At 36.9% G+C, this 142,916-nt stretch overlaps 3 protein-coding genes and 1 long non-coding RNA gene across 5 annotated transcripts; 2 read left to right on the top strand and 2 right to left on the bottom strand.

The window, feature by feature from the left end:
• Positions 1 to 26,187: 26,187 nt before the first annotated feature.
• On the top strand, positions 26,188 to 51,207 carry LOC149778379 (uncharacterized). The gene is made up of 3 exons (XM_089939203.1): positions 26,188 to 26,346; positions 47,582 to 47,709; positions 49,553 to 51,207. The coding sequence occupies exons 1-3, from the start codon at positions 26,332 to 26,334 to the stop codon at positions 49,647 to 49,649; spliced, it is 240 nt and encodes a 79-aa protein (XP_089795329.1). The 5' UTR covers positions 26,188 to 26,331; the 3' UTR covers positions 49,650 to 51,207.
• Positions 51,208 to 59,264: 8,057 nt separating this feature from the next.
• LOC149778377 (arylsulfatase J-like) lies at positions 59,265 to 119,433 on the bottom strand. Of its 2 annotated transcripts, none has more exons than XM_089939201.1 (8): positions 118,936 to 119,433; positions 113,124 to 113,286; positions 101,901 to 102,073; positions 94,783 to 94,894; positions 84,589 to 84,684; positions 80,716 to 80,965; positions 65,238 to 65,389; positions 59,265 to 60,716 (listed from the first exon to the last, which is right to left on the bottom strand). In XM_089939201.1, exons 1-8 carry the CDS (start codon positions 119,191 to 119,193, stop codon positions 60,433 to 60,435), a joined length of 1,488 nt encoding a protein of 495 aa, XP_089795327.1. In that variant the 5' UTR covers positions 119,194 to 119,433; the 3' UTR covers positions 59,265 to 60,432. The 2 variants fall into 2 exon arrangements, with proteins under 2 accessions (XP_089795327.1, XP_089795326.1); XM_089939200.1 differs by having other exon boundaries at positions 59,267 to 60,716; positions 113,100 to 113,286.
• On the top strand, positions 61,989 to 67,605 carry LOC149778378 (uncharacterized). The gene is made up of 2 exons (XR_016415496.1): positions 61,989 to 62,111; positions 67,288 to 67,605. It is a non-coding gene; the product is annotated as an uncharacterized LOC149778378 (long non-coding RNA).
• A 1,268-nt stretch (positions 119,434 to 120,701) lies between the features above and the next one.
• On the bottom strand, positions 120,702 to 123,261 carry LOC149778376 (uncharacterized). Its single transcript, XM_089939199.1, has one exon. The coding sequence runs from the start codon at positions 122,974 to 122,976 to the stop codon at positions 121,213 to 121,215; it is 1,764 nt and encodes a 587-aa protein (XP_089795325.1). The 5' UTR covers positions 122,977 to 123,261; the 3' UTR covers positions 120,702 to 121,212.
• Between the last annotated feature and the right edge of the window lie 19,655 nt (positions 123,262 to 142,916).

Below are 142,916 nucleotides of genomic sequence, written 5' to 3'. Positions count from 1 at the left end.
AAACGCTTGAATGACTGCAAGGAATGGAAATATTTCACTGTCATGATTCATCGCAGCAACTCTGTCCACTGACAAATTAATAGTAATCAGGTCGCGATGAAGTTTAGTAGCTTCAGACTCTTGCGCCTGCATCTGTGTCAATATCAGTGGTTTGATCCCGGATAACCTATTTTGGGAAAGTTTCAAACAATCTTCAGTTTCATTATCTCGGCTGAGATATTTTCGAGTTGACCTCGGTTTAACGCAACAAGTTTATGCAATGTGAGATTTAATTTAAGACATTAAAGGTTCAAATACTACATAACGAGTTCTCTACTGACACATTCATAACATTCGTTCGGCCACTCAAGCTCTAAAACAAGAGTCTTGCTGGAGAGCATCACGCAAATACACATATTCTTATCGTTACCGGCTTGCGTTGAAATACATATCTACCACGGACTTCTTAACCAGGTTCAGATGCTCAAGAAAAAAGTAATAAATTGGGTCACTGTGTGTGTAAAGTCCGTTTGGGAAATCTGCAAGCCTGTGTCAGTATATTGGTCTCGGTCCAGGTATTTAAATATTCAATGATAAACGCGCGTGACTAGATTAAGCCTCCAATGGAGTAATATGTCTTGGGTGGGGTCATGATGGCCATTGGATCTCAGCGAGACCTAACTCGCTACCAGTGGTGCAAATATCATCGAGTTAGCTGTTTGGTAGTTTATAATTGCCATGAGTCGAAATGGTTTAAACAAGTGCCACAGTCCGCTAACAGATTGCTGGATACTTATTTACCAAATTCTCCTCGGAATTGGCTTTGCGCTGATTCTATGTTCATCGGGAGGAATGAAAGCGAAGAGGTTTATCTAGACCCGATAAATGTTGTCAAACGTTCGTCTATGACCTCCGAGGGACTCACAGAAGACATGTAGAGCATACGTTTTGATAATGCAATGTTATCTTCGGCAGGGGCATTAGCATCACACCAAACTGCATCATTGTCGTGGTTCTTGCAGGTTAACGTGACTGTGTGTTTGGCCCCAAAAATAACCGTTCAAACGTCTCTGCAAAGTCTAAATATGTCTGTGCGAATATTTGAGATAAGTTTGATGCATTCAGTAAGTTAACGGGACATTGACAGAGCTTCTGATGCTAGCGGATAATCATTATGGGTGTGGTAGATCGACTTCAAAGAAATATATATGTTCTCTGTTGCTGTCGTACATATGGAATCAATCTATTCACAACCGCCGACAGGCAGAGTGGCATTATCGCCTAATCGTACAGATTATTTGAACTTTTTCACATGATGTCAGATTTTGGGACAGTGTGGTCATGTCCATCCATGTTTGGATTATTGGCATGAGTATAGCGGTGGTTCGCCGTAGAAATCCGTGCACGGATATCAAGTTCCACAAACAGATGCTGGTCAATATCGGTGGGCAGCTCAGGTTCGTCTTCTATTATTAATAGGAGAGAGTTCGAAGATATTCCCGGTGACGTAATGTAATTTGCAGGGTGTACCTTGTACACTATCATGGTGGTATCACGAAAATTCATAAGACATCAACGATCCACAAAACATTCATTCGTAAATAAAGGTCACTGCAGTGGCCAAGGATTTGGTAAACGATTGCAGACCAAACCCTTTTCAGCGTATGCACAGTCTTTGGCAGAAACACTCTCACGAGACATCGACAAACGAAATGCCTAGGTGGGTGGCAAGTGAGTATCAGCAAACTTATTCCAGTCGCACATGTACTCCTAGGAAAAGATTTCTTTACGAGCTAGCTGGTAACTTCTCCAGTTTTGTAAGAGGAGTACCACCGTATCGACGAATGATAGTAAAACGATCAGTGCCATTCGCTAAAAGGTTGCTCACTAGTTTATCCAGGTTGGAATTCATAAACACAGCGTGTCAATGAATTATAGTTGACAAATCCTAAACGTAATACACTTTCCATTGTTTGTAATGACGCTTATTGGTGTCTTTGATTCCGTTGTTAAAGCTTGCATCATTAAATGGCTATCATACCCATGCAGATTATGAAATACTGTATGAAGTTTTAGTTTATATAGTCTACTTTGTAACCGCAAAGTCGCATGCGTTGTATGCAGCTCCTCTATACGCGCCAGTGAAATAATTAACTTTGAAATCAACGGAGCTGAAATCGCCATACCAGATCAAAAAGTGAATTCATAAAATATATTAATATCATCAAGAGTCATGACCATGTTTGCAGGTGAATAGAGCTGTTACCTGATGCATTCTACTGTAACCTTGAGTAATTTAGGACACAACTTAACATAATCCTTGCCAGGATGTAACATTGATGGCTCCGGTTGCACGTCGCATCTGATAACAATGTAACAAAATCCGAATGGGAGTGTTCTGCAACTTGGACTCTATTTGCTTGTTGTAGTAATCTTCCACTAGAAGATTGAAAATCCTTATAGATAGCAAACGGTACTTGCACCGCCGTAAACTTTAGATTTTTGTACTAGGTTCCGACATTATCGTAAGCTGTTGTTTTCTCTGATCCCACCAAAAGTCATGGTCAGCGAGCAGCTTTTGAGTGTTACATATATGAATGCAGCAACTGCATCGAAATTTCTTACCCTCGTACTTAATGTGTTGGTTAAGCAGCCGGAAAAGATTATCGATCCTTACTTTACGAGAGAGCGACTCCAAACCATTCATATCCCTCATCCATCCATATGAATATGTGTTCGTACATGTGGAGATAGTTCAAGCGGATACGATTTTTGGTTCCATATGAACACATGAACAGCGATGCCAGGGTTAAGTGTTTTAAACGTTGAGTGTGACCTTAGTAACCTGCACCGAAACCTCTATATTACCAAAATTGAGTTCGACCAAGCATTGCCGATATTTCCACAGCTGGTCTGTGTTGCCACTCGTGGGATGCAATTTGGACAAAATCACCCATTCAGAACATCGATTATCGTCGCTTTTACATTTACCACGTACCGCGGCGGAACATACTCTGATGTCACTATATTGTTAGACCTGCGGAATGGTAACTTCTATACTACCTTTAACATAAGGTCGAGTACCGAGACCAAATTGTAACACCAGCAAACATGATCTGCAGTGTTCATAAAGGCATGTCCTTCCACATAGTTTATATTTGCCCATGCATATAACTTTACAGTGATTGCGTCTTCGTGATATTGATCTTTGTTATACACACAGTATTACCTAATTGAATTATGTCTTTCCGCTGGTCTTCATTCGTTGATTCTTTTCCAGTTGCTCCGCTTTATCTCATCATATGCTTCCCCTGGAATTATATGCAGGAATGATATGCATGTAAACATCGTGTGGATAATATATTTGGATTTGTTCGATTCAAGATCATAAAGTGCCCTTGCCTTTATTAAAAAAAATATCTTTCAAAATTGGACCAAATGGTCTCGTAAGGCTTTTCAATCGATTACGACCAGACTTTGTATATTTGCATCCAACAATGTCAAATGTCTTGGAGTGCTCATAAATTTTCTCAAGAGATTTTGCTTTATTGTTTTCGGCAATAGCTTCTGAGAATTTCTTCCAGTGCTTGCGCTGCTCCACTTCTGCAGCGATGTATCCTGTTTCGAAAACTTTTCTCCCAGTTTATAGATGAGGATGCCACTGTTATATCTGCTATATTAATAATATAGTATCTCTCTGATTGCTTTGCGCACTGCCAGTGTTCACTGTATATACTGTTATATTAATAATATGGTATGTCTCTAATTCCTTTGCGCACTGTCAGTGTCACTGTATATACTGTTATATTAATAATATAGTATCTCTCTAATTGCTTTGCGCACTGTCAGTGTCACTGTATATAATGTTATATTAATAATATGGTATCTCTCTAATTGCTTTGCGCACTGTCAGTGCCACTGTATATAATGTTATATTAATAATATGGTATCTCTCTAATTGCTTTACGCACTGTCCGTGTCACTGTATATACTGTTATATTAATACTATGGTATCTCTCTAATTGCTTTGCGCACTGTCAGTGTCACTGTATATACTGTTATATTAATAATATAGTATCTCTCTACTTGCTTTGCGCACTGTCAGTGTCACTGTATATAATGTTGTATTAATAATATGGTATCTCTCTAATTGCTTTGCGCACTGTCCGTGTCATTGTATATACTGTTATATTAATACTATGATATCTCTCTAATTGCTTTGCGCACTGTCAGTGTCACTGTATATACTGTTATATTAATAATATAGTATCTCTCTAATTGCTTTGCGCACTGTCAGTGTCACTGTATATACTGTTATATTAATAATATAGTATCTCTCTAATTGCTTTGCGCACTGTCAGTGTCACTGTATATACTGTTATATTAATAATATAGTTTCTCTCTAATTTATTTGCGCACTGTCAGTGTCACTGTATATCATTTCTTAGTCGTTAGGTTTAAGCAATGACGATCCGGTTTTAAGCCAACGATTTAAATGTTTCTTGCACAATATCATATAATGACATTTAACGTGTTTTATTGTATTGTTTTCCAAGTCTACGTCGTTGTGATTCCAAGATACTTTCGTACTCATACATATGCTCCATATATGTTTTTGAAAACTCATATAACAGTGTCATGAAAATGAGGGAGTCTCAAGTTGTTACACAAACACGTTCTGAGTGCACATCAATAAGCTTCCGTGATGGATCGCGGTGCCCCCCTTCCCCCGAGAGCAGTCTCTATCTAGTGTTGCAGCCAGTAAGGGGAACAGTTATTAGTTAGAACTAGCAAGTAAACTACGATATGTCACATCTCATTTCTTTTAAGATTATCTGAACATAAGATTTTCCTTTTGAGTAGATAGGAAAAACAATGAATCAATTCTGCAAATATGAAAACATTAAATAAGTAAGCAATGAATTTACTGTCTTTGTATTTGAACTGTCCACTGAAAGAATTTAACGGAATTTATTTATATAATAGGTTACGGTAAACTTGCACAGGACGGTCCTGATTATAATACTTTAGAAAACCACAAAGTCAATTTCTATTCCAATAATTCAGAAATCGAATACTAAACAACGCGTTGGCACATTTATAAAAGTCACTTTCTTAGACAAAATCACTGAATCTGGCTGGTTTTCGGACGACTGTCCCACTTAACGTCCGCACTGGAGTGTTTGGACGGTTGGGCCCATTGGGTACAGCTGGCTTGCTGGGGGTTGGCTGAACTGGGTCACACTGGGTGGTACAATCATCAGATGGTGGCAAGGGCTCCATGTTATTGAGAGACTTTGCGCTGGACTCCAAATGACTCCTGACAGGACACTGTGGGGACTCTGTTGCAATGTCTGTAGACGTATTTGTCTCGACTGGAAGTAGATTCTCAGGGCTTTTCATCCGCTGTACATGGATTCGATTGCGCCTGTATATCAATTGGGGAGTTTTTACCAAGTACTTCTTCGGTCTTTGTCGGCTTGAATAACTATGACTGGTGCTGACCACATGTTATCATTTCCATGCCATTTGATTCTGACGCTGTCTCCCTCAGTAATAGCTGGCAAATTATGTGTCGTGTAGCGCCGGTTGTAAAAGAATTCATATCTTTGTTTAGTCTTAAGGTCTCTCTGACTGATGATTTTGAGGTTTGGCCACTTGGGGTTTAACTTCTTTTCAATAATGGGCAAGGTGTCCTTATCTGGCGTCCCATCATCAACTGGGCTGGCTGGCACCTGTCGCAGCCGTCGGTGTGGCTCTATAAGGCATCAAAGCAAGGAATACATCATCCTGCTTAAGTATGGATTTTGCTATTTTGACACCACTTTCTGTCTCGCCATTCGCTTGTGGGTAGAGAGGACTGGTAAATGCTTGTTTGAAGTTGTATTTCTCAGCAAACTCCTTGAATTCGGAGGAAGTGAACTAGGTCCCATTGTCTGATACAACGATTTCTGGGATTCCCCATCGTGCAAATGTGCTCTTTATCTTTCCAATCACCTGCTTGGTGGATGTTTTTGTTAGATGCATAATTTTCAAATAGCATGAAAAGTAGTCAATAGCTATCAGGTATCTTTCTTGTTTGACTTCACAAATATCAATTGCAATTTTCTGCCATGGTCTGTCTGGTAGAGAGGTTGTCTTCAATGGTTCCCTCCTCTGTGTTGGCTTTCTAATCTGACAAAATTCACATGTCTCTATTTTGTCTTGGATCTGTCTCGCGATTCCAGGCCACCATACACAACTTTGGGCTCTCTCACGACATTTGGCTAATCCCTGATGACCCTTGTGAATGGTATCAAGAATTCCGGGCCTTAAGACTGTAGGTATGATAACTCTGTCCATTAAGAGAAATAGGTCGTTCTGAATCGAGAGTTCACTGCGTACAGCAAAGTATGGATGTACATCTAGGGGACAGCTATGTTTCTTACCCGGCCATCCATTTCTGGTGAAAGCCATTGCAGTCTGCAGATGGTGGTCACTTCTGTAACCTTCTTTTATTTGTTCTAATTTCATATCGGAAATTGGCCTGCATGCCTCCATTGACTCTATAAAAACTTCCATTTCCTCTTCGTATGTGGCTTCCTGGCCCAGGAGAGAGCTCCGAGAAAGAGTTCTGGAACTAACAAATCTTCCCAGCTACATACTCTGCCTTTGCGTTGAAGGTCTCAACCGCATCAACAGTCGTTGACACCTTAAAGGAGCTTTATCTAAAGCATGTGTTGATCAGTGGCACTAAAGGTTTGTGGTCAGAATGCAATCTTGATGAGTCCAGTCCAACAAGATATCGTGAAAACTTTTGCCAGGCCCACACACATGTAAGGCACTCCTTCTCTATCTGTGCATATTTAACCTCTGCAGGGGTGAGTGTTCTGGAACAAAAGGCAACTGGCTTGAGTTTCTCTCCAAGTTGTTGGAATATTGCCCCACCAATTCCATAACTGCTGGCATCAGCGCGGACAACTGTTAACTTGCCAGGGTCATAAAATGCTAAGACTGGTGTGGATGTCAGCATCTCCTTGACTTTCGTGAAGGCATAATCCTAATCTGGGCCACAATACCAGGACGTGTCTGATTTCAGCAGGACCATAATTATTTATTGCATTTATTGTAGACAAGTCTGGGAGAAATCTACCAAGGTAGTTGATCATGCCCATGGTGCGACGAAGCTCACTGATATTTAATGGAGCAGGTAGCTCTTTCACTGCGCCAGCCTTTGCAATCCGAGCTGATCACCTGACCGAAGAATTCCAGTTTGTTCTTCCGAAATTCACATTTTTCTTTGTTGAGCTTGTGACCACTCCTACTGAGTTTTTCCAATACCAAAATTTAGGCGTCTGTCATGCTCCTCTAAGGTTCTACCATAAATGAGTATATCATCCATAATGACCTCTGCCCCTTCATAGCCAGTCGGTAGCTCTGTCATTTTTCTCTGAAAAATATATGGAGCCGACGTAATACCAAATGGAACTCGTTCAAAGCAGAAGCGACCCAGCGGTGTAATAAAGGTTGTCAGTTTTGCACTTTCTGGATGTAAAGGTATTTGATAAAATCCGCTTTCTGCATCAAGTTTGGAGAAGACAGTGGAGCCTATCAGCTTCGGTGATATATCATCTAGAGTAGGCAGCATATATCTTTCCCGTTTGACAGCCTCATTGAGCTTCTTCAAGTCAACACAAATTCTGACTTTGCCATTTTTCTTAGGGACTGATACCATAGGCGCACACCATTATGTGGGCTCAGTTACTTCCTCAATGATGCCTTCCTGCCATTTTTCTTAGGGACTGATACCATAGGCGCACACCATTATGTGGGCTCAGTTACTTCCTCAATGATGCCTTCCTGCTGCATATGGAGCGGTTTTTCTTTCATCTTAGACAACAAGGGAAATGGTACAGGCCTGGGTGCAGCTATACTGTATGGCCTTGCATCATCCTGGAGAATGATCTTTACTGGCTCAAACTTCAACAGGCCAAAGTGCCCAATGGCTATTTTGTTGACCTCTTCAACTCTTTTCACAAGACCCATTGACAACTACCCGAAACTGGTATGATACTTTCTTATAGGTAGTATGTGCAATAAACTCGCCTCTTGAATCCAGGATCCCTCCAGGGCTACACAACTTGGATTCCGATTGTCTCCGCTTTGGCTTTGTTGGAAGAGAGTTGTATGTTGCTTCAGACATAACTGTTGCGTCCGCTCCAATGTCTATTTTGACGTGAACTGAGGCTCCACAAATGTTCAAAATCACACGCCATGCCTCATTATCATCATTGCACATAGTTACTGGGCCAAGGAAGAATGCTTCTTGGTATTCTGCATAATCTGTTGCTGGTGTTTCATTGAATGTAACCTCATTTACTCTTTTTCAGTGACAGACAATGACAAAGTGGTCAAACTTGTAACAACTTCTGCACCGTTTTCCTTTAGCGGGACATCTCTCACCTCTACCATGCCTCCTGTTGCATTTTTGATATGTTTATTGTGCTGTTGTTTGACCAATATGATTTAGTTTGCGACTCTGACGCTGTCCATTTCGGTTGGTCGATCCTGGTTTAGTACTTGATGCCTTGTTCAGTTTAGAGATTTCATCCAAATCTTTGACCGTCTAACTTTGTTCGCGTATCTGACTTTTTACCAGTTCTGACTCTCGCTATTTGTATGGCCTTCACTAAGGTAAGGTCGGCCTCCATTAGTAGCTTTTCCGAAACCTCTTTATCTAGAATTCCAATTACAAGACGAAACCCTTATTGCTTCATCCTTTTGTGCGCCAAAGTCTCAATGGTCGGCAATTTCATACAGCTTTCTTACAACATTGCTCTTGGGGACGAAGTAATCATCTAATTTCTGCAAAACTGGGGCGTACTTGACGGCATCTTCGTCGTTAGCAAACTCAAACGATTTAAATATTTGTTCTGCTTCTTTCCCCATTGCATATATTAGTGACCTTACTTGAACTGCCTCATCTTCCTTATTTAGTTTGGTGGCGATCCTAAAGCGCGCGAAGCCATGTTTCCAATCGGGCCACTCCACTGGCTTCCCAAAGTTAAAGCTCTCCGGTGCCTGGAATTTCGCCATTTTCACTCACTGCAAAAGTTTGTGTCCTTTGGAGTCACATCTGACACCATGTCATGAAAATGAGGGAGTCTCAAGTTTGTTACACAAACAGTATTTATTCACACCGTTCTGAGTACACATCAATAAGCTTCCATGATGGATCGCGGCGCCCCCCTGCCCCCGGGAGCAGTCCCTATCTAATGTTGCAGCTATTAAGGGGAGCAGTTATTAGTTAGAACTAGCAAGTAAACTACGATATGTCACAAACAGTTTGTGGGATTGTTGGACAATTTTGTATGATGCATTCGAACAAAGCAACGATTTAATCTGTTCTGTAACGTTACACTCTCCGTTGCTTTATTAAGTTAATCCTTTCGAAATGCTACATGCATCAGTCTGTGTACCTTTTGTCATTTATATGTAGCACGGTAATTGTTTAATATATAAGGAGTCCTCTCCACTTGGGTTGTGTTGGTGAATTGCTATCTTTGAGATTATAGGCACGATACCAATTGTGGGATGTTACACGTGACATTTTTACGATCAAGCTAATGTGTGCAGTCCATATCAATTACAACTGTTTAAATATAACTCCATGTTACCCTTAGCGTGCCAAACGACAAGCTAGAAGGCTCAGGTCAGTCAAACCTAGTACATCTCAAAGATTTTATGCGTGCCTTGTACTTGCAGTCGACATCAATCTTTCACGAGGATGATACTGACTTTCAGTTTTTCAAGTACAACCAACTCAAGCATCAACGTATTATCAATTATTAAAAACAATATTAATTTCCGATAGTTAAACTCAAACCGGTAAAATTTTGATCCGTATTATGTCACCATAAGTCTCCCAGTTACTATGCACTCTTAACAAGTAAATGAAAAACTCATACTTGAAACTAAGACTGATGGGACAAAAAATGCATGTGCACTTACCCTATAATAAGCCAATATCAAAGCATGACCATTTTGAATTATTATTTCAAGACTTATTATATATGTACCCATATATAGTCCCGTATAGGGTTAAGCATGCATAGTCTTGGAATAATAATTAAATGTCTCTCAAATATTTTGCGAGGGCATGAAATTCGAGCAGCTTTTATACTGAAGAGTATCTAGGTTGGCTAGTTTTCTTATGTAGACAAGAAATGGGCAATTTCTCTTGGAGATGTAAGGCACGCCAAAATTATGTTTCTTCAATAAACCAAGTAATTATTATTTCTCTTTGAGATATGCGTGCAAAATAAGCTATTGTGCTTGCCTTAACACTTCTCCATCCAAAAACGAGCCTGACTAACTAAATTCACAACAGCTTCATTGAAGTTCAGTACGAATATCAAACGGCAACAGCTACGCTGATAACTGAAAATTGTATTCATGTGCATAGGCTGGGTCTGTGTTACTCTCCAGCACAAATGTTGTGTCTATAATTTCAAACACGCATTAATGCAAATCATAATCGTCATAAACATTCGTGTCGTGACCGGGTCGTAATGGTATCGTGACCTTGACCGTGTGGATATCGTGTTCAGGACCGTGTGGTTAACATCGTTCGGGATTGTGATTGTACGTTGTGTGATTGTACGTTGTACCACATGAGTCTGACGTTTTGTAAATAAAGTACGGCGAAATCTCTGACAACATGAAATCACCTTACTGGTAATATAAATGAACACAAGGAGTGCAACGGTAACCACAACCCTCCGCTCGATTTGACTTTTCTCACGTGTCTTTTATCGCTTCAGAATCGCAAGGAGACTGATAAACAACACATATACATTCAAAAGACAGTGACGTACCAACGCATAACTCTCGGACGACCATGTCATTAATCCAATCCGGCGAATTAACCTTTATTTACACCATTGCGGTCACAAACCCTTTCACACAGAATCCACCAGACGGAAGTAGCCCATTCTACCGCGGGCTGAAAAACATGATGAAAGTAATTTCACAAGATAAAATGTTTAGCTTGCTTTTTATTTCAAATTGTGTCATGTTATAATTTTATATAAATTTGCAGAACATAAATATGTAGTTAAAGTACGGATAGTAGAAATAACGGTTGACGACGTCATCACACTTCAAATATTAAAGACTGATGCTGGACCTGGTAGATTAAAATAAATGTGTTTTATCGATTTTCTAGAGGTTGCCACCTGGTAAGAGTATCTGTTGTTTGTGCTGATATTTTTTTCATAACAGAAAATGATAGTGGAGAAGAAAATATTAATATTACAAGATAACAGATTATGCGCCGTGTTTGGTACGATTATTATACCCATATTTACGGCAGGGTAGAAACTGGTGAATGGGCTACTTCCGTCTGGTGAATTCTATATGAAAGGGTTTGTGACCGCAATTGTAAAAATAAAGGTTAATTTGCCGGATTGGATTAATGACATGGTCGTCCGAGAGTTATGCGTTGGTACGTCACTGTCTTTTGAATGTATATGTGTAGTTTTTCAGTCTCCTTGCGATTCTGAAGCGCGACAAGTCGAATCGAGTGGAGGGTTGTGGTTACCGCTGCACTCCTTGTGTTCATTTATATTTCCGATAAGGTAATTTCATGTTGTCAGAGATTTCGCCGTACTTTATTGATGAAACGTCAGACTTCCGTGGTTGCACTGAACACTTGTCACGATCCTTAATAGTGTTATAATAGTGTTAGTTATATTCTACCCCTTGCATTGCTGACAACTTTCACTGATTATAATCCACGGTATCGCGTGATGAGAGTACAGTGCCATTAGGTCTAGAAGGCTGTGACCTAGATCAGTAACCAAAAATTTAAAAACCGCTATGATATCACAACTATATATTAAATATAGTAGGTGTTGATGCATCTTTGAAGATCTTTGAAGCTGATAAATTCTGCTCCAAATTCTGCACGATATAGGCATGCGACATTGGTTACACCATTAAAAATCATTTAAAAATTATTCCTTAAACTATTAGAAAATATAGCGTTAAATGCATTTTTGCTCCAAACTGGCAACCACTTTGAGTTTTCTCCCTTTATCTGTGGTATATTCACAGGTTGAACTACGATTAAACAAGGGGGTCAATTTTAACCTATTGTATAAAAGGTGTTATTATTAATTATTCTGCAAAGAATAAAATAATAAAATTATATATATATATATATATATATATATATATATATATATATATATATATATATATATATATATATATATATATATATATATATATATATATATATATATATATATATATTGTTATGTATATTTGATTTAATTATATCTGATTTAGTATATATTTATTTCAATTTAATTGTTTGTCAGTTTTTTTAAAAAAAATATTTTCATTACATGATATTGTAATGTAAATTTATTCACTAGAGATGATGATCTTTTCAGAAAATAGTTTGACCTTGACTGTTAGTTTATAAACACCATGTGTTGATCTAAATCCTTCGTAAAGATGTTCTATTTTATTTTAAAATGATTGGTTGTTTCTAGGGTCATGATGGGACTTTGTCTTTAAGATATAAACAATTTTTATTTAATTTTTTATTTTTTAGATTAAAAATGATTGGTTTTCGTCAGGGTCACACTGGGTAAACGTGAACTGTAACAAGTACTTGCTTCTGTAAACTTCCAGAAGATGATCACGTGACCCTTGTTCACGTTTTAGAAAGCCCATATAACCCATGTTTGGGAGAATTAATCTCAGTAGAAGTTGGGCCGTTAAACTGTTCGTTGTATGTTGTGCTGTTTGAAATTATTCAAAATTATTTGGTTTGGAGTTATTTCAAATTACTGGGATTCAAAAGGATTAATTGAGTTATTTTTCGGGAAAATACGTGTGCTCGTGTAATATTGTGGAACAAGGACATTTTTTTTTTAATAAAAAATTTATTCAGCTATCAGAAACCGGGGTGATAATTCTTGTTTCCACAAGGAAATGTAGATTTCAACACTATATATTGTAGCATACGTCATCGTCTTCCATCTTGGATTCTTCGTCGGGATTCTAACGTGAAATCAGTAGAACATTTTGTTATTAGGACTACTAAAATTTTATTCTTGGATTATTTTTGGGTCATTTTTGGATTTGATTCTACAAAACCGCAAGTTCATTTTTTTCTTCTCAATTTTACGTAATTTTTCCAAGGAAATAAATTATTGTATTTTTAAAAGCTTGTTGTTTCACTCTTTCTTTTGTTACTGTTTATTCGAGCCTAAACAAGTGACATAAGAATATATATATATATATATATATATATATATATATATATATATATATATATATATATATATATATATATATATGTTATGTATATTGAATTTGCTTTCTTTGTTAGTTAGTTTTATAAATAAAAAAAAAATTCGTTATATGCTATTGTAATGTAACATTGTATGTTGGACTTGACCTTGTCCAAAATTGTGATAATTTCTGCTTGACCCAAATTGACTTTTTTATTTTATTCATTGTAAACAACTTATATATAGCTAAATTATTCTCTTTATGTATGGGTTTAAAATCAGCATTATTATTATTAATAATAAAAGGAGTAAATATGTTTATTTGGGTCATAGTTTTTGGAATTTCCTAATTGAATTATAATTAATCCAGGTTATTGTTTTGTAAACATCAGGATCGATCTAGAAGGTTATTTTAATTTGGTTATGTTTGGTTTTTTTAAAATAGAAAATGTTAATTGTGACCTGAGGTCAAGTAGAGAACTATATAATCTTGTGATTGTGAGGACTTGGTCATTCGTGCTTTAAGTTTTATCAGAATCAAGCTGTATGTTGTGTCCAATACTATTTTTATTTTGGGCTGGAATTTTTTTCTTCAAATTATTGAATTAAAGTGATTATTTTCTCTCCAAATTGAAAAGTAATCTGATAAAATTCTTGGCTAAAGACATTCACTGAAATTTATACTGAATTAAAACCTGAAGTTATATTACTGTGGTTCAAGCGAAGACTGTTGATACATTAAAACTCTATAAGGTATAACAGACTCGTCATCGCCTACAGTTTTGGATTTCTTCGGAATTTGTACTAAGTTTTATTTAGGACATTAAATTATTAGGATTTGTGTCTGTAATTCTTGGATTATTTAATTCGCAGTATCGTCAGTTGATTATCACATTTTCACTTTGTATTCTAGGGAAATAAATTATGATTGATAAATTTTACAAAACTTGTTGTCTTTCACTCTTTTCTGTTACTTATTTTAAGAGCACCGACTCGTAACTATATATATATATATATATATATATATATATATATATATATATATATATATATATATATATATATTTATATATGTGTGTGTGTGTGTGTGTGTGTGTGTGTGTGAGAGAGAGAAGTATCAACCTTTTTCAAATTGTTAGAATATTTCGTACCTGTTATCAAAGATTTTAAAGGATTTTAAAGTAGTTTTGAGACGTTTGTATTAATGGAATGGAGTAATTTGTATCAGGACAGGTTTTTACCAAACAGCTGGAACGTTTACTGAAATGAATAAGTAATTCGATTATGGGCAATACGACGATTCACTATAATTATATATCTATATCTGATAAAGTGAAGGTCTTTTCGGCAGAGAGAGAGAGAGAGAGGTGTTAAGCTGCTGTTAGTATGTATTACACACATATCCGGGTCGTTCCATTCCTATGTTGTTTACTTTACAAAGAATGATATTTAAACTGTTCGATTTAGCAATGGAGTAAGTAATTCCTTGTTTCTATTACTTGGGGGAGAAAACAAACAAATAGCAACAACAAATGTGTTACTGGTGATATTCAAACTAACACTTCACCCACTTGCACAATATATATCTTAGTTTTCCGGTGTAGATACTGATATGGAAAATCTAGCCTTTGCACAATATATAGCTTAGTTTTCCGGTGTATATGCTGATATGGAAAGTCTAGCCTTGGGTGGCAGGGTCCAGTTTCGTAAATTGGCCCCTGGCAAATTTCGTAACTTAAGGCTATGGTGCGACTTTTTCAGCTATTATTGTTTACTATTTAAAGATATGCGTATATCTGTGAACTAGGTGTTTCGCGCTTGTGTTGTTCTTGAAATTGATGTCAGGCATGCACACCTTCCATAGTTACTCTGCAGTATGTTGATAGTGAAATACCAATAGTCGGCTAGGAAGAAGAGCTAGCCTCCCATAACAGTTAAAGACATGGGTTTGGGGTAAGTAGAATATCTAAAAGACGGCTTGGATGACTACATTTTTGATTGCATCAGCCTATTTAGCACGCACTGTTTTGCAGAAATGTCGTCTAGGAAAAGGGCTTATGTTTGCACTGTGAGCATCACATGGTGTCAAGAATGACCTTCGGACATGAAAATTGCAGGTAGAAATTTGGGATTTGTTTTGCATAAACTTCTGCTATGAACTGACATTGACTTCTCTGGTAACTTCTCTGGTCAAGTGGATAATATTGTTATGCTTTGTTTTAATATTGGTATCTAAAAATATGGACCTTTTTGACCTCACTTGTGTATTTGATTTTTATGATTTTGTTATACCAGGTCGCTGATTGCGTCATTAAATTTGTACATAAAAACTGGCCCCTGCTCCCTTGGCGACATATACAGGTGATTATGCCGACAAATCCTATCGTTATAATAGTCTAAAATTCGAGCAGTCAGTTGCCAAGCCCTATTCTTCCTCCAGATGGGGAGGGGAGAAATGTTTGCGAGAGTTTATTTTCGGCAAAAGTTAGATTTCATCTGAGTTCCAAAAACTGAACAGTACCATCAGTCAGCGGGGTATACATGACTCTAACCACTAATTCTAACTTGAATCGAGTACTTCTTTGTTTAAGGGGTATACATGACTCAAACCACAAATTCTAACTTGAACTGAGCACTTCTTTTTCTAAGGGGTTTACGTGACTCTCACCACTAATTCTAACTTGAATTGAGTACTTCTTTTTCTAAGGGGTATACATGACTCAAACCACTAATTCTAACTTGAACTGAGTACTTCTTTTTGTAAGGGGTTTACATGACTCTCACCACTAATTCTAACTTGAATCGAGTACTTCTTTGTCTAAGGGGTTTACATGACTCTCACCACTAATTCTAACTTGAATTGAGTTCTTCTTTACGGGTATTACATGACTCTAACCAACCAATTCTTACTTGATTTGAGTATTTCTTAGCGGGATATGCCTGGCTCTAACCACTAATTCTTACTTGATTTGAGTAGTTCTTAGCCGGGTATGCCTGACTCTAACCACTAACTCTAACTTGAATTGAGTTCATCTTTGCGGGGTATGCCTGCTTCTAACCACCAATTCTTACTTGATTTGAATACTTCTTAGCGGGGTATGCCTGACTCTAAACACTAATTCTTACTTGATTTGAGTACTTCTTTGCGGGGTACGCCTGACTCTAACCACCAATTCTTACTTGATTTGAGTACTTCTTAGCGGGGTATGCCTGACTCTAACCACCAATTCTTACTTGAATTGAGTACTTCTTTGTCTACGGGGTTTACATGACTCTCACCACTAACTCTAACTTGAATTGAGTTCTTCTTTGCAGGTTATACATTACTCTAACCACCAATTCTAATTTGATTTTGAGTAGTTCTTAGCGGGGTATGCCCGACTCTAACCACCAGTTCTAACTTGAGTAGAGTACTAGTTTAAGACTGGAGGAAGAAAGGCGACAACAGATTCCACGTTTAATATTTCGAGATTTGGTCAATTACTGCAAAAACAGCGTGGAATATTATCTTTTCTAATTATCCGAGTATTCTATCAGTGCTTTCAACATCTGTATACATTCTAAATGTACACTGGGTCTATTTGATTTCTGTTTTGTTTATTTCTTTTTCTTAATTTTTGTTGGCAGGCCAAGATTTCTACGAGAAAAAACAGTATGAGAATAACTTATCTGATAGCCAGCTTGAGGGATATTTATCTCGAAAACTGCTGCAAACATCTCATTTTTATTGTTCAGAAAATTTACGCTAAATTGAACCAAGAGGCTCACATTTTTGCACGGGCTTTATGTATGTATGTATGTATGTATGTATGTATGTATGTATGTATGTGTGTGTGTGTATGTGTGTGTGTATTGCTTAATTTCATTTTAACATCCACAGACTGATATGTATGTGTGTGTGTGTGTGTGTGTGTGTGTGTGTGTGTGTGTGTGTGTGTGTGTGTGTGTGTGTGCGCGTGGGTGTGTGCATGCGTGTATGTATCTCTGTATACATGTATGTGTGTATGTACGTACGTACGTATGTATGTATAGATGTTTGCATGTATGTATGTGTGTGTGCGTGCGTGCGTGTATGTATGCAAGCCTGCATGCATGCATGCGTGTATGTATGTATATATGTGTGTGTGCGTGCGTGTGAGCATGCGTGTATGTATGTATGCATTCATGTGTGTATGTACGTACGTATGTACGTACGTATGTATGTATAGATGTTTGCATGTATGGATGGAAGGAAGGATGCATGCATGCATGGATGGTGCATGTATGTATGTATGTATGTATGTGTGTGTGTGTGTGTGTGTGTGTGTGTGTGTGTGTGTGCGTGCGTGCGTGTATGTATGCATGCCTGCATGCATGCGTGTATGTATGTATGTATGTATGTATGTATGTATGTATGTATGTATGTAAAGATGTCTGTATGTATATATGTTGTATTGTTGGATGGAGGATGGATGCATGGACGGATGGTGCATGTTTTTTGTATGTATGTATGTATGTATGTATGTATGTGTGTGTATGTGCATGCGTGTATGTATGTATGCATGCCTGCATGCCTGCATGCGTGTATGTATGTATGTATGTATGTATGCATGTATATATGTATGTGTGCATGTATCTATGTGTGTATGTATAGATGTTATAATGAATGTATGTATGTTTATATGTATAGATGTATCTATGTATAGATGTATGCATAGATGTATTTATGGATGGATGGATGGATGATATGAGTATGCGGCAAGTTTTGCATATACATGGAAACTTCTGCCACGCTTGTCTGGTATCTATTGGCAGTTAAAGATGAATTTGAATATTGGTTAAACATATTAATGTAATGAAAATGTATCGATTATGATTCCCTTTGGGGCCCCTATTGGCCGAGTCGTCTAAAGCGCTCACCGTTACGGATCACTGCCATCTCACTTCTGTCTGCGTGTGTTCAAGTCTCGGACTCGGCCATTGTGGGTATTTGAGAAAGCTTGCCGGTAGCTTGTCGTGGGTCCATGGTTCTTTCCGGGGTTTTCCGGGCAGGTCCCTCCACCATTTATACTGGCCGCCATGTACAGCATATCCTGTGCTGAAAAATGGCGTTAAACCCTATAACAACAACATGTACGCTAAATTGAATCAAGAGACTCACATATTTGTATGGGCTTTATGGATAGTATGTATGTATGTATGTATGTATGTATGTATGTATGTATGTATGTATGTATGCATGTACGTACGTACGTATGTATGTATAGATGTTTGCATGTATGGATGGAAGGATGGATGGATGCATGCATGGATGGATGGTGCATGTATGTATGTGTGTGTGCGTGCGTGCGTGCGTGCGTGCATGTATGTATGTATGTATGTATGTACGTACGTCCGTACGTAAGTATGTATGTAAAGATGTCTGCATGTATGGATGTTGTATTGTTGGATGGATGCATGGACGGATGGTGCATGTTTTTTGCATGTATGTATGTATGTATGTGTGTGTGTGCGTGCGTGTGTGCATGTATGTATGTATGCATGTATATATGTATGTGTGCATGTATGTATGCATGTATCTATGTGTGTATGTATAGATGTATTTATGTATGCTTAGATATAAGTATGTATAGATGTATGTATGTATGCATGCATGCATGCATGCATGTATGTATGTATGTATGTATGTATGTATGTATGTATTGCTTAATTTCATTTTAACATCCACAGACTGATATGTATGTATGTATGTATGCATACATGCATGTACGTACGTACGTATGTATGTATAGATGTTTGCATGTATGGATGGAAGGATGGATGCATGCATGCATGCATGGTGCATGTATGTATGTATGTATGTGTGTGTGCGTGCGTGTATGTATGCATGTATGTATGTATGTACGTACGTCCGTACGTACGTATATATGTAAAGATGTCTGCATGTATGGATGTTGTATTGTTGGACGGAAGGATGGATGCATGGACGGATGGTGCATGTTTTTTGCATGTATGTATGTGTGTGCGTGCGTATGTACATGTATGTGTGTATGTATGTATGTATGTATATATGTATGTGTGCATGTATGTACGCATGTATCTATGTGTGTATGTATAGATGTATTTATGTATGCTTAGATGTAAGTATGTATAGATGTATGTATGTATGCATGCATGCATGCATGTATGTATGTATGTATGTATGTTTATATGTATAGATGTATCTATGTATAGATGTATGTATAGATGTATTTATGGATGGATGGATGGATGATATGAGTATGCGGCAAGTTTTGCATATACATGGAAACTTCTGCCACGCTTGTCTGGTATCTATTGGCAGTTAAAGATGAATTTGAATATTGGTTAAACATATTAATGTAATGAAAATGTATCGATTACGACTCCCTTTGGGGCCCCTAGTGGCCGAGTCGTCTAAAGCGCTCACCGTTACGGATCACTGCCATCTCACTTCTGTCTGCGTGTGTTCAAGTCTCGGGCTCGGCCATTGTGGGTATTTGAGAAAGCTTGCCGGTAACTTCTCGTGGGTCGATGGTTCTTTCCGGAGTTTTCCGGGTTTCTTCCTCCACCATTTATACTGGCCGCCATGTACAGCATATCTTGTGCTGAAAAATGGCGTTAAATCCTATAAGAACAACAACAACGATTCCTTTTTACCTCCTCTATTACCTTTGTCTGAATATGTAAAGCAAAATTACAATTCCCTGTTACCTCCTCTATTACCTTGTGTCTGAATGCTGTGCTGTTCATTTTAACCAAGTTCTGTACAATATTTGAACAAGATCTATAAAAGATTTGACTTTGACTACCAAAGAGCAAGATCTGTACAAGATTTGAGTTTGACAACCAAATATCAAGGTCTTTACAAGATTTGAGTTTGACTGCAAAATAGCAAGGTCTATACAAGATTTGAGTTTGACTGCCAAATAGCAAGGTCTGTAAAAGATTTGACTTTGACTACCAAATAGCAAAGTCTATAAAAGATTTGAGTGTGACTGCTAAATAGCAAGGTCTATACATGATCTGAATTTGACTACCAAATAACAAGGTATATACAAGATCTGAGTTCGACTGCTAAATAGCAAGGTCTATACAAGATTTGAGTGTGACTGCCAAATAGCAAGGTCTATACATGATCTGAGTTTGACTACCAAATAACAAGGTCTATACAAGATTTGAGTTTGACTTCTAAATAGCAAGGTCTATACAAGATCTGAGTTTGACTGCCAAATAGCACTCAAATTGATAAAGCAACATCGATAAGCGTTGTGACATAAATAAGCTAGTACATGTATCCACCTGGAATCACGAGTTCACCTGTAGAGAAATTAAATAGGTAAATAAAATGCTTTCACCTACACAGTTTATTTTGCCCAAGTCAAATGTATTTCTTTCATTGAGGCTATAACCTGCCCTAGTGTTCCGCCCGGAGATTTAAATACATTAGATTTTCAATTTAATTTTCGTCAACACCTACGTCTGATTCGTTTTACATCCCACCTATTCGTTCAGAAATGAAAGCGCTTGTATAAATATACTACATAAAGGAAACGTAGGGACACAAAATGAATGAAACCATGAATTGTATGTCTTTCTACCTGTCTGTCTTTGCGTGTCATGCTCCTTTTTCGTTAAATCTATATCTCAGACACTGTTATCTCTTCAGTCATGAAAGCTGATTTGTGCACGTGGCCCGAGGAGGAGTATGGCACCATACTAAAAGTCGATCACTATGATCTACTTCTCAGTGATCATGTGCACATTTTGTGTTAAGGTCAGTTTCTCAGACACTAGTACTTATACAATCATGAACCTTAACATGCACATACACACCAAGGAATCCCAAACATACATGCCTATAAGGGTCCGTATGACCCCATTTCACGCTCCAGTGATCATGTACAGTTAGTATGTAAAGTTCCTTTTCTTGGACACTGCCGGTATAGTCATCAAAAATAGATTTGATCATATCATCCGGAGAAGTATGTACCGTTATACTAAAAGTCATTGTGACATTTTTCATGCTCCAGTGCTCATGTACACAATTTATGTGTAGGTCAGTATCTAAGACATTGTTGCTGGTACAGTCATGAAAAAGGCGCGCACGAATCCTAAGCAGTAGCAGTAGTAGACTACCATGCAAAAAGTAGGTCGCTGTGACCGATGTTTCACGCTACGTTGATCATATACATTTTACGTGTTTAGGTGAGTTTCTGTGACACTGTTGGTTTTAGTTATGCTGCCTTATATATACATGCAACCTGGGGAGTACAAGACTGATATCAGACTAGGTCACAGTGATGTTCCTTCATGTCTAGGTGAGTTTCTTTGATCCCATTGCTTGTACGGCCATGAAGAAGAATGTGAGCAAACATTCTCAGAATTACAGCTACATCATATTAATAACTGGAAGTGGAACTGTGACCTACATCAACCCATTGATTTGTTCTTATCATCAACTAAGAGTCAGTATTGAAAACTATGAGTACTGACAAATACAAAAACCTTAGTGTCTGAATAAATATATACAGGCGCGAGCTTTTGCCTTCTTGTGAAGGATTCATTCTTGCTTAATTGCAATGTGGAAAACACAGTCTTAATAGAGTAAATATTTTCAATGTTTGTGATTTGACATAAATGGAGCAAATACTATATGCGATCTTGGCGCATACTGAATGTAAGAATAAAGACTGCATGTGAACATTTCCAAACAGGAGTTTATATATATTTCGGTTGGTTTAATGAATAAAATGGTAAAAGAATTATGTGCCGGTAATCATATTCGACAAAACAATTATAATCTAATATGAGCATATAATTAACCAAAAGTCCATTATATATATATATATATATATATATATATATATATATATATATATATATATATATATATATATATATATATATATATATATATATATATCGCGATCCGTGTCATATATATGTCAAACGTGAATAGTTCCATAAGTATTGATGCTCAGTCGGTATACTTAGTCTCTTTCAAGCAGGCTGTAACGTCGCCCTCTTAGTAAGAGGGGTGGTTAATTGGAGTTGGCTGGCGTTATCTAGAGGATGACCTCCCTCGATATTATAACCCGGCGGGAGTGAAAGAAGAATAGAATTTCAACAGAGAACTGAGCGAGAATACTGGGTGAAATGAAGCAACAAGAGCCCCCTTATGACAAAAAAAAAAAATAACAAATTTAATCAGAACAAACTAATAACTGCAATTCCAATTCAAGTTAGATTATAGCAATAAAACTTATCAGGTGTGTCCAGTTTGGATTTATTCATCATCATAACGAGAGGCAAAAAGAGCTCAATGTCCACGATTGATGTGCATCCCTTTCCTTCCCTTTGACCGTATATCAACGTCTCCTAGTTCATCCTTCCTAAGCTTTATGCTATGTCCCTTGATGGACTTCCTTGTCCTCTTTTTTAATCTGACCTCGTTCGTCTTTTCCTCAGACTTCTGTCTTCAGACTGTCCCGTCTCTCTCTCTCTCTCTCTCTCTCTCTCTCTCTCTCTCTCTCTCTCTCTCTCAGTAAGCTTATTGCTGTTCTCTTTCAGAACTTATGCGTCCTAGCACTAAAACATGTCTTTCATTTTACAAGACGGCCACCTGGTTCCTTTCTTGTTTCACGAGGAAAGCGCTAATCTCCTTATGCTTTCAGCGTAGTCGAGAATAATTTTCCTATTCTAAGAAATTTTCAGACTAAAGAATTTCGACTAAGGTCGTCACTTTAAAGTCTGATTGCTCTAAAGTGTACGCCCTAATTTATTCTGCCCAATCATAGGCAGCGGTCCCTAATTTTTCCCAAAGAAATAATTCCTTTCATCAGGTTTAGACAGCTCAGAATCTGTGAATGACAGTGCATTGCGTAACAATTTCCCTGTGAAAAATGATAAGTGGACATAGGCTCCTATCAAGCGGTTGGGGTTGGTAGCTCAAATGTTTACTTTCTAAGGATCGTGTTAAGATACCCCAGTCAATTTCACTGAGTTGGAATGCTGCCCCTTTGAAGTTTACACTGACGGGGGGGACGGGGCATGAACGAAGAAAGGTCGAAGTGACCGTTCACAAAGACTTTTCTGGCTTAAATGCGATACAATTTTAATGCTCAATGTCTTAAACTATAACATTCACTGCAGTTCAAAAGTCGACACTTCAGACAGGCTTTTGCGCGAATTGAGATCTATACCGACGAGATAAGCGTCACTCGTATGTTTGTTTTATTTTTGTCTCTGTTGTTCATTTCAGTTCGAAAGATACGCCGTCTGTACCGTAAAGTCAGTCCGAAATACCTGTGCATAAGTGACAAATGTAAACAGATGTATAGACGGTAGAATGCATCGGTACCAAAGCGGGCAACACGTGCACTTTTTATGTACTAATTGAATTAGTAGTGTAGTCGGACGGTTTGCAATATTTTCGTCCAGAATAGGGTGGCCATTCGTCCGGTTTTATATCGGACAGTCCCGTTTATTGCTGGTCTGTCCCCTTCTTGACGTGATAATTTTTGCGTGTGTGCAGGGGTGTAGTGCTGTGGGAACGCGTGGGAACGGTGTTCCCTTACTTTTGTGCGCGTTCCCTTACCTTTTTTTTTTTGCACTCGCCATTGTCCCCTCTCATCTCAGTAGCATGCGTTCCCTCACTTCTTATTGCGTTCTCTCACTTCTTTGTTTAGCACTACACCACTGCGTGTATGCATGGAGGTTTCGGTATTCTTGATCACTCTAGTCCAGAAGGGAGAACCTGTATTGCTTTAGTATATGTTATGCGGTCGGTCCAAAACATGAAAACTGTTCATTTATGAAATTTGCTTTGTAACGGAGAACGTTGAATAACCTATCAATCAAACAAAATCGTTTACTATAGGCGTTCTCTTTATGTACAGAGATCAGTGTACATAAACAACATCAAGTCAAAATTCCTCTTTCCCTGCATACGTAGTTCCTTTAACTATATAGTAGGATTTATCGACCAAATCGTGCAGCGGTTTTAAAATAAAATGTTTGATAAGAAAAGAAAATAACAATGTTCTTTCTTCAAATGTTTGATTTTATTTGCTCCTACGACACCTTACTAACATGTTGCAACCTTTCTTTCTTTGGATTATAGTCGTGTATCGCTTGTTGGCACTATTATTGGCTGCGCAATTATATTGGACACTTTAAGGACCAGCCAGTTCATTTTCAGGAGGGGACGTGGGCTTGGAGTTTCTTTAGTAATAGGACAAGTTTGCTAATTTTACCGTAATAAGAGTTTTTTTCTTCTTCTTCTTTCCAGTAATATAATGGCTACAAATATGAGGAAAAATATTATGTTCGAACTATTTGGGGGCTTGATTTTGGCAACAACAAAAAAATCCAAAAAAAAAATCATGGGTCCTCCATCCCCACACCTCAGAAAATTAAATGGTCATGAACTTATAGTTTTCATTGAATAGGGAGTCCACTCAAATTCCGATTTGAAGAGACGTTTATTATGAATGTTAACAGCTGAAACCAGCAACGACATGTGAGCGAAAGAATTTTCAAACCTATTTTAGTTAGATATATCCATCGATCTTGATATCCTGACCAATAACGCCGGAAGCTCATATATGCGATACATCGGAATGTATTGTATCGCATGTTGGAAGAGACAGGTGACCGCTGACAATTTGTTCAAAGTATCGTTAAATGGTATGTTGTTCTTCTGAGAGGGTACTACTAAGGGACCGAACTTATAATTTTTGGGTTTGGGTGAAGGAGCCATTTTTTAAAACCAATTTCCAACCACATAATAGCTTGATAAAAGAAAGATCTTGCTTTGCATAGTAAAAAAGGGGCTCTTTCGTAGATAGGCATACAATTTAAAAGGTGTGTTCCCATTTTAAATCACCACTGGCAGGTGGTATTTGAAGAGGAAAGTCAACTGCATGTACTTTTCATGCCCCATTAAAGATATAGCATAATTTAACCGAGCTGTGGTTATAACGTCGTTCTTTTCCTGCAGGAGATTTCGCATTATGTACCGGCCAAGCAAACGGTACACAACATCCTACGGAGTTTCCTGTTGGTTCTTTAAAAGCGTATACCTTCAAATTTGTATCCATTAAAGCGCGAAAGAAAAAAAGAAGTTCGTGATATTTAACTCGAGACTTCTCTTGGTTTTTTTAAAAAATAATATTTTGTTGTTGTATGGACCTCGACTGATCCATCATACGACGAATATCTCGCAGAGTTACGTGGGGGGACTTGGACATAATAAACGTGGCATGATGTTGATGGGCATAGTGGCGGTTGATGGACCAGCGTGTCATCCCCAAGAGAGGCGAATGTACATCAGTTTCGCTTCAGCTAGTTCTGTTATTGAATAGCGTCAGATTCGTAATCTTGGGTCGCGAGTTCGGTAGCCGCCCCGGCCCGCGCCTCGATGTGTTCATTGGAAAGTCCGTTTGCTGCTATTTCTTCGGCATCCAAGTAACATTTAAAAATCACAACAAAAGCAACCGTCTATTGCGATGATTGATCGATCAATAACCAGCTGTATAGCCCCCCAACACCATGAACCATTTGTATTTGTTAAAACATTTATTTTATATTAATACACCGACCTAGTCAGGCTTAAGACAGAATTAGCACGGCGTTTAACGGGATTTACAGTTCTTAACTAGTACATGAAATGTCTGCATCCGGTAGAAGTAAAGTGTTTGGGGCGATCTACCTTAACTATTATTCACTTCACGCAGGGTGTATTGATTACGTTTATATTGCTTGGAAAGAAAAGAAAAAAGCCGCTTCTTTTTATTTTTATACAAGCAAACCGCTCTATTCGTTGAAATGAGGGCAAACAGGAAATTCAATGGTTCTCATATTCGAACCGTGAATCAGAACTTACATTTATTTATGCGCATCCCTTGTTAGCCTCAAGTAAGATTATTATTTCGAGTCGTGTGCAAAACTACTTAACGTACATGTCTAGGAGATTACTGCCGTTGAGCGCATATAGCACGTACAGGTCCACTCATCTTGTTCCTACACTTGGAGTAAAGCTGCTTTACATTACTAGGAAAACATGCCTCCAAAATTCGTAAGTATACGTTTTGAGTTATAGATTGATAGATAGTGGTATGGCTAGCAAGCTATGTAACGACAGAACGAGGGATAAGGATATTTGCTTACTAACCATCTATGTAGATGACTATTTCGAGATTTGGTGCAGCATCAAATGCAAATTGTGTCGACTGGCAGTAATAAACGTGTGAAACTAAATTATGTTGCACAACCCACCCATCTCCATCATCTCCAGCCACTGAATTTTGACTGTATTTTCTAGCCATATATTTGAATTGCACTCATATTCTTTCTTGGGGGGGGGGGGCTTTTGTGTTTCTCCCTTTTCTGGTTTCTTGCGCTGTAAATATTAGATACGTAGTTCAGTGTATAATTTTTTTAATAATAATAATAATAATAATAATAATTCATTTCAAGAGCGAACACTGGTACAGTCACTAATCTTCATTTCGGCCATCAAAATAAAAGAAAAGATATAATGAAACGTTTTCCCCAAACTGGTGCCCACTGCGCAAATGTATTGTATTCTCTCTCTCTCTCCATCCAACCATCCATAGCAGAACTCAACCACATATTTTGTTCAAGTAGATACGTTTTACAAACACCCTTCAACTATATAGGGTTGCTTTCAGCTTTCCAGTTAGCCAGTAGTAAATTCCATAATAACACCCACGAAACCTGAGATTTTTCTTGGAAAGTCAATTTTCACTCTTGAGGAGAACGTTTGCTTGTTTCCAGTGATTTTAAATGATAAAAGTTGGAGTCGGTAATCACTGTAAAGTTTTCATTCATGCATTCCAGAAACTGGATAGGAATAGACTTTGATATTTAAATAAGCTTGTGGTAGATGATTGTATTTTGGACGGTGAGAATATCACTTGATTACTTAAAATATCCTCAGGACTTTTCAACTGTATTCTCAGAGGGGGAGCAAAGCAAATAAATATTCCTTTTAGCGCGGCTTATTTATTACACCTTCTGTGGTATGACGGTGAATAAATTTGTTCGACCTCCACCGCCTCCACCAAAATTTCTTACCAATCCATTACAGAAGTGGCATGAAGCTATAAGTTTGAAATATCAAATATATGTTCTCTCTCTCTCTCTCTCTCTCTCTCTCTCTCTCTCTCTATATATATATATATATATATATATATATATATATCATTACATTTATATATGCGTGTATTATATTTGCATGATAAATTTACAAATTGTATAGGAATACATGTTCATACTTGGGCTACCATCTGTCTACGTGCCGTCTGTGACTGACAAGTGTCATATGCGCTGCCATCGAAGTAGTAAATGACGATGCATCATTTCCTAGATACATGTCCCATGTAGTTATTTGTGCCAGGCATTTCTTCCCATAAATTGTATAAGAAAAGACTTCTCAACTTGGTATGTATTGGATATGTTTATAAATTTTAAAAGACTTTCCAACTGGTCTTGAGTTGGATTGGTTATATAACACAAAAACGTTATAACTTGTCTTGTATTGGATTGTTAATAAGCCACAAAATACTTTGTAGCTTGTCTTGTATTGGATTGGTTATGTAACACAAAAACTTCATAACTTGTCTTGTATTGGATTGGTTATAAACCACAAGAGACTTTCCGCCTTGTCTTGTATTGGATTGGTTATAAACCACAAAAGACTTTTCGCCCTGTCTTGTATTGGATTGGTTATAAACCACAAAAGACTTTCTAGCTTGTCTTGTATTGGATAACTTGTGAACTATAAAAGACTTTTCGACTTGTGTTTGCATTGGATTGGTTATGTAATACAAGACTTTCCAGTTTCTATTAGATTGGTTATAAACCAGAAAAGACTTTCCAGTTTGTCTTGTATTGGATAGATTATAAACTACAGACGACTTTTTAACTTGTTTGTTTAATTCAGAGGTTTGATAATTGTATTTTTGGTTTGGGCACTATGTTGTGTGAACATAAAAGGAACGTTTGAGATGAATAAACACGGTTTTTGTTTTTGGTTAAAAATATTCTTTTTTTTATTTTTTCGTAACAGTGGAGATCATAAATGTTTGTCGGCGAAAGGAACGCATCACACCTTATTTATCTCAATCAATTAGCAAAGCGTTTGGAATATTTGTCTTCTGCTTAATTTTTTAAATCAGTCAGATATTGTTTTTGAACGAGTAAGTTTCAATAGTAAGGGAAGACATTGGTGTAGATTTCAGGAATATTTAAACCTAGCTGAAACATACAATTATGTGCAAAAGGAAACTACCTTTGTAAGGTCTTTTGAAAATGTTTCCTTCTGAAATGTTGGCATAATTACGAAACACCAAATCATTTGCGGAAGGGTGATGTTGCGTAACATGGGAATCGGTGCGGTGGGGTGGGGTGTGAAAACTAATATGCATAGCCAGCGTTAGCTCTACCGACATCGTTATTTTGGCTAGGTGCATGCTTACCACTCTCATATATTGATATGATCAGAATAAGTAGGTAGGACCATTCTAGAAAAGACACACGTGCGCAGGCGCACGCAGATATACACTATCTCTTTCTCACTTTCCAGCTGTCATGAACAAGATATCACACCAAAACGTAGACGGAACTCAGGTGTAAATCATGTTTATACACGGAGGTCAGCAATAGGGCTTCAGTGACGTTTATGCTGTAAAAACGCCTTTAATACTAATCGAAGATGTACCACTTTATGATGATAGAGTTGAGAAGTTTTCCCACCCACCCACCCACCGTTTCCACCCGACAAGCCCATTCGAAAATTTTATGAGGTTCCGTATATCTTCTACTGCATTAAAATAAATGTTATTACTTATGCACCTAAATGTCGCAATATTCATATAATATTTTCATCCCAAAACAGACCGTACCAGAACTGTATCTTTTATTTCGCAAGTTGATACCCAAGGAGACAGAAAAAGGTGTCCAATATGATTATGTGTGTAGTCCACTTTCCCTTCCATCCCTGTGTTAGATGTTTGGATAGTTATGTTGGGGTGGGAGGCCGGAGCACATCGACCATTGAAATGCTGGAATTCGCCATTACACAGAGGCTTATTAAGCGATCTTATAAAAGCTGCCTGAAATCGATGATGAATGTGGTTATCCTCCGAAATATAACAATTGGATCATAACTGATGACTTTAACACTCCGTTACGTTCATTAACCGACATTAACTAACATGTATTATTTGTGATCGCCATATCTCGTGTCCTGCTTGTTTTAACGCAATCGAATTATCATCGTCTTTTTCCCTTTATCAACCCATACAAGCTACGTCATCGGAAGTGATTCGTTCCGGGAATTTTAAGACGTCAAGATGGATTTTCGCTTGGGTAGAAAGTGCGTTTTGCTTTAAATTCGGTATGATTCAGATCTTTCAGGTAAACGATGGTATGCACCAAAGACAACATATTATCGGCTAATCATTTATATTTGATTAGGTATTTTATGACGTGTATTTTCTTAAAAACACCTCAACCGATCATCGGTTTGAGGTGTCTGAAGTTATCATCAGCTTTTGGGGCGATTATTTAATAGCGATAATACTCTGAGACACTGTTGACTTTAGTGCACTTGGTATTTTTATTTGAAAACTCTTCAAATAGGCATACATTAAATAAATTGCCTCAAATCGTCAGTTCAGTCAAATATGGTGGCTCACATTTCCCATAATGCATCACTTCCTGTAACGTAGGTTGTTGGCCATGTTTATAAGCTATGTGTATATAGTGATCGTTTGACCTCTGACGTCAAGGAAAATGTAGGTTGCGAGACTGTGCAGCACGTGAGCTAGCAATGTATGAACACTCAGCACCATCACCGCTAAGTATGCGTTTCAGCAATTTATTATCCAACTTTGATATGTTATCCCTACTGCGACCAGCTGGGCGGATACGTGTATGTGCGAAGAGCTTAAAAACATAGTTCTAAAATTTGGCCCCATTACTTCGTTTTGTTTAATATCTTTCTAAGAGCCGTGTAATATATGTATTAATTGTAATTATATTTAAATTCTTTATAAAAGTGTGTTAACATGTCTTTTGTAAAATGTAAAATTGCCAGTGCACACTGATGCACTTGTCAAATATTAATTGTCGGATGGGTGTAAAATTTGCACTTTGTCAAGCTCTTCATTTTCGGAGGTGAGTAGGTCCTGCCTCTAGTCCACAATCCCACAATGTATAAATGGCAGTGATAGGGTTTGTAAAAAAATCTTAACTCCTGACGTCTGATGTGTGAACTGGTCAAATATGAGGCGTTGGTTAATAAACACTATTTTTTTCGCTTATGAAAGATATGTTTTAATTAACTTGTTATCGATTCATGCAGGTATGGATGACTTTAACATTGATGAGTCCGGTAGTAAGGGGTGATTAACGACTTTTTAGTAGGAATCAATGCTCTCTGATCTTCCACCACAAGAAAACTCATTTCCACGTCACACAGTACAATGCTGACTATTTAGTGCTGAGCAGTAAGTAACCAGTCAATAAATCTGGAAATGACAAAATACCTTGCCAAAATCCAACAGAATGCTTGTTCTGAACTCGTTTCTGACTAATCCTTATTGTTAGTAACCTGATTGGCCGCAGTAGTACCATTGAGTGCCCCTTCTGCCCAACAACAGTTTCCATTTCCACCAAACCCCTAATACATGCAGTAAAACAGAGCCCCATATGATAGTATATTCATGTAGGACAGCGGAGATCAGATTTTAATCAGACTGCAAATGTTTCCTGTAATCTGACATCATTATAGTAACGCAAGTGATATATATATATATATATATATATATATATATATATATATATATATATATATATATACGTATGCACTTTTGACCTAGGTATGTTATGAGAGCGCCCGTTGGAAGAACGAACCCAAATTGAGCTATAAATCTAGGCTGCATAAGGAATATCCCATCTATCATGATCGATGCATGTTTATTACATTGCATATTTTCACCACTATAAGTGTGGATGGAAATTAAAGCTCATATCGATCGTTCATTGAGACAACATGAATCACTGTTCAGGATACGTGTTTTTGCATTCATGTTGTGATCTTTATGGCTACGTAATTCAGTCGAACACTTTCATAAATTGTACATACTTGACGAAGTGTTACGCATAAGAATTAGCTACTTTACTTTTAATCTGGTCCCCACTGCCGATGCAGCCAGTACCTATGAATGACGACTATTTGACTATTACATGAAGTTGTCTAATGTTCACTTGACCGCTCCGGTCGTCTAGTGGTTAGAGCGTCCGCTTCGGATGCGGGAGGTCGTTGGTTCGATCCCCGGCTGAGTCATACCAAAGACTTACAAAAATGGTACTAACAGCTGCCTCGCTTGGCGCTCAGCATTAAGAGGTTAGTAGTGTTAGGACTGGTCGGCCTGGTGTCATGATAATGTGACTGGGTGGGACATCATGCTACATGTATGCGGCATGATGCCCCAGTGCTGGACGTCACTTTAAACTGCCACATTGCAGACATCGTAGCGATATGACTGAAATTTTTTTAAAGCTACGTTAAAATCGAAATTACACACACACATGCACACACACACACACGCACACACACACACACACACACACACACACACTAATGTTCATTGATTTATGTTGCATCACTCTTGATTAGGGTGCAGATAATCAGCTATGAGTTCCATGCTTACGTATGCGTGTTTTTCTGTTCGTGTCGATATGTAATATTATGCTGATTTAACGGTACTCTTATTATGTGGTTTTGACAGCTTCAAAAACACTGGGTCTCCGAGCGCATAAATTGTTAGTTTTCACGTGCGTGTGAACTTGTATTCTACTATACCTGTAAACCTACTATACCTGTAAATTTACTATACCTCTAAATCTAGTATGCCTCTAAATCTACTATACCTGTAAATTTGCTAAAGGCCTACCTCTAAATCTACTATACCTGTAAATTTGCTAAAGGCCTACCTGTAAATCTACTATACCTGTAAATTTACTATAGGCCTCCCTGTAAATCTACTATACCTGTAAATTTACTATAGGCCTACCTGTAAATCCACTATACCTGTACATTTGCTATAGGCCTACCTGTAAATCTGCTATACCTGCATGTTACATATTAAAGTGTATTGGTTTAGCATTGACTTTCATCATGGAAATATACTGTAATAGGAATCGTCTTTTCACTACAAAATTTGAAATTTGGGATTCAAGAAATTCCAAAGAACAATGACTCACCGTTCCTAGCTGGCTCGGGTTTAAGTTTGACTATTCAGGGATGCGTTGTACATGTTTTCGAGGAATTTCTCCGTGCTGCATATGGTTTATAAGAATTCTTAGCCGGCTTGCCAAAATGGTTTGTACCTCACCTCATTCAAGGCAGCTCATCAGAAAGCAACATTTCTGTAAAGTTTCTAGTCAGAACTTTAGACCTGAATAAATTAAAGCTCGATGTGTGTTTATTAACAGTGTGCATAAAGTAATGTAGTTGTTGCAGTAAAAGGTTACAAACTGCGACGCGGCTTTATTTATTTATGGAAAAATATAGACTGAGTGCGACAATAAGTGCCTTTTTAAAACAACGCAGACCCACCTCCATTTTATATATAAATGTACAATACCAAAAAAAATCATTTTAAAAACGTAATAAAAAGAAATTGATTATTGACCCGTGGACCAATATCCTGATTATGTTACTCGATACAGGGAACCAGTTATTGCTTAAAACATCAGCAGAGGTCAGTATTAAATGTTTTACTCTCGAACCTCAATGGCCACAACAAAGATGGTAACTACACAGATCATAAAACTTTTCAGTCCCTCGTATCAAAGTTGACAGGATCAATACCCCAATTTACAACGATAATCCAGGATGTTGCTGGGGGATACATTATCAGAAACTATGACGATTTCTAATCGTGTCATGAAACCATGGTTTGATGATGCTACTGAGCAAAAGTGTTTTCTTAAGGACACGGTACCAGTAATGAGAGCAAGAGGAAAACCTAGAGATCCTCTACTAAGTCATAATAGCAAACATTAAGGTCAACTGTATCAAGCACTTGAAGAAATTTAATGAAGTGATACCAGTAGCAGTGCTTGATCCAATACACAGTCATTGACTTTAGACTTTATCTGGATGTATGTGAACCTTTTCAGACAACCTTTGGGTCGAGTCCAAGGAATCATCACGTTATCTCATAGTGACAAAACTGGATATTTAGTATCTTACCAAACTATCTTCTGATCGATCAAATCTCGCGGGGCCCCGGGTGGCCGAGTGTTCTACGTCGCTTGCTATTTTAAATCACTGACATTTCACCTCAGTCCATCTTGGTTAGAGTCAGGGGCTCGTTAACGTGGGTATATGAAGACGCTTGCCAGTAGCATCCCATGGATAGGTGATTCCTCCCAGGGTTTTCCCATGTCCTCTGCTAGATATAATGGCCTCCTTCTATAGCTTTATTATGTGCTGAAAATGGCATTAAACGCACTAAACCACAAAACGCATCCGATCGCGTATATGTAATGTGGTCTTTGAGCCAAAAATATTGAATTGTTTAGGCTCAGAACCCAAATTCATTCCGCGCTTTGTCATACGAGTTTGTTCTTACTCCGAAACTCATAAATCAAAGTTGGAAGTACTGCAGAATTATACATTCATAAATTTGTTACATATAGTTGATTTAATTTGTATTTGATTTGATTGTTTGTGGGTTTTTTTAATCTTTTTATTTTCTTTACATGTCAATATAATGTAATTTTGTTTGCAAGGAATTTGATCTTGATATAAGTTTTAACTTAGATACCTAATAATAGAAACACTTGTTTCTATTTTTGACATAGTTCCTGGCCTTGATTGAGAGTCAAGTAAACAACTTTTTCTCGGAGTACAATGATCGGTTTTTATCAAGGACATACAGGACTTTTACATGTAAACATGATCACGTCATCCTCTATTTCGCAATTAGGCATTTCCGAAATTGCGGAATATTTAGTATTAATAATGATGTTGAGAGAGAGAGAGAGAGAGAGAGAGAGAGAGAGGCAGAGGCTTTTAAACACTTGATGTCAAGTTGTTTTCTTCTGTTGACCAGTACTGAAGTATTCAAATTTTGGATTTTTTTTTTTAGTTTTATGTTAATTCTACTTCTGATTGCTTGGACTCTAAAAGATTAATTCGTTCCTCTGGAAATATTATTGTATTCATACAGAACTCTTGAACAAGGACTTTTTATGAAAATTGTATTTGGATTTCCAAGACACGGAGGAGTATTTATTATGTTTCTACTACAAGGAACTGTAGACGTCAACACTGTACAGGCTACAGCATACGTCATCGCCTTCCATCATTGATTATTCGTCGGGACTTGGAATCATTAGACCATTTCAATATCAGGACTTCAAAAAATGTATTCGTGAATTATTCTTGTATTATTTTTGGATTTGATTCTGGAAACCATAAGTTCTCATATTTTTTCATTTTTACAGTATTTTTCCAGGGAAATAAATTATTTGTTATATTTTTCAAAGCTTTTGGTTTCACTCTTTCTTGTGTTACGGTTTATTTGAGCCTAAACACGTAACAAATTACATAGTGTATTAGGAACACTCCTAATAATATTTGGTAGTTGCTAATTAAAACGTTCTCAGCAAATCCTATCCTTTTTTTCAGAATAAATTCATTGAAGTAGGAGCCATCTACCATGATCATACTAGAGCTGAAACGAATACCACAACGTTCGAATTAGAATGGTTGTGTACGAATATTCGTATAGAAAATTGGTATTCGAATATTCGTATGCTTACCAAATACGTGATGCAACATTTTGTAAAAGAAACAAAGAAGGCAAAATGTAAACTACGAAGCGTTGAAGGTTTAGTTCGATAGGGAACAGCTTCAAAGCTGCTAAGGGGACCCCGTGTGGCCGAGTGTTCTAAAGCGGTCACCGTTACTGATGATTGCTATCTCACCTCTGTCTGAGTGGGTTCGAGTCTCAGGTTCGGCCAATGTGGTTATGTGAAAAAGCTTGCCAGTAGCTTCTTGTGGGTCGGTGGTTCTTTCCGGGGGTTATCCCGGGTTCTTCCTCCACCATTGATACTGGCCGTCATGTATAGTCTATCTTGTGTTGAAAAATGGCGTTAAACCCTACAACAACAATAACAACAACAACATATCTGCTAAATCATCAGAAATTCAAACACTGACTCGCTAGGAAATCATCATACGAAAAGTCACATTGAACCGGTCATTTCCATTTCTAGGTAGAACGGGAAGTTTGGAGTTTGGTGAATGACATGGTATATAATATATCATATCAGTGCCTTCACGAATCGATGAACCAGAGCCCTGAAAAATTAATGAGCCGTTGTCGGACATTCGTTCTGTTTGAATCAGTTATATTCAATTTCGCAAGCCATTAGCACTCCACCCCTTATTTATCCTGAGCATCGTACCTCAAAAGGTCAACTCCAGTATAGAGCCAATCCCTGCAAAATTTCAGGCATTTACTATCATGACAAATTCTTGAGACCTATACTGAACATATTATACATTTAATGATTTTGGTACAGGTTTTTGTGTGTTTTCGGTTGAGAACAAATTACTTTACAGAGAAATATCTGAGGTAGTTCCCACATTTATCTTAACAGCTAATCGAGTTTCTGTCCTTCTCTTCCGTCTGACTTCAGCACTAAAGGAACGTGTATATTTGTACGGAGGTGAAAAATAAACAAGGAGAATAACACTTATTGGAGTTTTTGCTTAAAACCTTTTTCGTTTAAAAAAATGACTCGGGATCTTCAAATGTCATTGAAGTAGATTTAAATGACTTGTTTATAGTGCTTTCAGTGCGGCTTGGTTGGGAGTGGTGGGTGTCACCAGATATCAAAGCAGACAACGAAAAATGGATGGATTTGGTACCTTTATTAACATGGACGAATATCTGAATCCTATCCGAATTCATTCAACGAATATTCGAACAGGAAATGCTAAAGCATACGTACCTGTTTTGTATGCAGGCGGTTCGAAAAGGGGGAGACAGTGTTGGAACTTAAGTTGCAACACCCGATGATACAATTCATTTAATTGATAGATCATCCACATTTTAACCACAGAACTTGCAGCCATACTACAATCTTTGAAATATATTGGAAACCCCAGTCCCCGATTTTAGTAATCTTTTCGGGGCCTCATTCTGCACTATAAGCTTTGGAACACCCTAATTTTGAAGACCAGGTAATATCCCAGACCTACAGACACATCATTTGACCATAACAACTGGAATTAGTATTACGTACTCAGTATTCATTCCAGAAATGGAAAATCGGGGCCAATTGATCCATACAGGCGGAAAAGCGGTGTGATTTAGAAAGAAATAGACGGGTTGCAAATAATCATACCTGCTATTTGTTTATTCAAGAAATTTAACAAATATCATTATCATGGCACTCTCATCGTGAACTTTGTTAAATTCTTTGGTAATACTGAGTTTTGCAGCACTGTATGCTTTGAATCCAATCTGATAAAATCAGATCTCCACTTTCCTGCGTGAAAAGCGGACACTAGCCGCTTAGGGTCATGTTCTGGTTACCTATGTTATCACCATAGTCGCTAATTTGATCAGCCAGTCAGATGAGGTTTTATATCTTCGCGTTTGAGAGATTGAACTATATAGCTGTATGTGTGCCAAACAAATCGATTCGCTTTCAGATGTCTGAAAGCAGCATTTCCATTGGCTAACCGGAACATGACCCCAGAGCGGTCAGCTTTCAGGCCTTCACGTAGGACAGTGTAGATGTGATTTTACTTATTAGGCGTTGAATCAGTCGTTGATGAATCTGATTACAGCACGGTTTTATCTAGTTTACTTGTTCGTTGAAATAACCATGTACATTGTACAGAAATGGTCATTTTAGTAATTTCAGTTAATTAAAGTCAATAAGTCATTTCTGGCGTCAAAGAAATTTATTGTCTTTGTCCATGAGCACACTCCTTCAATAATCTTGAGATGCGATCAGTTTAGTTTAATCGTTTCCAAATGGAACTTTTAAAGAGACATTCGCTGTATTTTATATTCACTATTGCATATGGATGAGGACCGCTCCGATGGCCTAGTGGTTAGAGTGTCCGTCTCGGATGCGGGAGGTCGTGGGTTCGATCCCCGGCCGAGTCTTATCAAAGACTTACAAAAATGGTACTAACAGCTACCTCGCTTGGTGCTCAGCATCAAGAGGTTAGTGTCAGGACTGGTCGGCCTGGTGTCAGGATCATGTGACTGGGTGGGACATCATGCTACATGTCTGCGGCATGATGCCCCAGTGCTAGACATCACTATAAACTGCCACACTGCATACATCGTAGCAATATGACTGAAAAATTGTTACGCTACGTTAAAAAATCCAAATCACACACATACACACTCCAAATGGAAGATTCAAGTATTAAATAGATCAGCATTGGGAAAGTATGGAATGAAAATTCCACAATCAATCATCCTGACATGTATAATGGAGCAGTATATTTGTAGATGTTTTCCCAGTCCTTTATGTCGTGGTTAGCATGTCACTTAACCATTAAGACATTGTTGTTGTTGTTGTTGTTGGGTTTAACGCCATTTTTCAGCACACGATAGGCTATGCATGGCGGCCAGTATTAATGGTGGAGGAAGAACCCTGGAAAACCCAGGGAAGAACCACCGACCCACGAGAAGCTACTGGCAAGCTTTCTCACATACCCACATTGGCCGAATCCTAGACTCGAACGGACGTATGGGCTAGGCTCGCAAACAATTGGCAGCCTGCGATGGTTAGCCTCACATGTTTGGACGCATGACTGAGTTTTAATTAGAGCCCGTTGGGAAATCGGTCTGACAGAGCAAATGTTAACATAAGGTCAAGTAGAGGAAAATGACAAAGTTGAGACGAGCCAGAAACAAAGTTTGGGAAATCTTGGGCCATTTGAAACGGGTGTCATAAAATAAAATTGTCCAGGAAAAGTTATTATTAAAGGCGGAGAAATTTTCGGACTTGAATGTTAGTGTTAACATTTTGACAGAGAAAGTTAATCTCGATTGGCTAAGCTAAACGAGGTGTTCGCTTCGCAGACGAAATTCAAAGTTTTAATCTGTTTCTTAGGTATAACAGAACGGCTAATTGAATTTTGCATAAATTGTGTAAATCTGTTTCTAAGAGAAGTGTATCATTCAAATGTCATGTTCAGTTTCATTTTGTTTATGTAACTGATTAAAGTTTTATATTTTACATACGGGGTCACGTTTTGTTATATTCTGTATCCCTGCTCAAATCCCTGTTATTCCTTCAAATAATTTCATATTTTATTTTATTGTTACTCGATCTGGGCAATAACACCGTGATCGGTCATCTAGATAACGACAACCAAATCACCAAGCGGAGTGGGACCATGTCATCACCTGCTAACATCAAAACCTGCTATAGAAGAATGACATCTTGCGTGTAGAGTAAGCCAGTCAAGCGAGGAAGTACTGTGCCCACCGCGTTTTGGACACACACACACACACACTGACTCAAGCGTATCTCTTGAATGGTGAACCACGTCAAGGGTGCGTATCAGTGGAAGACATTTTTGTGAGTGTAACTGTCCCAGCCTCCGTTTAACAGGAGTATTTTAATGTGTATTCTATTAATATACCGTAGCTGTTTGATGTTCTAGCACCCGAGGAAATCTGAAGACCTTTTTTAGGGAATATGTTTTATGTAAGAGAAGAAAAAAACCGTCCATATAATGTAAAGGTTGAATGCATGTTACTCCTACAAATATATTTTGTATAAATTTTTCAGAAATTTTATATATTTTCATTCTGTCGTGCAATACTTAGTGTTTAAATCTATTTTGAAGACTTTATCTGCCCAAAATGTGAGGTCATTTAATCTTTCTTTTACATTTTTAGATCGTTAATTTTGATCGGTTTGGATTGGTTTAGTGTTTTACGGCACGGTGACACAACTAGTTTGTTTAGTGCCGAGGCAATTGGAGTAATGTATTTTAACTAAGGACATACCACAATTTTGATTGGTTATATAGTTTTTAATTTTCTGAGGTGCCGTTAACCGCTAATGCACACATACATATAGCTGAAGAAAAAACAAACAACTCAATTGCATTCCCACCTCCGCTAAAATCAGGACACTGACAATGCCAATTTATTTAAATGCTAATTTTTACGAGTCCACTGTGTGCGTTGAAACTTGGATTTGACCCCCAGAAGCTAATTTAGGACGTAAAGTTAAGTCAAGCTAGAGTGATTTTATTGTATAAATTTAAGTTCTACTTTGGATGGAGAAATGAAATGTGGCACCTCTTGAGTCTGTAACTGACTGTACATGACTGGCTGAAATCCACGTCAGCATCTACCTTAAGTATGTATAGAGTTAAGTGGCAAAGCAATGGCTATATAGTGCCGACGAATTTTATCTATATCCTAAAAGGCATAAAAAAGACAAAAAGAGTCGTTAGAATACATTCTGATTCTCAATGTAAAGCTTACTCTTTTAAAAAGCCCCGGCCTTCTCTGTTGGAACATCGTGGGGCGCATCATGGTCACAACGGGTTCCTCCATTTGTCGTCTGTCTTACATGACAGAGCCCGGATCAGCCATTTTGGCAAATGGTCAAGACACAGACTATTGCAAATTGTCCGAAGGCATTTTTATGTAAATGTATGCGAAATCCATGTGATGTGAAACAACGCATAATTGGTCGAAGTGGCAATGGTGCAATACAAACTTACTTTCTCATATCGTGTCGGCGGAGCATGATGGATTTTTGTACAGCGTTTTCATTTCTACTTAGAAGAGACGTGTGTGTGTGTGTGTGTGTGTGTGTGTGTGTGTGATTTAGATTTTTAACGTAGCTTTAACAATTTTTCAGTCATGTCGCTACGATTTCTGCAGTGTGACAGTTTATATTGATGTTTAGCACTGGGGCATCATGCCGCAGACATGTAGCATTATGTCCCATCCAGTCACATTATCCTGACACCAGACCGACCAGTCCTAACACTAACCTCTTAATGCAGAGCGCCAAGCGCGGCAGCTGTTAGTACCATTTTTTTAAAAAAGTCTTTGGTATGACTCGGTTCGAACCCGCAACCTCCCGTATCCGAGGCGGACGCTCTACCACTAGGCCACCGGAGCGGTCACTTAGTAGAGATTGTAACATCGTTCAGACATTTCGCTCAGAGCGTGTTTCTTTCTCGACATGACGAAAAAGGACGAAAACTTCTGATCGGGCTAAGAAGATGTCAATCGCAGACCTGTTGCAAAAATAAATATTTACAATTTGTACATTTTGTACATACATATACGCGTACATGTGATGTCAGTCTAGGTTGCATTCAGAAATTTTGCAATGGCTTATGGTGCTTAATTGTTTTTGGGATAAAATTCACATGATCTACAGCCATTCCAAAATGTGGTCTGCCCCTTTATTCCGAGTTTCGTCTGTCTTTTGGAGCATTAGAATGGGCAGTAACATGATTTAACCAAACAGAGTGAGGAATTTCATTATAACCTAGATTTTTCTCATGTAAATGCAGTCTACCGGTACTACCAGGGTCAGGGAAGAAGTTTTATTACGAAAGCAAAATTTTCAGAATTTATTATAAAATATGGTTACAGCTCATAATAAGAAATCAATATCATGGCGTGTTACGTTTAATCTGTGTATCGTTGTGTGGTCAGATAGTGCTGGCGAACATCTACATGTTGTCTTGCACACTATAGTCACATTAGTGACGGGCTGAATATAGCTGGCTTTTAATGAAAGCTGCCAATTGCTATGTGCTGTGTATCACTGTGTATGAAAATGTTTACAATGTATATTCTCTATTACACCTCCCCCTCCCCACACACACGAACACAAAACCGCATTTTCGTACAAGATACATAAGGTAATTGCCTTCCTTTGCTTAGTGATGACTTTCCCAGTGAGAGGTCTTGGATTGCTAGAAGTAACCAACACTGGTGTAGAAGTTGGAGTATACTATATACGAGGGGGTGGGGTGAGGGCAGCCCTCCACTATATTATATGTTGGTTGGTACGAGTCCTACAGAGTCAGAAGAAGGGGGCAGTGTTCTTTTGGAGCTGACAGGAGTAATAAACTAGAATCGTGCGGAACTTAAAAGTGCCCAAAATGAGACTCTTTGTTCCCTTCGATTAGCAAAACTGGTTTCTTGTTGTCTGCCAGTGCACTAAGAAGTATATTGCAAGGTAAAGGTAAAACGATTAGTGCCAGTAAAAGCTGTATCTTGAACGTCTTTGAGGGTCTGGGGTGGGGGTATGAACAAGGAAGCTTTGGGTTTTGTAAGACCAAATCGCTGGTGGTATCCTGCTGCGCGTTTTAAGTGTTTTCGAGGCTTAATTTGAACCATCTAGCTCAAAAGAAACGCTGCTTTTTTAAATGGTTCAGTGGATTTGTGTTTAATTTTCTTTTCTTTTTTTGTTGGTGGGGGTGTGTGGAAGGGGTGAGTGCTAGTCGCCCTTTTATCCCGCCCTTGGCCCAGGTTGGAGGATTTTTTAAGTTTTTAACTGAAATGATGTCACGTGTTAATGTTGAATCACCTTGACCCAACCCCATCTTATGTGCTGACAACATCCAGCTCTCATAAGTAATTATATTAAAAGAAAAAAAATGAAAGTTGAAAGAATTATGAAAGTTCAGTGAGTCAGATTATTTTAGAGACTGTGTAGCTGGCCTGCATTTGGGCAAAATAACAAACCTAGAAAAGCGTGAAGGTTACGGTCGCTTTGACTAAGACAAGGACAACGGCTTCGGCATCATTAGTCGAGTTTTTTATCATGTTCACTTAACACACCTTGTGGATATGTTGCACTTGTTGTAAAGAAGAACCGTGTGGATTTCAGTGTCAAAGGTCAAAGGTCAATGTCACGGTGACTGAAGAAAGAAAAACGGTTTGCGTAAAATAACTCGAGTTCACGACCGTTTAGGGTTACTGATCTGTATGGATGCTTTGTGTTTTGGATATAGTCGTTGTTCTTGTAGGTTTAACATGACAAGTCATGAGAATTGTATCCGGGAAAAAAATTAAGTAAGAACCACCGAGGTAAGGTAAGCTACTGGCATGCTTTCTTACATACCACATTGGCCTAGCCTGAGACTCGAGCCCATGAGGAGAGAGAGGTGAGAGTTTTGGGTATAGTCCGATAAATCAGCCCCCAAACCTGCATTGATAATGAGAGATTTTTTGGGACTGATCCCTCCTATTCATGAAGTCATTCAACTGGTGCAGACAAATATGTCCGCAACACATTAGTGTACTTATTATAAACTTGCCGGGATTTCTCAGATTATTTTCGGATCCAATCCTATGTTTGACAATTTGTAAATCCACGTATAATAACACACTTGTCACCATTTTGAATAGCATAGATACCTCAGACTGTTCCATCACATCCAACAATCAATCAAATGCGATTTTCGTTCAATCGCTCTGAAAGCTTTGATTGTTTTGGTTCAAAAAAAGACTGGAATTTCCCAAAAAACTGTAAATATTTTAAAAGAAATGTAGCTTAATTGCGAATTCCCCAACAATGGAAGTCATAAAATGACAAAGGAGTCAGAAACTTTATATTTCTTTAGCAAAGAAAAAGTACATTTCACGGGTATACTATCCTACTACTTAAGGCAGCAGCAACTATAAAATGTCTTTCTCGACAATACCATATTTATTCCTTGGGATTCTAGAGTGTCCTCAATAAATCTCACAGCATGGAGCCTCAATAAATCTAACACTATGGGACCTAAACCAAGATAATATCCCTGTTTTATTGAGTTTTCACCGATCTTCAGTATTTAACTGGGTTCTGTCTGTGTTTTTGAGTATTTAGGTATGTATGTAGGTGTGCATGCTGTTATTTGGGTTTAGCGCCATTTTTCTGCGCAAGATATAGGCTATACATGGTGGCCAGTATAACTGGTTGAGGAAGAACTCTGGACAACCCATGTAAGAACTTCCGACCCACGGGAACCTACTGGCAAGCTTTCTTACATACCCACATTGGTTGAGCCCGAGCGTCGAACCCACTCGGACAGAGGTGCCGGGGTCCTAATGCATGCATGTATGTATGTATGTATCTGTGTTTGAATGTGTATGTGCGTGTGTATGAACACACGCATGCACGTACAACTTACGTACTTTCATATATGTATGCATATATTAGTCAGATTTTAGATTCGGGTATCAGCCGGTTGATGCTATGATTATTATCATTTGTCTTTTGGCTGAATAAATAGTGTGTGTATGTGGATAGAGATGGAGTGGAATAACTATCTTCCAAATGTGCGTGCACGCGTAACGTTGCAAAAATGTCCCCAAATCCACAAAACAGAAGACGATTATTAATGGACAATGATTGCAGATGTTCGCATTTATGTTTTTTTTTTAATTATTTTTGCTTAACTTTGTTTTCTTGTTACGGTAAATGATGCGGTTGACATAGAGGCTATTTAGAACTGGAAAACAGAATTCAAAGTGGGAGGGGTGGGGACACACAAGAAGGCCCGGCCCTAGATATGCGGGGCCCCAAAGCAGCAAACGATGAACGTGGCCCCAAGCAAAAAAATTGCATTGCGCAGTTGATTTCCTGAACGCGAGGCCCGAGGCGGTTGCCTCGCTCGCCTTGCCCTAGGGCCAGGCCTGCAAAAAAGTTATGTAAATAAGTTTGGGCCGGACCAATGAGCTTGGTCCTTGCTACTCTGGGACCTTTTCAAATGGTGTTATAAACTTGGTCCGGACCAGATTCCTATTTAGCAATTTAATGGCCAGCCATGTTTCAAGGCAGTTGTGTCCGAACTAAAGTCATTGTATGTAAACAGTACGGGTGATCTTACTCAACCGAAATTTGAGTGTACCAAATTATTCGGTTCGGACATAACTTATAATTTCGTGCTTGTAAACGCTCAGATGGGACATGTCTCGCGTGCGATCGGGAATCGGGGATGGTTAAATGTGATAGCGACGAGTCATGGTTCGTGTGTTTATCATGTATTTCTGATATTAATTCTTCTATCACAGTTGTGTTGATGTTAACATTTACACAGATAATGTCAATTAATCACATTTGCCGCCTAAAATTATAAGGAAATCTGCAAGGACAGCTTTATGTTTTTCTTTTCACTACCGGTTTCGCATTATAACTTTATTTTCCTAGTACTGGTATTATCTACGCAAAACCTGTCGCTATGCCTTAACAATACAACATCTTGCCGGCAAATGATCCAAAGTCATTGCGGTGAATATAATGGATTTAAAATTTCGATGACAATATTAACTCAGATTTTTGCAATCGAGAACGAGATCAGTGACCACGGAGAAAAAGCAATCTTGAGTCAGTGTTTTATTTTTTTAAATAAATACTCTTACATCATTTCGTCTTCTGTAAATATATATTTTCATATGGACCATAAAACATAGTACAGTGCGCATGTGCAAGGTTTTTAAAACATTTGTTGTACACTTTCATTCCACATGTGCAGAATACTCCTTCCCCTCTATCGTGCTCTTTCTGCATTTCACACATAATTCATATTTATTCTTCTTCTCACTTATTATTTTGTAGTATTAGTAGTATCAGTAGTAAGTAGTTCATTTAGTTATTAACCTAAGACGTTGGATAGCATCAGTATGTGAATGCGAAATGTTATAATGGGTCATTCGTTTCAGATGCTTTTCATTAGTTTTGTGGTGATTAATGTAGTTAGGGTAATTTCATATTGTCAGTGTAATCAATGTAATTTCAAATTGTCAGTGTAATCAAGGCATTTTCATGTTGAGTGTAATCAATGTATTTTCATATTGTCTCTCTCTCTCTCTCACACACACACACACACACACACACACACATATATATATATATATATATATATATATATATATATATATATATATATATATATATATATATATATATATATAAGAGAGATGTTTTATAAGGCAAGCATGCACACATTCTCATATATTTCTTGTCATTTTACTCAAGTGATGCACAACATTCTTTTAAGCTACATATATCAGGCATTTAACCTCTTCTCTGTGTTAAAGGGTAGGCAGATACTTGGAATGTTGCCAAGACTCCACCTTGTGAATGATGTCATACATTTGGAATCCTTGCAACTCCCCCTCCCCAATATCTCGTCAGTTTCAGTACTTTGCACACTGGTGTTATGCGATACCACCAGCTGATAGCCTTTTTGGGGCGAGCAACCGGGCACATTGGGGATTTATTTCGAGCACTGTTCGAGTTACATCGCCTCAAGTTATCTCCCTTTAAGTAGGCTATTCATAGGATCAACCTTTTATGTATGCTGATATTATAACCTGGTTAATTAACCCGTTCTACGAAGGAAAAAAAGAGGAAAATAGAATAAACAAATTGTGATGAGCTAATTTAAAAGAAAGTTTAAACATAAAAAGCAAATTTGAGAACAAAATCTGGAATCTCTGCGCGAGTTTCGAACTCTTTTGCTAGCCGGGACACATACAAAATGTGGGTGTTTGTATATAAGATGGGGTAAGATACACGTAATTTCATGTACATACAGGCAAGAAACTTAAATCAATTGTTTTGTTTTGTGGTACCATGAGTACATTATTGGCTGAATAATGCTGCGGAAATATGGCAGTGCTTTTCCCATCGGACACACCGAGGTAGCCGCCCTTGACTGGGTTGAGCGGGTATAGAATCCGCAACCCTTGGATTACGAATTCGCCCCTCTATCAGCTGAGCTACTGCGCCTCCTCTTGGTGGTGTAGACAAGTACGGAAGGAAGTGGGTGGGGGTTGTGCAGTAAAAGCGTATCATTTGTGAACACATTTTAGATAGTTGATCCTGTTGAGCAATGTGTGTAATTGTATTCAGTTGTGAATTTCTACTACAGACATATTCTGTTGTTTTTATCCAGCTTCTGTTCAGCTGTGCATACATGCGATCTAACGGCATGCAACGCATTAGTGTCTATATTGTGCCAATTAAAAGCAAACTTAAAAAACTTTTAATGCAAAAACAATTAAAACTTTAAGAAGGATCAGCCTTTCTAAATATAGACGTGAAATGCTAAAAGATGAAAGATATAAATATTTTGAAATTCTTTAACGGTATAAACGGTATATACAATACCAGATTATGGTAAAACATAACAAAGCCTTAAACCGCATTCCCTCAAAAAGTCCAGTATTTTATCTGGTGGTACATCGTCATAAAGTTCGTTTACTGAGTTAACACAAAACAAACCGAGACACAGCTGAGTGGATTCATATTCTGATTGGTACTCAGAAACGTTCCGATTGTATCGTCACTTTTAGTATGAATATTGGTGAATCTGATCGGATGATTCATTGATCTGCTATGTGATTGAACTTAACTGGTTTCTTTTATGATCATTTAAAAAAAATCAAATGAAGAACTGAATGACTACACGAATGAACAAGCAAATATAATGAATTTGAGCTCCCTGCTTACATTGCTGTCCCGTAAATGTACATTAATGAACTCTGAACTCGACTTCTGAGACACAGAAAGTAAACATTATTGATGCAAATAAAAATTGTATGCATTAAGTTGTGGTATTCGAAAGTTATGGGGTAGTGAAGTAAAATTGGACTGGACTTGATTATACTTCTTGTATATCAGCATTCAGGCGCCATTGCCCAGTCCGAAGCACTCTAGTATCTAGGCTTTAAGCTATAAAGAAAAATATATTAGTTTGTAAACGTGACCTTGAAGATTGAATCCCAAATGTGTTATGCTAGTCTAGTCCTATAAATGAGCCCCCGATCTGTATTTGTGACCCAGCATACCAATACAAGATTGTGGTTCGATTTATAGGGCTACTGATAAGAATGATTTATTAGTACAAATAGATGTAGCCGTCCTCTCAAACCAGTTTAACGTCAAACGTCGGAAAAAAACTGTACGAAACTGTATCTGCCCCCCCCCCTCCGGAACAAAACAACAACTTAAATCAATGATAAATTGCGCAAGGAATGTCTCTTTTTTCTTTCAGACTTGTGTTTATTTAGATAGTCCACGTCTCTCTCTCTCATACATGCTATACATATACGTGGCGAGAATATTTTTTTCTTTCTCCGATATAGTCATGTTCTGTTCAGCCCTATTAACAACACAATACATCGTAGTATTTTCTTCCGCATGTACAGGGTATAGTACTGTTTTTATAATCAATTCTTGTTTTTCAGGGCGGTGGAGAAAAGTGCACCATATGCCAAAAATCTGTCTATGCAGCCGAGAGGGTAGAGGCTGGACAGAATCCTTATCATAAGTTCTGCTTCAAATGTAGTGTGGATGGGTGTAAGATTCAATTAACGTAAGTACGATGATGATGACGATGATGATGATGATGACGACGACATATTGTACTCTTTTAATCACAGTTTAAATATTTCCCTTGGCTGATGTTATGCATACTATTTTTTATCTGAGATTGACTCACATGTTCGGGGTCTAACAGCTGTAGCTGTATATCGAACTAGTGAAACCATGAATGAGTGACCATATTGGTCTAACAAGATCAGATAACCATGTCTTGAAACCCTGTGCCGCATAGGTTCAAAAGTAAATGCGTTAACGTTGATTAATTTTCTTTCTTTCTATTTAAATTTAAGGCATCACATTGTGACAATACCAGGTCCATTCTTACACACACATATATTGAACAAGACAAGGTCCATTATCACATTGCAACAATACAAGGTCAATTATCACATTTTGACAATAGGAGGTCCACTATCACAGTGTGACAATAAAAGGTCCATTCTTGCATTGTGATAATAGAAGGACCATTATCACAGTGTGACAATACAAGGTCCATTATCACATTGCAACAATACAAGGTCTATTATCACAGTGTGGTAATAGAAGGTTCATTATCACAGTGTGACAATACAAGGTCCATTCTCACATTGCAACAATACAAGGTCCATTATCACATTGCAACAATACAATGTCCATTATCAGTGTGACAATACAAGGTCCATTATCACACTGCAACAATGCAAGGTCCATTATCAGTGTGACAATACAAGGTCCATTATCACATTGCAACAATACAAGGTCCATTATCATATTGTGACAAAAGAAGGTCCTTTGTCACATTGTGACACTAGAAGGTCCTAGTATATTAATATAGAAGGTCTTAGAACTGCTTTACTGGCCTATAGGTTGATACATTTGGACCAGAAAATATCGGCTTTGTCTTTATACCCTGAAATGCCTTATATATATGATTATATCATTCAGTATGCTTTATTGTTTGGCACAATTTTTCATATGTAAAAAAGAATCTCCAAAAGTATGGAAAAATGTGTAAAAAAATATTTCATTTTGAAGAGACCCACAATTGAGAAAGATATTACAATATTTACAAGATCGTCAGAAACAAAAATTAATATACATCAGATGTTATTGTGCTAATGCATCATAAACTAGTAATATATGTTGTTCAAATTTGATTAAATATATGTGTATTAGAATAAGAATAGAGTTTAAAAATTAATAACCATGACAGAGATATTCCTTTGCATTTTTCTTCTTGCATATCAGATCAAATAAAATACACCCTGATATTAGAGAGAGAAAGAGAGAAGCTGTGTGTATGTGATTTGGAATTTTAATGTAGCTTTAACAATTTTCAGTCATATTGCTACGATGTCTGCATTGTGGTAGTTTATAGTGATATCTAGCACTGAAGCATCATGCCACAGACATGTAGCATATTGTCCCACCAAGTTACATTATCCTGACACACCAGGTCGACCAGTCCTATCATTAACTTTATAACGCTGAGCGCCAGGCAAGGCAGCTGTTACTGCCATTTTTATAAGTCTTTGGTCTGACTAGGCTGGGGATTGAACCCTCAACCTCCTGAATCCAAGGCAGATGCTCTAACCACTAGGCCACCGGAGCGGTGAGAGAGAAGCTTATATTTAAATAACGTTCTTAATTTCTCGGCAGAAACATTATGTGCACACTGCAATATACTTATTGTTTTACAGGATTATTTATACAGGTTTCTTACCATGTATTCATACAAGCAAGTTACTGTAGGCATTATTTGTTACCATGTGTCACAAGCAAAACTTCAAAAAGTAATCTTTCACACAATGGAAGTTGAAGAAATAAAGTTAAATCTATTTCTTTTATCATTTCAGCATCAATAATTATGCACAAGCTCATGGAGTCCTATACTGCAAGAAACATTACAATGAACGTGTAGTAGCCCAAAACACACAACCTAAAATGGCTTGACATCACATCATGAACAAGTCAATCAGCATGCATTTGATATTTTCTATTTTGTCGTTTATGTCTGCCATTTAAATTTTAGAATAAGTAATTAACTATTCAACAGAATTTAGTGTTAGAATTATGCAAAATATATAATATTGATAATACATTTTATATATCTTCATATATGCAATGTCTTCTAATTGATCTTTTGACACACTTCAGTCAATTACTCCCTATCAGTCATCATGCTGGAACTCTGACAAATTGAATTGAGTCACTTTTGTATCATGGTGTACTAATCAAGGTAATTGTTGTTAATGTGGGTCATGTGACCAGAAGCCCAAGGAATATACCTTTGACATCTGTGTGCTATATACCATAATACATGTATGTGCTTAGATTGTTTTTCCTCGGCCATTTTTCTCTCAGTACAGAAGTTTTTGGTTGAGGTTTCAAGGATGAGAACTTTAGTTGATGGGTCAGTTTGAAATTCACTACCTTTTATCACTTTTGTACAGAAGGGGTAAAGAGATGTCTGAAAGTTTATAGCAAATTGATCAAGTTCCATTTATTTTATTCTTTATACCATTGTAAATCATAATATTTTAGCGCCATTAAATTTTCGCAAATCTAGTACATTTACATCTAGGATATGGTAAAACTTGTCAGAATTCCAAGAATAATTTAAGTTGACTAATTTTTACTAGTCTTTTAAGATATCTAGGTGCAAAGGGTATAAGAGAGAGAGAGAGAGAGAGAGAGAGAGAAGAGAGAGACATTTTGTATTCTTGTTTGAGTGAATTCATGTTTACTGGTATTCTCTTAATACATTATTGTATATAATTTACATTATGATTTTGCAATTTAATATTGCCAACTTTCCACTAAATCCTCAACCAGCTGAATGGTAGTCAAATCTGTGACTTTAAGAAACTCTGAAAATCAGATTGTATACTTGAAAACAATTTTTTTTCCCGAACAGTTTAATATCTCAGTTAATCATTTCAGTTTATTTGTTCACAGGTTCAGAAAGTTTACAGGTTCTAAAATATTTGCCAAATGATAATTTACAAGATACAAGGCTACATTGTATTATTAAAGGTGAAATATATTTTGCAAATATAGTCTTCCTGCTACATTTGCGATAATTTATTTTCGTAAAAGTGTTGTGACTTGCAACAGCTAGCTTCATTATCTGATATTTGTTATTGATAAGTGACCAGCAAATGGTTTCACACTGCGATATATTGCATAGACAACGAAGCAATTTTACAATCATGTTATTCTTAGGAAAACTGAAGTGTTTGCCTCGTGGCATGTTATTTAATAGATTTTACTCAGATGGCATTAGTTAAGCTTAAACTGCTAACATAGACATTCACTGTTGACAAATTTGCATTTTTGTAGACAGGCCATTGCTACAATATTGATGTTATTCTTTGTGCAAACTGATATATATTAATTGATGTGAAAGGACAAGAAGTCACATACACAATTAGAGTATATCATATATACATAGTTTTATTTAGCCAAATAAAGTTGTTCTTCAGAGGAAATTAAAAAAGTTGAAATGGTCTACATGCTTTGCTTTTCTTCTTCATAATTATTATATGAATGTTTCTATCATCTTTGTTTAATATCCATGTTGGCCAATTACAGCAATGTTAGAAAATGGTTCAGATGTTAAGGTTTTTCCCCAAAAGAGAGCTCAAATGGAGTTTTTAAATTGCCAAAAGCAGGTTTCAGATGGGTTTTTTTTGCCAAAAGAGAATCAAAGGATTAAATTAAAACATAGCAAATAGTGATGATTCTTGCATAGCTACTTCATGTATAAATGCACGTTACACAAGGTACAGTTAATTTCCCATTAAAAATACCTTAAAGATCTTTGTTTTTGATAGGTATCATACCAACATCCTGTTTTTGATAAGTATCATACCACGTCCTGTTTTTGATAGGTATCATACCACGTCCTGTTTTTGATAGGTATCATACCAACATCCTGTTTTTGATAGGTATCATACCACGTCCTGTTTTTGATAGGTATCATACCAACATCCTGTTTTTGATAAGTATCATACCACGTCCTGTTTTTGATAGGTATCATACCAACATCCTGTTTTGATAGGTATCATACCAACATCCTGTTTTGATAGGTATCATACTAACATCCTGTTTTGATAGGTATCATACCAACATCCTGTTTTTGATAGGTATCATACCAACATCCTGTTTTTGATAGGTATCATACCAACATCCTGTTTTGATAGGTATCATACTAACATCCTGTTTTGATAGGTATCATACCAACATCCTGTTTTTGATAGGTATCATACCAACATCCTGTTTTTGATAGGTATCATACCAACATCCTGTTTTGATAGGTATCATACCAACATCCTGTTTTGATAGGTATCATACCACGTCCTGTTTTTGATAAGTATCATACTAACATCCTGTTTTGATAGGTATCATACCAACATCCTGTTTTGATAGGTATCATACCAACATCCTGTTTTTGATAGGTATCATACCAACATCCTGTTTTTGATAGGTATCATACCAACATCCTGTTTTGATAGGTATCATACCAACATCCTGTTTTGATAGGTATCATACCACGTCCTGTTTTTGATAAGTATCATACTAACATCCTGTTTTGATAGGTATCATACCAACATCCTGTTTTGATAGGTATCATACCAACATCCTGTTTTTGATAGGTATCATACTAACATCCTGTTTTGATAGGTATCATACCAACATCCTGTTTTTGATAGGTATCATACCAACATCCTGTTTTTGATAGGTACCATACCAACATCCTGTTTTTGATAGGTATCATACCAACATCCTGTTTTGATAGGTATCATACCAACATCCTGTTTTGATAGGTATCATACCAACATACTGTTTTGATAGGTATCATACTAACATCCTGTTTTGATAGGTATCATACCAACATCCTGTTTTTGATAGGTATCATACCAACATCCTGTTTTTGATAGGTATCATACCAACATCCTGTTTTGATAGGTATCATACTAACATCCTGTTTTGATAGGTATCATACCAACATCCTGTTTTTGATAGGTATCATACCAACATCCTGTTTTTGATAGGTATCATACCAACATCCTGTTTTGATAGGTATCATACCAACATCCTGTTTTGATAGGTATCATACCACGTCCTGTTTTTGATAAGTATCATACTAACATCCTGTTTTGATAGGTATCATACCAACATCCTGTTTTGATAGGTATCATACCAACATCCTGTTTTTGATAGGTATCATACCAACATCCTGTTTTTGATAGGTATCATACCAACATCCTGTTTTGATAGGTATCATACCAACATCCTGTTTTGATAGGTATCATACCACGTCCTGTTTTTGATAAGTATCATACTAACATCCTGTTTTGATAGGTATCATACTAACATCCTGTTTTGATAGGTATCATACCAACATCCTGTTTTTGATAGGTATCATACCAACATCCTGTTTTTGATAGGTATCATACCAACATCCTGTTTTGATAGGTATCATACCAACATCCTGTTTTTGATAGGTATCATACCAACATCCTGTTTTTGATAGGTATCATACCAACATCCTGTTTTTGATAGGTATCATACCACGTCCTGTTTTTGATAGGTATCATACCACGTCCTGTTTTTGATAGGTATCATACCACGTCCTGTTTTGATAGGTATCATACCACGTCCTGTTTTGATAGGTATCATACCAACATCCTGTTTTGATAGGTATCATACCACGTCCTGTTTTGATAGGTATCATAACACGTCCTGTTTTGATAGGTATCATACCAACATCCTGTTTTGATAGGTATCATACCACGTACTGTTTTTGATAAGTATCATACTAACATCCTGTTTTGATAGGTATCATACTAACATCCTGTTTTGATAGGTATCATACCAACATCCTGTTTTTGATAGGTATCATACCAACATCCTGTTTTTGATAGGTATCATACCAACATCCTGTTTTGATAGGTATCATACCAACATCCTGTTTTGATAGGTATCATACCAACATCCTGTTTTTGATAGGTATCATACCACATCCTGTTTTTGATAGGTATCATACCACGTCCTGTTTTGATAGGTATCATACCACGTCCTGTTTTTGATAGGTATCATACCACATCCTGTTTTTGATAGGTATCATACCAACATCCTGTTTTTGATAGGTATCATACCAACATCCTGTTTTTGATAGGTACCATACCAACACCGTTTTTGATAGGTACCATACCACATTCTGTTTTTGATAGGTATCACACCAACACCCTGTTTTTGATAGGACCATAGCAGCATCTTTGATTTTGATAAGTACAGTACCATACCAACATCCTGTTTTTGATAGGTACCATACCACATTTCTGTTTTTGATTGGCAGCATACCAACATCATGTTTTTGAGCACCATACCAACATCCTGTTTTTGATAGGTACCATACCACATTGTTTTTGATAGGTACCATACCACATTCTGTTTTGTTCAGACCTCTTTGATAGTAATGTATATATAATCGCAATGTAAATGATTTATAACTTATGACGAAGCTGAAATGTTTAGAAAAATGATTTATTGTTTCCATTTTTCTATATTATATCTATCTGGCTTTCTCCATCTCAGTCTATGTCACTATATATATATATATATATATATATATATATATATATATATATATATATATATATATATATTTAATAACATGACTTGTATAAATATAAAGCAATCAGATATGCCAGTACGTGTAATGTGATTCACCCATAGTATATGAATATGCATCTGATTATATTTCTCCTTCGAATACATTCTCTGATCATACTAATATGAGGGATACAATCCCCACTGCCTCCCCCCAAAAAAAGCCCTCCCACAGACAAAAAATCATCTTTTCTATGTTGTTAAAGGGCAATAACTCTTGTCCATTATCTCCTTTGCCACAGAAAACTGACAAAATCATTCATGTTACCTCCAGAAATCCTTTGGAAATTTGTGCTACATTTCATCAAATCCATGGAGGATTTTTTGTTTTTTTTGAATGTATGAAGGATTATTCTACAGGTGGTATACATTATTTTTTTTATGCAGACCATAATAATGTTAATTTTTTTAACCTACATGGACTTAGTTTTTACATTTTCTGGGCACGTGGTTCTACATAACTACATTATAACGGAACATGCTGAAATGTTTGTTCTTGCACACTGCCTATTTACATATCATCCCTGGCATAGTGGGTGTCTCTGGCATTATTAACATAGTTAAATATTCATTTGTTCTTTCTTTTCTAGTGGTGATTTCAGAATTAACAATGATGACAAAGTGTGCTACATTCCAAAATTCATCATTGGCTACTTGTATGAAGACCAGTTGGTCAGAGAATACGCGGCACAGTACCAAGAAAAACTACACTAAACAGGGGGAGATTGAGAGTACTAATGTTTTGATCATTCACTTTACATTGAGTCTTTGGCCAGCCTGGTTGGTGGTGCCTTTTGAACCCCTCCACCAAAGAAGACAGTGAATATTACTTACTACTACCATTATAACTGGGGAAATGTAGGAAGCTGTTGTCTTCTCCACTACTATCTATGCTATCTTTGTTTACAGGTACATCATTTGGACGTCTTTTCCACTACTATCTATGCCATCTCTGTTTACAGGTACATCATTTGGATGTCTTCTCCACTACTATCTATGCCATCTCTGTTTACAGGTACATCATTTGGAACAAGCAACAGAGTTCATTAGTTCTGGCCAATTTTTTCCCCGCCTTCCATCTTCTGTTTAGTCAAGAATTTTGACACTTGGGGGGGGGGAGTTTCTACCCATTTCTAGGCAGACTGAATGTCCGAGCATGACTTTCGGGCCTGTATGTCTGGGTGCATGGGGTTCTTAAATTACATGCATGAGCTATGTTGTCTAGCCACATCTCAGTTTTGATGCCACATTGTCTGCCGACTATCCAGCTGTCAAGCTTTTGATCCATACTGTTTAATGACCATACAGCATTCAAATTTTATCATCCTAGGTCTTGTCGAGTTGAGCCTTGTAACATTGTCAGGGATGTTAGTGACAGATCAGAGGGATCTGCCTAACATTACCAGCCATCTGTACATTCAATGTCCGTACTGGTTGAGTTTGATTTCGACAAGTTGTTCATACCAATTTGATGATACATCTTGTAGATATGGCTAGCCATTTACTCATGGCTTACCCTCTTGGACAGTACTGTGTCAGTCTTAGAGATGATAGCCATGCCTTTTCTATGCCTCCGGAAATCATTCATCTGCATATTGATTTTGCTCCCAGCCGCCAGGACAACCCATACTCTGAGTGTGGGGATAAAGCTATGGTAGTTCCTACCGAGTATAAAGAAATTGTGAGGTGTTGCTGTACTTGAATATTTGCTACGTCCCTCTTATATACAAGCATACAAGGTCAAGGCCTCAGTTGATTTTATCGACAAGGAAGTTGGTCCTTCTTTCCATCTTCTCCCCATGTCAGAAATTATACCAAGGAAATTGCAGAGTCCATCTGCCATGATCAATGACCCAAGCAATACCAAAACCATTTTCTGAGAGTCAACTACCAGCATTCTTTGCGATCGCACTGGTATACAAACCATTCTGATGCCATTTTCACAGATCTAACATTTTACAAGAAGTATGCTGTAGTCGATCTGACCTCACCTTCTTTCTCTGATGTGGATGACGATGTTCTGCACACCGCTTTGAACTCGTTGGCATTATAAAGTCCATGTATTCACTGTTGTTGGACTCGGCGTCTCTGGCACTTTAAAAGCTTATGAACACTGCTAGAAATGCATACACATAGGAGTCAGTAGCTAGAATATTAAAGGTAATTATTAGGGCAGCCCACCACGTAATGGCAAATGCTTTATTGGCTTCCACAAACTTTCATCTTGTGTGATAGTATGCAGGTTAGGCTTAAACTAGCTCAAGCCACATCCTACTCTGACCATGTACAATGTACACACCAAATAGCAACAGAATATATCAAATGGTTCTGAGTTACACTGCAGTGGAGATTTTAAATTTATGGGAAAAGGGCAAAAATTTCATGAAACTGGACCTGAAAAGTTGAAAGCTTGACAATCAATGTGTAATGGGCAATTCACCTACCAAATATCCAATCATCTTGTCTGCAGTGTGACAGTTTATAGCAATGTCTAGCACTGGGGCATCATGCCGCAGACATGTAGCATCAAGTCCCACCCAGTCACATTATCCTGAAACCAGGCCAACAAGTTCCAACACTAACCTCTTAATGCCGAGTGCCAAGCGAGGTAACTGCTGGTACCATTTTTATAAGTCTTTGGTATGACTTGACCAGAGTTTGAACCTGCAACCTCCTGCATCTGAGGTGGTTGCTCTAGCTACTTGGCCACCGGAGCAGTCTTTGATGGCTATAAGTGTGAGCAGAGGGACCAAATGACTGACTGATGACCAATAGAAACGGCAATTACATCAGGGCTGCTGCGTTCTGATGAAAGACCCTAACTTTAGCAAAAAAAACATTTTGGTAAAAATTGGTATTCTTACAAAATCTGTATGCATGCAAATATTGTTTGATTCACATTAATTTTGTGCATGAAATTCTTCCACAAATTCCATGGAAAATGAACATAAATGTAAAATTATGTTTATAATCTACTATAAAAACAGAAATTATATATAGACTTGAACATGCAAAGCACAAATCCTATCTGATGTACTCCTCATATACATAAATCTTGCCCAATTAAATCGAAATGTTTTCTCTCTAATGTATTGCAGTTATGAGTTAATATACTTGAGTTATTTATGTGAACTGTGCAATTAGATCTAACTAACTGGCAATACACAATACACTCTACATCTTGGGTGCTGGTGTAAGGAAGATTTTGAGATGGTATACATAAATCATCCTGAAGAAACCACCAACCTTGGATGGGAAACCACAAATCCTTGCATTCCTGATACCAGGATTGAACATAAAACTGCAGAGGTATCAAATGAGCATGTTTCCAGTGTGCAATAATGGCCTAATGCACATTTATTAAAAATATTATTCAATATTTCTAAGAACAACAGTTAGAAGAAGCTCATTATTATAATTATTTACATCCCTATTCACTTTCAATGTTCATATAGAAAGGGACTGACATTCTACTGTCCAGAAAGACATTTTACAAACTTGCAATAAATCCATTTCTTCCCTCATTTTGTTCTTTTAAACTGCTAATAATCCAAGCATATGAGATACTTTTCAGAACCTTGTACATATTGAATCAATTGTAAAAACAGGTCTGACCTGATATGATCATATGTGCAGTAAATGTTCTAAGTCACTTTGAATTTGAACTTCATAGATAAATGAAACATTGTCAAGACATCCCCATGTGCCAAGTTTTAAAAAAAATCAATTAAACACTGTCAAGACATCCCCATATGCCAAGTTTTTAAAAAAATCAATGAGACACTGTCAAGACATCCCCATATGCCAAGTTTTAATAAAAGTCAATGAGACATTCTCAAGATATCCCCATATGCCAAGTTTAAAAAAAAAATCAATGAGACATTGTCAAAACATCCCCATATGCCAAGTTTAAAAAAAATATAAATAATTAATATCTGCTTTAACTTCTGTAATCAATTTTAGTTTAAAAGTTCAAGTTATGACCTCTGTACTGTCACTCATTCAAGGTAATCTTCACTTAAATCCATCAATCATGTTTTACAAAACTTATTGTGTCATCATGCACACAAGCTATTATAAATAAAAACACACACCATGACCTTTAATCAAAATGAATGTTGAACAGGTGCTAAGAACTTTTTGCTGAAATATAATAAATATGTCTGGTCAGTTGGTGCATGTGCTGGAGGTCAGATTATCAGGTTTAATTTGGACGAACCTCATGTTGTGCAAGTCCAGCAGTGAATCTTCCACAATATGACAAGCCCTTTAGATTAAGAAACAATAACAAGATTTTCAATCATTGTGGCCATGATAAAAGTCAAATTTGCACAATTTTCATCAGGAACCAACTACATATCTGCAATTAATGTATTGTAAGTTGATAAAATATTCATTCAAGTGGAGTTGCAATAACATCATTTTCAAGGCAGTACCATGCCAACCTTGTTCAAGATCCGATCAGCATAATTGTAGGTAATATTTCATATCAAAATGTCTATAATTGCAATACCAGTAGTGGTAAAGGAAAGTAACATTTCCATTAGTCAGAGTGTTACCACGTGATCAAAATGAATTGCATTTATTTCTGTATGAACTGTAAGGAGAACTACTTATTTAAGAATACCCACTTCTATAAATAGATTCACGTGTATTGCATAAGATAAACACTGCCAGTGAAGGCAGACAGTAAGCATTAAAGGAAAAGAACATTCTAACAATTAAAAAAAATTAATTGAATAAATTTGGCTTCCATTGGTTGAAGGTCTGGTATTATGATGACCTTACTACCATCAAGTAGGACAAATCCCCAAGTGCTGTAAATACCTACGTAACAGAAAACCCCAAACATGAATTACTACGCACAATTAAGATTTCAGTTTTTTAATGATGCAAACAAAATAACAACGAATAATTGAAATTTCAATTATGAGTTTAAGATTGTTTTCTAAGTTTATACCATGATAAACTCAGAAAAAACAATGTTAAACTCTTAAATAACTGGAAAATCTATGTAAATACAGACCAGCATAATTGTAGGTAATATTTCATTTCAAAATGTCTAACTGGAAAATCTATGTGAATACAACCATCAGCTAAATAGAGCAGATGAAACATGATTTTCAAGATGACCACTTTCAAAATTTGATTGGGACAATTTTTAATTATGGCCAATTACATACTGCAAGAAGTATCTGAATGAGTGTGTGTGTGAATGTTTTGGATTTTTAACGTAACTTTAACAATTTTGCAGTCATACTGCTGCGATGTATGCAGTGTGGCAGTTTATAGTGATGTCTAGCACTGGGGCATCATGCCGCAGGATGTCCCACCTAGTCACATTATCCTGACACCAGGCTGATCAGTCTTAACACCAACCTCTTAATGCTGAGAGCCAAGCGAGACAGCTGTAAATACCATTTTTATAAGTCTTTGGTATGACTCGATTGGAATACGACCTACCGCATCCGAGGCGGATGCTCTAACCACTAGGCCACCAAAGAGGTCAATCTGCATGAAGTCCCCAATCTCAACGTTTCCATCCATTAATTAGAGATAACCATACCAAGCTATTCAAGACAGCTACTGTGATAACGAGACACGATTGGCATCATTTTCACTGACAAGCAACTGAAAATCATCAGAAGTATTTCAGTGAAAAAATCAATGTAAATCTGAAAATCTATGTAAATCGGAAAATATATGTAAAATCGGAAAATCTATGTAAATCGGAAAATCCGTTCAGAAGGGACAATGATAATATTTTCAAGCTGGCCACAAAGTAATACAGTAACCTCATTGAAAGACAGATCTATGATTATATCACTCCTGAGTATTCTCAACACCTGATGTAAACTGTGGAGGGTTCACAGTATATGATACAAAATATTGTCATCTCAAGGATTCATATTAAACAAATTCAACAGAAAACATTGACCAGAAAATACCAACAGTGTAGCTACCTCCAAATAAATAAGAACACCTCTTCCCCATCTATCCCCAACTCCCTTTAAGTTAAACAGTTGTACATAAAAGAAATCAGGACCCTAAAAATTCATTATTCCCATGGACCCCAGAAACCACCATGCAGTGCAGGATTTGCTCTGGGATCATCGGGAGGATACCGACATGGAACAGCTGTAGATTGATAGTATTCAAGTCTGTCAAGCATGTCCTTGACTTTGCTGGGGTATGCATTCGAGAGATCAACATGTTCATAGGGATCCTTGGCAATATTAAATAACCATACATTCTTTGTCATGTCCTCATGGGTTGAACATTTGACTTCATCATGCACGAGGGTTGTATCAGTATTTGGTGGAGGGATCCAGCTTCCATTACCTATGTAATAATGAAAGAAATCTCATTACATAAAGTATAAAAAATGTCTGCTATGCTAAACTACATTGTCCTAAACCTATTTAAGGAGGGCATTGCACTTTTCCTGCTTGAGTGGCAACCTGCCCTTAAGCTGCTGTACTGCCCTAGCTATCTTACATGTAAGAAGCACGTGCCCATTTCCTGCCCTTAAGCTTCTGTACTGCCCTAGCTATCTTACATGTAAGAAGCACTTGCCCATTTCCTGCCCAAATGGCATCCTGCCCTTAAGCTTCTGTACTGCCCTAGCCATCTTACATGAAAGAAGCACATGCCCATTTCCTGCCCAAATGGCATCCTGCCCTCCCTGTAGTGCACTCAGACATAAAGCTTTGGTGCTACCCCAGCCATATTAAATCTCCAGAGCTTTAATAAAATCAGGGCACTACAGGTTTTTCTGTCTAAATGGCAACCTGTTCTAGCTAGGATACACCCAGTCCTCATGCTTTGTTGCTGCCCTAGCTATCAAAAATACACAGAGATTTAATAAAAAGGAGGTTAATACACAGTGCAGTTCTATGCCTAAAATTATGATCTGTGAAAGCAAACATTATGTTATGCTAAAGCTTTTGTAAAGTATACTTTGACTCCAGTACAGTACTATAAACAGCAGTTCCAAACTCCACAGACCTCACTGGCTTCTTGCTAGATCTCTCAACTTGATATAATCATTGTTTTTTTAAGTATCTGATGTGGTGAGCAGATATTCATCTTTCTCACAACGAGTCACATATGTACTGAAATCAACACAACATTACGTCTAATAATGTAATTGTTTCCTCTCTTGTAGAATCTGAATATCCCACTTATACTTCTGTGATGATAAACTGTTTGAGAGGCTGATTACCCTTTCACCTTCTGTATGTTTTAATTTGCTTGATGCCATTTCTTGGAAAATGCTAAAAGCAGCAGCCTGATCATGCAGAGGCATTCTTAATGAAAAACATGGGAATTTTAAGCATCCAATGTACTCCTATAAAGTAAGCCTGGTTCCCTGACCAATTCCACTGAATCTAATATGAAACCTGAACAAGCCAATATCCAGATTTGACCAAAATGATCATATTTTCATATTTTTGTTGTTGCTACAATTCTAAGTCCTTAATTTAATGGTCATTTCAATCCGACTTACAGGTAAATTGTAAAGGCTGGAAGGTCTGGAATGTAGTGGAAATATGCCTACATGTCCAAGATATACATGAAGTTCTCCAATTCATGCCCCTTATGTTGCCAGTTTGTTTCCAGTATGATACCAGTTCATGTCCAGTATGGTCAAGTGTTGATGTGAATCCAGTGAATACAGGACTGTTGGCACCAACAATATATCAGTATACTGGACATGTACCAACAATACATCAGGTATGTACTGGTAATGTACTGGAGTTTGCAGGACTGGCCATTTCAATTTCTTATAAAAATGATGTACCAATTGTCCATGTTTTTTTGTTAGGTATGACATAAAATCACATATTTTTAAGGTTGGATATTAGTCCCCTTTCATTATATATGAACAAGTCAATTTAAATAGCAAACAAAAGTTTTATCATTACTAAAGTTAGGACAAGTTTGATATTTCTGCAATATTTCGGAATAGGAACCAAAAGTTTTTCAACCCTCAAGAGTTTTGTTTTGCAAAATAAATGAATAAACTTGGCATGAAAATCTAAACCAGTCATCGACAAAAATACATATAAATGTTATTTGTCCACCTTGAATGGCTTGACTAAATTGTGCATTCAGTTTGTTTTTGGTCAAGAAAGTCCACATGACATATACAAGTCCTATCAGCTTATCTTTGCAAAACTTCCCCTTTTCTGTTTGATTATCTAGTATTACAGAGTTATAGGCCTTTGTTGAGGTCAATATGTACTTTTATGAACCAGTAAACCTCATAATCAGCAATTAATCTGACAGGTTGACTGGTTCATAGTACTGAATAGACATCTCAACATAGGCCTATTATTACTTTATTACCTGATAGGTTGACTGGTTCATAACACTGAATAGACATCTCAACATAGGCCTATTATTACTTTATTACCTGATAGGTTCACTGGTTCATAACACTGAATAGACATCTCAACATAGGCCTATTATTACTTTATTACCTGATAGGTTCACTGGTTCATAACACTGAATAGACATCTCAACATAGGCCTATTATTACTTTATTACCTGATAGGTTCACTGGTTCATAACACTGAATAGACATCTCAACATAGGCCTATTATTACTTTATTACCCGACAGGTTCACTGGTTCATAACACTGAATAGACATCTCAACATAGGCCTATTATTACTTTATTACCCGACAGGTTCACTGGTTCATAACACTGAATAGACATCTCAACATAGGCCTATTATTACTTTATTACCCGACAGGTTCACTGGTTCATAACACTGAATAGACATCTCAACATAGGCCTATTATTACTTTATTACCCGACAGGTTCACTGGTTCATAACACTGAATAGACATCTCAACATAGGCCTATTATTACTTTATTACCCGACAGGTTCACTGGTTCATAACACTGAATAGACATCTCAACATAGGCCTATTATTACTTTATTACCCGATAGGTTCACTGGTTCATAACACTGAATAGACATCTCAACATAGGCCTATTATTACTTTATTACCCGATAGGTTCACTGGTTCATAACACTGAATAGACATCTCAACATAGGCCTATTATTACTTTATTACCCGATAGGTTCACTGGTTCATAACACTGAATAGACATCTCAACATAGGCCTATTATTACTTTATTACCCGCTAGGTTGACTGGTTCATAACACTGAATAGACATCTCAACATAGGCCTATTATTACTTTATTACCTGATAGGTTGACTGGTTCAAAACACTGAATAGACATCTCAACATAGGCCTATTATTACTTTATTACCTGATAGGTTGACTGGTTCATAAAACTGAATAGACATCTCAACATAGGCCTATTATTACTTTATTACTTGATAGGTTGACTGGTTCATAAGTTGAACACTGAACAGACATCTCAACGTAGGTCTATTATTACTTTATTACCTAATAGGTTGACTAGTTCATAACACTGAATAGACATCTCAACGTAGGTCTATTATTACTTTATTACCTGATAGGTTGACTGGTTCATAACACTGAATAGACATCTCAACATAGGTCTACTATTACTTTATTACCTGATAGGTTGACTGGTTCATAACACTGAATAGACATCTCAACATAGGTCTATTATTACTTTATTACCTGATAGGTTGATTGGTTCATAAGTTGAACTCTGAATAGACATCTCAGCGTAGGTCTATTATTACTTTATTACCTAATAGGTTGACTAGTTCATAAAACTGAATAGACATCTCAACATAGGCCTATTATTACTTTATTACTTGATAGGTTGACTGGTTCATAACACTGAATAGACATCTCAACATAGGCCTATTATTACTTTATTACCTGATAGGTTGATTGGTTCATAAGTTGAACTCTGAATAGACATCTCAATGTAGGTCTATTATTACTTTATTACCCAACAGGTTGACTAGTTCATAAAACTGGATAGACATCTCAACATAGGCCTATTATTACTTTATTACTTGATAGGTTGACTGGTTCATAACACTGAATAGACATCTCAACGTAGGTCTATTATTACTTTATTACCTGATAGGTTGACTGGTTCATAAAACTGAATAGACATCTCAACATAGGTCTACTATTACTTTATTACCCAATAGGTTGACTGGTTCATAAAACTGAATAGACATCTCAATATAGGTCTACTATTACTTTATTACCTGATAGGTTGACTGGTTCATAAAACTGAATAGACATCTCAACATCGGTCTACTATTACTTTATTACATGATTTAGAGAAAATATCTGTAATCTAATTTAAAATTTTACGAATGTCATTTCATCTGCACAGATGTTACATAAAAGGCCAACAGGTTTATAAGTCTCCACAAAAAATAAACAAATGGGCTGAATCAGATCATCTGGAAATCATTACAAATAGTTCTACTTAAAATTTATATTGTCAACCTTGTCATTTTTCTCTCACGAGTGTTTACATGGTTTATGGCAAAAAGTTCTAAGCCTAAAAAGTTAACCAAATTTGTAAGTAAATCTAAAAATTTGTCATAATAGCTTGATATCTGGCTTGTCTAATAAGGTCATTTATTAAAAACTTGTATATCAAATTTTATTTGTCTAACTCAAGGCTATGCTTACAAGGTTTTGGTTCTAAAGGTGCAAGCCCAAAACATTCAAATATGTGTAAATAAATCATAACTAAGGTCACATTCCTCAGAACCTATTCAGGCCATAGGCCAGTTTGATCTCTTCCCATGGGTGGCTGTTGTAGACTGATTTGACTGTATAAAATTCAATCTCATTTGGCTCAATATATTTTTTATAAGCTATCTTGCTCAAAGAAAACCACAGATGATGGATGAACAAGCAGCACAACAATAACTCACCGGGGTACCCTGTGATAACTTTCCAGTCTCCAATGCGAAGAGCAGCTCTAACACTTGTGTCAAATGTCCCATTATAAGCAGGTTTGCCTGACTTGTAACAAAGTGGGTCTATGTTGTGAAGAAGTTCTTTTCTTGGACTTGCTGATCCAGAACTATTTCAAAGAAAAATGAGATCTTTCAGGCAGTGGATGTCTTAAAATATTTTAGGTAAAAAAGGGTTCTGAAGAATGTCCAATTCAGCCTATAAACCATTTTATGATGTAGAAACCAAGTTATGTACAAACACTTGATGTAATTACTCAAGCATGCAAAGTAGTTAAATGTGTTCTACTTTTGTCTCCAGCAAGTAGTGCTCCCTGATATGAATATACCATAATAATTATGGCTGTACATACATCATTGTCAAAGAAACTGAGTCAAATGCAAACCTTAACTTAATCCATGGAGTTTGTAAAGTGGTTCATTACGACCTACTTTTTTCCCCATCATGAATATTACCCTCCAAAATGAATGTCTAACAGTTTCCCAACTGAACAGTCAGAGATGTAATTTTAAAAAAAACTATGTTTCTTTGAGAATACCTAACATCAAGATAACTCTGATTCCTCTTGAATCTTTTCAATCTATAAAGTCAAAGGGAGGAAAGTCTTGTTCATTACCTCCCTTACCACTGATAAATAACTAAATATCAACCAGAGGTTTATCAGTTTAAGCTGAGCGATGTGTCAATAAGGATGATCACATTTCCAGTGTGGCACTGAAGGGTTTAACAGTAATGAGATTAGGTAAATAATCTCACAGAAACATAATTTACTTAAATGTTTCTTTGCTGAATACATTCCCTGATCACATTAGTGTCAGAAAAAGATTTAATAGGAAGAAATGGATAAGCATCCAATATTTACCACAGGCACACTTAGAGGGATTAATGGCAGCCACTAATTAATTCTTATCTCTGCAGTGCTAGATCTCAAATATAAAACCTTCGGAAGGAAGAAGGTTCATGGTAGCCAATGGTTTTTATTAGGTCTCAGATCAAAAGTTGCGTTTGTATGTGAGGCTTGCTGCGATCACTATAATTTCATAAACCAAATATTTTAAGAGGCATATGTGATCTTTTGAGGGCACAGAGTATGCTGAGAGTATTACTCATTTCAACCACAATGCTAGGGTTTACAGCTTTTAAAAAAAATGAAACTGACACTGTGGTTGGTGTCCATTACTCATTTCAACCACAATGCAAGGATTTACAGCTTTAAGAAAAATGAAACTGACACTGTGGGTGGTGTCCATTACTCATTTCATCCATGATCTAGGGCTTAAGGGGTTATTACTACTTCTGGCTCAGACTGTATAAAATTGACACTGTTGGGTCCATTAATAATTTCCATATGCTTTAACTAGTGCCTGAGAGCATGGAGAAGATCTTACCAATCTACATCACTTGACATATTGATGAAAGACAGGTAGTGAATGATCACCTTTTGTCTGCCTGCCCAGGGAAAACCATTATTAGCATTGAAGCTATGTTATATCATTATGATCATGAAATCATCCAAGCCTAAACTGGATATATTTTGGATCCATTCAAAAGGCATGCAGCTCACAATAATGCCAAAACATGGCATATTGTGACACACCAAGACTTGGCCAACTGTGATACACAATACATGCCAAATCTTGGCCCACTGCAACACATCAATACATGCCAAATCTTGGTCAGAAAAAAATCCTTTATAAGATAACAGCTTCAGTGATGCACACAGGGTCCCAAAGACAGGGGACACCATGTCCAATATCCTCCGATTTGGGGAACACACCACATTTTAGAGGGACAAAGAAATATAACAGCACATAGTGTACTAATAGTGCTTTAAAAATGAGATAATCTTAGTTGCTTCAACAGTTTTGCCACCTTAAGCACCTAACTTTGTGGTCTGCAATGTATTATCATGTTTTTCTTGGACACTTAATTTATTGCAATTCAAGTTTTATCAACACTCAAATAAGTCATCCATGCATATCTGGTTATTCTATAACCTTAAATTAGCTGCAGTGGACCCTGGAATTTTCCATTCTGGATCTTGGTGCAGTGGACCCTGGAATTTTCTATTCTGGATCTTGCTGCAGTGGACTGTGGAATTTTCCATTCTGGATCTTGCTGCAGTGGACTGTGGAATTTTCCATTCTGGATCTTGCTGCAGTGGACCCTGGAATTTTCCATTCTGGATCTTGCTCTCAATCGATTTTAATTTACACTCATTCTCTATCAGTATTTATTATAATAATATCTACGTTTCCTGAATTATTTTTCTTTCTAAACTAACAAATCAATAATTAAATGAAAAATTAAATATTTACATCTTAACTTTAGTCTCTTTTGTCATTATTTTAACATTTTAAAATAAATTAAACCTTCTTCGCTGAAGGAGTGATGTTAACCTGGAAAAGGTGTTCCATAAGTGGCCACTGAAACTTTACATCACAACTAGGCCAACAAACATTAACCTTAAATGTTTTCATTGCCAGATACATTTCTTTAAAGTAAATATCCTTAGCCATCTTACAATTTTGGATAAGACTAGTAACAAAAGAGACATGGATGGACATCCACTAATGAAAAGCTGTAGATGTAGTTTTCAATTTTTTATCTTATGAAAACGCATGACCATGCAGGCACAAAGGGTCAAGATATGGGGGCTGGGGGGGGGGGGCAAAGGACAAAATAAATTGCTCAATGTGCAACACTGGGGAGGTTCTGGTTTCAGGTTGAAACCGATATGAGTTGAGTCATGTCAAAACCCACACAAGATTCCATTTAGGAATTAAGCTGAGAGATTTGGACCAATTCAAGTCAAAACTTGCAGGAAGGTCTGATAGATCCTTGTCTCATAACCAATAAACCAAGATGCCTGCAAGTGTCAGGAATCATGGATAGGTAGACTTGATTGTAAAAGGCAAAATGTTTCTAGACCTCAAAAGGCCAGAGAAAAAAAATGCTAAATGCAAAAACAAGGCATTCAAAGGTTATGATGGTGTTGACAATTTTTTCCACTTTATAGTATAGCAGCAGGGACATGTGTGCTGCTGAAAAGATTTTTACCAGACGCTGGGACATTTGTACAGAAGGCATCTGAATGCGTCTTTTACAAGTGGTTAGAAAATGTAGGTGGTAATTGGTTTTCTGTAAAGAAAGCTATTACCCAGATCCCGAATGCAGCCAGACAGACAGATAGTCATTCATCTCCTTTATCTAGGTAGACAAGAAAGATGCCATTTCTTCTTCTTCACTTAAGTCTACCAATGCCTTAACCTTATGGTTCACTGTGGCAGGATGAGGGCATTCTGAAGCTGGTAAAAGCCCCATCCATCTCAACTTACAGGCCCGAAGGACATGCTCAGATATGTGGGGTTACTTTTGCCTCCTGCCACTGTCTAAAATCGAGGGAACAATTTGCCTCAAAGCATCAGAAAATCCCATCAGAGTCAATGAAGTTAAAAAAAGGCAAACTTTGGTTCAAAGTGAGCAATTGCATTGTTGTTTCCTGGACCAGACAAAAAAAAATCTGCTTAAATTTAGATGGTTGCAGACCTTCTCAGCAATTTTCCCTAATTTCTGCTAACATCACTGAATCTGTTTGATGATATAGTTTAGGTGTGTGTGGGCCCTGCAGCATCCCCCACAAGGCTCACAAGAGATGCAGATTTTGGATGAAGGCTTAAAGCATCCATTTCTATTTGCAAAGTTTGTTTGTCCTTCCCTTTAGCTGCTTTTGTATCACTGCTAACCAGAGATCCTTATACCATGACTCACAAACACTTCATGGCAGAGAAAAAGACTTGGTACAACTTAGGCACATTTTATGAGTGTCTTCTCTAGCCTTGAACTTCTTACAGTCTGCACATTTGGTTGCCATTATGACTGAAATAACACCAAAATATAAAAAATTAACCAAAAATAGTATAAATAGCAATTCAGCCTGTAAAAAATGTTACTATCACGCCAGTTACCTATAAGGTAAAGAAAAAAAATGCATGCTTGTGCACCGAGTCATGAATGACGTTGACAAACCTGTGTAGTAATAATCAAACTACACAATAACTTCAAATTCGGCAGTGGCTGCTGGTCATTTTCCTTAGAAATAGGCTTGGAATATTTGGGAGGTAATTCTGTGCATGTGCAACTTAATAGTAATGCTTAAAAACTAAGCGACACTTGCTAATGGCAAGGGGAGATAATGAGCAAAAGTTATTGCCCTTTGTCTATATGAAATAGAAAAGATGATTTTTGTCAACTTTTTTGTCGGGCTGGGTTCAGAAGGTAGTAGGCTTATATCCTAATTTAATGTGAGCATAATTGAAGGAGAAACATGTCACTTTCCTTTGTAAGCCTTTAAAGTGGAATGCATTCTAGCTTGCAAGACTCTTCATGAATGCAAGGCTTCAGTTCCTTACAACACAAAGCTTTCCGCATAAGAGCCCATTATGAAGGAAAAACCAGTATGGGCAGGCATGAAACACCTGCAACCATAGCTGTCTAAACAGGCATGATATTGCTGGGATTTTCATGGAGATAAGATGTCTGTCACTAGATCAAGCAGACTTGTTGACCCAGGATATGTCATCCCTGATGGGGGCTAACAGAATCACTTACAGTACCAGAATGGTAGGGGTTGATGTCCCAAACTACATGTACTCCAAAATGGCTAATTAAAAAATGGCCCAGACTTGTGTGTCTGAGACCGATGATACAAAGAGGAGCAGTTTGTGGTTCCACCTTGTTGCAAAAATGTCTATCACTGGAAGCCCACAAAGTGCACAGATCTGTTGTAAGACCGATGGATAATTTGACCACGTGGTGGGAAAGATTTTTTCTCCTTGTTTTGATTGTGATCTTTAGCTGGCAGTACCAGTGCAGAAGGTCCCACTCCAGTGCAGGAAGGTCCCACTCCAAAGCATATAGGTCAAGTACCTTTGTTACCCCTCCCACTTAAGGACGTTGGCCACAACCACTGAGCTGTCTGATTTGATGAGAACTACTGTTCCAAAATATTAATTCTTTCAAACATAAAATGTGTTTACTACAGTAAAACCTGTCTTGAGAGACCTCTACTATGACAGACCACCTGTTTCTAAGAAACCCAGGATCTCCATGCACATATTTATTGATTATATAGTGTTATGACCTGTTATGAGAGATTACCTGTCTTAAGAGACCATTATGTTTTGGCAGCCAGGGTGGTCTTTCAAGACAGGTTCTACTGTACTGCCTTCACCTCTAGAAAACTGATAAGAAGAGAGATCTCTTTCCCCCACTTGCCAATGAACATGGTGAGGCAGGGCAACAGCTAGGCTTCGCATGGCTTTGGTACTGAATTCCATGCAGACTGTAACTCTTGGTTGGGGCTTTTGCAGAAAAATTGAGACTGTAACAGGATGATATTAACAAATGGAAATGAAATAACACTAGGCCAGGTGGGCCATTTGCAAAGGGCACATGAAGGCAGGCAAGAAAAATAAAATCCACCACTACATTAAGCAAGCTGAGGAGTTGCAGAATCAACTCCTTGTTAAAAATCAACTCTGTAAGTTTGATATTCCTTATCATGCAAACAGGAAGGAGATGAATGAAGCTGGTAAAAAATTCCATATAGCATGGGCAAAATACTGGGATGGGGTGAGGTCTGGCTTCTCCCAATTTGCTAGTAAGTCCGACTGAAATAAAAGGGAACGAGGGCTGTCCATGCTCTTCATCAAGATGAACTTGACAATATTTCTCAATGATGTAATCCAAATATGCTTTGGCCACTGTTGACTAGGTTGATGATACAGTTGATAGTCTTTGAGAATGCCCAAAGACTGATGCTGAGACTGAATGGGACTACATGAAAATGGTATATTGTTCCTTTGAAGCCAAATCAAAGGAACATGTTGTTTGAAGCTGGGTGGATAGAACATGAAAATGTGTCAGTTGTGTCTAGACTAATCAGTGACCATATTTGTCCTTCTTTAAGAAAAGCCTGACTAATCATGATAAATTAGAACCTGTCTGGAAAGACCACCCTGGCTGCCAAAAAATAATGGTCTCTCAAGACAGGTGTTCTCTCATAACAGGTCATAACACTATACAATCAATAAATATGTGCATGGAAGATCCTGGTCTCTCAAAACAGATGGTCTCTCATAGAAGAGGTCTCTCAAGACAGGTTTGACTGTGTTTCCATATTGAACCTTAATATAGCTATGTATTTGCCAAGCCAGCTGAGACTGGCCTGTACTCTCCACTGGTTTTGTACATTAGAAACAGCCTGGAAAAACGCCCCCAAAATTTGGCTTGTGAACTCTCTACCACATGCTTGTGGAGTCAAGTAGACCTCCTTCTACAAAATTTCCACCATCTCTGAATTGGATGGAATATCAATCATGGAAGGGGAATATGAAAGGAGAGGGCATATGATAATACAAATTCTATTTAACTCCTAGACAAATGTGATTCTTCATTCATTTTGTATAAAAAGATTGATCCAAGCCTGCCAAAAATGCAGTTGTTGGACGGAAGCCAATGTGATAAGTTATTGGCATGTGTTGGGAGGCTTGGGGAAGTAACGGTATACATCTCTGTTTTCTATCCCTTTTCTGAAACTGCAGGCCTGCTTCCACCTGAAATAAGACAAGGTTTGGAAAAATGCTGCTGTTGGGTGGTGTTTGGCCATTTCTCTTTTTGCAGAGAAATAAGTTGAGATTGATGTTGCCTAAACACTTGAGAAGGTGACAAGGAGCTAGGCTACCTGCATTCATACATTGTTAATTCTACCTACAAACAGCAATGGGGATGATCGCAGGGCCCAAAAAGTTATGTGGCTTTATTGAAGATGAGCAGAGACATAATATTTTATATCAAGAGATCAGGGCAGTAGCCACAGAATAACTACTAATTACTAGTGATGTAAGTTTGAGTATATAACAGATGGTCACCATATTCAACACTAAGTTGGTGGAGGAGTGGAAAACCTGTTAATCCATCTAATAAACAGCAATGTTGACAAAGACATTAAAAATCAGCAGCAGTCTGTGAGCCCAGGGCTATTAAACTTCCTGTGTGGCAAGTAGTTTTCATAGTTTCAATAGTCTGATGACTAATAAAATATGTTGTCACCAGTCAGTGTTTTGTGGAAAGGACTAATGAAGATTCAGCAGGACTAGTACATTTCTCAATATCCCACTCCTTCTGGCTACAAAGATATTTATGTTAAATATTAGGCCTTGACACATTTCAATGCTACAGTGCTTTTATCCAAGCATGGCAAGTCAGTAATTTATATGTCCAAGAAAGTGTGGTACCAGTGGGATTAAAACAACACAAATAACTTCCTTTTTGAAAGTGTGGTACCAGTGGGATTAAAACAACACAATTAACTTCCTTTTAGAAAGGAAAGATATTGAATTCACAAGGTTATGAATTGTGTCTGAGTGACAACTTGAGATATTCTGATTTTTGCTAGCATGTAAGACGATAATTTTTTATCACAAAATCTTAGCTTTGTCTTATACTCCGAGTCAACTTATATATGGATTATGTCATCCAAATCGCTTTATCGTATTTTTCCTATGGAAAATAATTCTCCAAGAGTAAGAAAAGTAATGTTGAAAAAATATTTCATTTTGGGGAAGAGATTGTGTATGAAAAAAGCATGCATGCACCAGTGATGTACATTGTTTGCAATATACATTGTTTAAATTTGATTACATATATGTGCATTAGAATTTAAAAAGTTAGAAGATGAATAACCATAAAAATGACATATTCCATCACAATTTTATTCTAGCACCTAATGATCAAATAAAATGTATGCCCCATTGAGAGAGAGAGATGTCTTCACGATTGTAAATCTGTATTGTTCACTTACCTGATGACGGATCTTACTCATGTACAAGTGCAGTACCATATTCCATTATCAATTAAAACCACTAGGTAAGCAATTCCTTCTAGTTTTTGTTGCCACTTCCATTATTAAAAACATCCCAAGGCTTTGAAGTGGTATTTACATGCTAATTAAATATGCTATGGCTGTATTCAGTCATTCCAAATTAACACCTGTTTGAGGTCATGGTTCTGCAGACCAGATCAAATTAGCGAGGCTACCAATAGGGAAATGAGGCTACCCATGGGTATTATGAGTACCATACCATATAATGAAAGGAAATGCTAGGTGGTTACTAGTGTAAATTTCTCTGGTAGTGATATTTTTGAACTTGCAGACAGAACTGACAGCAATTTAAAGTACATCTATCTTGAGCAAAAATCAAGAACAATTGCCGCCTAAGTACAGGAAAAGTATATGCACTTTAAACAAATCTTATTTGTGAGAATGGAGAGGTCATTATACTTGCAAAGAAAATTAGACAGCATGCAAAATGGTTATTCGTGGGATTTAACCTAATGGAGACTATATGGATATAATTATTGTCAATATTTAAATCCTGAAGGATTATGGTATGTATTTTCATAGTTTATGTTTACTATTTCATTTATTAATGTTTTCTCATTTTGACAAAAGCTTTAGCAACACAGAGTTAATAAGGTAAAAAAAAAACATGAAGAGCTTAACTTTCTCTCTCTCTCTCCCTTTCATATATCAGACCATACTTTATTTGAATCAAAAGGCGGAAGAAAACAATTGCAGTGGAATACTTATCCATCTTTCTCTCGTATCTCACTTGACCCCCCCCCAAAAAAAGCGTTTTAGTATTTATGTTATTTCCCTATTGCTGTTAAACTGAAATAGCATACAATGATACATTTAACGTTTATGAAAGCAGAAGTTATTATAATTTAATTCCACACTGCATCATGAGTTTTATCCTATCTGTAACTCAATAAATTTTTGGGTCAGCATCATTAAATGTAGCTAAAAAGCACATAATACATTTCATGAGAAACAAATCAGGTACTTTTAGTTATATTTAATGATCCTGACTGGAAAGGTCATAAGTTATTGTTGTTGTAGGGTTTACTGCCATTTTTCAGCACGCGATAGGCTATACATGGCGGCCAGTATTAATGGTGGAGGAAGAAACCGGGAAATCCCCGGAAAGAACCACTGACCCTCGAGAAGCTACTGGCAAGCTTTCTCACATATCCACATTGGCCGAATCCAAGACTCGAACCCACGCAGACAGAGGTGAGATGGCAGTGATCCGTAACAGAAAGCGCTTTAGACCACTCGGGAAAGGTCATAAGTTACAGAGAGGATAAAATTCACGATGCTGTGTGGAATGAAGTGAAAAACACAATCTGAGGTATTGATCTGGTCTTGTCTTATAATCAGCATCGACTTACATATGGATGAAGGGTTGAAAATTTGCCAAATTTGCTGATTCAACTTATACTCTGCATTGACTTATAGGCTGGCAAATATGGCAGACAAAAGTACGAAGTTCATCTTTCATATCTACTGAAGCCTAAACCACATGGCTTAGCTCACAGTTGACAATAATTGACATTCTGAGGGTTGTAAAACCTGTAAATCGCAAGACTTCTGCCTTCAAGTTGAATTCCATGGTGAGAACAGAGTAAGCTAATCATCTAGTTTACCTTATCACTCGCTGATGAGGACTGGCCTCATTATGCTTTGGTTACATGTCCACATTGATCATACCTGGTGGCATAGTCATAACTAAATGAATGAAAATACAGGCCATGTACATGAATAAAACAACAAACATCAAATGATATCATGCTAAATCATGGAATCACATAGGGTCAGAAAAGCAAAGTCCAGAAGCTGAGAAAAGTTCAAGTAAATACTTATCAAAAATTATAATCAGAATTATAATTACTTATCAAAAATTTACAAATAATGACACCAACATGAAGGAAATACATGTACATGTATTATCACAGACAATACCATACCTACTATCTGGAAATAATGTTGATTTTCATGCCAGACAATTTTTGATCCCACTGCAGTGAACACTTAAATTTGTAAACGTCTGTTTGATAGGTAACCAAATGTAAGTGGTAAGGGGAGATAATGGTAAGAGTTTCGTCCCTTTGTCAATATGACCTGTAGACAGAAAAGACTCCATTGCAATCTCTCCGGGATGGCTAGAATTGAGAGGTAGTTGAATTTATTTTCTAACATTAATGTGATCATGGAATGCATTCAAATTTTTAACGCTGATGACATCAACTAAAATGACAACACCATCAAACAAGTGATCCCTATACCATGGGCATATTTTACAGGAAAGACAAAAGCCTTAACACATGATCTCAACACTGACTTGGCTGCTGCTGCTGCCAAACAGTGATAACTTTGTCTCCATACTTACTAATACAACCACAAAAACAATTTCTGAATAAAGCAGTGGAGGGACAGATTAATTGCAAATTAAATGTAAAATTTTCACTATTTTAAAATATACATCTTCATAATGTATCATTATTATTGGCCATGTATAATTTCCAAATCTATTTCACTGATGAATATGTACAACTTTGTTTTGTTAAAATCATATTAACTATACTACTTTTCATCAGAGTTCAAAGTGAGACTGTAGCTCATAAACTTTAGCTTTCATTATTTTTCACAGCTTGAAGTGAAAACCTGTTTATCAAATTTAATGGTAAAATTATATATGCAAGGATGCTCTTAACTACCATGACCAACAAAACAAAAAGTCATTAAAGTTTACTTTCCATTTTATTTATAAAAAGCAGAAATAAAAGATGACAGAATGCTAACTTTTTGTGAGCTTGAACGCAAGGACAACCTAAGTGAAATTTGACTCAAGTTTTCAAGTACAGCAGGTAGACTTCAGTGCATGTCAAGAAGAGAAATTGCTGAATTTTGTTAATTATTGATGAATGATGTATTAAGAATGAACAAACCATATCTAACTTTCGGCAACCTACAGCCTAGTAAATTAAATCAAAAGTAAGCAATGGGGCATCCAAGGTTCTACTCAAGGAAGAGCTCCCCCTCCGTGTTCCAAACATTGAGAAAAGCAGAAATAACTTAAGAGTGACTGATTAACTTAAATTCAAGCTAATTATGTTTCTCCATCAAAATCCAGTTTTAAACAATGTCATAGCAAATAGGTCAATAATCTACTTTGGTGCCTGATCATTGAATACACACAACACAATATGGCTGATTGCTTCCTGAACAGACTGTACGGAGATTGTAATTACAGAACTCTTCTATGCAAAAGCTACAGGACACTGCTACAATATTACTTTCATTATCATCTCTGAACCTCCTGATTATTTTACTTTTTATTTTTTATGGCTCTGCATACACAAGATTTAAATGTATGAGAGCATACTTCACTGTCTGGGATTTTTTTTACCCTTTATACAATTTTTCGCAGTAGCCAATTACATAAATGTGAGAAATGTACAATCCCACAGCCTGGACACAACACTGAACAAGTAATTACACCAGAATTACAAAATATATGCAAATTTTAAATTTCGTGGCAAGCAGTTAATGATCACCAGTTAACATATGTTCTTTCAATTTTTGTCAAAAGAACCACATTTATGCATCTAATAAATATACTGAAAGAATAAATATTTATATGCTTGGGATAAAATATGCATAAAATTATCTACAGCTTTAGAATGAAGTACAGCTCTCCCTTGATATAATGTGCTTCACCATAATGCAAATTCCAAAGATAGTGAGGCAACTTTATGGACCCCATGGCCAAAATAATAAAAAATGATTTATTTTTAATAAATCTTTTAAAACTTTTACTTACAACTTTTTGCATTCATCAGCTGACAGCTTTACATCAAAACCACTGTACATGATTTTGGACATTGCCATAACATGCCTATTTTTACAATCAGTATTTGACTCTAATTAGTCACTGATGAATTCAGTCAATGTGAGTCAATGGAAAATAGCACACCTGAAAGTAGTCAGGTCTCTAATATGCCACCACTGTGTTGTCTATTGCATCTGGTAACAGTATCTATGACTGTCTAATTTCCTAAAGTACTAAAACCACTCAAGCAGATCAGTCACTTCATCTCTGTAAACACGGTTCAAGCAGACATACCTACCCCACAAAAACTTTTCTGAGGGACGCCGCCACCAAAAAATGAAAGACAGAGCTTGAATATAAGGGACTTAAGTATGCTAGCATGAATCAATAAAAAATAAATTCTCTAAAAGATCCCTAAGTTTTGGAAATCTACAATATAAATTTATACACAAAACCCAAATATTTACATTTAAGTCCATATAATTTGTGCTAAGGGACCTGTACTAAGCAAATTTCAGGTCCTGCAGCTCCTTTCCAATGTCGATCCTTTTTGGTACAAATTTTGAAATTTAAAATGCCTCTATAAGCTCTGTACTCGATTTATTCCTGAACCTTTCTCACTAGAGAGAAAACTCACTCAGAGTGTGCAGATGAACGAGGTATTGTCATTAATGAAAGCACTATTTTTAGATATATTTTGAAGAGAGCTGTTCAATCTTCCTTCAACTGACTGATAACAAGCCAGGTTTCATCAATTCTCTATGTCAGACATGACTATCTGGAGACTGATAATGTGCCATCACTTTCTCACATAATAATGTTGAAAATCTTTTCAAGAAATGATCTCACGATTTTGGCTTCAAGATTTTTAGAAGCCATGATTTGATGACTTTTTTGTCTAGAATAAAAACAACAACAGAGACTTTAAAAGAACACACTTGATTGTCCTGTTTACCAGTCAGCCTATTTTATTAATGCAGATATATTTTCTTCCCACTTCTTCAGATTTCTAATGCTAAATGGCTATTTGTGGGATGTTAAAATTTAGGCATTTTGGGGAATGAATATATAAAATGTGCGATGGTGGGCATGTATGCTCAGTGATCATACAAAAGACCTGCTTCTTGTAGGTCATTGCTTTTTTACACTTGGATGGCAGCACATCACAGAAAGGATTAGCGGTGACATGTCTTATGTACGTGCTGCCACATTTTGAAATCAGTAGCCATCCCAGAATGGACTTGAATAACCTTGCTCTTGGTACATGTGATGCAAAACTAGCGACTTAAGTGATTCTGTGCACCCCAGAGAGAAAATAAGTCACTAACAGATGCTCATTTGTAGCTATAAATAAGGTCTATTAAGGATTTAAGAGTAAACTGAGCATTACCTGTATTTACTAAGATGGAACACTTTTCACTTATATCATTCGGATAAATAGTGCATTGAAGCATTTCATCTCCCTGTCCAGAAAAAGAGAAAGCTTATATCGTTCAAAAAATGAGTTTAATAAAATGACTTAAATCTGATGAAACAAAGTTTGGTTGGTTAAGGGCGTACTAAAAGAACATCTGAAATCATGTGACAATGCTCAAAGTAGGAATAACACTGACGACGATGGCCTCACTACTGACAAGATGTTTTTGACGTAGCAAGAAAGCCAGAACAAAGAGCCATTCAAGATTATGCAACATAGAAACATTGTAGACTTGGCAAGAAAACAGGAATAATCAAGTCCCAAATAAAATAAATTCATGAAATATTTTAAGCAGGGCAAACACATAATAACAGTGAACTGTGCTTATTCCATATGCATATCAGAACTCTTTCTGAACAAAACTGCTTATTTCTGACATCACTCGATTTCAATGTATTACATACATCCATACAAGTAAGGAGTTTACTGCTTTACTAAAAGTGCTTTATAATTACTAAAAACATGGTGTGACAGCATTCATTTGCTAATTGGCATATGTCACTGGTGCTTTGAATTGAAGATGGGATATTTAATTGACAAAAATGACATTTACTCTGAATACTTTTTTTTAAAGATAGACATCCATCAATTCAACTGCAAAATGTGATTTAGCACTAACTTAAAAACAATCCAATGTCAGGATGTGTTGGTTTGAAGTACAAGTAGAATTTAATAATGATCTTTTTGCAAGTGAGTGAGACATTTCATTGATTTCAATCATTATAAATTTTGTGACAATGCATATGTAGATTAGACATGTGGTTTTGGCAAGTATATTCATTTAACCCTTTACCTCATGCAAGCGTCTTTGGACGCCTCTACTCCATTCGCATGGAATCGCCTTTTGATGCCTCTACTCCATTTGCATGGAAGCGCCTTCTGACGCCTGCTGTAAACATCGGCCATTTTAACTGGTTTTCGTAGTGCCACCTTCGGGGAAAACCCCCTATTAGATACTACATTCATTTCTGTGAATGACAATTATGTCAGATCACGTGGTCACTGTTTATGCTCTGGTCGATATCTGCTATTTAAAGTAACTGGGTTGTAATCTCCACTCTCCAAAATGGCGGTCGCGGATTTAATTATGTACTTACAAAGTTTTCACCATTAGAATCACAACAATGAAAGATTTAATAACTTAGGTAAAGGCTCTGATATTGATGTAGGCAGCAATTAGTTTTTATAAATTATCAAATTCAGATGACTTAGTAATGTAGACAAGACGAAAAACTTGTAAATTTCCAGCATGAGAATTGGCAGCTACTGTTGGTCACGTGGCCTCACTGACATGATGGTGAACGAGTTTTCTCAAGATTTTAAAGCACAAAAAAAATTCTTCAGTGGAAATTAATTACACAGCTATAACAATCGGACTTTACTCTTAAATTTTTCCACACATAATAGATGTGTACCAAAAATGTAAAATGGTTAAAATTGCTGTAAAACATAACATGCACTACACTGCTTAACAGTTAACGGGCAGGCCTATGTGTATAGAGTCGAATAGGTAACAGGTGTTCTATTTATAGCATGCTGCACTTTGTAACTCTGCTCTATGAGGTAAAGGGTTAAGGCATTCTTGTATCAAATGTTACATAATATGAGTGGAAAGAAAACAACGTGGACCTTGCTATTATCATTAATTTCTGTCTAAAATATTATTGTTGGAGAAAACGAATGAACAAAATACCAAACAAATATTTAATTTACAGAAATAAATTCATTACTACATATCTGACTGGTCATTGTTTCCTCCCCCTACCCCCTCCCAACATATATATAAGCATTCTATTCTAGTGGCTCCCAACCCCACATGGTACTAGTGTACTTTTTGGCTCTGTCAATTGAGTGAAATAACATACCACTTGGACTAACCCCAAGGCACCCTTGAGAATAACCTCGTGTCCCCCCCCCACCTGGGTATCTCTGACCAGCATGTTGGGAAACACTAGTCTATTATATCATTTATTACATAAAATGGTCAGCATTTATGGACTCCAAAAGGCAGCATTATAACAAGAAAGATGTTTGTTAGCAATATTTCAAAGAAAAGCAATATATAATTTCAGTCAGTTCTGGCTCAAGTTTCGACAAAATTTGCAAAAATGTGGTTTCTGTAACAAGTGCATAAAAAGAACTAAAATTCATTAAATTATCTGCAACTGCAATGAGTCTGCATAAAAGATTAGAATAAAAATATATCAAGAAACAATTTACTTGATTGTTTCCCACTGATTCACTCCATCAAGAGGCTGGGTACCATTCAGGGATCCACCAGCGAGGCTAACAAGTGTCGGGAACCAGTCAGATACATGGATCAAACTCTGGGTGACAGTGCCATGCATTTTCTCATCTAGCATGCTGCCATAGACAAACCCTACTCCATGCACACCACCCTCCCACAGGGAACCCTTCCAACCCCTTAAGGGCCAATTATTTCCCCCACACAGAATCTGTCCTCCATTATCTGAAGAAAAAGTAAGACTTTTTGTTATGCTTTTGAATAGATAGAAAAGAATAAGATTTTTCATCAAGCAAGGCTGAAAATATCTCGGGTCAAATAAATACAGCATAAGACTTTTGAACCAGACGAGTTTGAAAATTTTCTTTGGCAGTCTGAAAGTATAAATCAAGTTTGTACAAATAAACATTAAGCATATATCATTCTACATTACTTTACTCATCCAAATGTAGCGTCTTGCCTTTTTTGGAGTTATTTTAAGTTATGAACATGCAAACACCTTAACATTAAGTTGTTACCTCCCTTTGCCAATGATGTCAATGACATCATATCCACTACATCGTCCATTTTTCTCCAAAGGAGGTAAGGAATTATTTTTACTAACTACTGATATCAACAATGATCCACAATCTTAAGTAGTGCTTGCCTGACAAAGTTTTAGAAGTCAAACTAAATGGACCATTGTATGATCAGTGAACTACTCTTTGCCCTCTTTGATTTAAATGTTTTTTTTCTTCTTTTCTTGGGGGCCCCGAGTGGTCGAGTGGTCTAAAGCGCTCTCCGTTACAGATCACTGCCATCTCACCTGTCTGTGTGGGTTCGAGTCTAGGATTCGGTCAATGTGGGTATGTGAGAAAGCTTGCCAGTAGCTTCTCGTGGGTTGGTGGTTCTTCCCAGGGTTTTCCCGGGTTCTTCCTCCACAATTAATACTGGCCGCCATGCATAGCCTATCATGTGCTGAAAAATGTGCGTTAAACCCCACAACAACAAAAAATCTTCTTTTCTCCAATGGTAAAACAAAGTAAAGTCAAGTATGTTTATGTTATGCAGAATAGGGGTCAACTTATAAGAACAACATACAAACAAACTGATAACCTACAAGTAATGTTGGAAACTAAAGATGTTTGCAGTACACAAAGAAACTGTGAATTCAAAAATATTCTTTCATTTCTACGCTACTATTCCCATTCAGAAATGCATATACTGCATGGTGTTTATCCATTTCATGATGGTATTCATTACACAGTACCAATACCTGTAGTTATTTAGAATTTAAAATATCAAGGGTAAATTAACTACTATACACCCACAAAGTGATGTGTCCATCAATGTTTTTTACCACAGGCATTTACTAGCATGTATATTGCTTTCATTTTTGTGCAAGTCCTACCAAACTGTATTGTAATTAATATTTGTTTTTCTGTATAAACAATGCTTCATGCAATAACAGTTTTGATTTAAGCTGTATTTTACTTTTCCAAAAGATAGATTTTTAATTCCCATGTGACTTTTCTCAAGTTTTCTGCCAGTGCATGTGACCCAATATGCCTTGACTTGTTTTCAAGTGACAATCCTTATGATGGAGCAGCGAATTTAGTATATTATGTACTTGTTCACTGCCAAGCAGAGTTCTACATCTTGCAGTGAATGTTTGACCCTTATACTTTTCAGCTTGTAAAGACAGCTCCCTCTTTATTTTACCGAATGACAACCATCTGATCAAGCTGCAAGAAATGGAACCAACTGACAAATGGAGGGTGGTTATTTGAACTCCTTATGATCTTGCTTTGCACAACTGACACATTGAGGGTGGTTTTTTGAACTCCTTATGACCTTGCTTTGCACAACTGACAAATGGAGGGTGGTTATTTGAACTCCTTGTGATCTTGCTTTGCACAACTGACAAATGGAGGGTGTTTATTTGAACTCCTTATGCCCTTGCTTTGCACAACTGACAAATGGAGGGTGGTTATTTGAACTCCTTATGATCTTGCTTTGCACAACTGACAAATGGAGAGTGTTTATTTGAACTCCTTATGATCTTGCTTTGCACAACTGACACAAGGAGGGTGTTTATTTGAACACCTTATGATCTTGCTTTGCACTATTGACACATGGAGGGTGGTTATTTGAACTCCTTATGATCTTGCTTTGCACAACTGACACAAGGAGGGCGGTTATTTGAACACCTTATGATCTTGCTTTGCACAATTGACACAAGGAGGGTGGTTATTTGAACACCTTATGATCTTGCTTTGCACAACTGACACAAGGAGGGTGGTTATTTGAACTCATTATGATCTTGCTTTGCACAACTGACACAAGGAGGGTGGTTACAAAACCATATATCCATATCAGGGTTAAGATAAACAGAATAAATAAGGATGAAAAAAAATGAAATCAAGAAGATATTTTTTTGAATATCTCTGTCTGCACAAGCAGACTATGGCATTGATAGACTAAAAACCCTAATACAGCGTTATGGAACAGGTAAGAAATCTGGCACTGTAGTCAGAAAACTGCTGATTCAAGAACGTAAGTTTATGTTTGTGAAAAATTCTGTTTTGTATCAGATGTATCCAAAAGATAATATGTCTGGAAACATTACAAGCAGCCATATAGATCAGTTTACTAACCTATTCAAACTGACAAAGGTATATATATATATACACACACACACACACACACACACACATACATGTGTTATGTACATGTCACTTCAGAAGGAAGCAAATTACAATATTCATGCACAGTTAAGGAACATGCTGAGAAATAATGAAAAGATTAATGTTCACAGGTGACATCTTTTAAAGATTCTGATTTCAGTAGAGCTCTTAAGAAAGTGGAACAGGAAGAAAAGAGATATGGAAGTGTTAGGTAAATACTGAACCAGGGCCTTTTCCTCCTCGCCCTGCTTCTTTTCTACATACCCTTTATGTCGGTGACAAAGGGAAGGTCCCCCTTAAGATAAAATCTAGGCAACATCTCTCCTTAAATTGTTAATGGGGAACTGATTTGGAATTTCTCTTTCTATGCAGAGATATTTAACCAATGAACGAATGTGTCGATGGAACGAATAAAATTTAACAGAATCAGCGAGGGGGCAGATTTCAAACTGCTCAAGTTTATCACCTTATGTAAATTTGAAGAAAAAAAATAGAATAGGACAAAGTATTGTGAATAGTTTTCCTTCTTCACTAACAAATACAATTACCTGTGGTCACAGCAGTGTTTTGCAGCTACATGAAGTACAATGTGATAGAGTTTGTTGGTATTCATCCTCATTCCCATGCCCAGATTTGTTCTAGATGAGATTTTCTTTGCACAAGGAAACTGCATTATTTCTTCTGTTTCAAAGATACCATTGTAATGTCCTCCAAGTTTAAGTGAGACATGAAATTGGTAATAATGTTTTCGAGCATCCATGAATGAAAAACAAAAGGCCTGGAGGATAAAGTAAATTTAATGCAGTCACAATAAAATGGCCAAAAATGTTGAAAAAAACTCGCTCACAACCAAAAGGTAGTCTGTTATCTTGTCATTGATGAGAACTGCATATAAACATATGATAACTACATGTCTATCTGTAATCTGCGTACTGGAAATAAAACTAGTATGCCAACATATACAAAAGAGCAACACCTACCTTCCAAAGATGGAAAGACCATAAAGTTCATATGTGTATCGAGATGTATCGTGAATCATATTGATACACGGCACATGTCTATCACTTCACCCCCACAAGTCAAACTGTAAAATTGATGTCTGATTTAAATAGGAACTTTTTAGTGACAGAACCACTAAACCTCTACCTTTTCTTATCAGTGCAGAAATTAATAAGATTTTACCTGTGGAGAAAACAAGTAGAGTGTTGTTCCATAGCCCCTTTGCCTTAAAAGCTTCTGTAAGGTTACCAATACCCTCATCCATGGCAGCCACCATTCCTGTTTCAGATTAAAAACATGAGATAGGTTAAAAAAAAGTTAGATTTGTTGAAGAAAAAATAATTATTAAACAGATCAACTTTAATGCATTTAAAAGTATTTTAAAGCAATGACCATGCAAACATTATTTTATATTGAGTGTACAAAAGTTCTAACATTTTAAATTGTATGTTTTCATGCTGGATTAATTTCCATTTAAGCTTACCAATCTCTTTTTTTAATGAGTGTTCACTGGCAATATTATTTCAAACCTTCAATCAAAATCTCTCCTGTTCTCCAATGACTAACAACATCCACACAAACTAAACACTCATAAGGAATTGCTCAATGTAGCAAAGGTTTCTCAAAGTGACTGATGCTCTACTGTCAGAATTTTTTTTCTCCAGTATTCTGCGATAAGACCATTGCTTCAACTGCTGGGAGCTAAAATCATCCCCGATGTTCCTAAGTAATAAAACGTTCAAGACAGTCACAAAGTGGCCATATTGGATTTAATATGGGCACCATTTTCACTTAGGTCCAGCAAAATACCACAAGAGTTCCAGTGAAAATCCTGTATCAATATGACCATCCATTCAGATGGGGTAGTGATGACAAGATTTTCAAGATGGCCATCTGAGTGCCTTATCTGATGTAAGATTGGCAACAGTTTCAGTCAGATATCATAAGAAGTCTTTTGAAGAAAGCAGCATGCAACATAACTAACTTTTCATCAGAAGAAGCAATAATATAATTTTAAGGTGGCATATTGGAAGTCAGATCAGTACCATTTACATTTACAATCTACTAGGTTCTGTAAGAAGAGTTCTGGTTAGTGATGATAAGATTTTCAAGATGGCTGCCAAGGTGGCCATACTGGATGTCTGAGCAGCACCATTTTAATTTAGAAACAACCAGACCTATTAAGAAGTCTTTAGGTTAAAACCTAAAGTTGAAAAACCATATATCCCAGTGCACTAGCAACAGCAAAATCTTCTAGAAGGCTGCTGTGGCAGCCATATTGGATGTAAGACTGTTGTCATTTCATACAGGAATAGCAGATCTTTCTTAAAAATCCAATTCAGATATGACCATACATTTTTCAAGATGGCCACTGTGGCTATCATAATGAATGTCAAGCAGAAACATTTTCATTTAAGGATAACTAGACCTGTGGATGTGTAAACTTTCTTGGCAATCCTCCTGGTAGTTTGGAATAAGTAGTGATAACAGACTTGTGCTAATGGCAGGATGGAAAATGGACAAACAATGGATGATTAGGTAATTGTGCATATGTGCCTTGGCATCCGTCCGTCTACGAGAGACGATGGCATAGCTCCAAAGTAAGCTTTTGCTTATCCTTCTTTTTAGCTCTCTTTTCAGCTTGCTTTATTCTTCTCTTTTCCTCTGCATTTTGAACTCCCTGCCTGACAGCTAGACGCCAGCTGGAACGGTTGTTTGCACAGCTCTCCCAGTCGTTGACATTGATGTTTGCTGTCTTCATATCCTTCTTGCAAACATCTTTGTAGCGCAGATGTGGTCGTCCAGTTGGTCGTGCACCTTCTGCTAACTCCCCATATAACAGGTCCTTGGGAATGCGACCTGGGTCCATTCTCTTGACATGGCCGAGCCAGCGAAGGTGCCTCTCGCTGAGTATGGAGAACATGCTGTTCATGTTGGCTCGTTCTAGAACCTCTGTGTTGGGTACTTTGTCCTGCCACTGGATGTGCAGAATGCGCCGCAGACATCGCAGGTGGAAGCTGTTGAGTTTCCTCTCGTGTCTTGCATAGGTGGTCCATGTTTCGCTGCTGTAGAGAAGTGAGCTGAGCACGCACGCTTGGTAGACACGCAGTTTGGTCTTCTCTGTGAGGTTGGGGTTGTTCCAGACCCTCTGGTTAAGTCTGGCCATCACTGCTGCTGCCTTGGCAATCCTGCCGCCCACCTCAGAATCAATGGAGAGTGAGCTGGAGATGTTAGACCCGAGGTATGTGAAGTTCTCGACAACTTCCAAATTGTACCCATCGATGGAGACAGAGGGAGGGGAGTCTGTGTCCTGTGCCATGACATTTGTTTTCTTCAAACTGATGGTCAGTCCAAATTCCTTACATGCATGGGAGAGGCAGCATACCAGCTGCTGGAGTCCATCTTCCGTGTGTGATGTCAAGGCTGCATCGTCGGCAAAGAGCAATTCACGGATGAGTACCTCTGTGACTTTAGTCTTAGCACGGAGACGGGCGATGTTGAACAGCTTGCCGTCAGCCCTGGTATGGATGTACACTCCCTCGCTGCAGTCCTTGAATGCGTACTGGAGAAGCATGGAGAAGAAGATGGCAAAGAGCGTCGGTGCAAGGACACAGCCTTGTTTGACTCCGCTAACGACTGGGAATGCTTCAGATGTTGCGCCATTGAAGCACACTGTGCTGTGCATGTTCTTGTGGAACGACATAATGACAGCAAGCAGACGTGGGGGGCAGCCGATCTTCTGCAGGAGTCTGAAGAGTCCACTCCGACTAACCATGTCAAACGCCTTCGTCAGGTCTATGAAGGCAATGTAGAGGGGCATCCGCTGCTCGCGACACTTCTCCTGCAGCTGACGTAGTGAGAAGATCATGTCTACAGTTGACCTGCCGGCTCGAAATCCACACTGGGATTCTGGGTAGACGCGGGAGGCTAGGATCTGCAAGCGTGCCAAGGCAACACGGGCGAAGGCCTTTCCGACGATGCTGAGGAGGGAGATGCCCCGATAGTTGTTGCAGTCGCTACGGTCTCCTTTGTTTTTGTACAAAGTGACGATGTTGGCATCACGCATGTCCTGTGGGATGTATCCCTGTTCCCAGCAAAGGCAGAGGAGTGTGTGTAGGGGCTGGAGCAGTGCTGGTTTTCCGCTCTTGAGGACTTCAGGCGGAATGCCGTCGCTTCCAGGAGCCTTCCCACAGGCAAGGCAATCGATGGCTTTTCCGAGCTCTTCCAGGGTGGGCTGTGTGTCTAGCTCCTCCATGACAGGCAGGTCTGGAATGGCGTCCAGGGCAGTTCCAGTGACATTGTTTTGGGTTGCATATAGCTCAAGATAGTGCTCAACCCATCGCTGCAGTTGTTTCCCCTGGTCTGTGATGACTTCGCCCGTCTTGGACTTGAGAGGGGCGGTCTTGTAGCTGGGGGGGCCTGTCGCTTTTTTGATACCCTCATACATTCCTCTTGTATCCCCGGTGTCAGCAGCTGTCTGTATACTGTTGCAAAGGTTCAGCCAGTAGGTGTTGGCACAGCGGCGGGCGGTCTTCTGGGCGTTATTCCTTGCAATCCTGAGGGCTTGTAGTGTTCTGGGGCTAGGTGCAGCCTTGTATGCCAGAAGGGCTTTCCTCTTTGCCTCAGTCACGGGCTCCATCTCCTCCCAGTTTGCCTCATACCAGTTGACATTCTTTCGCTCCCTCTTCCCGTAAGCTGTGATGGCTGATTTGTACACAGAGTCACGGATATGGGACCACTTGGAATCAATGGTGTCATCAGGTGTCACTTTGGTGTGGGCTTCCTTCAGTTTGCTGATGAACTGCTGTGTTTTCTCTGGGTTGCTTGCACAGTAGGTGTTGATACATGGGTGACACTTCTTCTTGGCGTGGTGCAGCTTCTTGGGTAATATTCGCACCTTGCTGGCCATGAGGGAATGGTCCGTGTCACAATCGGCACTGTGGTAGCTGCGGGTAAGGAGGACACTGGCCAGTTCTGCACGCCTGGTGATGACGAGGTCTAGCTGGTGCCAGTGGCGTGAACGTGGGTGTCTCCACGACACCTGGTGGATCTCCTTGCATTTGAAGAAAGTGTTTGTCACACATAGGCTGTGGGAGCAGCACATCTCCAGCAGTCGCTGACCATTCTCGTTGATCTTGCCCCTTCCGTAAAAACCGAGACAGGTGGACCAGGCCTCATGGTCAGCTCCCACTCTAGCATTGAAGTCTCCTAGTAAGTAAAGGCTTTCATTGTTGGGGACACTGGATATTGCCTGATCCAGAGCCTCATAAAACTTGTCTTTCTCCTCGTAGGTGGAGTAGAGGGTTGGGGCGTACACACTGAAGATGTTGACCGGGCCTAAGGATGTTGACAGCCGGAGGGCAAGGATTCTCTCAGTACCTGATGATGGAGGTTCAATGAAGGCGATTAGCGTGTTCTTGACGGCAAAGCCTACACCATGCTGCCTAGGTTCATCCAAGGGCTTCCCCTGCCAAAAGAATGTGTAATTGGCTTCCCTGATGGTGCCGCTGTCAGCCAGTCGGGTCTCCTGGAGGCAGGCAATGTCGATGTTCAGTTGGGAGAGTTCTCTGTCAATGACGGCAGTCTTCCGTGCATCGTCGATCTGCTGTAGGTCAGTGGTCAATCCAGGACACATGGTCCTGATGTTCCAGGTTGCAAAACGAAGAGTTGGAGTCTGTTTATTTCTTCTTTTAGTCTTTCCTGGTGCAGAGTTTTGTGGCCCACTTGTCGAGATGGTTCTCTAAGCTCCACGCACCCAGTGAAGCAGGCAGGCCATGGCGGGCAGCACCTTACTGACTGGGGGCTGCCCAGCTTGAGGCGGGCGGTAGCTGTCCAGTGAGACCTGATGATCTCTCCCACCGTCAGAAGTAACCCCTGGCGCCAAGCTCTACGCCAATCGAGCTTTGACTTAGAACCGGTAAACTGCTACTTCTCGTGTTGTGCCGACGCCGTACGACGACGCTGGAGTGTCCTCTCCAGTGGAGCTATGAAGCCTGGGCAGGGTGGTATGGAGAATCAGCTGTTGCCCATGCAGCAGATCCCCCCTCTCCACGCAGCTGGTGTGCCCAAGGGAACGACGAATGCCGATACAGCTTGGCACCAACGGCGTCGCAGGAGTTGCCGGAATGACGTTGAAGTCAATGTCATACCGCCTTAGGGACTCCATCTCCGGATTTTCTGTCGGGGTTTACTCCCTTAGCCTTTCCCCTGAGTGGGTATAGCCACAAGGCAGCAGAGGTTTGGAATCGGAGTTTTCCTTCTCCTAGATGAGCTACCATCCAAGGTTTACGAGTCCCATCTACCCGAAGCAACTGGTTTTAAGGCGCCAGTGGGCCGCCTTCACCCCTTCTCCTGTTAGTAGAAAACATGGTCTGCCGGGCTTCAGATCTAAGCCACTTGCGAAGGCCAGGAGCTGGATTTTAGTTGACAGAGGCAGTAGGAGACGCAGGCCGTATGGGGCATTTTGGAGGATTGGGGCGCTTGTCTCCCACTCCCACCCCGGGCAATGTCAACCTTAGACCACAGCATATGTGCATATGTGCACAATACTTTTTAAACTGTATATTTTGTCCACTAAATTTACATGCAAATATGGAGAGGTCTATGATAACTAAATAAATGATATTCATTTTCTTGCTCTTCTTTTTATTTATGGAATCTCTGAACTTATCAAAGTGTAAGCACCAGAAGCTGAGAAGTCTAGAGAGTTGGTCAAAGAAATGTGAATTAAATTACTGGCTTGAATCCAAGTTGAAGTCATGTGGTTTTCTTTCATCTTTAGTCTCCCTTCTTTAATAAGTGGTATACAGAATTCAACCTATTTTTCCATCGGTATATATATTTCTCCATCGAAATGTTGCCATGGGTACTGCACAATCTGTAATGTTCATAATTGTTTACCACATTAGATTAATCACTGCAGCCAATATGACACAGTTTACAGATGAACAACCAAGTTCTGCCAAAATGACACAGTTCACAGAGGGACATTCCTGGTCTGCCAATATGACACAATTCACAGAGACATTCCTGTCCTGTAAATATGAAACAGTTCACGAGGGACATTCCTGTTCTGTCAATATCACATAGCTCACAAAGGGACATTCCTGTTCTGTCAATATCACACAGTTCACTGTGGGACATTCCTGTTCTGCCAATATGACAGTTCACAGAGGGACATTCCTGTTCTGTCAATATTACACAGTTCACAGAGGGACATTCCTGTTCTGTCAATATGACACAATTTACAGGGGGATATTACTGTTCTGTCAATATCACACAGTTCACTGAGGGACATTCCTGTTCTGTCAATATTACACAGTTCACAGAGGGACATTCTTGTTCTCCAATTATGATACAATTCACAGAGGAAATTCCTGCTCTGCCATTATGACACAGCTCAGTGAGGGACATTCCTGTTTTGCCACTGACACAGTTGATAAAGGGACAATCATGTTCTGCCAATATGACACGGTTCACAGAGGGACAATCATGTTCTGCCATTATGACACAGTTCACAGAGGGACAATCATGTTCTGCCAATATGATAAAGTTTGCAGAGGGACAAAAATGAAACTAGAAATGTGATCTTGGAACATGGGTGTCCCACCATAGCGCCTGAAAACTGACCTTAGGTTTAAATGAGTGATGAACAGATTAGGGTAACATTATATGCCATACAACTGTCATAGTAACCAATCATGTGCATCAAAGGACAACAATTTCCTAGCCCAACTAGCCTGGACAACTAAAACTTATTGCTAGACAAGGCAAATTTCCTTTAAGTTGCCCAGTTTTACATACACATAAGAACAAAATTAAAAAATTGAGAACATTTTCTTTGCATTATCCAATCCAAGACTTATAAGTCTAAATTTTAATTATGGCCCCCTATCCCCTGCCAGTGCATCAACATGGAATAGATATCTTACCTCAGGTGTCAAAATTTGATAATTTTTGTAAAAATAATTCACTCTATTTTTGAGCACTGATTTTTAGGGCACAGATTTTCATGCATTCATTAGGTTGCAACACACAATGAATTCAAAAATTACAAAAAGAAATTTTATTTCTCCGTGGGGGGGGGGGGTATGTAATAAATGCAAGCGCAAAAACACATGCTTCATTGGCATAGCTGCCATCTTAAATCGATGAATATTAAATGAGAAATACACCTGTAGTGAAAACAAAGAAGGCATATATAATATTTTACTTTATTCAGAGAACCATGCACTGCAGGGCTGAGCAAATCCCATAGCCCGACATCCCGGGCTAGTCATTTTTGAAGTCAGACAAATAAAATTTTCCAAGTTGCTAGTCCAGGACAAGTGCTTTTTGAAAACGTTGGGCTAGTCCTTATTTTTGTGCTTTAATCACTATATCTGCCTTTATTTGGCCAATCATGCCCTCTGGGCATACTGAATACTTGATTCTACTCCTTTTCGTGTATACATTCACATCCTTTTACTGTTTGACTGCATATTGGGCTAAGCGACCAAATTATCGGCAAATCAAAACACGTTAAACAAAAGAAAGCCAGTATGATCAATTAGCAGTGTTGTAAGTGGTTTTGTTGCAAAGAGTTTACTCAATCTAGATCATAACGAGCGGCTCACTATGATTTTAATCCAGCAAGTCAGTGTAATTAAATTAATGAAAGGTACTTTACCGACATCAGTGTTGGTTTCCTATATGAACTGATTAAATGACAGTAATGATTCTTTAATTAAAATTGATTATACAGATGATTAACTTCCATGTGCTATATTGTGTTTGAAGCAAAACAATTACGCTAATTAATGAGCTGTTTCAGTTTGTATTTAAAAGAGAAAATTGATGTTATGATCACTTTAGAAGTAGTTGTCAAGCAAGCTGATAGTTACTCTGTGGATAAAATGAGTTTGTTAAATTATTTTCACAAGTAAGGTAATAACGGCGATTCGGCGAAGGTACATTTGTTTGAAAATGGAGGGATTAAACATGAGACGGATACTGAGTGTGCGGTAGCTATTTCTGAGTGTGAACGAGGATTTAGTTCAATGAACTTAATCAAGACTTCTTTAAGGAATTCCTTAAACCAAAAGAGTTTACAAATGCTAATAAACATTTCTGCAAATGGACCAGAGCTTGAGGACTTTAACCCAGACACAGCTATCAACTGCTGGCTTAGTACTGGTGCAGGTGGCAGACATATACATGGACATATTTTCAAATCCATCAGCTAAAACATATATACATGAACCTGAAGAAGTCAAATGTATAACAACCAATGTTCTTGAAAAATTAAATTCTTTTAAGAAATAATTATGTTGTATATCGTTTTGATTGTTTTTTCTATGGATTAGGCACATATGTCTCACCAAATCTCAGCAAGTGATTACCATTTTGGGACCAGTGAAAAATAAGGTGGGACTAGTGACTAGTAAGATGGGACTAGTGAAGAGAAAGGTGGGACTAGTGAATTTTCTCTAACCACTTATCCTGGACTAGTGGTAAAAAAAAAATTTGCTCAGCCCTGCACTGGTACATATACACGTGTACTTTTTATATATACATGTCTAATGTATAGCACGAATATAGAGTATCAACAGTGTGTACTCACCCACAAATCTAAAAAAATACATTGAATTCACAATACAAGTAATTCAACTGAAAATATGCACACACGCAGATTTAAAATATTCAGTTGTGTCACAGGTCATAAAGGTCTCAATTCAGTGGGGAAAAAATAGCACAGTCACGTAAAGGAATGATGAAGCACATTTGCTTTTCAGTACGTCCCAAGTCGGTAAAAGCTAGTTTGCATTTTAAACTGCTGTCAGTGGCATTTGTTAATATAAACTTTTTTCCTGCAAAAAGGAAAATTTTGCGGCACAGCAAACGTGTTCCAGTCACGTTTGGAAAATGAAACAATCCATCAGATTCCATTGCTTTTATTTAAGTTTGGTACTGACTTCCTTTGAAGGAAGTTTCTTTGTTTTTATTGAAGATTCTAGTCAGCTCTCTTTGATAAAGGGTGCACGCGTTATTGAAGTCACCGCTAATGGACGTCTTTGGAGAACCAAACAAATGCCTGCTTCTTAGGGTGGTGGCAACATAAAAGATAATTGTATTGCATGACTGAGACTGAGTTTTTTCCCATTTGCTTAGCATGTTTTCATAACAATCGATGCTTCAAAGGTAATGTTTTTTTAAATAATAAATTCAGCAAACTATTTTATCTCGGTATCTTTTTAAAAAAGAGATTGGCTGTCGTTTGGTCGATTGTAACTCCTGTTCATCCATGCCTATTATTTTTTTTTTTGGGGGGGGTATATTTGTGGTAGTGGAATGAAGTTGCCTTCCATACATGCATCAGAAATTTAAAAAGGGGTCAACAGATGCAGGTTTTTGGTCTGATGATATGGATTACTACAGAAAATGTGAGTGTTCTGAAGGATCTAATTCTGATTGAAAAGAAAAGGAATTTTACTTACCATCCACATAAAAATGCCAGTCTATGTAAATATATTAATTACTAGCTGGTGGCTGAACATCCAACAAAAGACAGATTATGAGATAATGCCTTGTCTGTTGATCTACGTTACCAGAAGTGTTAACAACAAAAAAAGCAGATATATCACGGCATACAGTACTCATGCTAGATGTCATGATAAGGGGATTATGATATAACAATGCACTGTTAAAATGGTTTGTAAACATGGGAAAAAGAATTTGTTCATATAATAACGATCAATTTCAGTGTACTTTATGTCAAATTTGCAGCTTCCTTTCATGGGGCTTCTGAATTTCTCCACTCCAAACCAATGGTTGTATATACATGTTTAAACAGCCATCAACATCACCAACAACAAAAAAAGATGGTACATTTTGCTGACAATAAGGAAAAAAAATCGCAATTTGCAACGTTAGCCAAGCCCTTCACGATCCCTGAATAAACTTTTTGGACGTTATTTTTGTACTTTTAAGGAGGAAAAACTAGTTTCTCATGTACAAGAAAAACAGATATAAAATTTCAGGAGCCATGCAACAATCATCTTGTATTATTGATACATGATCTCTTTCCCACAATAATAATAAATAATCAACTTTTTACGTTTTTTTGTACTTTTAAGAAAGAAATTTTTGAGGGGTATGAGAAAATACATGTATATGGAATTTTGGGAACCATGCCATAATCATGTTATATCCGAATTCATGTTATAGCAGAGTGTGCTTTAATGGGGTCACACTGTATATATTCTAAAAGCTAATATAAAGTACACTTGCAGTGCTACACTGTAGAACATACATTTGATAAAAATATTTATTCAATACGATTTTTCATTTTTCTGGTTTTACAACATTGTATTGAGTTAGCTCCCTTTGACAATTTGCCTGCATAAATCCTCCTGTCTCTGTCCATGATGTGTTGGTATTTGTCCAGGTAGCTGTCTGGCACCTGCATGGGCTCATGAACTGCTTGGTAAGCCAGGTATATGAAAAGGGGCTATAAAGAAAACAAATAAATAAATACAAAATGATGTGGAACACTATCTGGTGTGTTAACTGTAAATGTATTCACCCTTAATCTCCCTTTCATGTGACTTTCAAGTCTGTTATCATAAATTCTTTCTGCCTGAAAAATGATCATAAGTCTTACAATTTGCAAAAATCATTTAAGACTGATTCATTTCATGTATAATAACTATGTCTGATGGTGTAAATCTCGTCAGCTACACACGAAAAATGTCAATACACTTTATGCATAATGTAAACATCCCTGTCCCCTCTTGCTCCATATTTAGAGGATGAATTCAAATTTTAAAACCACTGTGCACATCTACATACGACTCACAATTGTATGCCAAAGTATGAAGTCTCTACCTCAAGTGAAATGAGTTTGCCAAACTCTTAAGTCTCTATCTCCAAGGTGAATGAAAATGGAAATGTTTTGAAGCATCTATCTCAAATGATGAATGAGAAGTTTTACAGCATTACTCATACACACATACATGTCGATAAAGACAGGATAACATAATCCAAAATTATCTTATAAAAAGCTTGGGGATAGCTATGAACAAGGCTGTCGTAACATGGTATACTCATTTATTTTTAAAGTATATATCTTCATGGTCAAGATGAAAATGTGTAGGCTTACATCACTAGATATGCCCTAATGGGCAAGGTATAGTCCTAATTGCCCAAAGGGCAAGAGAGTCCTATTTTCTTTATATGTGGATGATACTGTGTTGCAATAATCCTCAAACTCATTTTCCAGGTGCAAAGCAACTCAATAACTAAAGTGTCACTACTAGTAAAAAAAAGATACGTGCAATGTATTTTGAAAAACGAATTTTCATTATTACATATTTATATTTTTTCCCCATAAACCCTTAGTTCTACAATGTAAGACTTCGACCTGTATTTATTTTTTGGGCACTGAGTTCTTAATGCCCAATAACAGTGCTGTGTAGCTTGTTCAGATGTCAACTAACATTGAAAAAATTTCAGGAATATCTCACACACTTGGCATCCCATATCGGCATTTTTCTACAAATTCAAGTTATAATGTTTTAGTCAGACTTTTCTTACACTGATGTCTTTTTCCTAATAAATTAAAATTCCCAGACAAGCAGTTGGACATATTTTCAAGTTCCATTGGCCTACATTAAAGTTGGCTGGAATGTGATGGAAGAGAGAAATACAAAAATTGGTTAAAAGGATCATAAAAATCTTGAACAAAATGAAGCTATCTTAACACTTTCTTCAATATTAATATATTTTTATTCGTTTCATTAAAGAAGGATACTTCAACTTAACCCAATTTCAGCATTTCTGACTTAAATTGATTTCCAAAGCATATCAGAGTTATCCCCACGTTGCTTGCACATAGATAAAGAAAAGATTCTGTATTGTGCTCAATTTAAAAATCTTTTTACATCCAGATTCCCTTGTTTAAAAAAAAAATTGTACAAATTGAGAAACAAAACCATGAATTTTGATCAGGAAAAAATGTACTAAATGGTTGTACAGCCATACACTGACGAAAATGAAAAAAAAAGGAGTAAAAATTATGGGTAACCCATTCAAGTTGACAGGTATGTGCATTTTACTTGTCAGACATCATGATGACTCTAATATTTGGTGGAGCAGGTTTTTTAAAAGTCAATATCACCACATGAAATAAAACCATTCAGCATTTATGTTAAAAACTGCACAAGATTAGTAAAGTAGGACATAATATTTTAAGTGTAACCTACCTAGTATTCAATGACCTGTATCTTTGAACAAAATCAAAAGGCTTCTTCCATGCTGTAAATGCAAGCCAACCAGAAATTTTGGTCCACGCATTTGATGTAGAACTAACATTATTGTGTGAAGACCATTTTTCTCTTACAGTGCGTTCATTGCTGGACTAATATGCCCCAGTCACCAAATGCAGAGTATCAATTCAAAAGTGTTCTCCATGGTATAGCAGTGTTAGGGAAAAGCTTTGCACTGCTAAAAGAGACCGCTGTAAAGCTCAGAGGCTTTGGCTTTCCACCAGACTCACTATTCATAAACAAATCCATGAAGCCGCTAAGAAGAACGTCACAAACATAGTCCATGTAAGAAACTCAGCCCATTACAGTACTAAGATCATGGAAAGTTCCAGCTGCAAAGAGCTCTTCGATATTACTAACATGCTATTGTCAAGGAACAAATGTACGCCACTTCCAACTACCTTCTCTCTAGTCGACCTTCCAGACCTGTTTGCAAATTTCTTCCGTGGCAAAGTACAAACCATTAGAGATAAGCCTAACAACACAATTTCAATCGACTTGTTGTCACCATACATTTGGGATACAGAATTTCAGTGGCAACCATTAGCAGCATTTGAACCTGTCTCGATGGATTTCATACGTACAATCATGATGAAGAGTGCACCAAAGTCATGTGAACTTGATCCAATTCCAACATTACTACTGCTTGAGTTCTTAGATCCAGTATTGCCTTCACTAACTAATGTTATTAATACCTCTCTCTCATCCAGGGAATTCCAATAATTTTTCAAAACCGCAATTGTAAAGCCTCTGCTGAAGAAACCAACACTCGACCATAACGATTGAAAGAACTACCACCCAGTTTCTAATCTCCCATTCATATAAAAAATCTTAGAATTCAAACAGTCTTTTTAGCAATGTACAATCTGCATATCGCCCTTGCCACAGTACTGAAACTACTCTTCTAAAAGTAGTTAATGACATTCTCTCTGCTTTGGATAGCGGAAAGATTACAGTCCTCACCCTCCTTGATTTGTCTGCAACATTTGACACAATAGACCATGATATATTACTTCACCGACTCCATCATGTACTTGGTCAACAGGATACAAATTGTATCTGCAAATGGAATACACACCAGCCCAGTTAATCTATGTCGTGGTGTTCCACAGGGATCTGTTCTTGGACCTGTTTTCTTCATTCTATACACCAAGCTGCTCTCAAGTGTCATAGATCATCATCCAGTGTCTCACCAATTGTACGCTACCGACATCAAATATACAAATCTAGCCACCCAACTGAAGTTGATGCTACCATCCAAGGTGTAGAAAGGTGCATTTCTGATGTGAAATCATGGATAACATGTAACAAGCTACAGGTGAATGATGATAAAACTGAGGCCATTCTGATCACAATACAAAGACTTTCTCAGTCACAGCCTTTACCTCAAACAATAAATATCAGTAACACCAACATTAAATTCACATGGTCAGTATGAAACCTGGGTGTCACTCTGGACAGTACTCTCATGTTGCACCAACATGTCAGGGCCCCGAGTGGCCAAGTGGTCTAAAGCGCTCTCCGTTACGGATCACTGCCATCTCACCTCTGTCTGCGTGGGTTCGAGTCCAAGGCTCGGCTAACGTTGGTACGTGGGAAAGCCTGTCGGTAGCTTCTCGTGGGTCGGTGGTTCTTCCCTGGGTTTTCCAGGGTTCTTCCTCCGCCAGTTATACTGGCCGCCATGTATAGCCTATCTTGTGCTGAAAAATGGCGTTAAACCCTAGAACAACAACAACAACAAGCACCAACATGTCACGAACATATGCAAGGCTGCATATCTTGAGCTGAAACGCATCAGCTCCATTTGCAAATATCTTTCAGCTGATGCCACTAAAACATTTGTATGTTCATTAGTACTTTCAAGACTGGACTATTGTAACTCAATTCTGTCTGGTTCATCTCAATATCTACTTCAGAAACTTAAAAAAGTTCAAAACACAGCTGCTCGGATCATACTTAGAGTACCACGATCAGAACACACCTCCCCGCTGCTCTGTACCCTATAATGGCTATCCATTCGATCCAGAATCAAACACAAAATTTGTTCTCTGTGCTACGTTTCAGTGACGGACTCAAGTCCAACATACCTATTCGACCTCACTCATGTGTATACACCAGCAAGATACCTTATGCTCCTCTTCTGCCAATCGTATACCGTATTTACCGCATATGTTGGGACATGATAAAATAATTATTTTTCTTTCCTGTCCCAGAACTTATGGTGAAACATTTTTTCACTTTGGTCATATGTCCCAAGACTTAAGAAACGAAATAAATTTGTATTGCATTTGTGCCCCCCCCCCACTGCACGTCGCAATAAAACAATAAAACAGATAAATAAGACGCCTAATTGATAATAAAAAGAAAGAAACTAACCTTGTGTTGTTATCATTTATTCCTTTTTCAACATGAGCATTAAAGAATAAAATATTTCCACGAAATCCGTATAAGTAGCGTAGGCTTCCATACTGTAGCGTGTATCAATTATGTCCGAAACCATGTTGTTCACTGACATGAACACTGAGAAACAATTGTGTGTGGTTGTGCTCAATGGTTTGAACATGTTGTCCGACTGAAAACTGGAGCCAACAAAATCGCATACAAGAGGGAAATAGTCAACTGATATCTTGAAGATGCCATTCATGCATGACACGGTGTTGGGTACAAAATAATCAAGATTGAATTATATCCAGGTCTACTGTATGACAATATCTCGCAAAAAAAAAATCATCATTGGAAAACACATTCACTTGAGTGCAAGTGACAGTCTTTTCACCAGCTAGGGTTTCATAATTATCCTTACTATACCAAGCACATATAAGCCCTGGTGGTGAATAAACACGACTGGCAGCAAGCAGTTAACTCCCTCTTTGAACCTACCGACAGGACATCAAAGACAAAAGGTTATTTTTATTACAAAGCAGGCGATCTCAGAAGCCGACCCCGGTTACTTTATTTTGAAACGGATATAAATACAAAGGTTATTTTATTGCAAAGCAAGCCAACATCCGAAGTTGACTATGGATTCTGTGAAGTGAGCCGATTTTTTTTTTTTTTTTTTTTGAATATACAAAGACGGATGAGATACGTTTGGAGAAAATAAAATCATATGACGAATTCATTAAGGCCAGAAGAGAACTATACTGTATGCCAGTATCTCGCAGATAAAAATCATTATTTTAAAACACATTCACTTGAGTGCAAGTGACAATCTTTTCGCCAGCGCGGGTTATATAAGTATCATTGATATTTGATATTAATATTTACCCGCAGACATCAGTGCACCTTTGTATTAATTATTACTAAAGATGCCAAGTACATATAAGCCCTGGTGGTAAATAAACATAACTGGCAGCCAGCAGTAAACTTCTTTGAACTTGCCGACAGGACATCAAAGACAAAGGTTATTTTTATTACAAAGCAAGCCGACGTTGGAAGCTGACTTTGGACTCGGAAGCCGAATTATTTTAAAGGATATCAATACAACGGTTATTTTATTGCAAAGCAAGCTGACCTCAGATGCCGACTACTGGATCCCTTTAAGTGTGCCGATTTATCTTTTTAGCTTTGAATATACAAAGACGGCCGAGATATGGAAGCTAACTTTGGTTCCTTTTCAACAGTATTCACAAAAAGTTTGACAATAAAGTAAAATAATGGAACAGTTTTTAAAGTTGCACAATATAGTGCTTCGTGTGCGAACATCGATGGCCCAGCATCATCCAGAAGATTTGGAGAAAATAAAATCACGTGATGAATTCGTGATGGCCAGAAGAGAAACAGATCATTTCGCCGACAATATGATCATTAACATGGATGAAACTCTAGTGTACTTTGATCGCATTCATGGATGGACTGACGATAAGATGGGCATCAAAAGTGAGAATTAGCAAGACTAGTGCAGATTTGAAAAAAAATCTTCCTTTTGTTCTTGCAGTTTCCACTTCAGGTGGTGTGATGCCTCCAACAATTTTTCACGGTATGAGAAAGTTAAAAAAGTATTCATGTACCAAAATAATACACTGTACGTGTACTGGAGAAGGGTTGTGTTGATGAGATGCTGCTGCAGTGGAATAAAGAGTTTTATCTCAAGTACAGTTTTATATTCAAAAAATAAAATTTCAGTTAGATTGCAATTTCCGACATGTATTTTTTGAATGATTTAAAATATGTCCCACAACTTAAGACTCGCAAAAAACGATGTGTCCCAGAACATACAGTGCACAAAAAAATACTTTTAAAATTAATTTATGGTGTCCAAACACATGCGGTAAATATGGTACTCATTATTCCCACTACGAAAATGAAGTCATATGGACAACGTTCTTTTGCATACCAGGACCAAGCAACAAGGAATGAATTGCCCACTGAACTTAGACACAAAGACACAGTGATCCTATTCAAGAGTGCTCTTAAAACTCATTTATTTCGACTGCAAGAACAAACTTAAAGACCTAATAATGTTCCCTACCTTAAATATTTACAGCATGTTTTTATGTTTTCTAATTTCATGGTGTTTGTTTTCTGTAATAATATCATTATATATGTTTTTTTATGTTATAGGTGTTGTCTAATGTTGTAAAGTGCTTAGAGCTTCTAAAGATTAGGCGCAATACAAAGTCCTCATTATTATTATTATTATCATATGATGGAAAACTCAAGTCACTGTGAAGAAACCATTTTTATTCTTCCAGTCAGTGACCTTGCCTTTTGAACTTTTGACTCCCAAATCAAATGTATTCATCCCCACCCTAAGTGTAAACCATTCTAAAAGTTTGGTAAATACAGATAATAAAGAACTCATGTTACTGTGCATAAACTATTATTCTTCTTTCTGTCTGAGTGGCACTAACCTTTGACCTTTTGGACTTTTAAAGGTTCTTCCTTAACTCAAGTGCCATCAATCCATAAAATTTGCTAAATGTATATGGTCGAAAACCCATGTTATCGTCAAGAAATAAATAATTTTTCTTCTTTCAGTCCCTATGATGTTAACATTTAGACTTTTGATCCCAAGATTTACAGGGTACATTCTTACCCTCCAGTGCCAGTCATCCAGTTTAGTAACTACCAATGGTGGACAAGTTACTATGCAGAAGCCCAACTGGTAACATTGGATTTTGCATACACTAACAGACAGATAGGTGAAGCTTTGAAATTGGTCAATAAAATCTTTGGACAAGACTTTACCTTGGATGCATCATAGTTGTTGACAATATCAATGGCTTTCTGCGTAAATAAATGGGTGGAATAGTGTCCAGTCTCATTATAGACTGGGTCCATGTTGTTCCTTAAATCTGTCCCACATAAACGCCCATCACACCTACAGTGTGTGTAGTAGTCCTCACTCCCCAGCAGATAACCTAGAAAAAAGACAAAAACATTCTTTAAAGTTAAAATTTAACTGTTGAAACATCTTATTATCTTCAACATATACATGTATAACCTGAATAGTTTGTCAGTGGAAAACATCTGTAAAGCTTATAATACAGTGAAACCTCCCTGAATAGGCAATTCTTAACTTTTTCTGCAAAAATGAGCTACATAATTTGATCCCAACAAAACTATTTTTATGATGATCAAACTTCTGTATACTGGCCACCTCCATAAATCACAGCCAGTATTTAGTTCCACTGTCCAGTTTAGGACAGTTTCGATGTAATTGCACATTCTAAGTTCATATACCAAAAGGCTGCAGCTTGGCTCTTGACCAATTAAATGCAGGTCAACAAAGGATCATAAAAAGCAAAATTGACCTGTACTCACCCGACTCAGGAAGTGAGAAGTTGTAAACAAAAAAGTGTTTTTAATCTCCTTAGCCCTGCAAAAGTTGTATTTTTTCTTTTATGCTTAAATTTGAAGTGTACAATCTGTTGGAATTTCATTTCACAAGTAAAGGATGAGCTCTGATGATTTGTCACATTCGAACTACATGACAGGTACAACAGGGAATTCCACTGAGGAAATCCTTGTATGATGACTGGATTCCTTTTTATAATATCATTACCATAAACATAACATAAATATGGATATTACTGAAATGCATTGAATCAAATCTAGTTAATCTGTCAACCATTGCCAGTCTGCTTATCATGTGGTGATCTTCAAACCTCCAAAGAAAACCAAGATTAGGTAGCAAAAAGCAGGAGTACGAAGAAAATCGGTCAAGGTATTTTCTGCTGAAATGGCAGATTGGTCAGCCATGGCTGAATACAGATAAACAAATGGCATGCTCATTGTGAAATTCTTTTTTCGAAATAAATGAGACAACAGACATCTTAGAGTCCTTAGTTTCATTTTTCTTTTGGAGAGCCAGACATTTTGGATGAGTCAAAATGTATATAGGCAAGAAAGTCTTGAATTTATTGGCCCAAATTGACAAATGGGAGTAAAATTTAGTTTTATTCCCCAAGTCTGAACTATAGGAACGTCAATGCACATGTCAGCAAATTACATGCTTAGTCCATCAGGAGATACAATCTGTATTGATGACTTAAGAGTGAAACCTTTAATATGACAAAATGAACTACAATTTCGGTCCATATGACCATATATATGTAGTTGGTGGTGAATATGTGAGCTTGCAAGACGACTGTGCTGCTATATTAAGGAACAAAAACAAACCAAAATCTGCAGCAAAATAGTTTACTGATGTGTTTTTCACATTATTATTTTTATTATTATTATTATTGTCATTACTACTGTATATACTCACGTATAAGCCAAATAATTTAGGAAAAAATAAAGATGGGTGTCGACTTATCCGCAGGCCAATGTGTAAGCTTGACAGTTTTTAGGTCTTTTTGTTGACTACTGTAATGGCTGTAAATCTTGGGGAATGAAACAATAATTTTTTTCTGTTTCCTAAGACATAGGCATGTAACTTTTGGTGACCCAACAATTATTAAACTGTTATAAAGTACTATGATTGATTTTGCTATTTTTTTTGCATGTGCATATTTTCTGATTTCTCCAACACAAAGTTAAATAAAGGTAAATATTGACTTCATAATTTGTGGGCCAGCTGAGTTTACCAGGGAGACCATGCTGAACTATAATGTGCAGTACTTACACAGTGCAAAGCGTGCATAGCATCACTTAAATCCTTACTTATTCCCAAATATATTATAAGCAGATTTTGCTTTATTCATTGTTTCGACCAAATTGCATTCTTCCAGACAGATAACATTTCAGCTAGTCCTTAAAAGCTGTTTCATTTACGTTGAATCATGCGCTAATGAGTTACTCATTTTCAATGATATAAGCAATCCTACAAATAGAGGTAATATTTAAAAAAATGCATGAACATTTATTTGTACAAGGCACATAACCATCATAATTTAAATTTTCACGAAGAGTGGTAATAATAAAGGCTAAAATTCTCATAAAGATCAACTAAGATCAACATCAATCAATTTTAGTTTTGTGTTTTATCTGAACAAACATAACTTTCCATACAATGAAAAGCTTGATGTTTTGGTGTCTCCTATATTGATAGTCGGCAAATTCATCTTTTGTTTTACGACACCAGAACAGGCCAGTTAATCATTAAAACCCTGAAACTGGCTTGTGATAAGAGGGAATTTGACCGGTAACTATACCAGTTTAACATGGTATAAACAGTATAAAAATGCCAGGTGTTCACTAGTGTAAGTTTCTTTCGTGGGAATGGAGCTATAGCATATGGAGTTACAGCATTCATAGTGATCATTCTTGGGATTGAAATTAATTGTGGACAATTTTATTGTTGAAGTTTCTTTTTTTGTCCTGGTTTCTTTTATTTTTTTTGTATTATTGTTGAGGTAAAAAAAATCATTAATTTACATGAATAATGTTTAAACTTAACATTCTCTTTAGTGAAGAAGCAAAATCTTTATACTAAAATAATTATTTCGTCACAACAATAATTCACAGGTGATACAACAGAACATTAGGACTTTTCCTTTTCAGAAGAAATGAAAATAAAAGACATAATGTAATAATCAGGAGTTCTCTGCAAAAATTGGAAGATATTATGAAATTGGTAGGCAGGTGTGAGCAACCCAAAAAATTGGGAGGTTTTCTTCCCTCCCAGCATGAAAGTTGACAGGTATGGTGTAAGGTCGCTTACATCAAAGCAAACTACAAATTCAGCTTTTACAGTATTAGCATATTTTTCGAAGCTTTATTTCCGAAACTTTATTATTGTATTTTGGAGATATCATAAAAGTTGAGCACAGTGGTGCCCAAGACTTGACTGTACTTAATTCAGCGCATAATCAAACCTACAATGTACATGCGGTGGCACCATTATGTAAATATTTCAGTAGCCTAATTGTTTTTGTCTGTTGTAGGCTATACATGGTGGCCACTATTAATGGTGGAGGAAGAACCCAGAAATCCCCAGAAAGAACCACGACCCTCGAGAAGCTCTGGCAAGCATTCTCACATTGGCTGAATCCGAGACTCTAACCCACGCAGACAGAGGTGAGATGGCAGTGATCCATAACAGAGAGCGTTAGACCCAACCCGGGGCCCCAGTAGCCTAATTTTAAGCGTTGAATCAAACCATATTGTTTGTTCATTGTGTTGTCATACTAGGATTACATTTTAATGAGTTTAGGTATTTACAGTTTCAAAGCAAAGTAAAAATGTAATTACTGGTGCACTGATATAAAATATCCAATGCAATAATGCATAAACAAACAATAATCGAGTCAAAAGGGAAAGGTAGTGTTACAGGAACTCGTGATTGCTAAATTCTTGTCATCGTTCAATCAAATTATACACAAATCTAAATTAGGCAGAAACATTAAGAAATAAGAAAATTAAATAAATTACTTTTCAAACAAGTTTATACCATTTCTTTTTAATAATCATGCACGCCAACCTTGAGATAAAGTATATATGTAATTTTTTAAAGACAAGTTTGCCTAAATAAATGCATTTAGTACTTACCTCATGCATCTTGAGATGCCTCGGAGTTGTAAGTTGGCTTATATGCGGGTCATGCACTTTTTAGTGTTTATACCTGCTGACTTTGGGGGTCGGCTTATACATGAATGGGCTTCTACATGAATATATACAGCATTATTATTATTATTATTTTTTTATTATCTGAAATGTTGTTTATAGCTATTATTATTATTATTATTATCTGTAAAATGTTGTTTACATAGTCCTGGGGTCACCAGAATGACGGGTCTGGATTATTATATATACTGGGATAGCTCTCAATGGGGACTTAAACCATCAACACTGTTTCTACAATATTTTCAAAACTTAAAACTGTTAAACAAGTCAAAATATTTTATAATTAACTCACATAACAAGAAAAGGATAAATCTTAAAACTGTCTCAATATTCCTATCCAATCTCACAAGATAGAGTTTCAAGGAAAAACAATGCCGACTCGCATGTATTTGTCAGCTATATTCCACCTGTTGACTAATACAGAAACATGCTTTTAAATGTGTGAGTGAACTGATGTAAAATCTTGAATAATGGAAACTCCTTTGGGGTTGTGGAGGGCAATGATACATTGATTCAACACTGGAAATGCAAGGAAAGGTATGAAGACACATGGAGATCATATAGCTGTGTTTCAAAAATCCTGCTGGTCAACTCTGTTCTCTTTATATGGTGGGCATGGAGTCCAATTCAAGTCCGAAGACCCAGTTTCTCTGCCATTTCAATTTAGTTACAATTATGTATAAATGAGACTGGTGATCTGTTTAGTAACGGAAAATGAATGTATAAACACTCAATTATACTGCATGATAGGACTGTTATTACCAAAGTCCAGAACAAGTAGCAAAACAGGAATTATGCTGTACTAAATCAGGCAATTCACAATACTTTTTCTGAACTAAGGCATGAAAAACAAATAATTCAGAAGAAAATCAATTGTTAAAATAAAACTAAATTGAGGACAAAATGGACTATATAGCAAATAAAACTAATTTGAGGACAAAATGGACAACATAGAAAATAAAACCAACCTGAGGACAAAATGGACTATGCAGATAAAAAACTAAATTGAGGACAAAATAGACTATATAGAAAATAAAACTATATTGAGGACAAAATGGACAATATAGAAAATAAAACTATATTGAGGACAAAACAGATTATATAGAAAATAAAACTAAATTGAGGAAAAATGGACAATATAGAAAATAAAACTATATTGAGGACAAAATGGACAATATAGAAAATAAAACTATATTGAGGACAAAATAGATTATATAGAAAATAAAACTAAATTGAGGAAAAATGGACAATATAGAAAATAAAACTATATTGGGGACAAAATGGACAATATAGAAAATAAAACTATATTGAGGACAAAATGGACAATATAGAAAATAAAACTATATTGAGGACAAAATAGATTATATAGAAAATAAAACTAAATTGAGGAAAAATGGACAATATAGAAAATAAAACTAAATTGAGGACAACATAGACTATATAGAAAATAAAACTAAATTGAGGAAAAATGGACAATATAGAAAATAAAACTAAATTGAGGACAACATAGATTATATAGAAAATAAAACTATATTGAGGACAAAATAGATTATATAGAAAATAAAACTAAATTGAGGACAAAATAGATTATATAGAAAATAAAAGTTACTTAAAACAATGATCCTGAATCAAAGACAGAATGAAAAGAGAAGCATATTTTAGATGAATGAAGACCTTGACCTTAACACTAACAAACATTTTAACCAAAAGAGCACCTGTATGTGGTAATCATAAGCCAAGGCTGATAGTGGTGAAATTTGAAGAGGTTGAAAGAAAAAGAAGCTGTTCTGTTTAGGATTCATGAGAAAAGCTGCAAAAAAATTAAAACTTGTGAAACATTGTGGGTAAACGCTCTTTTGTGGGTCATTGCAGCGTATTATACTAGGTCGAACAGATATCCTGGATTTCATTTTTTAAGGCAAGGCAATTTTATCATTCAAATAACATTAGGTTTTGCATGTAATGCTTACCTGATCACATTACATTAGAATAACTCTCTTTGCTACCTCAGAATCCAGCCATCCTGAAAAGGACAGCTTGCATAGACAAAGGGAAGCAACTCTTACATGTTAACTCCCCTGTCAACCAGTTAAATCATTACTGATGGTTAAAACGTAGATGAGTTTGGCCATTTCAAACTTTTATCTTCATTTTATGTGCCCAAACGGCACTCCTGAAGGAACTTACTTAAGCCAAATAAAAATATTAGGGTCACTGGTGCAAGGGTGTAGCTTAGAATGAACCCTGAACTGGGTTCCTAAATTCCTTGTTGTAACTTAAGTTTGCCATTATTGGGTATGAATATGTCTTCTTAACATGTCTTTTTATTTATTGGGTCTTCAACCAGTACTACAAAATAATACCATTTCCTTGCACTCTTTTCCAAGATGTTCTGCTATTATCAAAGGATGCAAGTTGCCAAGTAAAAAGTTTTCCTCTTCAATATGAAAATTCTGACGCAACTGCAATGTTGAAACATCTCTTAAACAGTTTTGCAATGGATTCGTCTCACTTATACAAACAACAAGACTTGATACTGTTAGAAGTGTCTGTTCAAAGCACTTGGCTTTCAATGTATTAGTCTTTGAATCTTTAGCTGTGACTGCATAAGAGGGAGTTGTGATTGCATGGGAGGGTCAAAAACATGGGTTGTAATCACCTGCTGCATCAAGATGAATAGAGAGAATATGTAGCTGACATATAATTTTTCTCAGAATCTGTATCTACATTTAAAAAACCCTCCTCTTTTGACTGAAAAATTTGTGATAAATTCTTTACTAATGGTCATCTTTGACTGTTCAGAGAATTCCAAAGTGCATGATCACAGTTGCTGTACTTTTTTTATATACTTCTAAATAATGAGAAAATGGCACAGTCCCCCATTTTCACCAACTCTATTAACATACTACACAAATCACACATTGCCATGATCTCTTCTGAACTCTCAAATCCATGAGTATTGGGGATCTATGATAATCTGCAGTGGAACATGAATTTTTCCATTGTTGAAGGCAACAATTGAATTTATATTCACCATGCTTAAACTGACTGGTTTACTGGTGGTGACACCTAAATTATGCTTTGTGAAATTCAAGTAAAAACATATCAAACACTGCCCATAAAACAAGGAATAATACCAAAGGTATCCAAAAAATGAAATGTGTAATAAAATGAAGGATTAAACTATTGCTGATGTGCAATTCTCCCCGAAAGGATTAAACAGGTCAAAATGAAACACTTAACAGTACTAAGTCAATTATTAGCAAAATCCAATGGCTTTATAACAGCCTTCAATGCAAATTTAGGACTTCTCAAGGGATTCTCCCACTTTTTCAACTTTTCAATGATAGATTATAGGTCTTTAGTGAAAAATCATGTTGATCTGACTAGTGAACAAGGAAGATCAGCAATAAAAAAAAATTCAAGATGGCCACTGTGGTGGCCATGATGACTGTTATATTGGCAACATTTTTGTTTAGGACCAATATATATATTGATATCACCACCTGTTTTCAGGTACAATAACAAGATTTATTAATAAAACTGCCATGGCAGCCATATTACATATCTGAAGGCCAAAATTTTCATATCGACCCAATTGGACATAATTAGGAAGTCAGTGTGAAATGCCATCTTGATAAGAATATCCATTCAGGGGGATTAGTGCCCCATTTGTGAAGCACAATGCAGATATGAACACCCAGTCAGAGAGATTAATGCCCCATTAGTAAAAGCCCATGCTAGTATGAACATCGATTCAGGGGGATTAGTGCCTGGTTAGTGAAAGCACATGCTGATAGGAACACACATCCAGAGAGATTAGTGCCCCGTTAGTGAAAGCCCATGCTGATATGAACACCCATTCTGAGGGATTTGTGCTCCATTAGTGAAGGCCCAGGCTGATATGAACACCCATTCAGAGGCATTATTGTCCCATTAGTGAAGGTCCAGGCTTGTATGAACACCCATTCAGAGGCATTAATGCCCCATTAGTGAAGGCCCAGGCTGGTATGAACACCCATTAAGGGGGATTTGTGCCCCATTAGTGAAGGCCAAGGCTGATATGAACACACAATCTGGGGATTTAGTGCCCCATTAGTGAAGGCCCAGGCTGGTATGAACACCCATTAAGGGGATTTGTGCCCCATTAGTGAAGGCCAAGGCTGATATGAACACCCATTCAGGGGGATTTGTGCCCCATTAGTGAAGGCCCAGGCTGATATGAACACCCATTCAGGGGGATTTGTGCCCCATTAGTGAAGGCCCATGCTGATATGAACACATTCAGGGGATTTAGTGCACAATTAGTGAAGGCCCATGCTGATATGAACACTCATTCTGGGGGATTTGTGCCCCATTAGTGAAGGCCCATGCTGATATAAACACCCATTCAGAGGGATTTGTGCTCCATTAGTGAAGGCCCAGGCTGATATGAACACCCATTCAGAGGCATTAGTGTCCCATTAGTGAAGGTCCAGGCTTGTATGAACACCCATTCAGAGGCATTAGTGCCCCATTAGTGAAGGCCCAGGCTGGTATGAACACCCATTAAGGGGGATTTGTGCCCCATTAGTGAAGGCCCAGGCTGATATGAACACACAATCAGGAGATTTAGTGCCCCATTAGTGAAGGCCCAGGCTGGTATGAACACCCATTAAGGGGATTTGTGCCCCATTAGTGAAGGCCAAGGCTGATATGAACACCCATTCAGGGGGATTTGTGCCCCATTAGTGAAGGCCCAGGCTGATATGAACACCCATTCAAAGGCACTAGTGTCCCATTAGTGAAGGCCCAGGCTGATATGAACACCCATTCAGAGGCATTAGTGTCCCATTAGTGAAGGCCCAGGCTGATATGAACACATTCAGGGGATTTAGTGCACAATTAGTGAAGGCCCATGCTGATATGAACACTCATTCTGGGGGATTTGTGCCCCATTAGTGAAGGCCCATGCTGATATGAACACCCATTCAGAGGCATTAGTGCCCCATTGGTGAAGGCCCAGGCTGGTATGAACACCCTGGCTGGTATGAACACCCATTATGGGGATTTGTGCCCCATTAGTGAAGGCCCAGGCTGATATGAACACACAATCAGGGGATTTAGTGCCCCATTAGTGAAGGCACAGGCTGGTATGTACACCCATTCAGGGGATTTAGTGCACAATTAGTGAAGGCCAAGGTTGATATGAACACCCATTCAGGGGGATTTGTGCCCCATTAGTGAAGGCCCAGGCTGATATGAACACCCATTCAGAGGCACAAGTGTCCATTAATGAAGGCTCAGGCTGATATGAACACCCATTCAGAAGCATTAGTGTCCCATTAGTGAAGGCCCAGGCTGATATGAATACATTCAGGGGATTTAGTGCACAATTAGTGAAGGTCCAGGCTGATATGAACACCCATTCAGAGGCATTAGTGCCCCATTAGTGAAAGCCCATGCTGATATGAATACCCATTCAGGGGGGATTAATGAATACAGGTGTTCCAAGTAGGATGCCATGCATAACATATTGGATGTCACATTTAGGACTCACTAGACATCACAAGAAATCTTTTCAAGGAAACCTCATGTCATTATCAACATTCAGTCAGGACAAGGCATCCATAGTGATGTTTGAGGAGCACAATTTTCATTTAGATTCAACTAGACCAATGGATGAAATGTGTGTGCAAAGTTTCATCGGGGATTTCTCTTGATTTTGAAAATTGAAAGTCAAGGACTTCTGGCTATAAAAATTGGGAATCTTAAGGAAAATCCTGCAAGTCTCCAACCTAACAATGGAATCTCAGCCCTAGTGTAAGAATTAAATATGTTCTGAGCTATAATTTATGCAATACATGTACAACAATTTATCAGAGTTGTTTACATTCTCTGTAATAGAAACAATACAGGTTTTTAATGTTTAATTTCACACAAGGAGATTTCTGTGTTTGTACTGGATAGACAACTGATCTCTATCTCAAATGCTTGTTAACTGAACCATTTTGTTGTTTTCTCACAAACAATCCTCCATCCCACAGCATGTACCTTTTTGGTTTGTCTAGTGTTGGGAAATGTAAAAAACAGCAACTAAGTACTTACATTAATGAAAGAGTTCAACTATCCACACTCAGCACGCCAGAAACACTCAGCACGCCAGAAGCAAACAGCACGCCAGAAGCAAACTGAATTGGTATCTCTGACAGTGTTCTACTTCATTCTGAGCCAAGGGAACTTCATACCCAGTCTGAATGCCACTGTCACTCCTTTAACCTCTGATGATCATTTACTTTACTGGCCCCATTCTAAAGTTGCATCCTAGACTATTCTCACACCTCAGGTGAGGTAAGTGCAGGATATTTTCAGACAAAAATAAACTTTGCAAAAGGATGACCCATGACCACTTTGCAAAAGGATGACCCATGACCACTTTGCATCCTCAAAAGATAACTGAAAGTAATCCTCATTCAAATACCTGGGAATATAAAGTTAAACCACTAAGTGATGACGAATAGCAATCAATAGACTTAAGTCGAATGCCAGTTAAAATGCATTGGACTTTTGTAAATCAAAGGCAAATTTACAACTCACACAACCAAACAGACAACATAGATTTGTATCATGACAGTGGTAAAGAAATTAATTCTGTAAAGATAATGGTAAAATGTTTTATCTGATCTACCCATCTAACTTCCAATAATCCTTAGTAATCTATGCTGAGGAATTAGGTAATGCAATTAGGGTCTTGTTGGACATTTGTTTCAACATTAACACATGTACTAACTGGGGCAACTGATATATCACCGCTTGAAAGGGTGTGCAGGTACTATACCAAGGTACTTGTAAAATCCCTTGCTGGTGAGCAGGTAATGTACCAATGTATACGTCAAAATCCAGTACTGATGTGCAGGTACTGAACCAAAGTATATGTCAAATTCCCTACTGGTGTGCAGATACTGTACCAAAGTATGTGTCAAATTCCCTACTGGTGGGCAGGTACTATACCAAAGTATGTGTCAAATACCCTACTGGTGTGAAGATACTGTACCAAAGTATGTGTCAAACCCCCTACTGGTGGGCAGGTACTATACCAAAGTATATGTCAAATTCCCTACTGGTGTGCAGGTACTATACCAAAGTATGTGTCAAATACCCTACTGGTGTGCAAGTAATATACCTAAGTATGTGTCAAATTCCCTACTGTTGTGCAGATATTGTACCAAAGTATGTGTCAAACCCCCTACTGGTGGGCAGGTACTATACCAAAGTATATGTCAAATTCCCTACTGGTGTGCAGGTACTATACCAAAGTATGTGTCAAATACCCTACTGGTGTGCAAGTAATATACCTAAGTATGTGTCAAATTCCCTACTGTTGTGCAGATACTGTACCAAAGTATGTGTCAAACCCCCTACTGGTGGGAAGATAATCCTTCTTGTACATTCCAAGGTGCCACTTTCCAACCATGTGGGTGGAATAACCTGCCTCCCTCATTTTGTCTGCCAGAGTGGGACTGTCCAGGGGGAGACCATTGGGCTGGGTTGGCCAGATGATGCTGTGCTGTAAACCTGTATGGATCTGCATGAAAAAGTGTAATGTTTAGAGAATGAAACAAGGATTTAGTTTGACAAACTTGAGTCTTACTCTCCTTTTAGGAAGTCAATCTGGAACTTTTGTAATGTCAGGAAACATGCCTAAACACATCATGTGTTTATCTAACATGTAGGAAGATTACCAAAATCTGCCACATGTATTGGTGTGGCATACAAAAATCTCACCAGAGGGATCACAATTTGTGCACATAAATGGGGCTTTGCATACATCATTGGGGCTTTGCACACATCAATGGGGCTTTGCAGAGATCCTGTTCATGAATTACGAGTCCATGGGTGCAATGTTTCAGTCTAGATCAATCAGCATGGTGAATAATTTTTCTCATATTACCAGGTCAAAAAATGTCACAAGCAACTGGTACTGCTAAACCATTAAAACGTTGGAGTATCCATTGAAAATATACACACCTAACTGTAACAGACTAGGTTTTACTCCGAGGAATTCAATGTAAACTTGGCAATGTGGTATTGTGGTTAAATCATAGAAAGATAAAGATTAATTACCAAAATTAAATACATGCTATGACCATAGTGGACATGGGTAACAATATGCTGATAAAAATGCCATTGTAATGTCTTCTGATAGCAAAGTCACATGCAGGTATTTTCCTTTTACCCCCTGCATGTGTCCCAAAACAAGAAAATGCATTACAAATTTCCTCGGGACTGAAGTACCATAAAAATAGTATCAGGAATCTCAGTGGAACTCTCACTTCTAATATGCTGATGTGTAATGAATATATATAATCTCCATACCGGCTCAATTTTCTTTAAAATTTGTAGTCAAACAGATCAGGCTAAACTTTTCTACAACTTCAAAACTCTATAACTTTAAATACATTAAAGCTTTGAAAACCATTTTAAAAACTATATTTTCCACTGCTGTTGTGATTTTGCATGAGACGTTATGTGCCTCGTATTCCATCTGCAGCATTATGTGATCAGGCTGGTGTCACAGTTGTCAAATTTGAGTTGTCTTATTATTCTATCTCTTTATCCCTTAGACATATGTAGTTAAGTTCTTTCAATTTAACAAGGATGGAAAATGAACAGAATCATCCATTAACAGCTGAAGGGAAAACTGCCAAACAGACTATAGCACCAACATTTTGGGATTTTTGACATAAAATTGACAGTGATATTAAAATACCTGTCAAAGAATACAGTGGGAGTGATGGGAAAAGGAGTGAAGATGACAAAAAAATGAATTAAGAACGGATTGTTGGATCATAAATGACAACCTGGCAAGAAGAAGCTGTTTACATCACCATTAGTAGAACTAAAAAGCCAAATTCTTTCAAACAGACTCCTTTAAAAATGTGTCAGTTAACTTATTGTTAGGATGTCTCTATGATACAGGCACTAATAACATTCTCATAGTCCAATATAATATACAAAATATACATGTACTCTGTAAGGGACAACCTAGCAATAAGTATTCTGGACAGGGGATAATGAGTTAAAAAGCTATTTTTAATAATTTTGTCAGTTCAAGCACCACAATTATTCCTTTTTTTTAAATACACAACAGTAATTATCTCCACAGTACTGAATGTTGGCTTGTGTTTCTGACCTACCTCCATTCACACATCAGATTGGCCTGTCATGTAACTCTGTGACACCATTATTGAATACTCGCAGACTACATGTACAACCAAGAACATGGGCTGTATTTAAGTTCATCACTAATATAACACAGAACAAAAGAAAATAAGCAAGAAACCAGGAATACAGACCACACTTTATGCCACTCATGCAATTATATTGATAGTTTCTGCACTCAACTAAAAATTTTGACTTAAGTGTCACTTACCTAAAATATCCAAAAACAGCAAAAAGGTGGAAAAGTTGGAAGAAATTAATGCAGAGAGGTCACAATTTATCATGGAATCACTAGTTATGTTACATTTAAGCACTTGCTGAAATAAACTCCATTTTGATTGATTACCTGTATTTATTTCAACATATTCTTTCACAAAAGTAAATAAAATGACAGTGTTGAAAGTGAATAAAATGACTGTTGTAAATAGAATCCAGTAAGCCTGGGACATGTCACTCAAATCTGAGGGGAAACATAAAGACAAGGATCTAGGCAGTGTAATGCTGTTCAGGTGTCTCTGGAGTATTATCTAGAAATGTGCTCCAGAGTATACTTGTAAATATGCCATAATGTAAGTCATTTACAAATCTGCCATAATGTAAGTCATTTACAAATCTGCCATAATGTAAGTCATTTACAAATATGCCATAATGTATGTCATTTACAAATCTGCCATAATGTAAGTTATTTACAAATCTGCCATAATGTACGTCATTTACAAATCTGCCATAATGTAAGTCATTTACAAATCTGCCATGATGTAAGTCATTTACAAATCTGACATAATGTAAGTCATTTACAAATCTGCCATAATGTAAGTCATTTACAAATATGCCATAATGTAAGTCATTTACAAATATGCCATAATGTACGTCATTTACAAATTGGCCATAATGTAAGTCATTTACAACTTTCTCAATTAACAGGGATCAAGAGGACAAGTTCAACATTTTGAAGCATACACGAGTCCACAGATGGATGAAACTCTGCTATTTACAACTGTATATCTGCATTTTAACATCAAGTCAACAGGCTGTTGTGGTCAGTCAAGCATTTTAACATTAAGTCAGCAGGTTGTAGTGGTCAGTCAAGCATTTTAACATTAAGTCAGCATGTTTTAGTGGTCAGTCAAGCATTTTAACATTAAGTCAACAGGCTGCAGTGGTCAGTCATGCATTTTAACATCAAGTCAACATGTTGTAGTGGTCAGTCAAGCATTTTAACATCAAGTCAGCAGGTTTTAGTGGTCAGTCAAGCATTTTACCATCAAGTCAATAGGTTGTAGTGGTCAGTCAAGCATTTTAACATCAAGTCAGGATGTTGTAGTGGTCAGTCAAGCATTTTAACATTAAGTCAACAGGTTGTAGTGGTCAGTCATGCATTTTAACATCAAGTCAACATATTGTAGTGGTCAGTCAAGCATTTTAACATTAAGTCAGCATGTTTTAGTTGTCAGTCAAGCATTTTAACATAAAGTTAACAGGTTGTAGTGGTCAGTCAAGCATTTTAACATTAAGTCAACTGGTTGTAGTGGTCAGTCATGCATTTTAACATCAAGTCAACATGTTGTAGTGGTCAGTCAAGCATTTTAACATCAAGTCAGCAGGTTTTAGTGGTCAGTCAAGCATTTTACTATCAAGTCAATAGGTTGTAGTGGTCAGTCAAGGATTTTAACATCAAGTCAGGAGGTTGTAGTGGTCAGTCAAGGATTTTAACATCAAGTCAGCAGGTTGCAGTGGTCAGTCAAGCAGTTTACCATCATGTCAGGAGGTTGTAGTGGTCAGTCAAGCAGTTTACCATCAAGTCAGGAGATTTTAGTGGTCAGTCAAGCATTTTAACATCAAGTAAGCAGGTTGTAGTGGTCAGTCAAGCATTTTAACATCAAGTCAGCATGTTGTAGTGGTCAGTCAAGCATTTTAGCATCAAGCCAACAGATTATAGTAGTTAGTTAAGCATTAAGGCTTAGAAATGTACAATCATGAACACACAAGTTTCACTAAGAACTTGTGATCAGGTAGTTTGATAAATTTTGCATGGCCTTTACACTGACTGATTTACCCACCTAACACTAATATATCCTGTATAAATATCTCTGTGAAGCCTTATTTTTTGGTCATTCCATGAACAGTTTCACCAGATTTCATGTGATCATGCCATGTCCTATAAACAAAACTTGATGCTTCTATTCTGGATGGAACCATGTACATACAAATAGCAGTGCAAAGTCAGCCAGACTCATGAATGCCAGTCATGTACGCATTGCCATGAGTCGAAAATGTTTCCTTAATTGCTTGCCAATATTTTCAAGATCACAAGCCACTTTGTGAAAATTTGTTATCATTCCTTTATCACATTTGCTGCATGTGCTGAGATTTCCTTGTTTCACATGAATATGCATAGCTGCCAACCTTCCAGGCTCACAATTAGTGAAAATAGGAATAAAAAGTCGTGAATTTGGACAAGAATTCGTGAAAAATACCATGACAATAACTCCATCCACTCTGACCGTAAATACTACATTATATCAAATTCGCAATATAAAACTAGAACACTACATATATGCAGAAATATTTATTTATCAAGACATGATACTGTGGCAGACTTGAACTTCCTCAACTGCTTGATCGTAAATTTGTTTTCTAAACAGTTCAGACTTCTTGCCGGCTGGTTGATCTTGGTGACTAAAATTACTGACAAATTTTCTGCAGCTGAAGAGGCCCTAAAGTCTTATTCTTCCTCACAAGAGAAAATACACTTTCGCTTGCACTGTTGCTGTGAGGAATGCACAGGAGCTGAAGCACTTTTGGTCCTTCCACAAGAAAATTTGGAATCGATTTTCGAGTCCGGCAACATTAGTCAGAACAAATGTTTAGCATGGTCTCCAGCTGATAAAGGTAGATTGTGTTCGACAAGAAAACTCACAAATAATGCTTCAGCGTTGGTAGCCTGCATTTCTTCCGCCAATTGTTTAAAATATTCCGGAGCTGAAATCTGCGAATTCTTAGTTTTCCCAACTTCTACGTGTTTTCTGCAACCGACGTGCTTCCTCACATCGTCTCTGCGATGGCGCACTGAGTGCAAAAAGCATGATGAATATCAATGTTTAATGTCAGAATGCACGGCCAATTTTTTATATATTCCAAATTAAACTTCACTTTTTGAGTAATAGAGTTCTTTTCTCTAAGTGGTGAAGACGTTTTCAAAATCGTACATGCAATGCTGAACCGTTAACTCAAATCAGTGTTGGTGACGCATGCGCGGAGCAAAATTCCGGTTAGACCCCAGTTTCTCTCAAAAGCATTTGTAAAACTACTCTTATACATACAGATTAAAATAGGCTAAAATGCTTGCTACCGGGCCAACTGTACTAATCGGCTGTAGATCTACTAATATCGCGACCAGCAGTACCGGACCGTTTCGGCAACTGCGAATATCACGACTAGCGCTTAACGGGAAATCGGTTATTTTATTAAAGATTTAAAATAATTGAGGATTGGAGAATTCGTGAATTTTTGGCTTGTGGCGTGAATCCGTGAATCGCTGAAAAAGTCGTGAAATTCACACCAAATTCGTGAGGGTTGGCAGCTATGAATATGCTTAAACCTGCTTAACCAATCACTGTGAACAAAATGTTCTTCCTACTGTCACCAAATATGACCTCTCATGTTATCTGAATAAGCCAGTCAAAGTTTTCCTTACAAACATACCCACTTACTGATCGATGAAACAGGCACACTCACTAATATGTAGAAGACTGTTATATTGTTTAGTTGATGCCTACTTTTGTTTAACTGTACCCTCCCCATAACACACACATCCCCCATGAAATCTGAGCACATGCAGCCACGGGTGATAAAGAAGCGTGGCGGATTTCGCCAATGGCTTGTGACTATAAAATATTCCTTGTAAGTTGTAGGCCCCTAATTACAAATTTAAAAGGAAATGAAACAGATAACGAAAATTGCCAGAAATAGAAACAAAAGGCTCATAAAATCAGGAAGTAGGTAGCATTACCTGATACCTTCCTGACATGAGCTGACTGCGGGTTGGGGTACAGATGGGTTGCACGTAGTAGTTTTCCAGCCTTACTCCACCCAGGGCTAGTCTGTCTAGAATTGGAGTCTTGATCTCAGACCCGTGGTACCCAATGTCATGGTAACCAAAATCGTCCGCTAGCACGAACAAGATGTGCGGTCTACTGGGGCGCGTATCTGAAGTTTGCACATTCTGAGCTATTACTGTCACAAGTATTGTTATTGAAACAGCTTGCATTTCAATTGACGCATAGCCCGTACCACGAAAACACGTAACGCCGTATACGTGTGAATCTAATACTGTTCTGGAATTACCTTCAGTTATTTCTCTATTTTTAACAGATTTGCATCAGTATATCCAGTTTTGGACTCATGCATATATATTGTTACATACATACACAAATATATACGAGCCTAGCTAATACGAGCCAAGAAAATACTAGCCAGCTGGACTTGCAAGAGAACCGCAGTCAGTTGAATCACGTGATTAGTTTGCGATGTAGGTCATTTTACTCAAACTCTGCAACGGAGATCACAATTTATTTTTATACTATAACGACTCTTAATAGAAGAGAGAAATTTAAACGAGAAATCTATTTCAGGTAAACAATAAGCGAATGCAGGCTTAGACAAAAATATATAAGTAGGTTGATACAATAGATAGCTCGAGCGGATCTAATATTTTAGGAACGATTCCAGTATTTAAATGCACTAGTTTCTTTAGAGCGACAAGTTGTTCTCCGTCTTCTTTTGGTGACATGATTTTCTGTTTTAGCACTGAAAATTATACCACTTGTAAAGTATACCACTTGTATGTATGTATGTATGTATGTATGCATGTATGTATGTATGTATGTATGTTTCTCACGTTTGGACCATCCTACCGTCATGCAAAAGTTTAGCTATAAAAGATCAAAGTAATTTAGGTTAAAGACCCAACGTCTAATACATATAAACAAAATAAAGTAAGTACAATAAAATACAATGTTATTAACTACAGAAATTAAAAAAAAAAAAAAAAGATATACAAAACATTTTCGTTTCGTGACCATTTTCTTTAGTGTAATTAATACATGGTCGACAAGTTCAGGAGAATATTGACGTATGCTATTGACGTATAATACTGTATTGAACTAAATCATAAATTTGACAGAACCCCAATTTAATTTCTTAGCAGATAAATAGATAGATAGATGGTTGGATGGATGGATAGGTAGGTAGGTAGATAGATAATAGACAGACGAAAATAGGCCCTGCTTAATGATTTGTTTACTGTTAATAATTGTATTATTTCTCCAATAAAAAAGTAAGCTATTTCAATTTTGTACAAAGGTGAACAAGCTGCTTTGAATATAGTTCATCATTTAACTGGCAATGTAAGAAAAACAGTCTTGAGTTATTGTATTTTATTTGTATACAGATCAGAACAACGCCATTATCGCACGAAAACAAACATGGAGTTTGTTTCCTTAAATGCAGTTTGGAACTGCTCAACGTGCCTTGGAAATAATGAGAAATGCCATATTTAAAACAACTGTAAATGTCACATTTAATTCTATGACGAAACGTATCAATATTTTACGAGGCTCGAATCAGCCCGTAATAAGGTTCGAATCAGCCTGGCCTGCAATCGGAATGAGCCCGTAATTTGGTTCGAATAAACCTTGTCCGAACATTCTTACCTTTATCCGAGCGTAAGCAATTACTTCCGCATTGGGAGAAAATAACCATGAAAATCAACAGAAATGTCTGAGAAAGCATTTATTTTAGTCGGATTATTTCAGCAATGTATCAATCGAGGGTGTACTTTTTCAAATACTTGAGACATTTCAGGAATACAATTAAGCAGTAGATGCAGAAATTCAAACGAAATGTTCAGTTTCGCGAAGTAAATTCTAGAATGGGAACATCAGTATTTCTCCACTATCAGTCCTTATATAAGCGGAACTATGTGGAAACATCAGTTCATTTTGTAAGATACGGAAACGCAAAAGTGCAGTAATACTTATGTAGCAATGGTCTTTGAAAAGGTCCCCATTAGTGAATAATTTTCCTGCATATCACTAACTTTGGGGAAAATGTCATGTACGTAATTAGTCTGTAATATTTATACATATCTTATTGCCTATGTCATAGTCTTTTTTCCCTCGACCATGACGATCTAAAAATTGTCATCCAAAGTAATATTTTTTTCTCCATAAAAATCTCCAAATGCATGGAGGTTATATATGCTTCCTGGTTGTACCAATAAGAAGGTCTATTTTATTATTTCAATCTTCTGTCCAAGCTGCAAGATGTCACATATTTGAAGCCAAGGTTTGTCTTTGCGCATGAAATCCAAAAAGGCATCATTATCTTCAGTGACAAGAGCCTTAACTTTATGTACAGTTTTTCCCCACAACGAATGATCTTGCGTGAACTTTAGTAGTGACCAAAGTACATCGTTTTCCTCCTTTAACCAGTATAAATCGTAGGCCTTGTAAACCTCCATAGGTTTTGGATTTGCATCCTGGAGAAGTTCTCGAAGCCGACGCTGTACTGCAGACTGTCTCTCTTCACTAAGTGGATATTCAATAGTGTCTTTGGTGTAACGAATTTTGGTTATATCCAGCATTATCAAAACGGGCTCTTTTGGGTGGCATTGGTCCTGTTTTACAGTGATAATGGTAGCGAAAAGTTGTCTCGAAGCCGGTTTGACTTTCGGTGCAGTCGTCAGTACATGCCCTTTAATACTGGCAGTTCTCATTGCTGCCATTGATAATCCATATGAAGGTATGTTTATATCCTCAGTTTTGTTTCTGTAATGAGATCCAACAGGTTCGGTCACAAACGAATATCTTCCTTTTTTACTTGATGTTTCGTTCTCAGAGCTGCTTGTCATCTGTTCTCTGCTTCTCTGATTAACGAGAGAGACACCGCTTTCATTGGGTACCAGATAGTTTCTTGTTCGCGAGGAATTTGAGTCTAATAAAGTCGAAGCTTGTCTGGAATTCCTCACACTGCTTTCTGGTGTCGACAATAGGTATGTCTGGTGCAAGAAAGAAGCTAAAGTTGCCTTTGAAGTAGGGACTGGTGTTTCTGTGCGACCGGATACATTCTGGCTGCTTATCACACCTGTGGTAAAAGTTGATGGCGTGCTCTTGTGTACTTGTTGTGCTGCAATCCCTGCAGCGGGTACCATGTACTGTCTTGTTCCTAATGCAAGTTTGGTAGAGTCTGAACTGGATAAAGCAGAACTTTGTCTAGCTTCCTTCACACTGCTCGCGGATATTGGCCTCTGTGCTTCTGTTATGGTTGATGAACTTTGTTGGTTTTTCTGGTCTTGGGAAAATGGTGATTGGGAACTGTTGATAACTGCTTTTGTTGTAATGGATGTGTTTCTGGAAACCATTTCCGTTGTATAATCAGTGTTCTGGTATCGGACGATCGGTTGCTGCTGGAAACCAAATAAGGCATGAGATGTTTCAGTGTTGTTTCTGATGCTGGATAGTTCTTTATCGTATCTCCAGTCATTGGTAGCTTGCATCTGCAAGGAACTCTGATTGGAGCTTGTTGGAAGACCTGATCTGAAATATTCCGCATAGTCTGAAGCAGGGTGGGCGGGTGGGTCGCTGTATGGGTTGAAGTTTCGATTTCGAAGATGGTTTCTGTATTTCGTTGGATTTTGAGAATACTTAAAATACCAAGTTCCCCCTGGGCTTCCCCTTACTCTGATGGCAGTTCCTTCATTATAAGTGGTGAATTTGCTCATATTCAAATGGGTCGTTTGGGTGGCAGAAATGTGAGTAGGGCCACCTAGTAGCTCTAAATGTTTGAATACCCACAGACGTCGATTATCATAAGTGAACCACTTTCCATTCTTAAAAATCACCGAAATCTTGGGAATTTTATCCACACTGATCTTACCATTTACAAGTTCGTCCAACGTTTGACCAATTTTCTTTCCCCAATGTTGACCAGTGAAAGTGCAACTAATACTATCCTGGGAATAACGTATTTCGGATGGTTTTAAATTCAACATTTCATCCTGATGCACTATACTAACCCTGACACTTTAACGACCAGACACAGCACAGTTAAATCCCCCAAAATTTGCCTTTATCCATCCATAAGCACGACCTTGTAATTTCCGTACTTCAGTGGATAAAATGTTATTGAATGATATAGCCTTAACTACGTCCAAAAGCATTGTTCAGTTTCCGCATATACTAGTTTGAGAATAATAGTTGGAATATTCAACACACCATTCTGTATTTTTCTAAATGAAAAGAGCCGAGCATTCCAATTGCATACGGCTTTTCTACTTTCATTTTTCCCAGGAATCACGGACTATTGTGCCAGATGAAACTTCATTTTTAGCTATTACGTCATATCATGTGATATATATTGATTACATAGCAGAACAGACCAAACAGTTGCCACGATCAACTAATTAGCCTAATACTAATAGATATATTTGCTGAGTTTTAATCCTTTAAATTACCAATGGCAATGCAATTATAAATTAAAAATGTATTATATACAAATCAGTTTTGATCCTTGTCCATACGGTTCAGCACATCGTACAAAAAAAACCCAGCCATTTTCCCCTACACATCTTGCACACAGAATACCATCTAAATGCTTATGTTTCAGTTTTGGTAATATGGATGTCTCCCTATTGCGGTGCATGTAAGTGTAGTTTTATATGGTGCATTAAATAAATATATTGGCCTCAACCTTTTTCTTATATAAAAAAGCTACACGTATCTCTGTTTTCGTTTATTGAGACAATAATGCGCTGTGTTTTTTCACAGAGATCAGTGTCTTCATTCAGTCTGTCAGTTTCATTTTATTGAGCAAGTAAAACAAAAGTAAAGATCCGAGTTGCATTTGCTATACATCTGCTTGCATAAAGCCAGACTGCATGGATGTATACTAATCCATTTCTTGTACATCTGTTTGCATAAATCCCGACAGCATGGGTGTACACTAACCGTATACTCTAAGTCAACACATTTTAAGAATTATAGCATGGCATTTAGCCAAAGAAACTAAAGCACGACAAAATCAGGAGTCAATAGTCATATGTAGTTTGGTGGTAGAATTTCGCAAGACTATGTCAAAATTTACTTAGAACACCCACCCACCCCAAACAAAACAACGACATGCATAATTTTACACGTGTCTAGTGTACTTCAAAATGATCTACCATGAAGCCTTCCGCGCTGGATTTGGTTCCTATTAAACTTTCGTCATTACCTATTATTAGCAGGTATTTACCACAGGAATCCGAGATTTTATCAGTAAAGTTCGAAAAAATATCTGACAACACGAAATCACCTTACCGGTACTATAAATTAACACAATGAGTGCAAGCGTGACCATAGTCCTCCGCTCGATTCGACTTTTGTCACGCGTCTTTTAATTTCACAAAATAATATAACTTGCCTTTTATTTCAGACTGTATCATATAATAATTTTATATAAATATCCTGAATATAAATATCTGGTTAAAATTAGAATAGTAGAAATGACGATTGATGACGTCATCACTCTTCCACTATTAAAGCCGAGACGGATGCTGGATTCGCTTGTATTAAAAGATAACACAGACTCTGCTCCGTGATCGGTACGAGTATTAGACCCTAACGCTCATTTAGGGCAGGGTAGAATCTACCTCTTGTTATCATTCTGGAAGACATTATCAGCTCACTTTGTTCTAGTGTGTGTGTGTATACATAAATAGATAGAGTGATCGATGGATAAAATTCGTTCTACATGTTGTAGATAAATCAATAATGATCTTCAGTATTCCCAGTAGATTACAATGAAACGCATTTATATCGCTGATAATTAATTCCGCATTATGAGTGATATGACAAAAACGTGCATTCATACAATTCATTTCCTCGGCATGCAAAACTTTAACCAAACCGTTGCACGATATGTTCTAAATATAACCGGTATGAGATTTGATAATGTGCGATATATCACACATTTTTCATGCCTATTTGTGGATGGCATAATTCTTTCAAAATTTCAATATAATTATAATTTTTATAACATTTCTTTATTTTTTCACAATATGTATACTCCACATTTTGCTTGAATACATTTGAAATAATTGTATATCTGTACATCAGATATATGACTATCGCAAGGCCATATATCACTATTGACAAGGCCTTGGTTGCATTTCTTAAACTTCACAGAATTGGATATAGAAAATAAGAAACACACGTTCGTGGAAATAATATACTTTCGTTTCAACAAAATGGAGGCATCTTTTTTCGCATGTAAAGAGAGTGTAGTAAAGTTAGACTATATGAACATTCGATATGCTATCATGATTGATGTGAATGTGTACATTGAGGAATAGACGTAACCATTGCATCAGCAAGTAAATTACTGTAAATCTACATTTCAACGTACTATTCATTTTTGCTGAATTGACCGGGGAAACCGTCTGCAAAATAAAATAGAAGCAATTTTCACTAAACTAATTAAAAGTCCCCCCCCAAAAAAAAAGATCCGCGAAATTTAGTGGCAGAGAAATAGTTTGATATCAGCAAATTGAAAAACTAGGCGTAGCTGTGAATAACATTATCTTTACATTATTTTGCATCCCCCTTGTGTACAATTAAGCAATGTTCTAGCCACTCATTACTTAACTAACAACGTTTGATAAACTTAAATGAAAATTGTTTACGGAATTGGAAAAACAAAAACAGGATGAAATGCTAAGAAATGTTTAAAATATCAATGGTATACGTAAAATATATTAATAATTATTTTTCATTTTAAAATTTCCTTCTCATTGTCGAGTTTTATACGACGTTCGAAAGAGACAATCGTATTATTTTTCATTTTAAAACTTCCTTCTCATTGCCGAGTCTTAGACGATGTTCTAAAGAGACAATCATATTACATGAATACTTTGAGCAATACAAAGAGTGGTTAAACCATGAATATGTCACTTGTGTCATACATTAGGAGAACGCTAAGAAATAAATTTCCATAACTACTTTCCACGTATCACGATGAACTGTTTCATAATTTTATATAAAAGCTAAGGATTAGAAATTATATATTATCGTCTTTTATTATCAACGGGATACTTTTCACTAAACATTGAATCTATGGGACCAATAGGATGAGCGCAAATAAATAAAGCAAACATTATACTGTACATCTTTTGTTTACTTAATCAATGTAAATTAAAACATCATTGTAAGTTTGTTATGTCAAGATACTTGAAAACTTGAACCATGACCCGATGATTAAAATAGGTAGATAGAGGCAGTTTTTACGAATGGATATAGTATATCCAATTGATCAACAACAAAATAATTCAACTTCCATAAACTGGACATTGTTGCGACAAAACAATTTGGCCGCTTAGTGGAGTTGTTCATTATACTGGGCATTAATTAACGCTAAAACGGATTTATTGGGACAAGACCATATGGTTAGTCAGCAGAAGGAAGATGGGATACATAGAAGCAATTTTTTTTATTATTCTTAGGTATCGTGCCATTTGTATAAGAACTTCATTAATTATGCATTAAATAAACATTTTCCTCAAATGTATGAACATAAATACTATATTGTTAGAAATAGTAGTACTGTCAGATGTGTTTGTCTACACTCTGACCGAAATGTCGTATTGTCACGTTCTGAGAGTCTGTCTGTGTGTATTATTTTAGATGTACTTGTAAATGTTTATCTGGACTTGATATGACATTACAAATCTTGTTTTTCATGATAAATATATGGACATAAACGTGCATTGAAGTTGTGTATCTTTACAAGGGTGTGATTCTGAGAGAGAGAGAGAGAGAGAGAGAGAGAGAGAGAGAGGACCAAAATGTTATCATTATTATTGTTATTATTATTATTTCGTGCACTCTGAGTGTGTGTGTGTGTGTGAGAGAGAGAGAGAGAGAGAGAGAGAGAGAGAGAGAGAGAGAATATATGTTACTCTTTTATGAACTCAAAAGACAATGGTAAATCCTATGTTAGAAATGTTCAATAGAAAATGTATATAAGATCAGTTTTTTTAAAGCCAGCGGTATATAGTAAGCTGATATGGTTTGCGCCATAAAATTGCAATCTGATACTGACGGATTGTTTTCAAATGGTTTCTGTGGTCCATAAAAATGGCATAGAAAAGCATACTGAACCTAAGGGCTATCGCTTATCTATCAGAATTTACTATTTCATACGTCAAAACGCTAAATTCGAGAATCAAATGTAACTGAAGATTTGGGTAGAAAAGGAAGTGTCCCAGAGCCCAATAAGCCGAGACGACGAAGAATTTATATTTTCGCTGGCTGAATGGATTGTCACACACAAGCTAGTTTGCAGTTTTCCACGTTAACATTTTTGATTTAATGTTTCGGATTTAGTCTAGTGAAAAACGTCATGCAAGTCATCACATAGATGGGCGCCCTAAAGAACGTGCAAGTGACGAGGCAGATAATATCTTCTTTAACTGGTAGCAAGAAGGGCAAAATAGATATTTACATTTTTGCATCTTGAATTTCCTTAAAATATACTTTCTTAGTTCTGCAAATCCGAATCAGATGAGCCATGTCACGGATTGTACAGCTTGATTACACACCGAGAAATTGTACTCTATTTCGACTACATTTCCAACTGCAATCAGATTCTCCTTACTGGAATTGACTTTGATATTCCATAGCATCTTTTGATAATTTTAATTGAAAGAGTTCATATTTTTCCTGCATTCCAAACAGTCAATGACAGAACAGAAATACACATGCAACTGGTTCAGGGCGGGTCCTCCTTGCTCAAATCCACACGTACGAAATTGACACAGCTAATAAATCCAGACCATCACAAGTAGAAAAGCAGAATTGACTATAAGTGACAGAGAAAAAAAAATCCACCCATTCTAGACCGACTGGAAACTTTTTACAATGCGCATTCATTCACAATATAACTCTAAATTTCAATTTTATGTAGACCAAAACGACAATTCTTTTTTAAACTAATGTCAAGCACGCGACGAAGTTCAAAGGTCGCTGGGTTGTGCTATGTACGCATTATTATTGTTAATATGTATGGATGAATATATAGTTGTCAATTTATTTTGGAAAACAGCATAAGTTCAATTACTTTGTTTCCTGTTGTTTCTTCTTTTTATTATTAATCCTCAGGAAGAAAAACAAAATGAGTATAAAAAGGTTACTGCATTTGTATGGGAAAATAAGAACTTTTCTTTCACATTAATATTTCACCTCCAAGGTCGTGCATTTTTACCCAGAAAAACTCTTTCATATCTTACTATACACATGCAGTAACCTATACAAATAGAGGGGGTTCATACAATAGATGTTGCTTGAAAATACAACTAATTCAGTATAAAATAAAAGTACATGTAACTTTTCCATAATTTCAGAGGGTATGGCTCTCGTTAATAATGCAACGTAGTGCACAGTGTACAAACAAAGGAACATCACCCATTGCGAAACATGGAGATGCGTATGTCATTTTATCCTGGGTTACTGAAATTCTTTAACAGTTTTCAATTTATTGTGTTATGGCATTCGATAATATAATAAAAGGTTTGAAAGATGACTCTTTCAAATTCATAAAGCAATTTGCCAAAAAAAGTGAGTACCCATTTCTAGAGGTGTGCAGTATTAAGGGTATACCAGTTTACCGCGGGGTTTCGTAAGTACCGCGGTATTTTCTCACTATATTGGTACTTCGGTAGCTTCCATCTGTAATGAATGTTAAGTAATCTTGCTATTAATTTATTGTTATTAACAGTATGCTTTAATTTTCATTACAACATATTTTATTTACGAAACAGCAATATTAGTTACAATTTAAATTTGAATGATACAAAACGGTTATGTTTATGATCCTTTTGATCAAGTGTTTCACACATGTCAAGGATGTAAAAATGGGGTTAAATGAGATATTGTGAAATATATTAAGGTCAAATGCACATGTTAGAAAAAATTCGGATTTAAAAAATATAAATTTCATGTTTTAGTTTATTACCACTAATTAATGTGTTAGGTAGGTGTATTCGGTTATAAGAGAGCGAATCATTCTAAGATTTTCAGGAGAACAGCTGTTTTCTATTTTTTGATGCACGTAATTTCTCAAGCCCAAGGACTATTTGTTTGTTTGTACGTGCGTTTTATATTTACTGGATCTGTCTGATCAATATCTTGCCATGGTGTTTCCATGCCTGTTATTCAGCAATACAGCTAGTAAATTTGGTATCTACAAGCTATATAATGTCAGCGCAGTGTCTTACACAGGGTGTCGGGTTTAGTTAAGTTTAATCATCCCACTTTTGTTAACAGATTACAAATTATGCAACAATTGACAAAGATATGGCAAATTAGTCTCATATAAAGTACTGATCGCTCGTTTGAGGGGGATGCGATGTTCGTTTCAGCTGAGATTATTTCTTTTCTTTAATCTCAAAGTAATTATTTTGTAAATTAATATGACAAACATACTGTGCTGATAGTTTGCTATGAATCAAAGCAATATATATTTCCCATAGACAGAAATTTAAAAACAAGTACCCGCCCCATGCCCCAGAACAATAAATTGTTCGACTCTAATATAATCGTTGTATACCGTGGTGCGTATCACGGTATGTTAAAACATACCTCGGTATACCGTAGTATAAAAGGTTTCATTGTATCCAAGCTCTACTCATTGATTTATTGCAAAATAAAATTATACCTCATTATATAACTATCACAAAAGCAAAACTAAAATTGGATAAATCCATCAATGACAATTCTGCTATTCTCCGTGTCAGAAAGGACCCTATTTTCGGCCTTTGTTGCGATCATCAGAAAGCCAAATCCGGAAATAAAATGACGTTGTTTTATAACGTCACTGATTTTTTTATTTTTCGGGTATTACTGATGATATGTTATAGATATGAAAGAAAATATTAAAATGTATATGACACATGCAAGCATTCTAAAATTCATATTCAATGTGGCAAGTTTAAGAACGAAGGAGAGATGACTAAAGAGCTTCTTTGGAAAAACAAAACCATATAAAACTATAAATTTACACAGGACAATGGTCTCAAATCCAAAGGTGTGATCAAATTGCAAAAGCATAACTGGCTTATAATATGTATAAATATACATTGCTTGGAGCTGAAAATTGAAAGAATGAACTATATCCTATGTGAACAAATAACCCCAACATCCTTGGGGTGTACTGTACGAAAAAAGAACAAGCCTCTGATCCTTGGATTATAAAAGGTTATGATATGAAACGATTATCACGTGGCCAGTATAATATTTTTTTAATATACCAATCGATTCAAATGTGAACTATATCCGCTCCATTCGATAAATGCTTATTACCTTCTGTAACCATGTTTCAATATATTTTTTAGTTCTAAATACCGTTTGAATTGCTTATTGTAATTATGTTTTACAAAAAATACTATCCATGTTTTCACCATTTAAAAAATTTATTTCATACACAACTGGGTTGTTAAAGCTAATTCGTATTATTTAAATAATTCAGTTGTCCTGTTTGATTTGTATATTGTATACCTTTTCAAATGTTGACCATTTTACCTGATATTCTTATAATATCCGCTATTTTATATTTGATTTTCCCTTTCAAAAACAGAATTCCTAGATAGATTAAAAATAAACACATATTTCATTTTTTTCTTTGCGTGGCTATAAAAAGTGTCATTTTAGTACTCTTAAATTATTATATTTCTGTTGTTGTTGTTGTGAGGGGTTTAACGCCATTGTTCAGCACAAGATAGGCTATACATGGCGGCCAGTATTAATGGTAAAGAAAGAACCCGGGAAACCCAGGAAAGAATAACCGATCCACGATAAGCTACTGACAAGCTTTCTAGCATACCCACATAGTCCGAACCCAAGACTCGAACCCACGCTTTTTATATTATATTTCTGTAACATTTTTGGTAAAACATCCAAATATGTATTGTTTCCTGTGAAGTATTTTTAGGGTATATTTTAAATGCTCAATTATATCTTTCAACAACCGCAGCCGTTCCTTCTTTTTAAGATTGACAGAGTTATATATTGTTGTAATGCGAAAATGTTTGATTTGGCACTCAGTGCTTGAGCTTGCTCTTCTTCGTTTTGCGTGCTTGTTTTCTTTATGAAAAGTGTATTAAAGCCATTTCTTGTTTTTCTATTTGTTCGGTCAATGCTGTACTCGATTGTAGCTTTGAATATATGTATTTGTGTAACTAAATGCTAATGCTGCTTTGTTTTCTTTCCCCAACCTCTGATTGTTTTCGTTAATGCTTTACTAAACTCATCTTTCAGTTGATCTTTAGAACTAAAGTTAATTAGATTTGGCGATAGAAATCCATACGAATCTATAATTTGTTGTTTTTTCAGATGAAATAAAAACATCCGGGATGACTTCTACTAATATTAGTTTTACTTGCTCTTCTTCAGGAGTTATGACTTCCACTTGCTGTAATATATGAGGATAAGCATGCCTTATCCTAGGGTCCATAGTTGATAGTTGTATATCTGTCTCTTTTCTAACTTCTTTTAGTCATTTTAAACTTTGTAGGACTAGTGTTTCGTTGCTTTGGTCATTGGTTCTGCGATATCAAGCTGATTAAAGCTGAAACCGTTCTACAAGTTATGTTGCAAGGATTTGACTTTCAGCAAGAATACAGTTTGATGCAGTTCTGTTTTGAAGAGGCGTTGAACTAATGATATTATTTGATGATCTTTGGCTGGTTAAGTTACAAGTGTATGGTGACAAGATGAAAACATATGCACTGCATCTCCGAGTACTTACAAACACTTTATCTGAAGTTGGTACTCCTGCTCTACTGAACGCACGCTGGATGCAGATATGTCATTGTAAAATAAATATGGCACTATTGTTATTGCTGTGCAAATGACAACACTGTACTTGAACAAAGATGGCGATTTTTGTTGATTTTGTAGGCAACCAAAGGCATGAGTTGAACTGACGCTCTGTTAAACACCTGTCAGTTCTGGCTTCCATATTACTATGTCCCCATTCATATCCAGCTTACAGCTGCAAAAATCTGTAAGCGAAGGCATTTATCAAAACTGGTTTGAAAATATTTCTAATTATCGGAGCAAATGCTTAATTACATGGGTCAGCAATGTTTATCTTGAAAACAGGTATTTACTTAAATGGTACAAATAATAGTACTATTATGAGGGCATATACACAGTGATGGAGTATTCAGTCACGTGATCCTTTGACCTGAACATTTTGTTATCATGAATAAAATTAAAAATTGCTGCCTTCCATAAGTGCGTTTCTTTCCAAGAAAAAGGCTGAGGATGAATAGAATATCAGAAATAGAGTAAAAACAGAACTCTGTAATGGAGACAAAGATTCAATTCGGACAATAATCTAACATTATTAAGAGGCTATTTAATACAATAAATAAAAACAAGACTACATATCTCTTCTCGACAGCCATTGCGTACATAATAATAATAATAATAATAATAATAATAATAATAAAAATACTAATAATAATAATGAGGACTTTGTATAGCGCCTAATCTTTAGAAGCTCTAAGCGCTTAGACAACACTTATAAGGTAAAAAACACAATGATATGATTACAAAAACAAACACCATGAAATTAAAATAACATTAAAAAATTATGCTGAGAATATTTAAGGTAGGAAACTTTATTAGGTCTTTAAGTTTGTTCTTGCAGTCGAAATAAGTGAGTTTTGAGAGCTCTCTTGAATGGGATCAATGTGTCTTTGTGTCTATGTTCAGTGGACAATTCATTCCATGTTGCTGGGCCCTGGTATGCAACAGAACGCTGTCCATATGACTTTGATTTCATAGTGGGAATAATGAGTATACGATTGTCAGAAGAGGAACGTAAGTATCTTGCTGGTGAAGTCGGATAGGCATGTTGGACTAGAGTTCGACAGTGAAACGTAGCACAGAGAACAAATTTTGTGTTTGATTCTAGATCGAATGGATAGCCAGTGTAGGGTACAGAGCAGTGGGGAGGTGTGCTCTGATCGTGGTACTCTAAGTATGATCCGAGCAGCTGTGTTTTGAACTTTTTGAAGTTTCTGGAGCAGATATTGAGATGAATCAGACATAATTGAGTTACAATAGTCCAGTCTTGAAAGTGCTAATAAACACACAAGTGTTTTAGTGGCGTCAACTGAAAGATATTTGCGAATTGAGCTGATGCGTCTCAGCTCAAGATATGCAGCCTTGCATATGTTCATGACATATTGGTGCAATGTGAGAGTACTGTCCAGAGTTTCGTACTGATTGTGTTCATTTAATGTTGGTGTTGCTGATATTTATTGTTTGAGGTAAAGGATGTGAATGAGAAAGTATTTGTGTTGTGATCAGAATGGCCTCAGTGTTATCATCATTCATCTGCAGCTTGTTACATGTCATCCATGATTTCACATCAGAAATGCACCTCTCTACACCTTGGATGGTAGCATCAACTTCAGTTGGGTGGCTAGATTTGTATATTTGGGTGTCATCATCGTACAATCGGTGAGACACTGGATGATGATCTATGACACTTGAGAGCGAATGAGTGTACAGAATGAAGAGAACAGGTCCAAGAACAGACCCCTGTGGAACACCACAACATAGATCAACTAGGCTGGAGTGTATTCCATTTGCAGATACAATTTGTATCCTGTTGACCAAGTAGGACTTGAACCACAGTAGGGCTATATCATGAATGCCAAATACATGCTGGAGACGGTGAAGTAATATAGCATGGTCTGTTGTGCCAAATGCTGCATATAAATATACATACATATAAATATATAGAGAGAGACAGACTGAAATACTACACAACCATAAAATATGATGTTAAAACATTGATAAAAGCTTTAATCCAAGAGTAAACACAGGGTATCATTAACGATGTTTTGATCGTTTCACCCGTAAATGTATGGTTGAATTCTTGAATACGACATACAAGAGCAGACATGGTAATTTAGGTTAAAAACCCAACGTCTACTAAATACAAAAAAAACAAAAAAAAAAAAATACAGATCAAATATACATTTTATTTTTATTAAGTTAAGAAATGATAAGAAATTCATTAACAGAGTATGCATTTTCTGCAGTTGATAAAGCCAGATCAAAACGGGAGAGTATAATAAAAAAGCAAGAACTCAAACAAGCATGTATCTATGTATTTACTCATGTATGTATGTATGTATGTATGTATGTATGTATATATGTAGGTATGTATGCATGTTATGCAATCTACTAATGACAAAGAAGACACTTGAATTAAAGAGCACAAAACGCAATCTCAAAGCAAAACGTTTGGTAAAGCTTTTCGCCAAAATTGCTTTCTTTAATGAAATGCAAAATAAATGATTTGTTGATCTTTTGATACTGCAATTCCATTATATATATATATATATATATAGAGCTGGATGCATATATTTATACAATTATTGGATGATCTATTTATACTTATTTATTTATCTATTTATTTTATAGGAGTGAAATCTAACTCGAACTCGCAGTGAGCGAGGTTTTGGGTACGAGAACCTCCTAAATCATGTTTGAAAGACTACGAAATTTATATTTTAGCAGTGTTACAAAAATCTGTTTAAATTCCATAGTTTTGATTATTTTCAAGTCTTCTAAACGAACTCCTCTGTGATGATCAATTAATTATTCGATTAAATTAATTAGATTAATTACATATATGATGAACGTTTTGTTTTCATATATTAAAACTTGACAAGTTTTGTTATGCATTAGATAACTACCGTGTAAAACTATATATATATATATATATATATATATATATATATATATATATATTGCGACAATCATTACTTTTTATCCGCTGAAATGGAATTACATTATAAAAGAAGGGAACTATCTGAGGAAGTCAATAAAATAACTTTTAAAAGACACATCATTCTCTTGAAATCATTCTATACTTTATCCCACCAAGTTGCAATAATTTTTTCACGTGCCAGAGACATGCTCAAAAGAAAGCAAAGGAATGGATGCAGAAATTAAATGAAAATTGTTATTTTAAGAAAGTAGAATTCTGTCCTGAAAACATATGTTTACTTTACCATTATATACACAAATATAAGGTAAAACACTATCATGCCATTCGTCCACGTGGTCAGCAGATACAGTCTTTCATGCAAACATGTATAATGCAAGGTGCTTAAATACAATGCTCATTTTCAGGTACATATCAAGTGTACAAACATGGAATGTAGCCAACGTTTAACTAACATACATAGACACGTTTAGTGATGTATTCAATGAAAATTGAAAAGTGCAAAATCAAATCTCAAATTCAACAAATTGTTTCTATGCCACAAGTGCGCACATACATGCTGTCATTTGCTAAAATACGACTAATAGTGAAAAGCAGACATACACTATCACAAATATATCAATACACTTCCTTATCGACATCACCAAAGGATATTGCATCCTTGAGATCCCATTATTATCACGAAGATATTGCCAGAAATTCTTGCTTTTGTCTCCAGTATGTGGAGCGTAATCTGCATAAACAAGAAGTCAACAACGAAGATGGTATTAAAAGTTCAAAATATTCATTCATCTACCATTTTGATCTCATTGACTCCTATTTTATCTTTCAGTTTGGGTTATTTTCGTAATCAGCCTAGCAAGTTTTGAAATGTGAATAAATTGAAAATGCAGCGCAAGAGAGAAATAGTATGTAATCATGATTATTGTGAAAAAATCCACACTTAAAGATTGTTTAGTCTAGTGTTGATCTGGACTATGAATATGACCAACAGGTCAAAAGTCAAATTTTACACGACGAGGCGTTGTAGATAATTAGTGGGCTGGAATGTTCTTATTTATTTCTGCATAACAACAGAAGCAGAAGTAACGAGTCATAACTAATTGTGAAAATGGGTGACATAGTGTACAATGACATATACAAAATAAATATCATACGATGTGATATTTTGGATTTGAAGAACTACTGAAATCCTGCATAATTATATTTATATAAGAAAAACAGGGACAAATATTTTCCTATTATTTTTATTATCTAGGGCCGCAAGGCAGAGTCCCGAAGCTACAAGAATGAATATCCTATGACTTTAGTGTATATCTACTAATTAACTCTCATCGAACGCATTTCTTCATCATCTATAAGTTAATATTACTGAATCATAAAACGAAGACTATCAACGTTAACAATGTCAGAAGAGTAATAAAATAATGTTTTTTGTCTTCAAAATAGAGTTTGAAATTTTATCTTTGTTTACTATTCAAAACCACTGAAAACAAATGTGTCTAATCTACGATCTGAATCTTGTATCCAGTTCGTACAATGTCACTTATATTGAGCCAAGGTTTTCCTTCTCACACACAGCCCACAAAAGCACCATTATCTTCAACGATCAAACAGCTGACTTGTTTCAGTGACCAAAGTACTTCGTTTTCGACCTGAACCCAGTAAGCTTCAAAAGCTTGATAAACTATTAGAGGTATCGGATCGTTGGACGTCAGAAGTTCGCGACAAAGATTCCGGTACAAAAAAAAAATAGTAATAAAAAGTTGTGTTTGTCATATATATTGTCATCTCTTTTATTCCATTTATCATACAAGTTTTGGGGCCCCGAGTGGCCGAATGGTGTAAAGCGTTGTCCGTTACGGATCACTGCCATCTCACATCTGTCTGCATGGGTTCGAGTCTAGGATTCGGCTAACGTGGGTATGTGAGAAAGCTTCCAGTAGCTTCTCGGGGGTCGGTGGTTCTTCCTGGGGTTTTCCCGGGGTCTTCCTCCACCATTAATACTGGCCGCCATGCATAGCCTATCGTGTGCTGAAAAATGGCGTTAAACCCCACAACAACAACAACAACCAGCTGCCCGCCCATGTCGGAACTTGTTCATAATGCTATCCTGCGAGTAACAAATGTCCGAAGGCTTAAGTCTGTGCTGGGTCATTTTCAATTTCCAAAGAATGTACAAGCAAATAATACGAAAAACACAAACTCAAATGTTCGAAATGCTAACATAATGTTTTTCCCTTAATCCAACAATGCTGTCCTTCCACTTCATTGAAGACGTCAGTATATTGTGATTCAAAGCTTGATTGTATTATGGTGTTACTCCTGTAAACAGCAGTTGATCAAACATTATATCACTGGACATTCGTTAGATTATCTTGTACTTTCTAAATCAGTGTGCAGTTTAGAAGGAAAAAAGCAGAACATATTCCATCTGTATAAAAATCTTGAATTTCTACTTTCATTTTCCCTTAGAACGAGAAAAAGTTACAGGTTTTGTCATGTGGTGTAATCTATTACAAGTAGGAAGTGGATTAATGTCAGGTATGATAAGTTCTCAAAACCTTTAAAATATTTATATGCACGGTGTTTTACATAATACGAATTATATAAGTTCATTGCATAACTGGAAGCAAAGTACACTTATTACTTATTATCATATGCTCATTTTTGTTTCCGTTAAATTTACATTGTCAGAATCGTGCAATATTTTACGACATTGCACACCTTCATATTGCACTCACGTGCACAACACGTGTGCCCAATAGTTTATTAGGAACTAGTTTGTAAGCAAATCATGTACACTTATGTAGCAGACGTTTTACGGTTTGGTTGATTAAATTTGTTTCTGAATGAACTAAATCAGACGTTTCGTGGACTGCCACATACCAGCTGCTTTGCAATATTATGCGTTAATTTTTTGATACAATGTTTCAGATTTAGGTTATTGATAGACGCCAGACAGGTCATACAATTGCTGGGTCCCTACAAATAACATGCAAGTGACAAGGCATAAATGTGTCTTCTTCAGCTGGTAAAAAGAATGGCCAAAAATATACTTACATTTTTACATTCTGAATTTCCTCAAAATATACTTTCTTAGTTTTGCAATTCTGAATTACATGAGCCATGTCATGGATTCTCAAGCTTTATTACACATTTCAAAATTGTACTGTAATTTTGACTATATTCCAAGTGCAATTACATCCTCTTTACTGCACTCAAAATGAAATAAACATTATATTCCATAGCGTCTTTTTGATAATTACAATTGAAAAACAGCATATTTTCGCCACATTATGATTCCAAACATGTAATGACAGAACAGAAACACACCTGCAGATGTCAACACGCTGCTCCCTCTGCTGAAATCAAATTACTTAATGAAGAATTGACACAGATAACACCCAAGGTCGTGCAGTATATCTATTCGAAAAACTCTTTCATATTTTCCCATACAAATGCAACAACCTATAAATATATAGCCAATATCAAACATGTATACCTGAAGATTGCAATATCTTCTAAAGAATCTTATGTGAAGAAGATGCCCAAGTGGAAACGAGGTCGCAGCTCGTAATCATATATGTCTAACAAAGCCAAATCGAAATAGATTTTGGCCGGGGAACCTAGCTTAACTGGCTTTTGCCTTGAGAGCCAAAAGGTTGATGGGGTGGGGCCCATAACTAAATTTGGTAAAAAAAGAATTTAAAAAATGTCATCTGAAATACTCCAATCAAATTTAGTTAAATTCGGGGTTGAGTATTTGGTTAGTTTGTCCCAAAACACAACCTGGTTGCTATGAAAGCAAGGTAGCTCAAAACATTTGCATAAAATTCAATCAAACGTTGCATCGTATATTCGGAGATGTCAAAAATAAATTTGTAATATAGTTGCAATGAAATCCTAACGTTTGCTATGTAGGCCATCAAAAGCAACTTTTATAGGACATACGAAGTCAACGTTTTGTTTTAAACTGATATAAGGAAACATTTCTCGAGTGAAATGGAAATATTGTATTGCCAATAGTGACAATCCAAAATGTGTCCACGTCACGAATTTACCTTATATACACTAATAAACCATAGACTTTCTTTCCAGTAGGCTATATATTTTGTAAGACTAACGCCTTTGATCTGCACTGATTTGTTTTTCAACCCTGTATCAAATGCGTTCAATGGCTGCATTGCTACATCAATTAAATGTTCCGAAATTGAACAATAATTTTAGGAAGTGACGTTTTATAAATTTTGATCGCATATATAATGCTTCAAATGAAGTATTTTGACACATTATGAATGTTTTAATAAGAAAATGATATTTTCGTTAATTCCTTGTGCAGAGTGATGCAGTAAATATTGATGTAGTTGGAATACCACTGATACACTAAAGAGCGCTCCAGAGCAAATCATCATTTAAAAACACATCTGAATGATTGTGAGTTCACTCGGAGTGGTATTAGTTGATAATTTTGTTTAATTCTTCATTCAGACGTGACGTGGTTTTTGGTGACACTTTTCGTCAGCAATCCCTATAAAAGAGGTAAGAACTATTTAGGTGGCAATTAAGTATTCCAATACAGAAAGAATGATCAGAAAAGTTTTGCCGTCTATAACCATATTTAGGTTGTCCTTTGTTTCACGATAAATTGCCATCTTTCGTGATATCACATTTTGTATGATATGACGATCAACACACAGATCCCTCTTCATTATTCATAACAGAATCAGTTACCACAAAGCTGGAGTCAATTCATATCCATTTACGAATACAATACAGACTGCAAGAATGAAGGCCGATAAGCTAATATTTGCTGGGAAACAAAGGAACTTCAAATAGATGACGTTATGCAAACTCTCTTTAAAGTGGCTTCCACAATCGATAAGTTGGTCACTAAAACACAGACAGGTCGCTGTAACTTTTATCATGCATGCCTATTGCATATGAATATGAAGGACTATCTCGTTGTGAAACACAGCAATTACTGCTTCTAATCTAAGCAAAGAAGAAAATTATATCGCCCTTCCAAGCATTTTTGTATCACAAGAAAATGTAAGAATTATGCACGCAAATAACTGATTCAGCACCAACCATTTCTGTGCCGTGTGATATAGTGACCGAACAACAGTTCCTAAGATACCAGCTTCTAAATTTGATGTATTATGCATGGAATTCCATAGAAAAATATCGTAAGAAATGATACGGTACAGTATCTTTATTGCACTCTGAAAAGCATTATATTTCCTCCATTCCACCGGTTGTTGTTGTTGTTGTTATTGGGTTTAACGCCATTTTCAGCACACGATAGGCTATGTATGGCGGCCAATATTAATGGTGGAGGAAGAACCCGGGAAAACCCCGGGAAGAATCACCAACCCACGAGAAGCTACTGGCAAGCTTTCTCACATGCCCACATTGGCCGAATCCTAGACTCGAACCCACGCAGACAGAGGTGAGATGGCAGTGATCCGTAACGGAGAGCGCTTTAGACCACCATTCCACCGGTAATGCTCTGTAATTGCCTGTATTAATAGTAAACATTAATGCAAAATGTCAATATGATCGCCAGACGAGTATATGAACGAAAACGAATGCTTCATTTTTGTGCATGGCAAGAAAGGGACTCCAAGCCGTTCCGTATGTTTATTGTGGAAGTTATTTCAAATCGTTAAAGCTTGTTGGTTTCACTCTAGATTTCTCTAATATGTGGAATTACAATAACTGGGACTTACACAGTTCCGAAACAAGGTGAATTTCAATTTCAAGAACAAAGTAATAATGTTTGTGAAATTTGTATTCTTTGACGAGCCCCCAGTTTTCTATTACGACTCTATGGTCTTCATTTAAGTAACCGAAAAGAGCGAAAACCAAAAAGGTTTGTAAAATTCAGCAAATAATTTATTTCACTAGAATACAATGTGAAACATTTAGAAAAGGACTTACAGAGTTGTGAATTAAATCCCAAATAGTCCTCAAGGCTCTACCACATGTCCAGATGTACGAAGTTCCAATTGAATTTCAGTGATGTTCGAAAAAACAAGCCAATATTGAATGTGCTGATGTGCCTATAGCCTTCAGTGTGTCAACGGCCTGAATTGTAGCGATGTGTTAACAGTCTCAATGTAACAAAATAATATAATCCTAAAATTTCTTGAATGAATTCACAACAATTCCAAAATAATGGTTTAGTTCAAGATGTATTAATCAACAATATTTTATTCCAATAAATAATTTTAATAAATAAATCAACCAAATATTCCTGACGTTCACGGTGTAACAATATTCTTGAATGTTCTGATGTATCAATAGTCTGGATATAAGACAATGATATTATCCACAATGTCTGTGAATGAATTTAAAATAATTGCAACGTAGTGTTTTAGTCCAAAATGTCAATGTGCACTTTGTAATTATAGTGAATGAATTAAATAAAGATTCCTTTCAAATTGTATCTGAACCCAACATTAGATAATTCAACAGACTGAACTTATATATATATATATATATATATATATATATATATATATATATATATATATATATATGCAAATTTCCATCAAATTTATAACCAAGTTGAGACCGTGAACTTAAATTTTAATAAACATCTAGTTTACCTTTATTAATTATGATACAAATCAAAACAATTCAATAGGTCAGGAAGGCAAAAGCTCTGTACTCAGTCACGGACAAAGGTCGTGCAGATATTATAAATTAAATATACATAACAGTATGTATGTATGTATGTATGTATGTTGTTGAGGAAAGAATACATCTTACAAAACAAAGTAAATACGCAGCACAAAAGCCGAGAGAACAATTAAAATTATTACTGTTTTTGAATCACAGAGAAACTCTCAAAGAGAGGTAACGAAAGACAAGAAAAATAATCAGATAAACATCATTATGTACGTGCTATCAATGGTAACGGCTCAAGGCTAAAGGTATCAGCATCACGGGTATTGCGCAAATTCTTTTCATTTTTACCTAGTTGAGGAAGATAATTTGCATTTAGATAAAATCAAATAGACAATCGGCAGAGCTAGGTAGAAAGTTGACAAACCTACTATTTACACCTGATTAGACTTATTTTAATCTTTCGGCTTCCTTTAATTTAATTAGCAGCTTAAGACATTTCGAAATAAACACAGACTGAAATTGGAAGGACACGACAGCAGGGTCAACCATGCAATTATGATCTTTTCGAGAAATTCACATTTGAATAACATTCATTGACATAACCGTTTCCTCGTTATCAGAGTAAGTTTTGGCACAGCGTTCTGTGCAAGGTCATTAACCTTGCCAGTTCTCGTTTCTGACAGGCTTGACGGTATGCGGTCTGGTTCGCTCTGTTGGTAGACCTGATCTGAAACTATCTGCATGGCTTGGAGGAAAGTGGTTGTTTTATGGGTTAATGGTTTGATTTCTATGACAGTTTTTGTATTTGTCGGGATTTCTGGTATACTTGTAATACCAAATTCCTCCTGGACTTCCCCTTAATCTGATACCAATTCCTCCATTATTTGTGGTGAATTTTCACAAATTCGCACAGCTTGCTTTTATGACAGATATGTGAGTACAGCCACCTAGTAGCTCGAAATACTTGAATGCACATCTCGATTATCATAAATAAACCACTTTACATTTATTAAAGTTACTGAAATCTTAGGAACATCGTCTAGCCTGATCTTACCATCTACAAGTTCGTCCAGGGTTTCACCAATCTTATTTTCATGATGACTACCAGTGCAAATGCATCTAATGCTATCCTGTGAGTAGTATTATTCCAATGGTGTTAACTGCACCATTTATTTATGTTGCACTTTACAAACTCTAATGATTTATGAAATTACACGACAATACGTTTAGTGAAAGATATGACTCGACTAAATCCAAAACTGTGTCTTCATTTCTTTTCTAATATGGCCTTGCAATGCATATACTTGATCCACTTGAAGGTTTTCAACCAATAATGCGTTGAACGCCGTCCAAAAATAGGGTTCAACTGCATGTACATATTTGTTACCTCTGAATTATTGATTGGAATTTCCACCACAGAGAGCAGCAGGGAGGGCGAACAGACCGAAACTAAAAGTAGAATAAATAGATAAAAACAGTTTCACAAATACAGGAGGGCCAAACACACAAAAA

Source organism: Sinohyriopsis cumingii, chromosome 17 (assembly GCF_028554795.1).
Source record: "Sinohyriopsis cumingii isolate HCF-2022 chromosome 17, ASM2855479v2, whole genome shotgun sequence".
NCBI lineage: Eukaryota > Metazoa > Mollusca > Bivalvia > Unionida > Unionidae > Sinohyriopsis > Sinohyriopsis cumingii.
This window is presented reverse-complemented; position numbering and strand designations above follow the sequence as displayed.

Excerpts from the sequence above, each read along its gene's own strand:
- LOC149778379 (XM_089939203.1), top strand. Across the intron at positions 47,710-49,552 it reads GGGTGTAAGATTCAATTAAC|CATCAATAATTATGCACAAG; the intron begins GTAAGTACGATG and ends TTATCATTTCAG.
- LOC149778377 (XM_089939200.1), bottom strand. The coding sequence starts at position 119,193 with ATGCAAGCTGTTTCAATAACAATACTTGTGACAGTAATAGCTCAGAAT. Across the intron at positions 102,074-113,099 it reads GGGGTTTGACACATACTTTG|GTTATCTGCTGGGGAGTGAG; the intron begins GTACAGTATCTG and ends TCTTTTTTCTAG. Across the intron at positions 80,966-84,588 it reads TCTACTTGTTTTCTCCACAG|ATAATGGAGGACAGATTCTG; the intron begins GTAAAATCTTAT and ends CTTTTTCTTCAG.
- LOC149778376 (XM_089939199.1), bottom strand. The coding sequence starts at position 122,976 with ATGTTGAATTTAAAACCATCCGAAATACGTTATTCCCAGGATAGTATT.